General features: G+C 37.9%; 1 protein-coding gene and 1 pseudogene across 1 annotated transcript; one reads left to right on the forward strand and one right to left on the reverse strand.

Moving 5' to 3' along the window:
* Positions 1-45,705: 45,705 nt before the first annotated feature.
* On the reverse strand, positions 45,706-110,920 carry NDFIP2 (Nedd4 family interacting protein 2). Its single transcript, XM_032864172.1, is given in 8 exon segments — positions 45,706-47,007; positions 49,697-49,802; positions 52,477-52,543; positions 57,306-57,430; positions 67,111-67,204; positions 71,930-72,063; positions 77,321-77,486; positions 110,588-110,920. Coding segments are annotated over 7 exon segments (1,008 nt in total). The 5' UTR covers positions 110,906-110,920; the 3' UTR covers positions 45,706-47,007; positions 49,697-49,698.
* A 9,330-nt stretch (positions 110,921-120,250) lies between these two features.
* Positions 120,251-120,585, forward strand: LOC116871527 (annotated as a pseudogene).
* Positions 120,586-144,179: the final 23,594 nt, after the last annotated feature.

Genomic DNA, 144,179 nt, shown 5'->3' on the forward strand with positions numbered 1-144,179 from the left:
TCTAACAGCCAAGATATGGAAGCAACCTAAGGGTCCATCGATGGATGAATGGATAAAGAAATCGTGGCATGTATATAATATATACAATGAAATATTACTCAGCCAAAAAAGAGAATGAAATCTTTCCATTTGGGACAATACAAATGGACCTTGAGAGTGTCACACTAAGTAAAATAAGTCAGAGAAAAACAAATGTGATCTCACTTATAAGTGAAATCTAAAACAAACAAGTCAAACAAAACAAAACAAAAAAACAAGCTCATAGATACAGACAACAAATTGGTGGTTGCTGGGGGAGGGGAGTGGTTGTGAGAAATAGGTGAGTAGGATATTAAGTATTAAAAAAGAAAGAAAAATAGCATTCTTGGGATAGACTGCATACTTATAACAAGTAGGGAGATTAAAACACTAGATGTACATATTTATTATGTGATGTAATGTAAAATAGTTTGTGGAAAATGCTTTTGAGACACCATATCTATGGTGGTAAGGAACTCATTTTGGATCTAATCATTTAAATATAATAAAGAAAAAAGAATTAAAGTCAAAGTTACATAAAAATAAATAAATAAAAATTACTAAAAACAAAATTTTTTAAAATGCTATTAAGCTTTACCTTATGGAAACACAATTAGAGACCTTATGGATATAGATGGTTAAACATATATGTAGTTCACTGAAAATTTACAGCTATTCTGAAAATACTGCTCTATATATATTTGTAAAGAGTAGGGTAAAAGATTTTAATCTGTAGTCTGTCTAGTTATAATCAGAGAGGTAATATTAACACACACACACACACACACAGCCAAAACAAACTGGGAATAATACTTGCAATTCATATTTTAAAAATATGTAATTATCTAACATCAGGAACTTCCAGATATCGATAAGAAAAGTCCAATAAAAAGTAAGCAAAATTTAGAAACAGATAAGTCAAGAATAAATACAAATGTCTCTTAAAAATATGAAAAGGGGGCGCCTGGGTGGCTCAGTGGGTTAGAGCCTCTGCCTTCGGCTCAGGTCATGATCTCAGGGTCCTGGGATCGAGCCCCGCATGGGGGGGTCTCTGCTCAGCAGGGAACCTGCTTCCTCCTCTCTGCCTCTCTGCCTAGTTGCGATCTCTGTCAAATAAATAAAATCTTAAAAAAAAAAATATGAAAAGATCTTCAAATGAAGAATGATTTTTTTTAAGATTTTATTTATTTATTTGACAATCAGAGATCACAAATAGGCAGAGAAGCAGGCAGAGAGAGAAGCAGGATTCCCACTGATCAGAGACGCCGATGTGGGGCTTGATCCCAGGACCCTGGGACCATGACCTGAGCCTAAGGCAGAGGCTTTAACCCACTGAGCCACCCAGGTGCCCCTGAAGAATGATTTTTAAAACACTAATTAAAACTATATGGAAATTCCATTTTTCACCCATCAGATTGGCAGAGTTCAAAAAATCTGGCAAAGTACAATGATGGCAAATACATAATGGACCAGGAATTCTATTGCTGCTCATGGGTGTGTAAATGAATCCAACCTTCATGGTAAGCAATTGGCAGTGTCTACCAAAATTTAAATGCACATGTTTATGACCCAGAAATTCTACCTCTAAGAATTTACCCTATGTAAATACTTGGGCTTGTGCAAAATGACGTTTCTTTAAGCTCTTCCCTGGAACATTGTTTATATCAGCAGAAGTTTGGAAACTGACATCAATTGGCATTGTTTAAGTAAGTGGCTGGTCATCTAAACCATGGCAGACGCTCTTACTTAACTATCCACTGATCGTTCTCCAACTTCTATTTGGCTAATAGGCTATAGTGTTCTTTTTTTTTTTTTTAAGATTTTATTTATTTATCTGAGAGAGAGAGGATGAGAGAGAGAGAGCATGAGTGAGGGGAGGGTCAGAGGGCAAAGCAGACTCCCCGCTGAGTGGGGAGCCCAAAGCGGGGCTCCATCCTGGGACTCCAGTTGCTCAACTAGGCAGTTGCTCAACCAACTGAGCCACCCAGGCGCCCCAGACCATGGTGTTTTAGTCCTGTCACCTACCCTAGGAAATTAATCTTGAAGAGCCTAAATCAGTCGTGGTCATTTCATTCTCCTTGGAATACAATAAAATCTCCAGACCACTGTCTCTGAAGGAATCCAATGGCTGGGGGATGGGGCCAAAAGGAGAGATTTACTTTTCTCAAAATACCCCTTTGAGGAGCACCTGGGTGGCTCAGTGGGTTAAAGCCTCTGCCTTCAGCTCAGGTCATGATCCCAAGGTCCTGGGATCGAGCCCCCATGGGTGGGGGGTGTCTCTGCTCAGCAGGGAGCCTGCTTCCTCCCCTCTCTGCCAGCCTCTCTGCCTACTTGTGATCTCTGTCTGTCAAATAAATAAATAAAATCTTTATTAAAAAAATACCCTTTTGAACTCCTTGGATTTTCAACAAGGACATGTACGTATGAAAAAAAAAAAAACACCATAAACTTTGTAAATAACATTCTCCACCCTTTTTAAATTTTAAAACCTGAGGCCTAAAAATGAAATTTTCACAGACTTTGAAAACTGTAGTAGAAATCCAACCTGAATCTCCTGTCCTCTAGCCGTAAACCACAGCAAAGTTTGCTGTCATTTGTTTTAATAGCATCTCTCCCTACCCCAGTGAATATATAGAGGCTGATGACTACAGAATTAGGCAAGCAAGTTCAAATTCTGTCTCTACGACTCCTTACCAGCTCTGTGACTTTAGTCGGATAATAACTGAACCTCAGTTGATTATCTTCAAACAGACTAATAATAAAACTTCAAGACTGTGAGAATTCAATTAGTTAAATTAGATAAAGCCCCCGAGCCCTGTGCTGAGCTTTCATGACTGCTCTAGCAGCTGTTTGTAATGTGTTCACTGAATTAAAGGAGATTTAAGTGAACTTCCAGTTCAATATTTCAGGAATTTTTCAGCATATCTCAAAATAATCAAAAACACCATATCGGTGGTCATAAAACTAAGATCGGGCTAACTTCTATTAAATTAGCAAACGAAGAGTATTCTGGGCCATGCTTCTCATACTTGCAATTTACAAGAACGTTAGAATCACCGGGCAGGTTTGGGAAGGTTCCCTTGCCTGGGTTCCATCTTCGAAGATTCTGGCTTCATTGGTCTGGGCTGTCATTTGAGCAGCAGAACTTGAGAGGGACTTCTGAGGAGCTCTAGCCTAAGAACCCCTGACCTAGGCTCTTCACTGAATCATCTGCTATTAATTCAGTCATTGCTACTCTCATCATGCTGGTAGAGGTTTTGAAGGTTTATGCATTTCCCGCCCAACAGATGAGAAGTTTCATCAGAGCAAGAATGTTCTTTTTCTTTTCTCTTCTCTTCTCTACTACTCTCTTCTCTTCTCTTTTCTTCTCTTCTCTTCTTTTTTTTTTTTTCTTTTCTTGTCTTTTCTATTTTACCTCTGTCTTCTATCTTCCCTTTAGACTCACTAAGAACCTAGCTGACTCTCAGTCTTTTCTGGTGATTGATCTGCTGTTAATGGAATACTATGCAGCCAACCAAAAAACACAAAATCTTGCTGTTTGCAACATTGTGGATGGAACTAGAGGGTATTAGGATAAGCGAAATAAGTCCATCAGAGAAAGACAATTATCATATGATCTCTCTGATATGAAGAATTTGAAAGGCAGGGTAGGGGTCGTGGGGGGTAGGAGGCAAAAAATGAAACAGGATGGGATCGGGAGGGAGAGAAACCATAAAAGACTCTTAATCTCAGGAAACAAACTGAGGGTTGCTGGAGCGTTGTGGGGAGGGATAGGTTGGCTAAGTATTGGACATTGGGGAGGGTATGTGCTATGGTGAGTGATGTGAATTGTGTAAGGCTGATGATTCACAGACCTGTGCCCCTGAAGCAAATAATACATTATATGTTAATTAAAAAAAAATTGAAAAGTCTGACAGCAGCTAGAGGCCTCCCTCCATCAGGGTCTTCCTCCTCAGGTGGGAAACTTGCTTAAAGAGAATGGCAGTAAGGTGTGGCACATCGGCCCCACCGCCATTGCTCCTTCTACAAGTAAATATTTCAGAAGCGGGTTCCATTCCCAGTCAAAACAGTCATGTTCCCAGTTGCTTTTCTTTTCCTCCCAATAATTTCCAACTTTTACTGGATTAAATTACCATACACACAAAACCATGCCCAGAAGTAGCCAACTACATTGGTTTTGCTTTCAGATATTGAGGGAAGGAATGTGATATAGCAGAGGAACACTGGATTTGAGGTCAGGACCTGGGTTCAAGTCCTGCCTTACCACTTACCGCTGGGGAGTCACTTTGTGCCATAGGCAGACCTTGATTTCCTACTTTATAAGGTAAGTGATGATGATAGAGCATTTTTATGATAATGAGGTCATTTGGGTGAAAAGCACTTCATAAAATATACAGCCTTTTCCAAATATTAATTATGATTCTGAAAGGAATAAGTGAAAACCCTAAGCAACTGAATATATTTAACAATTATTTAGCATCCCCCATTTAGAACTAAAAAAATTCCCCTTAGATCTTTCCTTGTTTGCCTAACATCAGATTTCACATCCCTGTCTAAAATTTAACTTGGTTATTTTTATTCCCGACACTGAAATAGAACAAAATGTGCCATCTAAACTCAAAACAGGTATGTTACTATCGAGATAATCCTTTTCCAATGAACACTTCAGAAGGAAGACACAGTATGAAAAGCAAAGGGAAGGAAGCTGATAGGTACTGCTCCTTCATTCATTCTGCAGGACCGTGTTACTGAGAGCCTGCCAGGGCAGGGGCTGTGGGAAGATTTGTGGTCGAAGTAATGACCAGGACAGACACCGGTGGAGCCCCAGTCTGGTAGGAACACAGGTGATAAATGTTACAACTGGGAAAGATGGCGATCATTAGTGGCATATTCCACAGAGTCAAAGGCTGTAAGAAGAAAGCTTAAAGAATTCACCAGTCCAAACAGAGCTGGGCAGGACTGGTGCCCAGGCATGGAGAACAGGAAGGTCTGGGCGAGAGCGAGCATGGTTCGTTAGAATAACTGAAAGATGTTCAGTGTGGCTGGAATGTATGAGGGAAAGTGGTTGAGAGAAGAGCCTGGGAAGGTAAATATTACTCATAAGCCATGGAAGCCCAGTCAAGGAATTTGGATTTTATCCTAAGAGCACTGGGAAACCATTAAAAGACTTGAAACAGGAAAATGATATAATCAGATCCCTAGGGGTTTCGTTTGTGGGTTTCACTTGGTTGCAATGCAGAGCACGCATTTGAGAGGAGAAAAAAGGGGTCAAAGGGACCAGAGGAGAGGGTTTGTGACCCATGTTTGTCTTACATGGTGACAGAGTCTGAGAGATGGAAGGGAGCAATCTTTGTAAAACTTAAATCTGGAGTCACCTGGGTAACTCAGACTGTTAAGCATCTGCCTTTAGCTCAGGTCATGATCCCAGGGTCCTGGGATCCAGCCCTCCACTGGGCGCCCTGCTGAGCAGGGAGCTTCTGCCCCACCCCCTGCCCCGCTCTTGCTCTCTCTCCCTCTCTCTCTCTTAAATAAATAAAATCTTTAAAAAAATTTTTTTTTAAATCTCAAATCTGATCATGTTACCCCCATGCCTGAAACTCTTGAAACTTTACCCATTGTTCTTAGAATAAAATTTCGAGAACTTCTAACGTGGCTTAAAGGGTGCTTTGTGTTCTGGCCTCCTTCCCCTTACACGCTGAACCTCTGTGTTTCTTGTATGTATTAAGTTCTTTGGACCTGAGGGCCATCCTATACAACATGCCCAGAAACTTCTTACAGACCATGATTGGTTCACTGAGCAATGAATGAGTGGATGGTTTAGGGAATATGTAGGAAGTCACATCAACAGGACTTGGAAGGGGGAAGGACATCAAGGATAAAGCAAAGTTTTCTGGTTTGAGTGACTGGTTGGTGTAGGGAACATATGGAAAGGAGACACACTAGATGGTTCCATCTGGCTTATACGGAGTTTGAGGTGACTGCAAGATATCCAGGAGGGGGCGCTAACTAAGCATTTGGATCTAAGTACTTAGCCCATGCCAGATTCCGTGCCAGGCACTTTCACGTGTATTAGTTTGTGTAATTAACCAAAGCCAAATGTAGATAAAAACAATTAACTATATGACCTAATTTTAAAGTAGGCTCTACACTAATTATGTTGATCTGGACTATGAATAGCCTACACCCATTCGTCTGAGGAAATGAGCATTTTATCCTGAAGGAGTTAAAAACTAATGACTGAACCACTTCATTTCCAAAGTATCCCAATGGTATGATTATGGGAAGACTTAAAAAACAAAAACAAGCAGAGATGAGCTGGTGAGGAATTTTATCCCCATGGAGCAGTTTTAGCCTGTCCTGGTTTTTTCCATGAGTAATGGGGGGGGCAGTTTATTGTAAATAAGCCCAACAGCGGTAAAGAGGATAATGTCCTACCACTTCCACCTCCAACAACACTCCTCATTCCACATTACCTGCTGCACCAATTTCTGTAAGGGCTTCCCCATCCTACTTTTGGCAAGGTATTAAGAGGCCTATCAAGTATTTCTTCCACCAGAGTTCATATATTTTTTGTCTCTGTGTTGCACGTCAGGTGTGCCATTAGCATTCCAGAATACATTTCCACTGCACCCTTCGAGCCTTTAGACTCTGGTTCCCCAGCAATGGGACTAAGCTCTTTGCTCCCTAATAGTTTAGAAAAATGCTTCTCAAAGTACAATCTGCAGGCAAGCACACTGGAATCAAGAGCGCTGTTTTCTTAAAATGTAGGCTTGGCCCCCGACCACCCCTCCCCCGCCCCATCTACTAAGTCAGCATTTCTCAAAATGGGGCCCAGGAGTCTGCATTTTTAAAAAAAAAAGCTGTCCAGGTGTTATTTTTTCAGACTAAAGTTTGAGAATGTGGAAAAACATTTTAAGGATGGTAGGTAATTTTCATTACACGTTTTGCTACCACAAATAGTTACAGAATATCTCTTCTCAGAGAAGCAATATACCAGAACAATATATACATTAAATAAATTAATTAAAATTTGAATCCTGAAGGAAAAACATGAGACTGAACACTCTGAATTAGACCCCCTGAAAGAAGGCTTTAAAAGATTTTACCCAACTACTAGAGTAACTGGTGGGGAACAGAGTTGCAAACATTTTACACAGGACGACTAACTACAGGTAAGCATTCACTAATTGCAAAAAATAAGCCAATTGAAGAAGGTACTTTATAATTAAGATGTTAATGAGAGGAGGAAAGATTTATGACACAGAGTAATTTCTAAGTTATAAGGTTTTTGTTATTAGATTATTTTGTTTTGTTCATGTGTTTGTTTGCTTTTGATTAGCACTTTTCAAAGAAGTTTCCTAAAAGGAATGGCAGGATTGACTCAGTGAATTAAACTGTCAATTATTGCTGACAAACTTTTATCCAGTGTCTGTATCATTACTCACTGAAAGATCGTGTATGTGTTTACATATATACACATATATTTAATGTATACACATATATACAACATACGTAGAGATACGTTATATGATACTCAACCCAAATACGGATATTTCAGGGTGGTTGAGACTCTTTTACTTTCCAAGGCAAATAAGTCCTGTTATCTGGAAGATGCTGAATAAAGGGAGGTAGGAGATGAGATCTTTGCCTAATCTGTATGTCACCAATTTGAAAAACAGAAGAAATGCCATTTTTGTGAACTTGTTCCATTCACAGAGCTGCAGTCTTTTTGTTGTTGTTCTGATACTAAAAGGTTCATTTTTAAGTACTTTTCTTTTGCGAAATACATAGAAAATTCTATTATCCATCAATTAAACATAGGTAAGAAGTAACAGACATTGAACAGAAGAGAGATACATATTATGCATGCAAGGAAAATTAAAACTTGGATGTTGGGGAAGGGAGGCGTGTGCTTTGATGTACAAAAGAACCATTGTTCGTGTGGGACAAAACCTTCCCAGTATGGAACAGAGATAAAAAGGAGGGAGTTTCTAGCAGATCAAGGTCAACCGAGATCTATGAATAACATAAATGCTATTAATCTAGCACCGAATGAATCGAGGGAGTTCAGCAGGGTATGGCTATGTGGCAGAGTTCGTGGCAGGAGTGTTTTATGTCACTTTGTATTAGATAATGAGCATATTCATCAAGATTCCTAAATACTATCCAAACTGGCACAGAAGAAGCTTTAAGGAGCTTGAGAGAACAAATCAAAGAACTTCGATCTGAGGCTCAGCAAGGTAATCGGGATGTTCAAACAGGGCAGCAAGTTCAGATATTCTCAGACATCTGTACAGTCTTACTCTGCAGGAAACAGCGTGAGAAAGGATTTCTTAGTTGGATGGCTAGCTGCTTGTTATGTATGATGTCGCCTCCCTCATTATGTCCTCGTTTATTAGTTGGAAGAGATGCAGACGGTAATACCTTAAAAGACTATATGCTGGAAAACATGGAATTCTTTTCCTCTTACGGCTAATTTAAAACACCCAATAAGCTGTGTCTCCTTTCTTCAGGGAAACAGTAAAAAAAAAAAAAATCACTAAATAGGTATCATTCTCTTCTTCCAGATTAAGCTACCTGAACCCTCGGGATCCCTTTCATCTAAGTTATACTGAAATACACATTTGTTGAATATATTGAAATACATATTTATATAAAAAATAGACATTTTTTACATTCCAGACCCATAGCCGTTGAAAGCAAAATATGAGGATTTGAAAAAAAAGAAAAGACATAACAAAGGGAGAGATTTGAGAAGAAAACAGAGGACCTGTAACCCGTAATAATGAAGAATTCTTAGAGAAAATAGGAAGAAAACAAAAGAAAAAGGAGACAGGACAAAATGGAAGTAAAGAATTAATATAAAGATTAATTTTTTTAAAGTAGACTACAAAGTTATACAATTTTCACTAATGGATTGCATTTCCACCTACCCACCGAGGCATAGAACTACACAAATACATTGGAAACTCATAAAAAACAAGCACTCTAAAAGATTAGCCCATGAATAACATCTTATTTTGAATGTAGCTGGCATATGTACTGAGTTCCTACCATCTAGACCCTATTTCAACCTTATTCATTCATTCATTCAACAAATATTAAATGCCTTGAATTAGGCATTGAGGATACTACAGTAAACAAGACATACATAATTATTGCCCTCATCAAATGTCTTGTTTGGTTGATTTTGGTGGTTACAGTGGGTTAACGAGTGTTTTCCAAAAATTCAAGCCTACCCAGAACCTCAGAATGTAGAAATAGGGTCTTGGTAGATGTAACCAAGGATTTGAGCTGAAGTCAACCTGGGTTTAGGATGGGCCCTAAATCCAATGTTTGGTGTCCTCATAAGAGGAGCAGACACAGGGAGACACAGAAAGACAGTGATGGGAAGATGGAGGCAGAGAGTGGAGCGGTGTAGGGACAAGCCAGGGAATGCCTAGAATTGCCAGCAGCCACCAGAAACCAAGAGAGGGCATAGGACGGTTTTCCTTCGGAGGCTCCAGAAGGAACCAACCCTGCTGAAACCTTGATTTCAGACTTTCTGGCCTCCAAAATTATGACAGAATAAATTAATATGTTTTAAACCATCAAGTCTATTGCCATTTGTTATGGCAAACCTGGGAAACCAATACAGCGGAAGACAGAGTTAATGGAAAAATCAGCTCACAGACTAGTCTCTCTTATCACAGCTGTTACTGGGCATGGCAGTGGCCTGGGGAAACACAGGTGTGGATGTCTCTAACAAACTCCTCAGTAAAGGGACCAAAGAATGAGGGTAGGTTCGCTAACAGGTTCACAATTCGCGTCTGAAGAAACTTTGATACTGTCTAGAATCATCCTATGCATTTTATAGCTGAAGAAATTGATGTGCTCTGTCTTTTGGCTCCCTTTCTCCTTTGCCTCAAGTGGGATGCAGATGGTCCTATCTCAGGCAGGAAATCTGTCTGGCTGACACCCTGAATGATTCAGCTGGATTCCTGGAGGAATGGAGAGGGAATTTCTTGCCAGTAAGATGGTCACCATAAAACCCATTTTCTGGCCAGTTATTCTAGAGTACCTACTCTGTAAGTAGGGAGAAGCCAGAAATATGGGAGAAGTCAGAAATATGAGCTCCTGTCCTTGAGAAACACATACCCAATCCCAAATATGAGACAACACATTTAAACTCTAAGTAAAGTCAAACAAGTACCTTTTTGGTTCCCGGCGTTAAAACTAAAGACTCAAAACAAGGACGAAGAAAAAGAAACTTTAGTACAATTCCCATCAGTGATATTTAAAATAAGGGCAGGACTTTGCTCTCTGGCTTACAGCAGACTAACTCTACTTAGAGAAACCAGACAAGCAGGAACACACACACACACACACACACACACACACACACACACACACACACCCCTATATAACAGTGCTGAAGAACTATGGAAGTAGCTACTTGAGGGGTCAAGATGCTTGAAAGGAGAAAAGTTAATGAAGAGGGTGGGCAGAAAGTGACTGCTGAGGTGCAGAGAAACAGAGCAAAACTTTCAGCAGTCTTATGGAACCAGAGAGTCAAAACTGGGAGTTCAGGAGGATCGAGAAACCCAAGATACATGAAGCCAGGATCCTAGAGAGAAGGGATCCGCAGGGAAACATTCCAATGGTCTGAGCCACCTTTCCTCTTGGACAGTTCTCCATTTGTCTGTGGTGCAGGCTACGGGAGAGTGATGCCGATCCAGAAAGTGCTTTCTAAGAGGCTGAAACACTGAGAAGAGCTATGGATAACCTCACTACGCTAAGGAAAAAAATAGAGTTCAGGGTCACCATGGTGGACGTGCCCAGGCAAACACTCCAGGGTTTCACTTGAAACTTACTACACCTGAGAAGTAAGGGCAAACCCTAAAGAGTCAGGGCCTTACAGACAGACACTCAGGCTCAAAATGAGTGTCCCTCCAGTGGGATGAAGGTGATCTGCTCCTCCACAAGCCGCCTTCCGGAAACAAAACAACATCCTCCCTGAAGAAAGAGAGGATCACCTAGACCTTCCATAATTTTGCCCAAACCTTCCTTGGACGATGATCACACACACCCACAGAGAGAACTACAATTTAAAAATACTAATAGAATCAGACACAGTTGTGATTTAGGTATGGAAATGATCAGATCCAAATTTTAAGGCAAAAGCAGACTTTCCCTGCCCCCCAGCCCCCCAGTCACAGAGAGTTCATCCAGTGTCACAGACAAACTTGTCATGCATCAAACTAGAATGGGACCTGGCTGGGAATCATGGTAACTCAGAAAAGGGCTTCTCTTCTGAAGACGTTGTCAGTGTGGAGAGACCTTGAGTCATAGGAGGGAAGTCTGACTGCTGTCCCAGAGGCTCAACCATTAGCCCTTAGTGAGGACTCACATGAGGTCAGTGCCTCCCCAAAACTCCCGCAGGCTTGAATTATTGCACAGTCTTTGAATTTTTCAAGTAAAGCTGAATTCTGGGAGAGGACAGGCGTTAGGATGGCCTGGCTTAGTGGTCAGCTGAAGACCGGGCGCTCTGAATATTACCAGAGAGTTTCCCATGTGTTGCCGTGGGGTCAGACTGACATAGACTATAGGAAGGGAGAAAATGGAGTTCTGCATAGATTTAATTAAGATCCCTTTACTTTTATTCATCAGAGTCTAGGGGAGGACATGGAAGAGGGGGCTTAGAGAATTTTAGGCCCCCGTCCCTAACTTTTCCTGCCCCTAACCCTCAATAAGTCACAAATTGAAGAATGAATAAAACTGAGACAAGCCTCGACATTACTTAATTCAGTGTATTTTCTTTGGTTTTTTTCCCTCTCCTTTCTCCTTCCTGAGTTCCCTCCATGGACACTGCATTTTATCCCCTTCCCTTAAGGTACCTTAAAGGTAGGCACGCTCCCCCCACCTTTCCCCTAAGCGCTGGCACAGACTGTACCTGAGGTAACAGCTTCTGGAATCGAGACAGTCAAGCGGAAAGGAAACTGAGGGGGCTCCCGGCTCGCTCCACCAACTGCATCAAGCACGCTCGGGGGGAAGGTAGGGCTCGGGCCTGACATGGGCACACACAGGAGCGAACCATTCTCTCCCCTGTACCAGAACCCATGACAGGCTTTGCTCTGGTCACATCTGGGCTCTGTGTGTCCTGGCAAGCTAAACACAAAGGAGAGGGTATTACCCCCTCTCTCTCCCTTCCCATAATTACTTTTAGTGGTGAAGCAGTTAATGCGGTATTCCTGCTCTTGGCTCAGAGTTTTCATTCTTTCTTGGCACCGTTTTATCCCAGGAGACAATAGCAGATTGTTCCTGGGGTTCACAGAAGGATCCTGTTCTGGCAGGCCAGCTTCCAGTCAACAAGCTTGACAGCCTCCGCGAAGAACGTGCATGTGCCGTGTTTGAACCTGACTTTCAAGTGTCTTTTCTAAAGACAATCATCCTAATCACAACCTGCAACTGTGTTTGGAACTTGCACAAAACTGAAACCAAAAATACTCCTAAAACAGTGTGAGGGAGAAGCAGAGAAAGAGAGGAAGTCCCAAAGAGTAGGCCAGGAGTACCAAGTAGGCTACTGAAATCTGGACTCTCTTCTCGTTACCTGATTAGAAAAAGCCCTTCCCTTCCTCATACCTCTGACCTGGTGAACAGCCTTCAAACAGCTAGATTGGGTAATCTTAACCACAGCCATCACCCCAGATGGGAGCTTTCCTGGCAGGAAGGGAAAGGATGTAAGTAAAGCAAAGCAGAGCTCCCTACTCAGGCCTGTGGGTGTGTCCTGAGCCAGCAACTGCCCCCTGAGGCCTCAAGTAACCCCCTACCTCACCACCCGCCCCTGAGAGCGGGAGGGAAAGCACCACACAGATCATCTTCAGGAAAGGCTATCCTGGGGAACAAGAAACCTGAACTTAGAGAAACAATTACCAAGACCTTCATATAGTCACAGTTCACAAAGCACAAAACATTTGGCCTACCATGTCTCAAAAATGTATGTGAAGAAGACAGATTTTAAAGATAAGGAAGCAAACTCATTGAGATAAAGTGACTTGCCAGAGGTCACAAGGCTAACTAACAACAAAGCTAGCTATTAAAATAAACTTTCTAGGGGAGAGAAGACAAACCTATCATGCAGAAAAATTCCAAATAATTTACTGAAATGCTCTGCCTTCAAGGAGGTGGGACCTCAGTCCCGGCTCTTTGAGTGTGGGCTATGCATAGTAACTTCTTCCCCAAGAGTAGGGTGTGGAATGGTGTTCTTCACAATGAAGAACCTAACAAACACAAGGTCAGGCAAGTGGTCAAGGTCAATCCCAACAGCAATTAAGTCATGTTGATGGCACAGACCCTAGATTTGATGCCATGAGAATGGCACTTGACCACCACCATCTTCCTCCCCTAAACCCATAACCCCAGTCTGATCATGAGAAAAACAATAAACACATTCCAGTTGAGGGACCCTCTACAAACACCTGAACAGTAGTCCTCAACATTTTCCAGATCATCAAACACAAGGAAAATCTGAGAAATCATCACTGCCTAAAGAAGCCTAAGGAGACATGATGACTAAATGTAATATGGTATTCTAGGTGGGATGATGGGACAGAGAGAGGACATTTGGTAAAAACTCAGGAAATCAGAATAAATCATGGATTTCAATGAAAATATACCAATAATGGTACATTAATGGTAACAAATGTACCATAGTAATGTAAGATGGTAATAACAGGGATCCAGCTTGCTTTTGCTGGGTATTAGACCCCCAAACACCTCACATACTTCCTGGTATATTGTAGGTACTCTGTAAATATTTGTGGAATGAATGAAACTAGGTTCAAGAGTGTTTAGAACTGGTTTGTCTAAACATACAGATTCAAGCATTCAATCCTAGGTCAGAAAGGATGGTAAAAATATTTAAGTTATCAAAATAAAAACACAAGATCCCAGAGCCCATGTTCATTGGTAAAGTGTTAATTCCAATGGTGGCATTAAACATGGTCATTTAAGAACAACACGCAAAACAAAATAAATTAAAAAAAAAAAAAAAGAACAACAGGCAGACAAGAGCAAAGTTAACAATTATGACCTGGAACTCACATCACAAAGGAGGGGAATAGAAGAGTCAATGAATACTACGATACAAACAATGTGGGGTCACATGAAAAGTCAGGCTTATCAGTGTGTACTCACAGAAGCACATTTGGAGCCCACACATTATCTCTTTACTCCTGTGGCTTCTCAGCTTTATTCAAAATATTGTGCACAAGTTGAGATTCCCTACAGAAACAAGACAAAATAATAAAATGATTACAGACTAGAACACAGTCCTATGAGGAAAAGTTTAAGGTTGAGGAAGTTTAGCCAGAAAAGGGAAGAGCTAATAAGTGACTTGGTAATAATCACTTAACATATAACAAGTTTTTGTAAGGAGAGAACCGAGCACTTACGTGGCTTGACAGAAAACTAGATAAGAGTAAAATGAGCTTAAATTGCCGTGAGCCTTTATCATCAGAAATGTCCTCTTACAACCCGGATAGATTTAAAATTAGAATGGTCAACCATCTGGTCGACGCAGCCTACAAAAAAGAAGGGTGGCCCTCAGGAACATCTTTTATATCCTTGTCAATCTAGGATTATATTATCTGACTCATTCTTCATTCTGCACATAAATGAAATGATGGCTACAATGCTTCCTTCCATCACCAGCCAGACCACAACCTTTGTGTGGGCAAAAATGACATCTGTTTTGCTCATGTCTCTCCTAAAGCACCTAACTTTAGTGCCTGGCAGCAAGTACTCCATAAATACTTGCCAAGCAAAAAGGTAATAAGTAAATCAACATTGAACCACGAAAAAGGTGAACAATTATATTCTGCATTTTTATGCTTAAGAGAGTATGAAGTAAAAGAACAAGAACAAAAGAATGCCATCATTGACCTCTACCCAAGCATCTGAAAGAACTTAGATACTCTAAAGAAAAGCCTAGAGAAAGGCATCAACACAGTGCCTGACACATTATAGACTCTGTAGCAAATGGATTCTCCAAAGATGGCCACATTTGACATGATCCATCCTACAGGTTCTTCTTACCAAGTAAGACTGACACGCTTCCACTGGGGTCTGTTTCCTTTTCTTGAATCTAGGCAGAAATACCTTATGACAGTCCCAGAAGTTGCAAAAATGATGCTGTGTAATTTCTGAGGCTGTCATACAAGGAAATATATGGCTTCTGCCTCTCTTTCTCTCTCTCGCTCTCTCACGTAGGATGCCTACCCTTGAAGCCCAGCCACCATATTGGGAAGAAGTCCAGGCCACATGGAGAAGCCAGAGGTGGTAACACCAGCATCAAGCACTAGATATATGAGTGAATGAGCCTTCACATGATTCCAGTCCTCACCCAGCCTTCGAGTCATTTGCCTGTGGTCCCAGTCAGCATGAAGCCCTCTTTCTTGTGCTATGCCTGAATTTCTGATCCCACAAAATTGTAAATGATAATATATGATTAGTGTTGATTCAAAACACTAAGTTTGAGGTAATTTACTACACAGTAATAGATAATTGAAACAAATACTTACTTACTAAATGTTAGCTTAATTGGTTTAATTGATATGAATATTCCCAGTTCAGCTGCACAAATTTCCTGAATACCTTCTCCTAAATGCCTGGCACAGTGATAGAACCTAGGAACATATACAGTTAGTGCCCCCACCCCCCGCCACAACTAGCTTCCTCTAAGGGGATTAAACACAAAGTAAAATATTCATTTCAGAATAATATGATCTATCTTATTTATTATACTAGTAGGTCCTCCCTGGCTGAAACTGGTATCCTAAATCAGGAAGCAATTCCCCTGTGCCCTGTGTCCATAGGCACCTATTTACTTAACCTGAATGGCATGTGGTCTCCAGGCTTTTCTAGTGAGGTGTGGGGAGGGACATGTAGGCAAAGAAGAAGGCAAAGATTACATTTTCAGTGCCCTGAGGGTCCTAAGGAGAAAGGGAGGGATAGAGAATGGAGGCTGGTATCTGTTACACAGCCCAGGCCCCATTCTGAGTCTGAGGGAGGAGTAAATTGAGAAGTGGATGGAGTTAAGTAACTGAAAGATCTTTCAAGACCCTCAGCAACAGTAGGGCTGTATCAAAGGTGCAGCGGTGAAGTCACGGTAAAGCCACGGTCTACAGGACTTCAGGTATCATGTTATGGTGTTGGTGATTTGTCACTGAATTAATACAAAGTCTAGGTTGGTTTGTTTGTTTGTTTTTACTGTGGCAAGACATAACATAAAATTTACCATTTTAGGGGTGCCTGGATGGCTCTGCTGGTTAAGCATCTAACTCTTGATCTCAGCTCAGGTCTTGATGTCAGGGTCGGGAGTTCAAGCCCCATGTTGGGGTTCATGCTGGGTGTGAAGCTTACTTTAATTTTTTTTTTTTTTTTTTTTTTTACCATTTTAGCCATTTTTAAGTGTAGAGCTCAATGGCGTTAAGTACATTCACAATAATGGGCAATGATCACCACCATCCATCTCCAGAGAGGAAACTGTGGACCCATTACACAGTTACTTTCCGTCCCCACTCCCTCAGCCCACCCCCAACACCCCCACCCACGTACCTGCTATTCTACTTTCTGCCTCTACAGAATGGGACTGTTCTAGGTGTTGGTTTTTCAAACTCCAAAGCTTCCAGGTGAAACCAGAAACTGGCCTGGTACAGGGAGTGGCAGGAGATAGGGAAGAAAGTGGCAGTGGCAGACCCTTCCAGACTGCTAGGCAACAGTTTTCCATAAGCAAGGGAGCTGATGTAGGAGTCTTGCCTTCAGCAACCATAAGGCCAGCCTGGTCCCGCACCCGCCTACCAGAATCTTAAAGGTTTATAAACGCCATAACAGTGGCGTTCGGCCTCGTACACTATCTGGATGGTCTAAACACCACATTGCACCCTCAAGACTGTGCCCTGGAAAAACAACCCCCCCCCCACCCCGGGACTGTAAGCGAAAGGCACATTCCAAGGACAGGGGAGGGGTAGGCAACCTCTGATTGCCCAATCCAGGTTGGGGACAACCAGAGGTCATATCCCCTCCATGACCTCCACACCCTCCTACCCTGCAGCCCTCCCCACCAACTCTTCCAATCTTACACGCCCCTCCCAGCCCGGAAGTGTTCCCTGAGCCCTCAGCAAGGGGTTTTCTCTGCCTGGGGGTGGCTCCTTTGGTAGCTGTCTGGCTGCATGGGAGGCAGATACCCCAGTAACAATTTAGGACAAGCAAGAGGAAACACAGACTACGATCAGGATTCCCAAAGTAAGTAAGAATTTTTGCCATGAAGAGCCCCAGGATCTGAACTTTGATTTATTAAGTCCCCTAGGCTGGGGATCAGATCCTCCAGGGCACTTATTTGTGTCCTTGTGCAATTTAATAAAGATGATTTATTAATCATCTATTTATTTATGATCATACATTAGTATGTGTGAACACAACGATATTCTGTTTGGATAACGGCATAGGTTCCTCCTTGCAAGGCAGATAAAAAGGACAGACGTTGTGGAGGACAGTTTTTCTCGTTAGAGACCTTTCGGTGTTCAGTAAAGACTGGCTTTGCCGACTATCATTGAGGGCTTATCGGGTGAATTAATAAGGGCTCCTAGGTGTGGTATAATGTCCTCTACGGAGGGGACAAAGACAGTGGGCAAATGATCATACCAGTAACAAACCAAACGTGCCCATCTGGCCTTGAGAAGAGGGAGGTCAACGATTTTTATCGCCATGGGGTGGATTCTCCCCTATCTACAGGGACAGCCCAGGCTGCAGCGGCTCAGTCAGCCCCATGGAAGCAGGGCCAAATATTTGTGCACTACAATCACTGGGTCCCCTCTGGGGCCACCCGATAAACACCTGGATGGCACAAGCCATCGCGCTGACCCAGTCGCTATCCTTCAACATGACAGAATGATTACACAGTTCTAGCAGCGTTCATCCCAAATTTCTGGTATTATTGGGTTGGTTCTGTTTTGAGTGATTTTTTTCTGTTCCCAACATCGGGATGCCTGGGTGCTCAAATGTCTGGGGTGAGCCCCCAACACCCAGATCTGAGCATAACCACCCATGGCTGTCATGGTGGTATTTTTCAGACCCTTCTGATCAGCCATGCACTAGGGCTGCCTGTATAGTTCGATTGACAGAAAAAGGCTACCCAGGCCCAGGGTTATGGATAGTGGGTGCCACAGGCCAGGACACTGATTCCTGGATCAGTATCACAAATATATCCAGCAGTGGGATTGCGCTAGATGTTGGATCACTTGGCTCCATTTTCAGAGGTTCCCTCAATTCCGCTGCATCTACAACCTCTGTTCAAGGTCTCCCAGCAAAACCTCCCAGCAAAATGCTGCAGGGTCAGTCCTTGCTACAGCTGGCTGGGCTTTTGGGTCAGATTTCACAACCACAAAGATTGGCCAGAGTACCCATGTCATACATCTCCAGCCTCAGCTGGGCCCATAACATTGCCCATTAGTTCTTCCATCGTCCTACAACTCCATGGCCCACCATTGCAGTGGCTACTTTAAACCCTCTCCACACCCCTCAGGCGCCCAGACCTTCCTGAGCTCTCTCCTCTCCCTCCATCTCTTACATGCAGGTTCCCCGACCTCCATCATTCACATGGCACCTTCATGACTTCTGCCCTCATCGTTGACTCTGGGACTATCACTGAATGTTTTTCTTTAAGTCATTAGAATGTTTAATTTATGTATGAGCAATAACATCCAGACGGTCTCAGCTGTGCTGTATGAGCTATTTTTTTCTATAACACAACTATTAAAAATGTTCATCCACATACCACTTAAGGTGATTACCATATGGAAGCATACTATAATTGGGAAAACGGTGCTCTGTCAATGAGAAGATTAAAGGCACCTGCTCAGTCTCGTCAAGCTCTCTTGCGACCGTGCCCCTGAGATGCCGGCACCTGGAATCTTCACTCTATCACCCATTGTCCCACGAGGAAACGCGATCCAGCAGGAATGTCCTTCTCCCCTATCCCGACCTCTTCCAGCTCTTCTGGCTCCCCTGGCTCATTCTAGGACTTCCTCACCGGCCCCTGCTGGAGTCCCAGGGCTCTTCTTCCCTTACCCACCTCCTCAGACTTTGTGCTCAGCAACACTCACCTGCTTGCTATTTGACATCTGTTTTTTTCTGTCACCTTCTTATCGTTGCTCACTGTCTTTTCTCTGTCTAGAATTCTTTTTCTCTGCCTCCCCTCTTCATAAAAAAGAAGAAGAAGAAGAAGAAGAAGAAGAAGAAGAAGAAGAAGAAGAAACAGAAGAAGAAGAAGAAGAAAGAACTTATGGGCCTTAGAGAAGAGATTGTATTTCTCTTTAAGATCTCCGATTTTAAATGGGCACAGCATATGTAATTTTGCTCAGCTTTACCACAATCCCTCATTCCCAGCTACTGCTCTTCTTGAAATATCTATTATCAATTTTGTTTATATTATTTCCATTCTTGCATCAAAATGCCTTGTGGACTTATAAAATTGGCAATAACACTATTAAGTCCAAAAGCTCAGTTCTGAGCAACAGGTAAAAGAAATGTGTAAAAATGTCTTTTGCCACAATATAAAGTCACTCTCAGCAGATGTAACTTATATATTTACAGGTAACACAAATTAAATATTTAAATCCTGTCTTACCAATAAGTAAAGTGCTAACTTCTTCAAGAGATGGAAAACAATAAAAATATTTAGAAAGCATATTATACTTAATATAATGATCTTTTGACTATCAATAACTATAGAATTACTATATCTAATATAATATTTTTAATTTGCTCAAATTATTTGGCCAGTGTAATCTGTCCTAGAAGACTTCAAATGTATGAATCCTGTCATAGAAGTTCTTGTTCAAGACAATATTTGTCCCAAAAAAAGCTAAAATCTAAACTCAAAGCTGATTTTTAAAATAACTCAACAATGTTTATAAGAAAAGATACTCCTTTATAAAAAAAAAAAAACTAAGCATCTTAAATATCTTATGAAATCCTTTCCTAAGTTTTCTTTTTCCTAAGTCACAAAGAACAGGAAATTTAGTCTACCACCTCAGAAAATCTAATAGAATGCCAGCAACTTTCTATGACAACATTAAAGCCCCAGAAATTATAGGGTCTTTCTTTCCTCTCATAGACTCTAGTTTCCACTGTATCCTAGATGGTGGTTGTTGAAATCAGGCACATTTCAAATACTGTTCTTTCAGAACCTGCCTGTACAAATATTAATTTTAATGTTGCTCACAGTTATTCTTGAAAACTGCTAAGCTAGTAGTTAGGAAATGATATTTTATGTTTTAAGATTCTGAATCTAATAATGCCTTATATTTTTTGTTTTTTCTAACATCATTTGTTTATCTTTGGCTTATCTTCATCACTTGGCTTATCTTCATCACTTCATCTGCACCATAATCCTATGAGGTAAGCAGGGTTGTGCGGCAGGTGTCCCTTTCCTTTTGTTCCACTTCTTTCCGAGAGAGTGTTGCCTTAGCCTGCATTTTGGGAGGCCGTACGCTTCGGGGGAAGCTGCAGAGTCCCCCATCTTGTCAGTCTCGCCTGTGATAATTATATTGCTCTTGCCAGTGATTGGTTTAAGAATGGCAAAGAGATGCAAAGGAACTTTCTGAGGGACCTCTGGAGAGGTTTTAAAACACACCTGGAGAGAACTCTCTCTTTTCCTACCTCTGAATGTTATAGTCACAGAGGAAGAAAGTGAACCCATGAAGGGTTGTTGGGCCCAAGACCCACATGTTAAGGTAAGTGAATGGGAGGGAGTAAACAGAAGGGAAAAATACTTACGACCAGTGGACAATATATATAAGATAAACATATATAAAACATATATGAATGTACAATAATAATGGGCTGCCATAGATCCTTTAGGACTCAACCAAAACTACAAAGCAATAACACACCTTAATGAAAGAGGGTCTAATGCCAAAAACATAAAAAATCAGATGAACTATAACCACGTACATGACTGTGAATGACTCTCAGCATGGATAACAGCCGTCTGCAGAAGAATCCACGTAGGATGGCTGCATTTACATAATATTCAAAACCAGCCAAAACTAAAAAAAAAATCTCTTTGTTATAAAGACGAAGAAAAGCTATAAAGAAAAGCAAGATCGAGGGCACCTGGGTGGCTCAGTGGGTTAAACCTCTGCCTTCGGCTCAGGTCATGGAATCGAGCCCCGCATCGGGCTCTCTGCTCAGCAGGGAGCCTGCTTCCCCCTCTGTCTCTGCCTGCCTCTCTGCCTCCTTGTGATCTCTCTCTGTGTCAAGTGAATAAATAAAATCTTAAAAAAAAAAAAAAGCAAGAAAATGATAAATACAAGTTCAGAAGTTCCCTTGTGGTTCATGTAGAAGGACAAGATCGAGGAGTGTCCACAAGGCCTTCAAGGGTGTTGGGATTATCCTGTTCTCAAGATGGGAGTTGGGAGACGGGTGTTCATGTGTTCATGTTATTGTTGTTCTTTATGCATTACAGCTTATAGTTATTCCTGCACAGTATTCAATATGTCATTAAAAAAAAAAAAACTATTTACAAGGAAAAGGAAATGTTGTCAAGTAACCAGTTAGGACACTTGCAAATACTGGAATATTTTTATTTGGAGAACAGAGTTACTATGACTCTTTGAGAAGTGTAAGGCCTCCTACACTAATCTAAGGTGGTGGGATCAGATCCCAGGTCAAAGCAACTCAGAGTTTTTTGCTCATGTCTGGACATGTGAGGTGAGCAGGCTTCTAGTGTGAGGTTTCGTGTTTGCTTAGAAGTCAGACTGTGTTTACTACTGTAGCTGCCAGTTGTCAGAGGCTAAAATTCCTTCTACCATCATTATTTTTGTCTCCCGTTGTCTTTGGGTTTCCCTAGACACTCCTTCTTACGTCGGTTCTGTGGTTTACTGTCCTTTTTGTTATAATCCCTAAATTACATCAGGAGTGCAGTTTATGTGGCGGTAATGTGTGGGGAGAGGGGAAGGGTTCCATTAGTCTTGTGATTAGGTCTCAGTCTGTGAATGAGCCTATGCCACGGGATGTCATCTTCACAAGAGCTTCTCAACTTCCTTCCTGCCTAGTGAAACAGAAAGGCTGGGGATGCCTGTGTGGCTCAGTTGGTTGGGCATCTGATTTTGGCTTGGGTCATGATCCCAGGGTCCTGGGATCAAGTCCTGAGTCAGGCTCTCTGCTCAGTGGGAAGCGGGCTTCTTCCTGTCCTGCTCCCCCTGCTTGTGTGCTCTCTCCCTTTCTCTCTTTTTTGGAAGGAAGGAAGGAAGGGAGGGAGGAAGGAAGGAAAGAAGAAAAAGAGAGAAACAAGAAGGCTGGGGATGGTACAGTTGGGTGTTTCCTTGGCCCTTAGTCAGGTGGGCTTTGGTCAACAATTTCCCTATAATTCTCTGGGCAGATTTCAAAATGACCTACCATGTCCTCCCACCAGAAACACAGGATTTTTCTCTGATCTTCACCCAAAGAACTTGGCAGGGGCACTGGGAGATAAAACTAACAAAAGCAGAGCAGACCCTCTAAGACAGAGCCACCTGGAGATTTCAACTCTCCAGCTCATCTACACTGACTCTCCAGCAACTCGTCAATTAGTTGAAGCTTTTCTACCCTGGCCCTGCCTCTTGCACCCTTTAAACTATGATTTTCTGTATTCACCTGTCTCTCCAGTGCTTGAGGCAACATCTTACCTGGTGAACTTCATCACCTGAGAGATCTAAGCGCCGTTCTTGATTTCAGTTTCTTCAGCTTTTTCTTGTTGTGAGGGCAGGAGGGACATGCAAGCTATTTCCATGTCTGACAGGAAATGGGTAGCTCACAATATACTCTGTAGACTTCTGAATTTTAGAAATAAAACTTTGTAAGTAAGACATTTACAGTTTCTTCCCTTCTACCTAAATATACACTTACAGTCTCCAAGGGAAGAGGGAAGGGGGGCAACATCCAAAGTACTGGGATGGGCTGGGATGAGAGGCTTCCTCCAATGGCCAAGGCATTGGGCCACCGGTACCCGATGGGTCACTCCGTGGGACAGAGCAAGGACCCAAAGAGCACACCTGTGCAAAAGGATATGCTGGGCAGTAAGTGCTCTTCAATACTTGGTATTAATTTCTTAAATACCATTTTACAGAATTGACAGAAATAAGCCCTAAAAGAGTACCTCATTTCACTCTCAAGCAGCAGCTCTAATATTTTCTTGTAAGGAAGCACATTGGCAGGTACAAATAACCTCAAGAACAGGTTTAAAGGGGTGCCTGGGTGGGTTAAAGGGGTGCCTGGGTTAAAGCCTCTGTCTTCGGCTCAGGTCATGATCTCGGGGTCCTGGGATCGAGCCCCACATCAGGCTCTCTGCTCAGCAGGGAGCCTGCTTCCCCCTCTCTCTCTGCCTGCCTCTCTGCCTACTTGTGATCTCTCTCTATGTCAAATAAATAAATAAAATCTTTAAAAATAAAATAAAATATTAAAAAAAAAGAACAGGTTTAAAATGCTGTCAGGAACAGTTTCTCTAAAACACAAAGACAGGTTTGGGAAATCCTCTTATCAAACAAGAAATATTTTTAGAGACAGATTTTTCATAATGGTAAAGTGTCCCATCCACTACGAGCGCCATAACAATTATAATACTGTATGTCCAGTGACCTAGCTTCAAAATGTATACAAACAAAAAGCTGGCAGAATTACTGCAGCCCAGCCACTGTGGGGCCACAGGCTGGTTTAAATTTTTGAGAGAAACACAGCCCCATATATCAGACAATGCACAAATGACTCATTCAACTTAGTTTCACAACTTCAACACGAGATCACACGGTTTGTTTCTGTAACACCATATGATGAAGCTGAGTTGTCAGTGATTGCTGTGATTAAAAAAAAATAAATAAATAAGCAAGCACAACCTGGAAACATCAATTTGGAACAGGAAACAGGGATGGCGGTGTCTAATCTGATTTCAAAGTTCGAGAAGTTCTGTATACCCAACAGGTGCACACATGCTGTTGGTAAGTAATTGTGGCTATCTAAGAACAACTCAGATAAAAGCACGGAATTATTTTTTTTTCTCTTTAAAGAATAAACATCCAGGGAGTGGGGCTAAGTTCTGCCGGGGTGGCTCAACCACCTTTGGAGGCTGATTTCAGAAAGAACATTTGTATAGTGTGTATGTGTGTTTTTATATGTTTAAAGGATGATGTGTATTCGGTCAGGGAAAAAAGGGCCAGCATCTGAGGCAAGACCTTCTGATTTCACCCAGGACACTATAGGAGGGCCTTGCTGCCTAAACAGTTTCTAGTAAATATATAAGTAAGTAGGCGTTAAGATACTTTTGGTTTTATAGACCAGAAACTGATCTAGTTAACTTAGGCCAAATGATGGATTTTAGAAAAGCTGATGAGATCCAAGATTTGCTGAAAACCATGCTTTCAGGACCCACTCAGGGCTGTTCTGGAAACCCACCACATGAGTTTACAGGCACTCAGTTACCAAAAACTCCTAGCCCCTGTTTTTTAAGTTCTGAATTTTCTGGAACAGAAACTCTGATTGGCCCAGCCCAGTCAGTTGTGCACCTTTGGACAAATTAGCTATGTCCATGGGACTGTAGAAACCCAATGGTAGGAATAGCACCTCCAAGATCAAAGTGGAAAGCTCTTCTCAAAGAACAGATACAGAAGTAGCTTAATAAGGACCCAGTATTTGGGATACACATTTTTCCGCAAAGGGAGAAAAAGCACAGTTTTAACCTATTGGCTCCTCTGAACCAAAGTCCTCATTTAAACTTAGTTTTATGTTACAATATTTTTTTTCTCCACAAAGGAAACTACTGTAGCAGCACTGACATTTATGTCATAAGAACACTGTGGAAACTGAGCGGGATCCCCTTCCAAAGGCATTAAATCTTGACGGAATGAATTTATAAAATGAAAATTTCCCTCCAAGGGTTGATACTTAACCTTTTACATGTGAGTATTTTAAGATACTTCAGTTTATTTGGATGTGTAAGGTTCTGATATAAATTTTTGACCATGTCTTTATACTAATGACTATGCATTAAATCTCATTGCCTATAAGTTCAGGTTGGCCAAAAACATTGATTTTTCTATAACTCAACTTACTTTCTTCTTTGAGTTCTCATTGCATAGATGACATAAAATGAATGCTAGTCAAGCAGAATTTCCTTGGCCAATTCAGAATGCTTTTCCCATCCCCTTCTATTTCTCCAAGATTGCATCAAAGGAACAGAAAGATCTTTGACATCCAGGCATAGGCAACAAGAGGCCCAAGCTGGCATTTCCTGCTGGTCCTCAGGTTCACTGGTCTCTAGTGTGGGGTGTCTGTAATCCACACCCCATGGCCATAGTCCCATCACCCTTGTCTTAACTGTGGAGAGGCATAGGTACGGTAGCCCACTCTGCCTGTTTCTGTGCCCATCCTAGGGACAGGGTAATGTTGTAGATGTTCTCCTTACAACTTGCCTTGACCTCATGACCCGTACCACCACGTAGGAGAAATCTGGAACCTCGCCCCTCTCCAAGCTCCCACCAAGGAAACAAAGCAGAGTTCCAATGCCCTCCTGGAGCCTTGAGCGTGTGCCTGGAGTCCTCCATTCTCTCATACCATCCCCTAATCATGGCTCTGCTTGTCTTCTCTCTTCTTCCCCCAGATGGCGAGAATCTTGTCTTGTCGTGGTAGGTGGGCTTCCTGGGTCTATGGAAGAGCTTGCCACACCTCTTTGTGGCAAGTTTGTGACACGGTATCACACTTCAGTTCTTCAGAGTTTGTGACACAGTATCACACTTCGGTTCTTCGAGTTCTGATTTTTGACACTAATTTTCTTACAACTCAAAAAACTTTTTTTTTTTTTAATGGCTATTCCTGCCATGAATGTTAAATGTGTATTTGGGAATGTGAAACTGAACACAGACTTTTTTTCAAGCCAAGCCTCTTATGTGTTGGTCCTTCCATTGCTGTGCTATAAACTACACACTAAGAAGTGTTAGTATCACTTCCCCTGCTGCCTGACTGAGGAGCACATGGCAGGGGTCACAGGAGAGACCCCAAAAAAGAAGCATGGATTAATATTTTAGGCTATTATCTCCTTGGGTGAAAATACTTTACAATTATTTTTAACATTTAATTTCAAAATAAGTATGATATTAAAAATGTAAGACATTTGGGGCTCGTGGGTGGCTCAGTTGGCTAAGCCTCTGACTCTTGGCTCAAACAATGATCTTAGTCATGAGAATGGGCCCCATGCTGGGCTCCATGCTGGATGTAGAGCCTGCTTGGGATTCTCTCTCGCTCCTCTCCCTCTGCCCTGCCCACCTCTAAGAAAAAAATAAGACTTTTTCCTCTAACTTATCATGAATATGTGAAATAGGACATTTATGAATGATTATCAACAAACAGCAAACCTATTCATGAAAACCCTGATCGATTTTATTTTTAGTTTAATTTTTACAGGTATTGAGGGCTCTTTGTTGAATGAAAATGTTTCTTAAATAGATTTCCAGTGGGACAAATGCGCCCAAGGAAGAGCCAAAGTCCCCATTTGACCTGTCCAATTTGCCCTCCCTGTACGATACAGGTCAGCGTGGCAAGGATGCCGTGGGCATCCACCAGGACCTGGGCTCTTCCTGCTGAAGGAGCAGTTCAGTTTGCTCTGGGAGCTGAACATTCTGACTTGTGTGGGACCAGCCCCATGCAGGCTGCCTGCTTCCAGCACTTCGCTGACATCTGCTTCCTCCCTCCGTGCCATTCCTTGGCCTACCAGCTTCTCTTTCTTTATTCTGGTTTCCTGAGCCAGGTGACCTAAGTCAACTCAGCACATTAGTCCGTCCTTCTATAAAAACCTGAGGGGAAAGAATAGCATCTAGAACTTGTCAACTCATCTCTGCCTGTGGCCCTGCCAAATTTGGGGATGTATTTCGCTGTTGGGCTAAATGCCAACTAATGGTTGAGCCATCCCCGGGCCTCCCTTACTCGTTAGTCTTCTCCTCACATTCTGTCTGTCAGGTAAGAGTTTTTGCTGGAAACAGAACACAGGTGGCAGCACACAAATATGACTCAGCCTACTTGACACTAGCTTGACCATGAGAGTCCCCGGAGTGGACCAAACCTGACGTCATACTCCATACAGTTTATAGGCCATGATTTACCATTGCTGGACAATGATCGTATTCGTTTATTTAACTATTATATTATTCACTAATATAATACGATTAGATGATCTTTATTTTATGTATCAATTTATTATATCTAAGGGTGTCATGAACATCTTTATAAAGGATTATTTATTTGCTGAAGTCTTTCTGTGTGAGAAATTCCCATAAATGAGATTATTAAAACTATGACAAATCTTATGACAACTGTATAAAAATAGACATTAGGTAAAACACTGTGAAGACAAAAGAGAACACAGTTTGCCTGAAAAATAGTAACAACTGTATGGGGTCAAGACCTGGGAAAAAATGAGCCAAAATGAAATTGTATCATGATAATGAGATTAGAAGTGATTTTTTTTTCCCTAAAACTTATAATGTTAACTTTTGTTGGAATATTTTTAGAAAGACCACTGAAGTCTTCTGATTTTAGGGACACATGCGTTTTTCATTGAAAAAGTATTTCTCCTTATTGGTTAAAGAGTACATGAAAAAAGAATGCCGTTTCTTCAGAGCATTATAGTTTTTCAAGGATAGTCAGACTTGTATTGTTTGCGTTGTTTACTGGGGCTTCAGTGTTTTAAAAGTATCCAACGAACAATAACAATAACAAAAACAGTCTCAAAGTACTGTTTGTATTGTCCTGTTCATACAAACATGCACATTTGAGAGCTTGCAATAATGGCTGATCTACTAATTAAACATAATTGAATAAAAATTTTTTCATATCTTAGTCTTCGGTCATTCAGATTTATATTTAATTCATATTTTGTATGTACATTCCAGAGGAAGGACAGAATAAACAGTAAGAAGGAAATAATACTGAGGGTTAAGCTTCGTTTGGACAGGTAAGTAAAATATTTTCTCTATTTGTAAAATTGTCTTAAAAGATGGCTAAGAGCATTAATGCATTCTAGTTGCTTATTTTAAGACTTAATTTATTTGAGAGAGAGACAGAGAAGAGAACACGAGTTGGGGGGAGCGGGGCAAGAAGCGGAACAGGGAGCCAGACATGGGGCTCGATCCCAGGATCCTGGGATCATGACCTGAGCCGAAGGCAGACGCTTAACCAACTGAGCCATCCAGGTGCTACTCTAGTTGCTTACTTTAAGTCAAAATATAAAAGATACCAATCCTTTCTTATTTTTGTTCCCTGGTATTACCATATGTCACTTTATCCCTTAACAATATATCCTTCAATTAAAAAAAAATGTGTTCTAGCATTTAATAAGAAGCTTTTGTTTTATGGCTAAAAACTCCCACATAGGCTAAAGCAGATAATTTTTTTTTTTTATCAAAGTGCCTAACACATCAACCCTTTTTAAAATGGCTTTTTTTTTCCCAGTTTAGTGAGATGTCATTGACAACATTGTATTAGCAGTAGGTGTACATCATTTCACTCTGAAATCACAGTACAAAAATGCTATAGACTACTATTGTAAGTATTGGTGGTTGTTTTTCCCCACCTTGGCTTGATAAGTGCACTCAGTGTGACATGTGTGATTCCTGCCTTGGTAAGGCTCAGCAGGGAAAATACAAGGAAAGGGAAGTTACAAGAAAAAAAGGCGACAGAGCCCCCTATCAAGTTGCATTTGCCAATCCGGAAGGGAGTTTTGAAAATAGAGCACTAATTAAAAGTTTATATGGTAAATTCAGGAAGTCTGAACCTGAGGAGAGCAAGACTGAAGGTTTTATAGAGAGAGCATTCTGGGTGGGCATAAGCATTGGTCAGAACCCAAAGTTCACATAAACCATTTCTCTGATACTCATCTAGGCACTCAATAAGCATTCAGTTATTACTTACCCTTAAGTCAACACATCTGATCTTTCTCTCCCCCTTCTTCTCAGGCATTAAAAGAAGACAAACTTGGTTATACAATTAAACAGGTCATTCATTCTTATACCCTTTTCACAGATATGTGAGTGCTAAAGATTGCCAGACCTAGAGGATGGGAGTGGTGCAAAATAAATTATTTAAAGAATTAGCAGTCGTTTTTTCTTCACTTAAGAATGTCAACCCTTTCCATTTTTTGAAAAATGTTCCAAATTCACCCAGAAATCTGGGGAATAATCAACATCACTATACACGAGAGATGGAAATTTTTAAGATTTTTAAAAGCATTTTTAATTTTTACTGACTTGGGCAACTAAATAGATGATCTACTTACTTAGGAAAGCATAAAAGACTTCTCCAGTAAAAGCAAAACCATATGCCTACTTCCAAGAATCTTCCTGGCTTTATTTTCCAGATACTTCCAGAAAAAGTCCCCAGTATATAGATCCCATTGTACATCTTGGTGGTTTAGTCTTATAATTCAAGACCACTGCTTCATGGTTCTCTAGATAATCTTGTTCCTTTCCTCCCATTCTCCTTTCTAGCTCTCATCACAGGGGCTCTATCTTCCACATGTGCAGCCAGCATCAAGCTCAGGGCACAAGGGCTCCAAGGCTTCACCTGCTTCTGTCTAGTCACTTGGATTTCTCTCCAATCTAAGTTACTCATAGGATTAAATACTTACTTTAACAGTCACATGAGCATGTCCTGACTTTTTTTTCCTGGTTTAGATTTTGGTAAGTGTACAATTGAAATCCTTGTTATGATGAATGATTTTCGAAGGAAACCTGGACATTTTGTGTTAAGTTATGAGACTCTGGACCTTATTGGAGCCTCTGTTGTAGCTGACTTTCTCTGACAGGGTAAGAGAGTTGCTGCTTGATTACTTCCACGCAGAAAAAGGTCCAGGTCCCTGCTCAGCCCACACTGACACCCAAGGAGCAGCCTCCTCCCCATTACAGCCGACGAAGGAAGGGTGTTCCAGCTCCACACATGGTAACACTGAGGTGGCCTTGTTACCACTGGATGACAAAAGTCTTGCCTCCCACTAGGCTTCCTCTGACCCCCAAGTGCAAGCTCCTTCCTTGGCTTTAGCCCAGTGGAGGGTGGAGTGCCTTGTTTCTGCCTGCCCAGTGTTGAAGTTTAGACTCCATACTTCATTGGTTGAGGTTGGATGAGAACACGGTTTCTTTCCTGTGGTGTTGGCTACAGCACAGCAACTGTTGTCCAAAAGTTTTCTGTCTTGTTAGGTTGCCCCTTTCCTGGTCCCTTGGGTAGAAAGATCAGAGTTTTGCTGGGGCCTTTCTGTGTCTGCACCCATTGGAAATTCCAGGTTGCTGGCATCTTTGGCTCCATGTCTGGGATATACAAGGCAAAAGAAAATCAGGGAACTCACTCAGGTGTTGTTTCCCAGGTCCTGAGGTCCCTAGAAGAAAGGTCTCTCCACCTTCTTTCTTAGGTCTGTTTTATACAATGTTCAGGATTGTTAGTTGTACTCAGTGGGAGGAACAGACAAAAGTATGTCTACTCCATCTTCCTAGTAGCACGGGTCCTCAGATATAAACCTTTCATCAGTCTTACTTTACCTAGAACAAAATCTGGGAAAGCTATACCATTATGACAGGACCACAATTTTCCCTCAAACTCCATTTATGCTTAAGGCTGAAAATATAGCTTTCAAATCAGTTTTTACCAAATATGTGAAAGTTCATCCTAGGTTGAGGGATATCTGCATATTCCTAGGGGCGTGCACAGTACTAAAGATGTCAATAATTGTCTTCCCATTTCTCCATTTCTGAGCAAGAAACTGCTTCAGATGAAAGCAGGTCTGACCCCGCCCTTCCCCAGAGCCCGATGACACTGTGGGTGAGAACCATGGAAGAACAAAGTCCAGTGTGCCTGGAAGAGAGGCACATGAAGTTGTATCTCCTACGAGTTTGAGGTTGAGACACAGAGAGACTTCATAAGCTAGCTTCTGTGAAGTTCAAGGTCAGGTCAAGGGCTGAGGCAGGCATTTGGAGATGACTATTATGAGCTAGACACAAGAAGGATAAACTGAAGAAATCAATCTGTAGAAAGAAAAATAGTAATTAAGCAGACATACAGGGAGAAGGAGACAAGAAAGCCATGGCATGGGTCCCAGAGAAGACTTGTGTGAACATGATTCTGACTTGAGTCCTACTCGCTATTCAGCGCCTTGTTCCAGTTCCTTTTGCCTATAAGCTGCATTTCCCACCCTTAGATTTTTCAAGTCCCCATATCCCTCTATCCTAATAGCTTTCCTGAGCTTTGCAACTCGAGGGTCTGCGTGTGGAGTTTGGGCGAGTTTGGGCCTTTGGTTCCGCTGCTGTAACTCTCCACATGGAGCCTGTTTCCTACCACAGCTCCAGAGAGACACTCTGTAGCCTAATTACCCGCACAACACAGGTTCCCTTCCTATGCATGTGCCTTCTTCAGGGTTGGGGAACACTGAAGAAGGCCCCAGATCTCGTCTACACATTTGCCTTCTCTCCTTCCTCTCTCCCTCCTAGCTTCCTGCCATGTTCCTTTGCTCACTTCCTTCTCTGTTCTTCAACGTAACTGCTGAAATTCAGAAGAACACGATGGGAATACAAAAAAAGAAGCTGCAACGGGCCAAGTGTTGCCAACAGGTCATCAAAGGAGACAAGTTAAAGCCAGAAATAACCAAAGCGCCTTGTGGGGCGGGGTGGGTAAGCATTTTCTAAAAGGTCCAACAGCTACGGAAGTTCAAACAAGATAGATACCAGTTCAGATTTCTTTTTGCTACATCATGAGACTGTCCACAAGGACATGATAGAATATGTCTGGCATCAATAACCAACTGAAAATGGGCACTGTGGAAGATAATATTGGGAGTCCTCAATCCAAATGATGGTGCAAAAATCATACAACCAAGAAAATAGTTAACTTATTGGAGGGGACAATAGCTTATTTTTAAGAGGATAAATCTAATATTTTCTGAGCCTTCTCTGTACAATCCCAGTGATATCTGTTCAATCTGGCAAAAAGCAAAATCCTTTTTTTACACTGAATATTCCGCAGTTGATTTATTCATTCACCTACTGAAGTACATCTTGGTTACTTTCAAGTTTTAGCAATTATGAATAAGCTGCTATAAACATCTGTGTGCGGGTTTCGGTGTGGACATGAGTTTCCAGCTCCTTTAGATAAATACCAAGGAATGCCATTGCTGGCTTCTGGAGTAAGAGGATGTTTAGCTTTGTAAGAAACTGCCAAACTGTCTTCCAAGGTGACTGTACCATTTTGGTTTCTAACCAGCAATGAATGAGAATTTCTGTGGTGTTCCACAGCCCTATCAGAATTTGATGGTTTCAGTGTTCCAGATTTTCACCATGCTAATAGGTCTGTAGTGGTATTTCATTGTTGTTTTAATTTGAATTTCCCTGAATGATACAGGATGTGGAATACTTTTTCATATGCTTATTTGCCATCTGTATTCTTCTTCTTTGGAGAGATGTCAATCTCTCTTTGGCCTTTTGTTTATTTATTTATTTATTTATTTTAAATTCAGGTTGTTTGCTTTCTTATTGGTGAATTTTAAGAGTTCCTTATATATTTTGAATTGTAGTCCTTTATCAGATATGTCTCCCATTCTGTGAACTTGTCTTCTCATTCTCTGGTCTTTCACAGAGAAGTTTTTAGTTTTCATGAAGTTCAGCTCATCAATTATTCCTTTCATGGACTTGGTGTTGTATCTTGAAACAGTCATTATGATACCTGAGGTTATCCCAGTTTTCTCCCTCGTTACCTTCTAAGATTTTTATAGTTTTGCATTTTACATTTAGGTCTATCACCCATTTTGAGTTACTTCTTGTGAAGAGTGTAAGGTCTTTGTCTAGATTTTTTTTTTTTTTTTTTTTTTTTTTTTTTTTTTTTTGCATGTGGATGGCTGGTTGTTCCAACACCACTTGTTGAAAAGACTACCTTTGCTCCTCTGTCCAGAGATCGGTTGACAGTATTTATTTAGGTCTATTTCTGGGCTCTCGATTCTGTTCCATTGCTCTATTGGTCTCTTTTTTCACCAAGACCACACTGATTTTGATTTGATTTCTGTAGTTTTGTAGTAAATCATGAAGTCAGGTCATGTCAGTTCCCCAACTTTGTTCTTCTCCTTCAATACTATATTGGCTATTCTGGCTCTTTTGCCTCTCCTTATAAACTTTAGAATCAGACTGTTGACATCCACAAAATAATTTGCTGGGATTTTGATTGGGATTGCATTAAATCTATAGATCAAATTGGAAAGAACTGACATCTTAACAATATTGAGTCTTCCTGTCTATGAAAATAGCCTGTCTCTTCATTTGTTTAGTTCTTGAATTTTATTCACCAGTTTTATAATTTTCTTCATAGATCTTGTTTGTATTTTGTTCAATTTATACCTATTTCATTTTGGAGAGGTGTTAATGTGAATAGTGTTGTATTTTTAATTTCAAATTCCACTTGTTTAATGCTGATATAAGGGAAAGCAATTGTTTTTTTTTAATTAACCTTTATCCTTTTATTAACCTTGTATCCTTTTAATAACCTTGTATCCTCTAACCTTGCTATAATTCCTTAGCAGTTCCAGGAATTTCTTTGTTCATTCATCTCCACTGTGAAAAAAAGGCAGTTTTATTTCTTCCTTCCCTATCTGTATACCTTTTATTTCCTTTTCTTGCATGACTACATTAGCATGGACTTTGTTGAAAAGAGGTGGTGAAAGGGGAAATCCTTGCTTTGTACCTGGGCTTTGTGGGAAAATTTGGAGTTTTCACCATTAAGGATGAAACTATCAAGTTGAGGAATTTCCCCTCTATTCCTAATCTACTGAGTGTTATCATGAATGGATGATGAATTTTGCCAAATGTTTTGTCTTCATCTATTGATATATTTATGTGATTCTTCATTTTTAATTTGTTGATGTAATGGTTACATTAAGTGATTTTTTAATTTTATGCACTGTTGGATTTGATTTGCTAATATTTTGTTGAGGATTTTTGTGTCCATGGTCACAGAAGATACTGGCCTGTGGTTTTCTTTTCTTATAATGTCTTTGGTATTAGGGTAATGCTGGCCTCATAAAATGAGTTGGGAAGTATTCCTTTGGTTTCTATCTTCTGAAAGAAATTATAGAGAATTGGTACAACTTCTTCTTTAAATGTTTGGTAGAATTCTCCGGTGAACCCACCTGGCTTGGTGCTTTCTGTTTTGGGAAGTTATTAATTATTGATTTATTTAATACATATGGGCCTAGTCATATCATCTATTCCTTCTTGTGTGAGTTTTGGCGAATTGTGTTTTTCAAGGAATTGGTCTATTTTATGTAGATCATCAAATTTGAGGATATAAGCCTATTCATTGTATTACTTTATTATCTTTCTAATGTCCTTGGGATTTTTTTTTTAAAGATTTTATTTATTCATTTGACAGACAGAGATCACAAGTAGGCAGAGAGAGGCAGGCAGAGAGAGAGAGGAGGAAGCAGGCTCCCCGCGGAGCAGAGAGCCTGATGTGGGGCTCGATCCCAGGACACTGGGATCATGACCTGAGGCAAAGGCAGAGGCTTTAACCCACTGAGCCACCCAGGTGCCCCATGTCCTTGGGATTTTTAATAATGCCTCTCTTTCTTTTCTGATATTAGTAATTTGTGTCCTCTTTTTTTCTTAGCCTGGCTATAGGCTTATCAATTTTGTTAATCTTTTCAAAGAACTAGCTTTTGGTTTCATTGATTCTCTGAATTGATTTCCTTTTTCCAGTCTCATTGATTTCTACTTTAATTTTCATTATCTCTTCCATGTACTTTGGGTTTAATTCACTCTTCTTTTTCAGTTTCATAAGGTGGAAACTTAAAATTATTGATTTTAGTTCTTTCTTCTTTTCTAATATGTGTATTGTCATAATTTTCCCTCTAAGCACTGCTTTCACTACAAATTTGGTAAGTCGTGCTTTCATTTTCATTTAGTTCTAAATACTTAAAATTTTCTCCTGACATTTCTTATTTGATCTATATGTTTAGAAGTATGTTATTTAAATCTTCCCATTTGGGGACTTTCCAGTTATCTTTCTGTTACTCATATCTTTGTAGTTCCATTGTGATCTGAGAGCAGACATAGTGTGATTTCTTTCTTTTAAATTGTTAAAGTGTACCCTGTGGTCCAGAAAGTGGTCTGTCTTGGTGAATGGTCCATGTGAGCTTGAGAATAATGTGTGTTCTGTTGTTGGATGAAGTAGTCCTATAGAAGCCAATTATATGCCATTGATCAATGGTGTTGAGTTCAGTATGTCCTTATTGATTTTGTCTACTGGATCTGTCCAAAAATCCTCCTCTACAAAGACTTCTTAAGAAGGACACTTGTTATGATGTGCACTGGGTGTTACATAAGGGATGAATCACTAAATTCTACTCCAGAAACCAATATTATACCATATGTTAACTACCTATAATTTAAGTGAAAATTTGAGAATAAAATAAAATAGGCAGCAAATAAAAAAGGCAGCAAATGAATAAATGACTTCAAATATAAGAATTCAGATAGTCTTGCACTTAAGTCTTGAATATTGAAGATGGCTAATGAGCCATCTAGTCAACAGCTAGTCTCATGGGACATATGTTGTTTCTGATGATCCCAGTAAAGCATTTCTCTTTCCCACCTTAAATATGTAAGCTATAAAACAAAAAAGTGGCACGTGGAGAAATTAAAATATTAACTTTAGGGATACCTGGGTAGCTCAGTTGGTTAAGCATCTGCCTTCGGCTTAGGTCATGATCCCAGGGTCCTGGGATCGAGTTCTGCATTGCGCTCCTTGCTCAGTGGGGAGCCTGCTTTTCCCTCTGCCTGCCGCTCTCCCTGTCTCTGGCAAATAAATAAATAAATAAATAATATTTTTAAAAAGAAAATAAAGTATTCATTTTATTTTATTCCACATAGATGTATATCTATGCTGATAAAAATCATCTCCTCTGAGAGCTGCCTCCTGGAACACAGCGAATAAAGCACATTGTCTCAGACGTTGTACCTGAGATACGATGTACCTGGGATCAGCTCACCTTTAGATGAAACCAGAAGTTCTGCTGACGTCACAGAAGACAAGGCCATCCTAGTAAAAAATCTATGTGGAATATCTATGCTGATACAACTAGGTTGGAGGGCATAGTTTAGTTAAATGAACTCAAGACTAGGCAGATACACCCTACCCAGCTCGTGTTAGACTTCCTCCCTCGGGCAGGGGCAGAGCAGACCTTGCCCTGAAGAACAGAGCACAACTGCAACTCCTGTGAGCTGCTAGCTCCCCAGAGGAAGGAGAGAGGCTGAGCAGAACATACCTAAGTATTTACATTTCAAATTTACCCATCAAATAAATTACTCCCCAGAGGAAGAGCTAATAAAGAGGGAGGTCAGGAGTTATACTAATTACATTTCGTCCACATGGAAGAAACATCAAAAGTGGTGGAGAAATGTCCCCCCATCTTCCAACAGTACCGTACATCTTTAAAAAACAATTAAAAAATTTAAAAAACCTCTAGTTCACACATTGTAAAATATTAGCATTCCTAGAAACATTTTTCCTAGAATCTGAGGACCCAGAAGTTTGCCAGATGGAAACAAATGCCTGGAGTTAATACACATTTGGAGCTCACATGACAAGTAATTTCCCTTTCAGAATTTTTTATATTTGGCCTTTACTCTTGGCTTCAGACAATGATAAACTAGGTTTGTATTAGCAAAGAAATGGTAAAGGGGGAGGAGAGGAAAAGGGAGAAAGGGTAGGAGGTAAGGGAGGTGGAAACAAAGAGGAGAGAGGGGAAGAGATAATCACTATTAACAAGTAGGGGTACAGAGTCCCGGATCTTTTTTTCTACATTTCTTCTGTGTTCTGCTACACAGAGTCGAGCAATCAATGTCAGAATCTGGAAACTGAAGTCTTATTTCTATAGGAATTATGACACATCCTTTAACTCTTCTCTGAGAAAATTTTTTTCTGGGGAATAGTTTGGAGTGAGAAAATATGTATTTCCAACTAACATTAAGGGGAAGGGCAAAGCAATGCTCAAAGCTGTAATCACTGCAAACACATTTTTAGGGAAGTGTCTGTGCAAACTTCGCTGGTGTGGACGCCAATGAACCCCTGAGTCATTTGTCCTGTACTACATCGAGGGCCGAACTCAGGGCAGGTGAGAGACAGTGAGTGTTTTGGGGCCTGTTAAGCATTAGGGTCTCTACCTATAAACCTCCTTGGCTCTGAAGAATCAGACTTAGTTTCATTTCTGAAAATACAAACCAATATCATACATTTGGGAGCTGGATCATTCCAAAAGGGAGTGTCTTTTTGCACCTGGGCCATTCTAATTTGCTCTTTTACCAAGCGGTAATTGGAATATGGCACCCGCTTCCCCCGGCAAAGTTTTGTTGATGGGCAGTGTGGGTGGCATCCAATGATCTTGGGGATAGTGGTTGAATTGTGGCTGCTGACATTTTACTAAGGCCATTTCTGGAAGCAGTTGTTGGGAAATTAGTCACTCCATGGGACTCCCAACAGGGGAAAAAAAGAGAATGAAGGCATGAGTAAAGTAGATGTAAACCCAATAAAACCACTGAGTTGACGGACAATCCGCAAACCAAGTACAAGGAGCCTGCATGGTCAGTGACCCCTGTGGGCAGGTAAGTCTTATGACTCCTTTTTCATGTTGGTGGTCTTCTGATGAACTGAGCAGCTCTTCCAGGGAAATGGATGGCTTTGGGGAAATGGATGGTTATATCTGTGTATCACTTTGAATTGTTCTTAAATATCAGTAACAGAAACCTGACTGACAATAACTAAGCAATTATTTTTCTCAGTGAGCAAAAAGTTAAAGGTAGGCAGGTCCAAGGCTCATGCAGTGCTCCATCATGTCAGCAAAATCAAGGCTCCTCCTTCTTTCCTGCTCTTGTAGTTAGTCTACCAACTCTTGCCTCAGTGGCACAAGACAGTTGCTTCAGCTCCAGATGTCACCCTTGAGTTCAAGTAAGGAAGAATTGGGGCAGAGAGAGGGAGGGGTTATAAATGTCTGTTGGTTTAGCCAGAGAACAGTGACTGCCACATCCTGGAACACAATTTTGGTCCTGAAACAAGGGAAATTAATTTTAAACCTAGAATCATTTTGGTCTTCCCTAAACCTACCCAGCCTGGATAGTCTTGTCAACCCTGACCCCTTTCCTCTGAATAACCTGGTACCAGAGAAATTCTTGCCAAAAAAGACCTATCAGAAGATCAGAAAGCAGGGCATCTAAATGCCGCAAATATCAGATCCTGGACTAGCCCAGTTCTCATAGGCCCAGAACCCACAAGCCATCCCTCACGTAGAAACTAAAGAATCAAGAAGAAAAGCCCTGGTTTGTTAAAAACAAAGTGCATTTCAGGAAGAAGCAGTCATCTCCTCTGAGAGCTGCCTCCTGAAATACAGCGAAAAAGGCACATTGTTTCAGACGTTGTACCTGAGATACGATGTACCTGGGATCAGCTCACCTTTAGATGAAACCAGAAGTTCTGCTGACGTCACAGAAGACAAGGCCATCCTAGTAAAAAATCTATGTGGAAAAAGTCTTTAAGAGTATATCATAAATAGTTAACAGTGGTTACTTCCAGAGATGGAGAAAAAGATTGGAAGATATGTGAGAGAGAGAGAGAGAGAGCACGATTTCTTCTATATACTTCTTGTACCATGTATTTGGAGAAGAGGGTGCCTGCACCTTGTTAACTTCTGAGGTCCGTAGTATCTGCAGTGGCTAAGTGATGGTTCACAGAGACATGCGGAAAACCTCGGGCTTGAGTTTTCAAGCACCACGCCCACTGGAAGCTGTGTAATCATGCCAGGCATGGATCCTGGCCTCGAGCAGAAGTGATGAGGCATGAATGCTAATGACCGTGCCACACAGCAGAACATGGTTGGCTAATAGAGAGGTCCAGATGAAGTCCCATGAGAACTGGAAGAACGGTTCCTTCCTTTTGAGGAGGATCGAGAACGCCAGAGCCTCGTGCAAGAGATGGCCAAATATGACACGTTGGTGATACATTTAAACATACCTGCCCACTTCTGTGTTCTCTATAAGCTCCAGTTCTGGTGTCACCCCTGCAGTGAAGGGTTCTCCCTGAGATCAAGTGTTTGGACCGGGGATTTCTGTCCCTATCTCACATTAGCACATTTTTTCTGAGTATAAATCTCCTTCCATTTGACTCTGAGTTAAAGGGCAGAAGGCATTTTAGGTATCGTGGTGCATCCACAGCCTGGTGGTAACAGCCATCCCGTCCACCCCTCCAATGTACTGAGCTGTACTGAGTGTTGGGGAGGTGTACAAAATTGAGTACAATTTAGTATCTGCAACTGAGGACAGTTAGCACCACAGTCAGTAATGATAATGTAAAGGCATGTGTGCCTCGACAGAAAGAATACACGGGGCTATGAAAACCAAGAGGACTGGGTCAGACTGAGAGGATGAGAGACAATGGACCTTCCCAAAAGAGATGATATTTAAGCTCTTTTTGAAGAAGGTGGAAAAATGAATAGGGTGGGGGTTGCCGGCCTGTGGAGGCAACAGCACCATCCCTTTGGCACTCAAAAAATAATTTTTTTTAAGATTTTATTTATTTAGTTGAAAGAGAGAGAGAGACAGAGAGAGAGGGAACACAAGCAGGGGGAGTGGGAGAGGGAGAAGCAGGCTTCCTGCTGAGCAGGGAGCCCGATGTGAGGCTTGATCCCAGGACCCCAGTATCATGATCTGAGCCAAAGGCAGACACTTAACAACTGAGCCACCCAGGTGTCCCAGGTACTCAAAAATTTTTAATTGACCCCAATTATCAGGGTAGAGTCTAGGAAACCTAATTCCCGTCTAAGTATTTCCCTTCCAAGGTAAAAGACATTTTTGAAAATAAATTCAAGATTAAGAAACCACAATAAGAGAAAACCGGTGAGTCCTCGAATTCCTAGAATCAGAAACAACCTGTCTACAAACTGTTTTCTGATCACTTCTCAACCAGGATTTCAGAGCACTGACTCCCTGAGCAACAGCGGTGCAGCACCAATTACAGGTTTCTCCCACTCTCCGGAAGCAGGGCATTGCTACGAAACCTTTGCCAGCCGAAGCGTACAAAGTAAAGAAGTGATTACCATGGATCTATATGAAAGCAATTATCATTAAACTTATTACCATTTATTTCTGAGCATTCCTAGATCCCCAAAATCATCTCTCTCAGGTTTTTGACACCTTAGGACGCATCTTGCTAACAAATGCACAAATCAGGTTAAGACACAGATGCTCACAGATGTAACTCAGAGCTCCGGGGCTCGATGCTTAAGGGCAGGTCAGGGGAAGAAGCTTGGGGTGCCCACTGCCCCTGTAATAGCTCACAGCAAAACAAACACTGAATGCTATTTTTGCTTTTCACCTTTTTTCATTAAAGCAAAAATCTTCTTTGGATTTCTTCCCGTTAGCAGAAACAAGAACAAATGTAGGTTTCTCGTGAAAGTGAAGTGGCATACCATGAACTTTCAAAAAGTGGGGGGTACCTGTAAGAAGTAACATCATCCCAATTCAGTGAAGCTCTGAGGGACTGGTTTTGGGGCCTCCACACTTTGGCCTGGAAAGATCTGTGTGAGCTACCACCCCACCAGCTGGAGTGTTTTACTGCTTGTCAAACAGGCAACTCCCTTCCCCTTTGCATGATTGTGTCCCTTAAAATCAGTTGTCACCTAAGATACTTTTGCTTTGATTCAACTTGCTGCAGAGAAGATATGAGGAACCAACACTAGGTCAGCATGTTACTATTATAAGCACCCTTCTCAGCCAGTGCAAGGCCCACATCAGGCAAGGGCTTATTTCATATCTTTGAGGCATCTTCTGACACGGCAGTCTGGTCAGGGAACACAGTGAGCAAAGCGGTCAGAATGCCTCTTCCTTCCGCATAATTCTCACCTAACCTTCCCAACATATTGCGCTTCCCAACAAAAGGGTGAGGAAACTGAGGCTTTGGTTAAGGAAATTTGTGCTTGCATGGAAGTTGACATTGGAGATCAGGGTTAGTTAGCCTGGCTCCAAAACCCAGTCTTTCTGTTGTGTAAAGCTGCTTCTCTTAATAATCCAGAGGTTCCTCAACAAGAGAGGAAGGGAGGTGCTACTAGAATGAAGTTACATTTCTTGAGGCAGGAAAAATCAACTATGTGAATATTAATCCAATTCTGCTCACTTTACAGGATTAGAGAAAACAACCAACACTTCTATTCTGTTCCAACACTCCCACACTGCTCTGTGAAGCCAGGTTGTGTGAATAAAGGCCTGAAAACCAGAAACACTCTATTCAAAGAGGTCATAAAGAACTCAAAAAATGCTCATTAACTCTTTAAGATCTGTTTTATGTGCCTTTCCCTTTCCCTGAAGGAAGTCTGATACATTGAGCCTAACACTGTACCTCTCCATCAGCTATGTATAAGGAGCTAGCTACAGAGAGCACACAATGATGAAAAAGAAAAGGAGTGGATTTCTACCAGACCAAAATTCCAGAACTTCAAACTTGGGAAGGAAATGTGCCATTACAGGACAGGTGTATTGCACTGGATCCTCTGGTAATGGAGGCTACAATGTTCATTTCCCTCAAACTTCCAGTTGATTATAATGCACCATTTTGAATAACAATCCCAGCTCTAAAGAAGAGGTCCTAAGAATCCTTCAGTCAAGAGTTCATCCCTGGAGGGGCCCCCAAGTGGCTCAGTTATGTGTCCGACTCTTGATTTTGACTTGATTTTGGCTGGGGTCCTGATCTCAGGATTCTGGGACTGAGCCCTAAGGGCTCCATGCTGGGCATAGATAGAGCCTGCTTGGGATTCTCTCTCTCCCTCTGCCCCTCCCCTCCCTCTCTAAAACAAATAAAAATAATAAAAATAAGTAAAAAAAAAAAAAAATTTCATCCCTGGAGATCCCACTGGATTAAGGAAGTGTTAAGACTCCCTTATCTTTTAAAAGTCTGTAACTCTCAATGAACTGATGCTGTTTTCCATAGTCTGCTGGTCATCTTAAAATCTGGATTTAGGAAGTGATACTTCACACTTAATCCATCACCAATGCTTACTAGCAATTAAGGGTTTTTAAGTCTTGGGTGTCTGGCTGGTTCAGTTGATAGAGCATGCGACTCTTAATCTCAGGGTCAGGAGTTCAAGCCTCAAATTGGGTGTGGAGCCTACTTAATTAAAAAAAAAAAAAAGTCTTGAGGTCTTATCTCTGAATAAGATGAAAATTAAAAATTTTAGAGCCCAAATCCCATCAATTGCCTAGGCAAACCAAATCACCAACATGCAGGAATTCAGGTGGCTGAGAAACTAAGTTTGATGGGAAAGGAATGATAAATTTATTTCCACACTAGGGATTTACGTACAAGTACTGTTCTTAAATCTCTGAAGACTCTGAAGAGCTCATACTTTCCAACAAGGTTATCTGCTACTTTTCATAATCTGTGTGCAGAGGTTCCTTGAGATTTCATCTGAGCTTTGGTTAAACTGTTGTTTTACTTGCTAATTTTGCTATGTTTCTGGTAAAGCTAAAAGAAGTTCTTATGCTGTTAAGGATAACCTATATCCCTTCTTGTGTCACTGAAGGTAAAATGTTGACCTAAGTAAAACAAACACAAATGGGAGCGGGAAAGTAATACGGTGACTCTTCTTCCAAGTGTGAGAGATAGAGAAGCCACCTCTAAGTTTCTGAGAACCAGAAGTGTATGATTTTGGCCTTCCATAACCTCAACTGCCACAAAAGGAATACTCTAGGGGAGCCTGGGTGACTCAGTCCATTGAGCATCCGACTCTTAGTTTCAGCTCAAGTCATGTTCTCAGGGTGGTGAGATCAGGCCCAGCACTGGGCTCTGCACTCAGTCAGGAGTCTGCCTGACATTCTCTCCCCCTCTCCTCTGCCCCTCCCCAACTCTCTCTCTCTGAAATAATCTTTTTAAAAAAAGTAATACTCTAATTAGCTACTGGATTTTTTTTATGGTTTTCATGAAAATCAAGTGGGTTTTAAAAGCTCAATCTCTCAAAACAAAAATAGAAGAACGAAAGCTAAGCTGAAAATATCAAGAAAGAAAAGTTAAGGGTGCCGTGGGTGGCTCCGTCAGTTAAGTATCTGCCTTCGGTTCAGGTCATGATCCCAGGGTCCTGGGATGAGTCCTGCATCGGGCTCCAGGAGCAGGCTTCTCCCTCTGCCTGCTGCTCTCTCTGACAAATAAATAAAATTTGGGGGAAAAAAACAAAGAAAGGTTAAAACAACCAAGCATGCTGAGTTCAAAATAAACATTTTTTAAAAACTCTATCAAGTATGGAATGAGCTTTTTGATTGTCTTCTAAATAATTTGAAGTTTTTGCATTGTAGGTCTTATGTCCCAAATGAAAACACAAGCCTATATTACCACTGATATTCTGCAAACTAGCAATGAACATAAATTTCCACAAGGCTGATTTTTTGGCATGTATTAAACTCCAACCATCTCCTAACGTTCAGATTATTGTGGCAAGTTTAATATTGTTCCATACTCTAACTTAATTCCATGCCAGTTGTTTTCATCTCAAATGAGATCTACCATTTAAACATTTTGTGAGGCTCAGATGGCGATATGTTGTGAATCTAACACTGATTTTCAAAAGGATGCACAGTTTCACATTTCCACATCTATAGAACTTTATTAATAAGCAAAACACATGTCAGCACATTTTATATACGGGCAAGGACATTCCTATAATAGTAATTGGCACATTATCATCTAACAGTTGAACTTTATAAGGAGATTTTTAAAATAATACACTAACATTTCATATGACTACTTGAAGAGTAAACAATTAAAATAACATTTAACAGCAGTTTTAAAATATAAAAGCTCGTCGTTTACTGTTTACCATAAGCTGGAAATCATTCCAATACAACTTCTATTTAAAAAAACAAACAAAAAACTATGCATATTCTACAGGCTAGACAAATGGGTTGGCTAGGAAAGGCTGTGACATTAATTAGCTTCTGACCTAATACTCCAGTTCCTTTTCTCAAAGGGCAGTGGGTTTAGGCAGTCACTTCTCAGTAACAGACAGAGTTATACATAGGGTGATCATGTAATTTATTCTCTAAGTTAGGACACTTTCGAGAGAGGAGGCACTATTTAAGCTGAGAAAACAGAAATAATCAGGGCTGAGGACAAACTGAGGACATACGTCATTCCAGTTAAATACAGGATCAGATGCACTCTCGTTACTTTTGTGCTTTGGGGGACTACAGACCAGTTGAAAAGAAAAATGTTAAATTAAAAAACCCTAATTTTTTTCTCCAGCTGGGCTTTTTAGATTTCACTTTTCCTGTTGTGGGTGGTTCTGCTAGAGTATTAGTGATTATTGTCTTAACAGGTTAAAATTTCTGAACCACCTCAAAGGCATGGGAGATTACTTACAGACTCAGAAGGCTAGAGATTAGTATTTTTTCTATTAAAGAGAAATCTTTATTTTAACCGAGTATAATTAAGATTTGCCTTTTAATTTTAAATTTCTAATTTCAAGCCTGAACACACTATACAGAAAAATGTATTTTTACCTTAAGTTCAGTTGATTTCATATAAATACATAAAAATGGATTCTCCTAGTCCTAACTAGCTTATTCAAATGTAATAAAAATAATTTAATAAATATCTGCATTAACTTCCAAGCCCCAGGTCATATTCTTTCAAAAATTATTTAGACACCCTATCAAAGATTCTGATTTGCAAACTTTAAGACAGAGTGCAAAGACAGTTAAGCATCCCCAAAACACAATAGCAGCTCTTTTATCCAAGCTCACAGGAAATGAAGGAAGTATGTAGAATTTGATAGATCTGGAAGAGGACGTTAAAGTTTTAAAAATAATATTCTATGCCCCTGACTGGATGATGAGATTTAAGGCTACCACTGAATTGTACCAATTATAGGAGATCAGGTAACATGCACACTTGATTTAACGGGGGAGAAAAATCAAAACAAAACGTGAAGTTTTTGATATTGGATCAAAAGTGACACATCCATATTCAGAAACCAAGGATACATACCACAAAAACTAAAATAATAAATTTTGTAAAGTGATGTGATAGCTCATCTAGTATCTACAATTACCATATAGGATAGCTTAATTTCACTTAAAAGTTATCACAAAAATGAAGTATAGGTCGACAGAAAGTTAATATGAGACAGAGAAGAAATCTAGTATGAGATTCCATTTCTTATAAGTACATTCTAATTTTAACTTCCAAATCAGGCAACTAAATATTTTTTCTTTACCCCCATGCTAGTTTGACTTCAAGGGGTACAGAGGTACTTCAATAAACAACAAAAATTTTACGTAAGGAAGGAGAATGAGTGAGAGAAAACAAAAAATAGGAGGCTCAATTAGCAAAACAAAACTGCATGTTTTATTTATCAAAGACAATGAAATAAATCAGAAAATACAGAGAAATACAAAAGAAGTTATAAAGCACAATTTATTTTTTCAGAAATGGAAAAATGTCCCTGAATAGTTTTAGATGTATCTTTTAGTAGTAGTCAGTATCTAATTATAAACAACCAATTTTATATGTTCTCTGTAGCTGTATTAAATGATTTTTAAGTTTAAAAGATGATGTAATTCCCATCATTTTTAATGTTGGCATTCAAAAACAAAAATAGAACTGAAAAGAAAACAGATGAGACATAAAATGATTTGCAAAATGTAGTAGCTTGTGAATGTAGATTCCAGTTGTAGTAATGGTCACATACACGCATACTCTTACCACACGCACGCACACACACCACACTCCCATATTCCACAGACACATTTCTGTAACTTGAAAACAGATTATTTTGCATATCTTAATTCAAGATATGATTTTATGTTAATTCTACAATCATAAAGCAAGAAGCTATTAGTACAAGTTCTGATTTGTTTCATTTAACAAATTAAACATCTAAAGAAAAAATTATTACAATTAAAATTGAAAGATACTTTTATTGGCTTTTTAAAAGACAAATGCAAATGAGAATATCTTATTCAGAAAATTAATTTTCAAAAGTGTCTTAAATGAAATAAATATAATATCTAATACAATCTCTTCCTGCAAGACTAAGATGGCAATCTTAAAAACCAAGCTTCTCAACTGAGAATCCCTAAACCTGGCATGTCCCTTAAAAAGAAAACAACAAAAAGATGTTCTCCTAAAGGACATGTGGAATACCCATATCTTCTTAAAATCTGTCCTAAAACAAACTATCTTTAACATCCAGATTTTCTCTATATATTAAGTTCACTTAATTTTAAATTAATTGAAAAGATATCCAGACACAGTTTCTAAGAAAACAATGCAGAAAGTAATTTATGCATGGTTATTTACAGAAAGAGTTTGCTAAATAATAATGTAAATATGTTCAAAAATCTGACAAAGCTTTTCTATAATCATCACTGCAGTTTTCAAAAAACTATATATAACAAAGGGCGTTTCATGTGTAGAGTTACTAGATGAATCTAGGAGCCAGAAACTAAAGCATTTGACATGGTTAATAATTTCATTTTTATTATACTAAATGTCAGGTCAGAAGTCAATGGCATTTACATGCTGGAAGACTGTTTCTCACTCACCCCTTTCAATTATATCAAACACTGATTAACCAAATATGACTGGACTTTACTGCTACAACTTTATAGTTTCTTTCAAGTATATGCAAATCTTTTACATGGGCACATATGCAAATGTGCAAAACAAATGAAATTTAAATATTTAAGAGAATGAACAGAAATGGCTTTTAAGTATAAACCATCCTGCCATTCAATTTTGAAGATCTATCTTTTCTTCACTAATTTGTCTTCTGCTTTTAGTAGTCTTCTATCCTATTAAAGTTGTAGGTTTACAGATGATCTGGAAATTTCACATTGGTTTAAGAAAAGAATGTCTGGTCGATGCAGTCTAGGGACAAAGAGAGAATTAGTCTTATAGTATATTAAGTTGCAATTGTCTACATGATAATATAATAAAAAACATTTTATAACAGTATTACATCAAGTATCTAATGTTCTTTTGGTAAAGATAATATAAAACAGAATATATCAGAACATATTCCAAAGTTTAAGCTTCTAAAGGAAAACATCTAGAAAATATTTACATTAAGTTTTAGGCTCCTGAAAATGCAAATAAGATAATTACACCGAATACTAAGAGAAAATTATTTTGCCTTTTATCTTACATATTGATACACTCTTACTGTTACTGCTTGCAAAGACATTTTAGTAATTAAAAAGAAAATGTGACACCTTCTACGTAGAGGTAAAAGAACATTTAAAAGGATACTTTAATTTTCCAGAAATACAACTGTACTCTTCAGCATAAATAATTATATTAGGTTATGTAAAACTCCTATGTTATAAAGTTTAAGCAATCAAATCCCAAACCATACAATTTATTTACCAAAAGAACAGTTACAGTAAGTTTGAAACATTTTGTACTTGTAGATACATCTAGAAGTTAAGTGTTTTAGCAGACACTGCTTATGCATTTCAAATACTTTAAAAGTTCAAGTCACTTATAGACAGAAGTATATGGCACTTGCTTTAAAAATAGTAAAAATAATAATAATAATAATAATAAATAAATAAAATAAAAAATAAAAATAGTATAGAGGGAGGAGATATTTCTAAGTCATATATCCAATAAGGAGTTAATATCCAAAATAGTTAAAAAGAACCCATACAACTCAATAACTAAAAAACCAAACAATCCAATTAAAAAATGAACAGAGGGGGTGCCTGGGTAGCTCAGTGGGTTAAAGCCTCTGCCTTCGGGTCAGGTCATGATCCCAGGGTCCTGGGATTAAGCCCCACATCAGGCTCTCTGCTCGGGGTGGGGTGTGGGGTAGGTAAGCCTGCCTCTCTGCCTGCTAGTGATCTCTGCCAAATAAATAAATAAAATCTTAAAAAAAAAAAAGAACAGAGGATCTGAATAGACCGTATTCCAAAGTCATACAGATGGCCATCAAGCACATAAAAAGAAGTTCAGTATCTCTAAACATGAGGGAAATGCACATGAAAAACAATGAGATTATCACACCACTCCTGTCAGAATATTCACCTATAAGTAAAAAGATAAGAAACAAATGTTGGTGAGGACATGAGGAAATGGGAAACCTTATAAAGTGCAGCTGGGAAAGTAAATTGAGGCAACTAGAAAACAGTATGGGGTTTCCTCAAAATATTAAAAATAGAATTATCCTATGATCCAACAACTTTACTTCTAGCTATCTATCTGAAGAAAATGAAAATACTAATTCAAAAAGATAAATGCACTCCTGTTAACTGCAACATTATTTACAAAAGTCAACATATGGAAAACAACCTAAGTGCCCATCAATAGATGAATGGATGAAGATATAGGGTATGTGTACGTTCTATATATATATCTCATATATATGATCTATGTATGATGTAATACTACTCATATATATGGAATACATATACAGGATGGAATACTACCCAACCATAAAAAAGATCTTGCCATTTGTGACAATATGATGGACCTTGAGGTTATTATGCTAAGTGAAAGAAGTCAGAGAAAGACAAATATTGCATGATTTCACCTACAAGTTCAATTAACAACCACAACAAAACAATAATAACATAAAACAACACCTATACTCATAGATACTAAGAACAGAGTGGTAGCTATCAAAAGGGAAGGAGTTTGGGGATGGGGGGCAAAATGAGTGAAGGGGATCAAGAGCTACAAATTTCTAGTTACAAAACAAGTAAGTCATGGGGACATAAATTACAGCATGGGGAATATAGTCAGTAATACTGTATTTGTATTAACTCTGTATGGTGACAAATGGTAAGTAGGCTTATTGCGGTGAGCAGTTCACAAAATACACAAATGTCAAATCACTATGTTGTACACATGAAGCTAATAAACTGTATGTTAAGTGTATTTCAATAACAAAAATAGTCTATTATAGAAAATAGAGATATGAGGTCTCCTCACGTGCAGAAACTACTAACGAGCTGCATGCAGCCTCCAGAAATTCACTGGATAACTAGTAAGACAACCTCTGCTCATTTCTTTATTCCCATTTATTCAAGTTGAAGCCTTCATTGTTGATACAAACTGACAGACATTAAGGAAACTATCAGAGCTCCTACTTTCTTCATACAACTTTTATTCTTTGATCCAGTTTTTTTTAAGATCAGTGCATGGAAAATTTCTTTTCAACCACAATTTTTTTTTTTAAACCACGTCTGGATTTCTCATTGTTTTATACAAAATCCCCATCCCTTCTGTGTAAGTGCTTTGTTGTATTTTGTTTTTTTATCCTTTATATTGTGTGCTAATAGTTACTTATATCCTGTGGTTAATCCTTAAAAAATAAGTTTAGAAAGTCTGACCTAAAGTTTTTTATTCATCATATATTTTAAAAATTAAAATTTGTGAAATTCAATTTTAAAAAATCTTAAAAAGTTCACAACTTACTAAATCTTAATGAGTTGATTGTTAACAATATAACGACATATTAAATATGCTAAGCTTAAGTAACCAACAAGAGTACATATAATATTCATCTGGTGAAAATGAATATCTGAAGGGAATGGATTTAATATATATTTCTTACCTCTATAATAAGAAGAAATATCTTGTTCTATGAGCAGCTGCCATACTTTCAGACATGTTTCTGACTTTTAGATAATTAACAAATCCTCTGAAGAAAAGCAGCAGTCCTGAAACCGTTAAAATAATACAGCTGTATTATGTTCTTATTCAGAGAGGGCATCAATTTAAAACAGACAATTATAAACAAGATCCTCTTGGCTTAAGGAATTTAATCTGTAAAATTCTATTCATTCCATGATATTTTACACTATAATGATAAAATTATGAAAAAATATAATACAAGTTTACTGCCTTCCCAAATTCTTTCAATTTGTTAAGTCCAGATGTATCTAAATTTAAATAAAAATTAAAGTAAACCAAATTCAGCCATGAAAAGCCAGAATTACACAAAAATATACATTTATTCCATGATTTCTTAAAATGGCAAAGATACCTAATGCATTTAAGCTGATTTAACTCAGGGAAATCCATTTTTATATGAAACTTTTCAATTAATATAATGACTAAGCAAACTAACACATATTTACTGATATGTTATTCAAGAAAGAATATATGCAAGTAATTTGCTAACAATTGTGGGATAAAACCAATAAGCCTGTCTACCAATATCAATCAAGTGCCTGTCATCTGTGAAATCTGTATTTGAAGATACAAGTTATTTAAATAAAAATTTAATTATTAATTCTTATTTTCAGGTAATAATAAAAGACTAATTTGTAATACAAATTTAGATAAGAAGAATCAGGAAAGAATTGGGAAGCAACTACTCTAGTGATTTCTTAAACAATGTGGGACAGATCTTCTATCTATCTTCGTATTCTCTATAACAAGATTTTTTTAAATAACAACCATTTACATAACAGGTATCCTTAGTAATTAATAAAACAATGCCAGTGAAATTCTTCAAAGTTTCAGATGGAAAATATTAGCAAAGTATAAAAAGCATTAGCATTATTAGTAAATTCTTTGATACACTTTTTAAACACAGAATTCTAAGGGAAACATTTAACAACTTCAGTAAATTTTTAACTAGATAATGGGTGGGGGCAAAACAAAAACAGAAAAATGTTAAGATATACATGCATGCAACTTTCCTCATCAAGAATCTGTCAATTTAAAATGCAAACTCTCAAACTAAATTTGTACTCCAACTCCAAGACAGTAACCAAAGCACTAAAAAAAGAAGCATGGTTATAATAAAGAGAAAGGATAGAAGATACACAAATAATGACTTAAGCGAGTGGTATAAATTTCAGCTAAATCTGAGCCCATCTGCTTCCCATATCCTCACTCCTTCCATTTGTGACTCCCACTCTGAATTCCATGCTCATGTTCTTCCAGATGCTGTTCAAAGATAATGGTATTGTGATCCAAATGTAAAAGTATTATTGAAAAATATAAACCAAAATTATTTGTGAAGTCCCTACTTTTGTCTATGAAAATTGCTGTTTCTAAGACTATTTTGTCCTGCTCAGGCATTTTCTAAAATAAGCCAGTTCCTATCTAGAAACCAATCATTCAGCAGCTATTGTTTCTCGGTGTTCTACAATGTACTCAACATTCTTCTGGGTGTATGTGAGAGGAACATTTTCACCACGGATTAAATTTTCACAATTCCCTAAATGCTAGACTGTGGTTCTGATGTGGAAATGGGGTGGTCCTCTGCATTTCATTGGGCCCTATAGTTGTCCTCCTAACATTCAATCCTTACAATATTTAGAAGCAAATATACTTATTTAATATGTTTAAATACTTAAAAGACTTTTTGTATTTTTTCACTTTTAAGTAAGAAACTCAGTAACAGGCACAAAATTCAGGAGTAAGAACACAATTAACAACACAAAAAACTGTCTAAACCCTTTTAAGAGTCTGGCTTCCTAACAAAATCATAGAATAATTTCACTATTAACTGTTAAGAGAAAGAATAAAGGATCTTTACTGACCTTAACTGACCACTAAGAATTTGCTTTCCTAAAGATCCTAAAGATCCAACACCAGGAATGAACAAAAACTCAATGAGAACACTGCCACCTACTGAAATGCCAATATTTTCTGGTACAATTATGTTACTAAAGAAATGTGGGCTTTTAAACCTCAGTAGAGAGGATATTTTTCATGTCAGTAAATAAATCTGAAATGTAGATTAAAGGCATTACGTGATTTTGAGACTAACTTATCATACATCTAAAGTGAAAATCACTAGAACAAAAATTGGAAATTCACAAAATTCATCAATATTAATAAAAAGACATGCCTTGTAAAAAGAAAACCCAACAGAAGTACTATGATCATTGGGCATGAAGCCCTTCCTTATGCCTGGCTGATTAATGATTAATGCAGGGTACATTTCAGAAGTATAAAGAATGTTTCAATACTCCAAAAGTAAGAAAATGCATAGAACATCCAACTATCCTACTCTCAACATATCCTACAATTGTTCAAAGAAATTATGCGTGTATATTTTCCAAAATAAATGCTGAAGATAATTTTTTAAATCATTTCAGGATTTCAAGTTTTGCGACATTCAATTATCATCCAACTACTGATTTTTTAAATTGACAGACTCTGGATTTTCAATCAGAAATCTAGAGTGCAATGTATAATTAATTATCCCAATAGCTGAGATGATATTAAGTATCTGGATATGAGAATTTTACAGTAAAAAAAAATTATTTCCACGTTAAGTTTCAACACAATGTATTTACATCTTACAATCTGGGGAAATATCAAAGTTAAACTAAATGCAAATTCAAAGTTGAAATGCATTAGAAATAAACTTACCAAGTACAAGAAATATCCACCAAAGCCAATACTGTCCATTGAAATATCCAGTAAAATAATCAGAAAACTATGGAGTGAACATAAATATATTAACCATATTTATATACCTAAATTTGAAAATCATACATAAATCAACCTCAGTTTCAGAACAATTTACTTCAAATCATCTCTTGCACTTAAAACAACACAAAGAGGAAAAAGATGCTTAATAATGACATACATAATTGAGGAAACAAACTTTAAAATCTTATATATGATAACAAACTTATACAAAATATTTAAAAACAAAAACCAGTTTCAAAATTGTAAGAAAGGTAAAATCTATATATCTGAATCCAACTTTCTCATTAAAGAGTTCACATGTCAGTTCTTTTTTCATAATCTCTCAAAGCCACAACTACCATCCCAAACACACTACAGCAACCCGCTGCTTTAGATATTAACACCAAAAGCCACATTAGTTTAATCTTATCAGATGGGGATGTTCGCCTGACCTCTAAAAAGAAGAGCTTTTGACCTTCTGTACACCCCCTACTGTTAATCACTGCCAAGAATACTAGGCACATAAAGACCCCCAACTCATTAGAGTCTTTTTATTTTCAAACTAGATGCTCCAGTATTCAGTTCCCAACAGTGAGCTGCGAACAGCTAAATGAACCTTGAAGTGGCATTTCAACAGTTCTTATTAGTGACCATGGTAGACAGTTTTATACTCTCTGTGAAATGAGAATATAAACAGGCAGCTGGAAAGCAGAGTTTGATGATACTGAACATAGGTATCTTTTCCTTGATTAGCCTCTGGATGTCATGATTTATAAATTTTAAAAAAAATTTTTTTAAGCCAATCTAATTTTCTTCAGTTACTTCAGATAATTAATTCTTCCCTATTACCCTTTAGCACCTAAACAATGTTCCAAATAGTTATTTTTTGAAAGTGTTTTATATAACCTAGTCTAAAACTACTATAAATTACTTTGTTTTATTTACTCTGTTTCCATTCATTGGCCTCCAAACTGAATCCAATTTAACTAAAAATAACTTTGTCAAATGGAGATTTGCCCTCAAATCTGAAATTAAAAGTACCTCAAACTTTATTTTGGTAACTACTTCCAACTATTCATTGGTAATTTCCACAAAAGTTTAAAAATCCGATAGGTTTGTAATAACCAAAGTACTTACAAATTGTAAATAACAACACTATTTAGGAAGCATATGTACTAATGATTTGTTTTTTAAAACCTTTTAAGTATTTCTACAGGAAGTATTTACAATTAATAAATGAACCATAATCTAAATTACCAGCTTAGGGTTTTAGAAATGTCAAAAATTAAAATTTCTAAAGTGCCATTATAGATGCAGATCCCACACACTTCAACATCTTTAAAATATGTACAAGGGAGAACTAAACAATTGGGGAAATATAGCTGGTAAAGTAGGACTGCACTACACATTTTAAGCAAGTGACTAATAATTAGAAATAGAAGATTTTCATATAGGCTTTAGAGTCTATAAGAACGAAAAGAAATAAAGAACCAAGGCAATACATTTTTAACTTTTTAATTTTTAAATATATTGTAGAAAATACTTAATAAATAATAGTACCTGGCAAGAGGCAACCAGGAAAGTAAGAACATCATTCTTCACCAAAAATATTTGCCAAAGCTAGTCTTTGTTTACTCCCAAATGAAAAAATAAAATCACTTTCACCTTGAAGTCAAAGAAAGACTCACTATGTAAAATGGATAACCTAAATAAGCTTTTGGGCTCATTACTGAGTGAGCAAAAATGTTTTAAAATACCTATAGTCAGAGCGCTGAGCCAAGTTGGGGTTATTTAATGAGTAAAAATCATGTTAATTGGCCAATCACAGGATGCAAAAATCAAACTTTGGAAAATAAAGTTTTCCAAACTGACACTAAGAATTTATCTAATTTTATTTTATTAATATAATACCAGGAGTTTATTATTTACATTCTACTTTCAAAAAGGGTTGTTAGTTATTAACAAAACACATATTCATTTTTAAACAAACAATAAAAAACACCAAAAGCCTTAGAAATAATCCCAGAATCAGTGAGAGATATTTACACTAAATCTGAGTGTCATGGGAACTCAAAAACAAAAAGAAAAGCTATGATTTATAAATTATAAATTTATAAATTACTTATTGCCTAATAAAACAAAACACCAGGCTTTGAGAAGAAAACCTTTCTCTCACCACTCCACAGGGCATTTACCGCTTCCAGCCTTGTAAAGCAGTCAAAGTGCAGAGTCACAGAGGCAGGAGAGAATTAGGAGAACAGGCACTGAATTGAGACCAAGCTAGATTCGAATCCATCAACCTCTGGGATAGCAAGCAACTCACTCAACTTTTTTTAGTCTCAGCTTTATCATCAACAAAGCGGCTGGATTATCATGAGCGTCACTGATAAAAGTAGGAGTCAAGAACCTGGCGTTTGTAATGAATTACGCTCGAAACGCAGCACGTATTCAATGAAAGGCGGCTATTACTATTCGATAAAAAAGATTCTTAAAAATCTTTTTCTTGTATCAGTTCTCAGTATACACCAAAGGCATATTAACCTTAATCCAATAGCAGTATTTTTTTTTAAAGCACATTTTGTGGGTGTTTTTTTTTTTCCCTCCAAAGCTTATTTATTTATTTATTTATTTATTTGTAATCGCTACACACAACGTGAGGCTCAAACTCACAACACCAAGATAGAGAGTCACATGCTCTTCAGACTGAGCTGGCCTCGTGCCCCTCGGTAGTGGTATTTTAAAAGGAAATGAACAGTTCTGGTGACCAGACTTGATGCTAATATATACCTCAGAAAACTCTGAGAATCCCCAGTCTTTGAATTTAGGTTTCCCATCTTATCACATCACATTACTTACCAGATAAACAACTGCCTCTCAACTAGGGGTACTATGAGAGAATTAGGCCCAAATACCCTGAAAGCATAGGTTGCATATTACGGACTAGACTTTTTTTTTTTTTTTTTTTTTTTAATGACTCCAGAATACACAAACTTACTAAGTTTAGGAGAGTTGAGAAAGCAGTCCTCAAATCATTTTTGTGTTCTGTGACTACGATGAGAGATCCATTTGAATAATAGTTATTATTACTAACATAATACAGTTATAGTTAGTAGTAATATTATTACTAACATAATAATAATCACTAGATATATCTAGCTTCAACTCTTTTGAGGTTTTTCTAGTAATCACTTCCATAAGAGCAGGAATTGTGCTTTATCTTTGTGTGCTCCCTAACACCTTAACAGATTTATGCTCACGGTAAGAATCCACCTCATATTTTTAAAAATGAAATTAGAAAAAGAATCTGTCAAGGGGCTGTTCTTACACTGGCTCAGATTCTGATCATCTGGGAAGAAGGCAAGTCACAGGTACTACCCAAGAATCACTGGATTAATAACCAAAACCTATAATCCGGTCTGAACAGAGCCAAGGTCTGGTAAGATTACTAACACTCTGGGAAGTGGTAGGCTTCAAAACAATGGAAGAAACACATTAAGCCTACAGTTTTTTTAAATCAATGTGATGATCTAGGTGCATAACTGAAGGCCTGCAGCACTTAAGTAAAGCTGACATTTTAGTATATGATTCTATCAAAAATTTTAGGAGGATGTGACTCATTCAGTTAGAAATCAATGTTTAAATAAATATGATTTGTAGAAATCAAGCATTTTCAATTGTACAATAGCACTGAGATATGTGGGTTACATTTAAGAAAACTTATTAAAACAATAAATAAAACCACTTTTTCTTTTTAAGTGACAATGTCATGTAGTGTAGTGTAGTGATCTCTGTGGTGTGGGGACCAACACGGGGCATGGAGCCCAATGTGGGGCTTGAACTCATGACCTTGAGATCAAGACCTGAACTGAGATCAAGAGTTGGATGCTTAACCTACTGAGCCACCTTGGTGCCCCAAAACCACTCTTGATCATTCTCCTAGGCCTTATCCCAAAGAAACCAGGGATTAGGCTTTATAAAAAGAAGCTAAAAAGGGCCTTTGAGAGACAAAGGGAAAAAGCTGGGGAAGACTATGCTAATAAGACTACCATGGAATGGTTATGAAAAATTATTTTGGGACAAGGTGCTGAGAAAAGAAAAAGAAAAGGACTTAGCATTATCTCCCTACATCCCGTCTTGTAAGTGATAAGAAACAGACAGAGGGTAAATTCCAGAACAACAGGGAAATAAGAAAGGTGGAGAAGGATCAGAAGGGAAAAAAACTTCTGAGAGCTACCTAGGAGGTCTTAGTTAACTTTTGAGCTCTTAATGTTATGAAAAGGAAAAAGATAATTAAATCCTTGAGAATTTCACTAACCAAAAGAAAATGTTCTGTTTTAACGGACAGTAGGCATGCATGCGTTCTACCACACGAGTCACAGCCCTGGTTTACCAAGCACCTGCATTTGTGCAGCAACTGGACATGTGCTTCAACAGTATTACCTCTAGACCACACAGAAATCCTAACAGGCAGTATTACCAGCTTATTATGAAGAAATGCTCACAACAACTTAAAAACATACAGTTAAAACACTGATATAAATAAGAGTCAAACTCAAATTTTTTACTTCAAAGCTCTTTCCACCTAGTAACAAGCTCTCATGTAATAAAGTTACAGAATGTTCACACCACAGAGATCACTACAATAATAAGTATAAAAGTTAAGAATAAGTCTCAAAATAATTGATCCATATATGTGAAACAAACATTTATGAACCACACAAGAAATTTTTAAATTTATAAATTTTAATTTTAGAGACAGAAGTGATAGAGGCTATTAAAACACTCACCCTAACAATAAGAATCCATTTGATCAACGAAAGTCCAAATCCACAGATGGCACCATACCTTCCAGCTATGGTATTGGTGATACAGAAGGATAAACAAAATCCAAGCCAGTTGAAAATAAATGCCACTAAAAGCAAGAGAAATAGTTCTTTTAAAGACCACCTTTTGGACATAATATTAACAGTACTTCATTGTACAATGGAAATAACAATTCTCTTTCTTTTGACTCTGTACCTATTATGTCTTCTTCATAGACTATAGTTTACCTCTTGCAAATATATTAATTAATTATGCATTAACAAACAGATAAGCTTGGTTTCTTGTCAGTTTGATCAACAGGAATCAATTCCTTAAAATTTATCACCAATAGGTGAAGCTGCATTTTTAAACCACCTAAAAAAACCAAGTCACATGGCAGCTCCCATGTGACCCCACCCAAGAATTCCAACCTAACCAATCAACCAACCAAATTGGGTTTTTTTAAAAGCAGTATTAAAGATGAGCCAAATAAATTATAAAGTATTTCCAGAGAAGGTATTGTTCATTGCCTCTTCCTCCTATCTGCCTTTCCCCCTTTTCAGGATCCCACCTACCTACAGAGTATTTTAAGGAAGGCTGGACCCCATACTTAACCCCAAAAGGTGGGTCCTGAGTAGTCTGGGAAAATCACAGGAGGCCAAAACTCCCTGCCATTTTTCTTTTTTTTAATAGGACTTCTTAACAGCATTTTTTGGTTCTTAAGAACACATCAAGGAGACAGGGGATGGAATATAGTTAAGTAACAGTGGCTCTAAATTGATCATTGTTGAAACTGAGTGATACATACACAGAGGTTATTATAGTCTTGCCTAGTTTGAGAATTTCTACAATAAATTTTTTTAATTTTAAACTCCTTATCCACTGGATGTCCGTTTGGATATAACATCTGGAACTGCTACAGGGATTGTGCTATCAGGATGAGGATTAAAAGTGTAACTTCACATGGATTGAGGAGTGAAGAAAATCAAAGAAAAGCAGAGCCCCAGAACTGATAGTTACTGTGGCTAAGGTCTGCTTGTCCATGGATTTTCTGTTTTGTGAGATAATCTCCTAACTATTTAAAACAGCCAAGTAAGGGTTTTCTATTACTTGTAACAGAAACCATTCTGACACAGGTCCCTGAGCTATAATTAGAATGCCTTATCTTTCAAGATATTAACATTATCAAAATAATAATAGTAACAATAATAAAAGTGAAGATCAATTTGAGCAGAACTTTGGTCCTGTTCAGTGCCCATCCTTTCACTCTCAATATTTCTAACCAACCCTCAGGGAAAACAAAGTAAATTACCTAAAGAAATGCTGATTTTTCAGAATTATGAAGACAAAGAGGAAACATTTTAGGATAAGTTTAAATGAAATAGCAATTTCTTCAAAGCGATTCCCCTACTCCGATAATTTCTTCCTTCCTAATGCATCCTGTGCACAGCTTTCTTGATCATTTATGGTAAGCTATGTTATACAGTACAACAGTCAGGAGAATAAATTTTGAAATAAGAGACTTGTGTTTGGGGACGCCTGGGTGGCTCAGTTGGTTGGACGACTGCTTTCAGCTCAGGTCATGATCTCGGAGTCCCGGGATCGAGTCCCGCGTTGGGCTCCCAGCTCCACGGGGAGTCTGCTTCTCCCTCTGACCTTCTCCTCACTCATGCTCTCTCTCACTGCCTTTCTTTCAAATAAATAAATAAAATCTTTAAAAAAAAAAAAAAAAAAAAAGAGACTTGTGTTTGAGTCACAGTGTGACAGGTATCACTCATGAGACTCGCTGCTGACGTCTGTGAGCCACAGACCTCCGATCTGCAGGACCTACCTTCACAAGTCTGGTAAGGGGATTAAGTGAGATAATGAACCTGGCACTTGGTGACTGCTAAGAAATGTTAACCATTATTACTACCCACACAAATGATATTTTTAGAGTAGATTATATCTTTTCTGCAAAAAAAAAAAAAATTCAGGAGACACTACTGGAGATAAAACTCACTTACATTCTACATTTTCTTCTTTATAAACCTAGATACTGATCAGCATCTGGCTATCCTCTGCATCTGTGCTATCTAATGCCACCAGCCACACTGCTTTTTCCACTTGTTCCACCTACCCTACCCTTCAAAGGGGGCTATTCAAATTTCGATTAATTAAAACTAAATTTAAATTTAAAATTTAGTCCATCAGTCACACCAGCCACTTTTGAAGCACTCAACGGCCACATTGAGCTTTTAACTATCATACTGGACATCAGAGATAAAGATTATTTCCATGGTCATAGAATACAGTATTAGACACAGCTGCTCTACATCTAATTGGTTAATATTTGTATTATCTGTGGAGAAAAACATGCAACTGCTGATCAAAAAATAATTTGGTATTTAAAATAATGTACATTAATGAAGAGCAGTAGAGATTCCCAAACCAGTGTGCCATGTATGTGCTTAGTGAGGCTGAGAGAGCTCCTCTCTTCCTCCTCAGGAAGCAGGTGAGATCTGGGGCAGAGCACAGACAGCCACCAGCCCTGAGCACCTTATTCCTGTATCCCAGTATGCTATAAATACTCTATCATTTTGTAAGCATGTCACGTTGTTAAAACATAGGAAGCACTGATGGAGAAAATACAAAACAGCAAAATATTCCAGAAGTGCATTTTTACCTCTGAGTATGTATGTATTTAGTTGTGGGGAAAATTAATTCAAACACTGTTTTCCTCAAAGCAGATTTACCAATATCTACTATACATATAATTATACTCACATCAGAAGTAAGATACAAAAAAACAAAAAAGTACCTACCGAGTCATTGTGTTTTCTTTTTGCTCTCTGTCAGAAATATGGATTCCTAGAAGCTGTGTTCATGTGACATAATGTGTTATGGACCGAACTGTATCTCCTCAAAATTCAGAGACTGAAGCTCTAACCTCTAGTGTGACTGTATTTAGAAACAGGGCCTTCAGGAAGATTTGTAAAGGTAGAGCCCTAATCCACTAGGACTGGTGTCCTCATAGGAAGAGAAGAGACACCAGAGAGCACTCTCTCCACCCACATGTAGAAAAGAGACCATGTGAGGACATGGCAATAAGACAGCCGTCCACAAGCCAGGAAGAAAGCCCTCACCAGAAATCGAATTTTCCAGCACTTTGATCTTGGACTTCTAGTCTCCAGAACTATGAGAAAATAAATTTCCACTGTTTAAACCATCCAGTTGGTGGTATTTGTCATGACAGCTCTAAGAGGCTAATACATAACATTATGTATTCTGCACCTGGCTTAAACACTGGGAAAACAGTGAAGCTGGTAACTACTGAAGCACAGATAGCTTCACTTTTTATGCCCCTTGGCCTGTAAGTTAGCAAGTAGAGCTGCACAGGTCTTTAAAATACAGAAAGGGCAGAAACATTCAATTCTAAATCCTCTATGACATGCCTGAGTTGGCAAAAAAGAATTTAATAAATGTATGCTAAACTTTTAGTGTGTAAAATCCATAAAATTAGGAACAACATATAGTAGAGGCAAGCAAACATATACATGCCTAGAAAAAAAGACAAGAACACTTTTCTCTTAGCTGTACTTCATTCATGCCATGTTTCCCTGGAAACCTAAGACAAATTAGGAAGCTTAGAAGGTGTAAGGCATCTATTCCCCACACAGCAAGGCCCAACATGGAATCCACAGAAGCAAAAGACTTATATAGGCTTATATAGCCTATATTCCTTAGAAAAAGTTGGGGTAGCAAGCAGCAAGAAGCAGGGCAATTAACTCAGAAAAGTTGGTGAAAAGAATGCTTAGTGTTGCTCCAATTACACTTTCCACATTCACCTTCCCAGTGCACTTCTTTATAAGAAAGTGAGTCAGACAAGTTAATGAATGAGATTTGAAGGAAGGCTTACCTTCTTTCTAAAAGGTGAATGCTCAAGTAAAGACAGGGAAGGAGAACATTACTACTACCTTAACCTAACAGCAATCTGTAATTTATGACATTCCACATATTTTAACTTAACTGATCCTCACATTAGTCTTTTAAGAAGAGCAAGGTCAAAATTAATTCCACTAACAGGAGACTTAGAACAGTAAAGTGCCACATAACTCACAAAACAAGAGCTATAGGTAAGACAGAAGCATCCAAGTCTTTCACCTCTCATAGCCAGTGATCTTTTTATCGTAACACCCGTCTACATAAAGAGTGCAGCAGGATAACCTAGAAGGCAGTATTAAATACTACAGTTTATTCTTTAATAAGATTTTACTTTTAAATTTACAAAAGCCACAAGATACTTACTAATTACAAAGGGGGAAAACTTTATAATGAAGCTGGCTGACACCACCTTAACCTGATGAGAGCTGACATCACCATCAACAAGACATAACCAGATCACTGTCTCCTGATATGATGCACTGAGAAGGGCACATCATTTCTATGGTATTCTTTAAAAAAAAAAAAAAAAGGGGGAGAGAGAGAGAAGAGGGGGGAGGGGAAAGGGGGGGGGGGGGGGGGGGGGGGGGGGGGAGGGGAGAGGAAGAAGGCGGCGGTGGCGAGGAGGAAAGAAGAAATGCATAACCTCAATATAATCACGAGGAAATATTAGGTAAATCCAAATTGAGAGACATTAAACAAAACTGGCCCATCTTCTCCAAAAGAATCAAAGTCATAAGAAACAAAGTAAGACTAACAAACTTTTCAATTAAGAGCAGACTAAGGCCAGACTAGAGCAAAATGGCAATGAAATACAATATATAATCCTGGACTATAAAAAGGACACCAATGGAACAACTAGTAAAAAACCAAATAAGGTCTGTAAACTAGTTAGTACTATTTCATAATGTTAATTTCCTAATGTTGATCATTGCACTGACATTACATAAAATGTTAACACTTGAGAAATCCACACGAAAGTTACATGGCAACTATTATTTTTGCAAATTTCTCCTGTTTTAATTTAAAGATGAAAAGTTTAAACAGTTTTATATTTTTAAAAATCTGATATTTGTTTTGAAAAAAAACAAATGAAAATCATAAATGAATATACATATAATACTAACAACGAGCACTGATTTCTTCAATCACAGAAAAATTCTCAATACATATAAATGCACCAAGTTTCAAAGACAGTAAGTTCCTAGACAAGGAATCAATTTCACTAAACTTAATTCTGAACTGCATACTGGTAAAATTTCTCTCTTAACCTCAAGCAATTCCCCTCATTTAAACAATTAGTCATTAAGAAAGACAAGCTAACATTTTTTAGTTTTAAGACATTTCAGCTAAATTATAAGCGATGAGATGACCAAAACAAATTTTTTCTTATAAACAAAGTAACTTTAATACTTTACAAATATTATATGACTTTCTTAAGGTATAATTACAATTTTTTTAAGATTTTTATTTATTTATTTATTTGAGAGAAAGAGAGAATGTGCGTGTGTGTGCACAAGCCGGGGGAAGGACAGAAGGAGAAAAGAAGCAGACTCCCCACTGAGAAGGGAACCTGATGTGGGCTCGACCCCAGGACCTTGGGATCATGAGCTGACCCAAAAGCTGAGGCTTAACTGACTGAGCCACCCAAGTGCCCTATAGTTTTCCCTTTCTTGATTCACTTACCATATACAACATCACCTAAACATAGCTTTATCTGGACAGAACAAGTAATCAATGTATTGTTTTTCAGTATGTGTAATGCCCAGACAACCTCTTTAAGAACCGTAACTTTTATGACTTGTCCATAGCAGGAGCTCAAAAATGCTTATTAGTGAATACAGATGCTCAATATCATCAATCCTTGGGGAAATGCAAATTGAACAACAATGAGATATTACCACATATCCATTATAACAGCTAAAATTTTAAAAACTGTCAATACCTCATGCTAAATGAGAATCAGAGCAACAGAAACTCACTCACCGCTGGTGGGAATGCAGAGTGGTACAATCACTTTGGTAAGACAGTTTGGCAATTTCTTACGATTCAGAATTCACATTTCAAAACAATATTCTATTTCCTTTTAAAATTACAACAATTTAATATGTCTTTAACTGTGTTTCCCTCGAGTCTAAAAAGGAGATAATGGGGGTGCCTGGGACGCTCAGTCAGTTAGATGTCTTGTCTTGTGATTTTGGCTCAGGTTCTGATCTTAGGGGTTGTGGGATCTAGCCCCATGTGGAGCTCTGCGCTCAGCAGGGAGTCTGCTTAAGATTCTCTCTGTCCCTCTCTCTCTAGCCCCTTCCCCACTTATGCTCCCTCTCAAATAAATTGAGACATCTTTAAAAAAATAAAAAGGGGGGTGCCTGGGTGGCTCAGTGGGTTAAAGCCTCTGCCTTCGGCTCAGGTCATGATCTCAAGGTCCTGGGATCGAGCCCCGAATCGGCCTCTCTGCTCAGCAGGGAGCCTGCTTCCTCCTCTCTCTCTGCCTGCCTCTCTGCCTACCTGCGATCTCTGTCAAATAAATAAATAAAATCTTAAAAAAATAAAAATTAAAAAAAATAAATAAAATAAAAAGGGAATAATGCCAATTAATTTTTACTATATGTATTATATAAGTAATATAATAGCTAACTAATTTTTACCATAACACACATATATGAAGATTCACACATGGTACAAAAGGCTAAACCTTAGAAGAAAAGTTTTCTAAACAGAGTCCATTACATTTTTAAGCATTATAGTTCAAGGTCATTTCCACAGACTATCAATTATCCAATGGACTAAATCTTAATTTCTAGCTTTTAACTAACAAATAATTGACTCCCATTCCATTGTCTTAAAAACTTTTAAAAATAAGATCAGATACAAGCAGATTACGCATAGATAAGGCATTCTGCTGTGACACTTTAAGGAATTATGAGAAGCAAAAATTATCAAGAGATACAATATGTTTCTTTCTTTACATTTTCTGAACATCAACATGCTATTATTTTACCAAATTTATGTGTAAACTTTTTAGGATTACATGTGGTAAGAGACTGAAATGTGGATGCTGTAAGAGAGAAGGGAAGAATTAAACCAACAAAAAGTTCTGATCTGAAATATTTTTATTGATATTCACTGCAGTTTTATTCACACAACTTGAACTTATACCACTTGAACTGTTTAAGTTATAAACCCTGTTAAAGAAAATGTTTCTGACAAGAAGTATTGGTGAGGATGTGGAGAAAAAGTAACCCTCACACGGTGTCAGTGGGAATGCAAACTGGTACAGTCACTGTGGAAAACAGTATGGAGGTTCCTCAAAAAGTGAAAAATGGAACTACCCTATGATGAAATAATCACACTACTGGGTATTTACCCCAAGAATAAGAAAACACTAGTTCAAAAGAATATATGCACCGCTATGTTTACTCCTTATTTACAATAGCCTAATTATGGAAACAGCCCCTGGTGTTCATTCATAGATGAATGAAGAAGTGTGTAAACACCCATACACACACACACACACACACACCACACAAAGTGGTATTATTCAACCACAAAAAAGAATAAAATCTTGCCATCTGCAACAACATGGATGGAGCTAGGTGAAATAAGTCAGAGAAAGACAAATATACCATATAATTTCACCTGTATGTGGAATTTAAGAAACAAAACAAATAAGCAAAGTCAAAAAAAAGAAGGGGGGAGGGGATAAGCCAAGAAACAGACCATAAGAGAACAAACTGATGGTTACCAGAGGGGAGTTGGGTGGGGGGATTGGTGAAATAGGTGAAGGGTATTAAGAGTACACTTATCATGCTGAGCACTTAGCAATATACAAAACTACTGAGTCACTACACTACATTGTACACCTGAAACTAATACAGCACCATATATTAACTGTACTGAAATTAAATTTAAAAACTTAATAAAATTTTAAAAATAAAATATATTTCTGAACCACAGAAATAGAAAACGGAATCTAAATAATAGCTATTAGGTGAAGCAGCATGAAAAACACAGCAAGCTGCAATTTGAAGAACAGCCACTAGATGGTAGTGACTACAAATAAATCTAGGCTTATCAAAGCAAGTAAGCTCAAACACTGGGCTACAACCTACCAGAAAAAAATATATGAGGAAATGAAGACTGAAAATAATTTATAATTTTACTCTTATAATATTGGTGCAGTATTTGTAGAATATAGAGCATAAAAAAAGTTATAAAGACATCACTTAGTAAAAACGTAGAAAAAGCAGGTAATTTAAATATATGAAATATAAATATGTATTTACATTAATATACCACCAGAGGTCAAAACTAAAGGCAACTAAGTGTGCAGGTTACCAAACATTTGCAACACTGTTTTTATCATCAAAATGTTTTCAAATCTAAAGGAAAAAAAAAAGGTTAAAAAGAAGATAGTAGAAGTGAAATATAGAAATAGAGAAATAATCACTAAGCTCTGAGTCATACAGATGATCTCAAATCACATTTTTATACCTAAGAAACAGGTATTTATGCTACATATAGTACAATAAATTTAAATTTCCTTTTCCAATTAAGATTTTTAAAAGACCTAACCATTGAAAGAATTCGTATTTATGCTAATCTTTTTATAAACAAAATATGTGGGAAGACTGTTACTAATAATAAAGGTTTACCTGTTCAACTAAAACTAAGAACAAAATTAACATTTACTAGACTAATAGTACAAAACAATAGTTATTTGTAGTCAAAGTATTCATTTCCCTTCCATGGTACCTACAGGTACATCATATCTAACTACAAATTTTAACTAAAGACACAAGATTTAAATACTGCATATACATTAGCTGGTGGCCACACATAACATTAAATTTGAAGAGAAAAATATAACTGCTTTCCCACTCACTGACCCACTTCTGAGTGGTTATCTACTTCTATACTTCAGCAGATGAAATGAAAGAAGGAAAAGAAGCAAGAAAGTCTTTCAAAATGGAGAGTTAATGATTACCCAGACATAAAAGTAACTCAACTCAAGATACATATTTTCCTTATTTTCTATTTTTAAAGTACTTTAAATAAGTAATTTCTCACTTTTATTATCAAAATAAATTTTATACTAAAATGAGTTAAATCAACATTCTATGAGTGCTTGATCATTTAACCAGATTGAGGTCAGAAATTTATCCTATCTAGTGTAATAAATTTACTTCTATAAATACTGGATTTTAAAAACTTAATTTTAGCAATTAAACAATTCAAGTGTCATAATATTATATACTAAGTATACTATCTGCCAATCCCTATGTTAGGAACTGAAATAAAAGACTGTAACGCAGTCTTCCCTCAAAGTATAAAGTCCATTTTACAAATTCAGGTATTTAAGAATTCTGCAACATGTTAAAAAAATCATACTTAGGTTTCTGATCTTCTAATTCCTTACCACTAACCCCCCAGACAAGATATGTTTGCATTTCTCTGTTCAGTTGCCCAGAATATTTCCTTCTCCAACCCTCCTTCCTGCTTAAAGACACTCAAATGGGAAGTCCTTTGCTCCAAAAGCAAAATTTATAGTTTCATTCTGCATGCTCCTACATCACTGCATGGACATGAAATATTTCTCATGCAAAAACATACTTAGCTGAAACATACTTATATAATTCCACAGAGTCAGCATCTAGCATTATGACCACAATACACAGCTATAAGTTTACTAAATACTAGGATTTTTATTGCATCATATGACCACACAGTTCAGTCCCAGGAACAATTTATATTTTAAACAAAGTAAACACACAATATCAGTATTTGCCTTTCTTCACTAGGTTACTTTAAATACACACACAGCTAGTATATGCAAAAAAAACAATCTGGAAATGAAAAATCACTTACTGAAAAATGCCAGCATGAAAATCCCATCATTACCCACTCTGAGCTGGTCTGCATCGCTAAAGTCATCTCTTGGTTGACACTCTTCCTCCTGAATCTGTAAAACACATAACATTAGAAGAGCTCACTAAAAAACTAATTATAACTTTATTAGGTATAAAGATTAGAACTGAAATAAAATCAGATATTCTCAACTTGTACAGACAAAATGATACAATTAGTATAATGTCTGGCACAAAGTATGTATTCAAAAACATTAGCAAATCATTTTTCATGAGCTCACTTGAAAAGAATAACTTCAAAAGAAAACAAAAAAAGATAAAAACTGAACATTAGATTAATGAAAATTTTATCAAGAAAGATGTGACTGACATATTTGCATTGAACAGGAAAGAGGAATTTTTATAATCAGTGGTGGAATCTAAACTGGTATGATCTCTATGGCTGGCAATTTGGCAATATTTATCAAAAATAAAAATGTACAACCCACAACTATATGGCCAATTAATCTTCAACAACATAGGAAAGAATATCCAGTGGGAAAAAGACAGTCTCTTTAACAAATGGTGTTGGGAAAACGGGACAGCAACATGCAAATGAATGAAACTGGATCACCTTCTTACAGCAATCACAAAATAAAATTCAACACAGATTAAAGACCTAAATATGAGATAGGAAACCATTAAAATCCTAGAGGAGAACACTGGAAGTAACCTCCTTAACATCAACTGTAGCAACTTCTTACTACATGTGTCTCCTGAGGCAAGAGAAACAAAAGCAAAAATAAGTTACTGGGATTTCATCAAAATAAAAAGCTTCTATACAGTGAAGCAAACAATCGAAAAAACTAAAAGGCAACCTATGGAATGGTAAGAGATATTTGCAAATGATATATCTGATAAAGGGTTAGTATCCAAAACATACAAAGAACTTAAAAACTCAACACCCCAAGAATGAATAATGCAATTAAAAAATGAACAGAGGACAGGAACAGACATTTTTCAAAGAGGATATCTGATGGCCAACAGACACATGAAAAGATGCCCAACATCACTCATCATGGAGATTTCCTGAAAACTACACTAAATATCACCTCACACCTGTCAGAATGGCTAAAATCAACAACACAAGATGCAATGGGTACTGGCAATGAACCCTCCTGCAATGTTCGTGGGAACTACTGCAGCCACTCTGGAAAACAGTATGGAGGAAGGTTCCTCAAAAAGTTAAAAATAAAACTACCCTACAACCCAGCAACTGCTCTACTAGGTATTTACCCAAAGAAGACAACAATACTAATTCAAAAGGGATACATGCACCTCCATGTTTACACCAGCATTATCTACAATAGCCAAGTTATGGAAACAGCCTGAGTGTTCATCAAATGATGAATGGATAAAGATGTGGTATATATATATATGGTAAAATATTACTTAGCCATTAAAAAAAAAAATGAAATCTTGCCATTTGCAATGACATGGATGGAGCTAGAGGGTATTATGCTAAGCAAAATAAGTCAAAGAAAGACAAATACCACATGATTTCACTCATACGCAGAATTTAAGAAACAAAACAAATGATCAATAGGGGTTAAAAAGGCGGGGGGTGGGGGGAGGCAAACCAAGAAACAGACTCAACTACAGAGCACAAACTGATGGTTACCAGAGGGGAAGGGGGTTAAAAAAGTGATGGGGAATAAGGAGTGCGCTTGTGAAGAGCACCAGGTTTTGTATATAAATGTTGAATTACCAAGAAGTATACCTGAAACTAATATTGCAGTATATGTTAACTAGAATTTAAATAAAAACTCAAAAAAAAGAAAAAATGTACACACCCAACAATTCCAGCTCTTGAAATATACTGTACAGATATACAATATATTCCCACTTACAAGAAATGATGTATTAAAGATAATTCATTACAGCAATGTTTTTTGGATTTGCTCGCTTTTTTTTAGAGAGAGGGAGAGAATCCTAAGCAGGCTCCATGCCTAGTACAGAGCCCGACACAGAGCTTGATATCACATTCCTGAGATCATGACCTGAGCCGGAATCAAGAGTAAGATTCTTTCTTAACAGAGTAAGCCATCCAGGTGCCCTGCAGCAATAATATTAAGAGCAAAGATTAGACACAATCTAAATGCCCATCAATAATGGGCTCTAGTCAGGAGATAATTCTCCACGAGTCCTTAATATTTCCATATATCTTTGAGGTAGAGGCACTGGCCACCCTTCTTTCGTACTATCTTTTCAAGGCTATTTACATTGCAGACAGCTTTGGAAGAGTGTCGTTCCCCAGAAGAGAGATGTGGGCATGTGTAGTGACCATTAGAAAATACTGGGTTTGGGGTGCCTGGGTGGCTCAGTCGGTTAAGCATCTGCCTCTTGCTCAGATCATGATCTCAAAGTCCTGATCTCAGGGAGGAGTCTGCTTGAAGAGTATCTCCCTCTGCCCCTCCTCCCACTCTAGTGCAAGTTCGCACGAGTGCACATGCTCTAATAAATAAATCTTCTTAAAAAAGAGTTCATCTCTATAAATCTATTTAATCATCCCATAATTTGCATGCAATCCTGCACATCAGAAACAGGAAATAGTAGAAAACAGTGTTGTTCCCAAGCCTCCTGGCTACTACCTATATTCTCCCAATGAGCATGGATTTAAGAAAGGTGAGATTCATTTACAACTGAATACATACTCAAATGCTAATCGGACCAGTTTTCTATCTGAATCAGGTATAGAAACCCATACTCAATCATCTTTTGCCAAAAAGGAGGTGCTGGAGCACTGCATTAGAAACTGATGAATTTAAGAGTCTTTATAAATAAGTCTCTTCTGTTCAATTATATTTTGCTTTCCATGAAATTTTCCACAATCTTCACAAGCTGGTATTACAATGATATCAGAAGCAGTTGAAAACAGAAAATTTTTCTTCTGGACATGTACCAGTTCAGACTGGAATCATATTACTTTCTAAAAACAAGACACTGGAAATGATGACAATGAAAGGTTGGAGTAGAAATATTTCAGTTTTCTCTCCAAAAGGTAAAATCACCCTCATGCTTTTCCCAAAACAGAAAGCAAGACAATGCTTGCTTCTTTCTCTTCAGAGTTCTATAGTGTGGAAGTTAGGGCAGTAGAGGTCCCAAGGTCAGTAGCATCCTTTTAAGGACATTTGCCATTTCCAAGGTCCCTAGGGAGACACTACCTGAGAAAAGGAGTTATGCTCTTCTCGTTCATGGAGAGTGCATGCATGCAAATAATGCATGTACAACCATGTATGTGCGAAGCAACCTAAAACTGATTTTGACAGAAACTCCACACTACGGATCTATTCTTCTCCCTGATTCTCTCCTCCAAGTATCAAAAATCTTTATTGACTGAGCTATATTTTATGCCACTGTCTTAACAAAGACTTACTTTCATCCTCCATGGGAAATGGCATAAATAATAAATTTGAGGCTTACTGTCCTTACTGACATGCCCAAAGCTACTTATGTTGACATTTAACTATGTGTTGGAATATGGGAGTGGGAACAGTCATGGAAAGGTATGTACTGATGAAAAAAACCCATCCAGGAAAAAACGCTCACCTATCAGATCATCTGCTCGCTGGGCTCTGGCCTAATGGCAGAAGAAGAATGCTTTACATAGAATCACCTCTCTCTCCTTTTGTCCCTCACCTGATTCTAGCTTTTTGTGTAAAGTGATTTTTTGGTGTCTTTTCTTAAACAACATGGGATGAACCTAGGAATCTGAAATGATATCTCTAAAAAGTCTGAAGCAAGAAAAAAAGGCAACAAACTCTAGCCCTGCTTGCAGCCACACTAAAATGTAAATAATGGGGGCCTGGGTGGCTCAGTCGGTTAAGCATCTGCCTTCAGCTCAGGTCATAATCTCAGGGTCCTGGGATGAAGCCCATCCTCGGGCTCTCTGCTCAGCAGGGAGTCTGCTTCTCCTTCTCTTCCTCTGTGGTCTCTTCTCCCCAAGTAAATAAATAAAATCATTTAAAATAAATAAATAAAATGTAAATAACTTCCATGTATTCTCTGACCATAGAATAGCATGGATGCATCTCATTGATTCTCCACTCCTGAGTCAGTCACTCCTTTTACCAGAACAAGAATATACACGTATTTATCACTGACTCTACTACCAAGACAGTAAGAGAAGATAGGACAGGTGGAATCCTTGACCATCGTTCTAAAATTCTAGGGTGGGATGTGTAAAAGGACACACACACACACAAAGTGAGCTGACAATCGTAATTTGAAAACTTGTAACTTATTCTCTGTGATTGTTAACCTACACTGAGCTCATTTGTGGAGTTACAGCAGACTGGCTCTAATACATACAAATGAATAGGGAAAAAAGATAATTTATGATTTTAATTAGGGATCACAGAATCTAAACTATATGAGGAGGGAGATAAGGACTTCAACAGAGAAGACGTCGATGGGGTGGAGCATCTAGAGTGAGGAAGTCAGAGGCTGGAGGGGTGAAAGCACATGAAAGCAGAGAAATCAAGACTTGGAAAATGTCCTGGTACAGATAAGGATGAGGAGTCCCACGAATTAAGATGGGCTACAAAGAAAGATCAGTAGAAACAGCAATAAGTAGAAACAGAAACAGAAATGAGGTAAAGGAATGGATAGGATAGTGCCAGTTTCACCAAAAAATGACGACACACATAAATAGGAATAGAGAAGATACTAAAAACAATACATGCACACTCTCATACTCAGAGAACTATTTTTAACATTACTAAAGGTACTGAAAATCACTAAAAACGGTATTCTCGAAAGGAAGCCATCGGGTGCCTTACTCTCTGGGCTGTCTCTGCTGCTGCGGCCGCCATGGCAGCGGCTTTGGCCTTCTCAGCTTCATCGTATGTAGGAAGGGAGGTAGCAACACTGTAGGGAGGTGGCACAGGATAAAACTCACTGTAAACTTCTGTATCTGAAGAAAGGGATTAAAAAAAGGACAACCATTAAACTATTTCATAAATTTTTTACAGCCAAAAATGTAATTTAATAACTTGCAACAGGCCACTAAAGACTATTACTGCTTTTTATAGTCCTATTTTATAAGCTATGTAACATAAATTACTACTACAACTGTATATGGTAGTTTAGCCCCATATTTACTACAAAGGGAAAAGACTGATAACTATCACCTACAGGCTGATATACAAAACAAAAATATCAAGAATGAAATTCTAAAAATCTGCGTACAAGGGAAATGAGAAACTCACCACATATGGACATCCTCTGTACCCACTGCTATGCTCAAAGAATTTAATTTACTTGCTCATAATCTCATAGCCCAAAAAGCAAAAATATCAGGAATAACAACATTTACATAGTACTAACCATGTAATATACTACTGCTATATACATTAATCTTAGCAACTCTGAGGTCCAAAGAAGTAATCTGCCCAGTATTGCGCAACCATTAAGTAGCAGAACCCAGGGATTTCCTGAATCCCAGTATCTGTTCTGATAACACGTGAGGTTCATTTTTCTACATGTCAGTTTTAGAAACTGCCTGAATCTCTTCAGCAAATTCAGTACTTCTCTTCGCTAAAAACAAAACAAAAGAAAACAAACAAACAAAAACTGGGTATTTTTAGCTCTTTTTTACTCTTGTCCTCCCTTCCCATTCTTCCCCATATCTATCTAGTTTTTTATGAAGAATTTCTCCCCCTCCCCAACTTTTAAACTATTTTTGAAATATGATCTCCAGAAATATAACACAGCAGAGTAAGTGCAGAATGCTAATTAAAAAAAAAAAAAAAAAAAAACCTGCATCACTTATCACCAAATTGAGAGGTACAAGTAAAATGATACATACAGGTCAATAAACTGATTAGACTTATGCTAGAATCATTGTCATGAAAAACAGGTAAGTTCTCATAGTAGTCCATACTATAATGTCTGACATCACTTCTGTGATTTCCTCATTGTAACTATAGTATTTGTACATTTTCTCCATCAGAATTTCTTGCATTTCCAACACAAAAACACACTTCATTCTAGCAATACTTTTCCTTTTGTATTGTAATGGATATTGACTTTAAAATAAAATTTTTCAAAGCTATCAATAAGAGCGCAGGATCTGAGGCTGGGCAACCTTTATTCCAATGCTAGTAGCAGTGTAATACTGAACGTTATCCACCAAAAAGGCATAAGAATCATAAATTCTTAGAAATGACTGGTTATTCAGATGTAAAAACGTAACACACAGTCAAGTAAACAGATTTCTTTAGGTCTGAAGACTAAAATAGAAGAAAAATTTAAGTGAAAGCAATTGTTATGAATTTTAAGGCACTAACATTAAAATTAGAAATTTAAAAACTGGAACAATGACATACATTATCCAAGAAGAGAGAGATCTTTTACATTAACAACAGATATGTGAGTTTTCAAAAAGTTTTAACTCCCACAACAGACACAAATATCCTATCCAGTAACAGAAGAAACTGGGGAAGGAGCACTATTTTACTACTGTTTTAGTTTTCACTGCTTAATTCTACTTATTTTCTGCCTACCCTTTAAGGCAGCGGTTCTCAAGCAGAAAACTTAGCATCTGGGGAGCTCCAGTCCCAGCTCCTTAAGTTGTATGACCCCAAGCAAATTACTTAAGCACTTTATGAAGCTCTACTTTCTCATCCATAAAACTGAGCCAGCAAGGCTATTACTTGCTATTATATGACAGAATTTAAGAGTATTCAAGAGGACTCTGCAAACTGTAAAGCCTTATACAAATGTCAACTATTATTACTGATGCTGCTCAGATCTATGAAACCAGCCAGAAAGTGACCTACTGAAAAACATAAATAATCACTGAAAATTGGTCCTGCCGATGCTTCAAATACAACACTAAGAGAAGCTGAAAAAGAGTATCAATGGTTTTCATTAAAGAGACGCAAACTTCTAGAATGACTTTCTTGTGCTCAACTGCAGTCATTTTAGTGTAGATGTAAAAATAAAATTCTGGGACCAGGAATAACACAGATTCTAAGAATAACTGAACACCCAGGGAGGTAGCAGGCTCCACTTGTCTTACAATTGAAAATTATCTAACCTTTAAAAACGGCATGCTTCATTTTCAAAACTATTCTAGAGCAAAGAAAAATGAGAAGCTTCTCAATTCATGCTATGTTGCTTCCACAATATTAATACTAAAATGATAAGGATAGTACATAAAGATCCCATAATAAAACCGCAAAACTTCTAAAAAATATTAACAAATCTAAATACAGAAGACATTAGAACACAGTGACAATTTATTCTAGGAATACAGAAGTTGACTGGCTTACAGAAATTAGTAACATATTTAATTACATAAAAAATTACAGGAGAAAAAAACGTACAATTTTGGATACAGTCCCAAAAAGATGACTCCACGGTTTCTGGCCTCCTGGAGCCATTTATGGAAATGAAGAAGAATGACAAAGGGAAAGGTCTGGTGATGGGGGGAAAGACAGTAGGCAGCTGTGACGGTGCTGAAACTTACTCTATTCTTTGAAACTCTTCCCACCAAGAGGTCGAGACTAATTCCTCAACTATCTTGAATAAAGATAAAACTTAGTGACTCACTTCTAACAAACCAAACCTGGCAGATGTGATACTATGTGACTTTTGAAGCAATGCCATAACAGGTGATACAGCTTCTATCTGGATTTCAAAATGCTTATTCTTGGAACCCAGCCTCCATTCAGTGAAGTAGTGCAGGCCACAATAAGAGGTCACATAGAGGTGTTCTAGCCAACAGTCGCATCTGATGCCCTAGCTAAAGCCTGCATCAGCAGCCAAATATGTTAATAAGGAAGCCATCAAGGTGACTCGAGCTCCAGGTCACCGAAAGATGATAATCACATGAGATCCTGGGAGAAATATCCATAACTGAGCCTAGCCCACCACAAAAACCGTAAGAACTAATAAAAATGGTTGATACTGCACTTCATTTGGTTTGTTACACAGCAGTGGCAATGGTGGCCACAACAAAAAAATTACAATTTCAATCTTAGCATCTTCCATCATTTAAACACAGATAGGCATCAGCAAAACAACTAATTTTCTATTTTCTTTCTTCAAGACTACCAATAGTTTGGTTTTTTTGTTTGTTTGTTTAAGGGTAGAAAATTCACTGAACTGTATTCTGGAAACTTGAAGAATAATGAAGAAAATTTAGCCCATTATAAATTTTAGCAAGCACGAATACAGCTATTAAATTTTAAGATAAATAAAACTGCTATAAATCAATATAAAAACTCTCTGTCAAACTGGGCACTAAACAAGCATAGTGATCAAATAAACATTATATACAAATAAAAGGAGTAAGCATCTGCTAATTTATTAGTGAGAATACCTTCATACAGAAGATGATTTTCAGTAACTGCATAATATTACAAATGAAAAAAGTAAACGGTTTGGTCTTTTTACACAACCTTTATGATCTAGATAAAACCACAGTAACCAGAGAAAGCTGGGATGATTTTAAGAGAAATAATGATATTAATTACAGAATAAGAAATAAGAAAGATGAAATACTCTAGTGAAGGGTTTTTTAACACTAAAGCATTTTTTTATAACAGGTTTAAAAAATGTTTCATAATGAACATATAAAATATTTAGAGATTATTTATAATAGTATACAAAACCATATTTTAAATATTTTTAAATTATATAACGATTAACTTTAAGAAACAAGTGTTGGTGAGGATGTGGAGAAAAAGGAACCATCATGCACTGCTGGTGGGAATGAAAACTAGTGCAATACGGAGATTAAAAAAATTAAAAATAGAACTACCCTGGGCCACCTGGGTGGCTCAGTCAGTTAAGCGTTTGCCTTGGGCTCAGGTCATGATCTCAGGTTCCTGGGATTGAGCCCCACATTGGGCTCCCTTGTCAGTGGGGAGCCTGCTTCCTCCTCTCCCTCTGCTGCTTCCCCTGTGCTTATGCTCTCTTTCTCTTTCAAATAAATAAATAAATAAAATCTTTTAAAAAAGAGAGAGAGAGAGAGAGAGACTACCCAATCCAGTAATCATGACTGGATATTTACCCAAAGAATAGGAAAACATCAATTCAAAAGGATATATCCACCCCTGTATTGACTGTAATATTATTTACAAGAGTCAAATTATGGAGGCAGCCCTAGTGTCCACAGACAGATGAGTGGATAAAGAAGATACACACACACACACACACACACTCACAGTGGAATTATTACTCAGCATTTTAAAAAAGAATGAAATCTTGCCATTTGCAACAACATGGATGGAGCTAGACTGTACAATGCTAACCTAAATAAGTTAAAGACAAGATACCAGAGAATTTCACTCATATGTGGAATTTAAGAAACAAAACAGAGACAAATCAAAAAACAGACTATTAACCACAGAGAATAAATAAGATGGTTAGCAGAGGGGATATGAGTAGTGGGATGAGTGAAACAGGAAGGAGATAGAGAATACATTTATTATGATGAGCACTAAGTAAAATATAGAACTTCTAAATCACTATATTGTATGCCTGAAACTAATGTAACAGGAATATAAGTAAAAAATAAAAAATAAATTGTATGATGATTAACTTAGCATTATTGGGAAAATATAAATTGTGGCCAGAGAAATAAATAAGGGTTAATTCTTTAGAATGACCAGAAAGGATAAAATGAATAGGAGGAAGCAGGAAACACTGCCTTGTGTCCAGGAATTATTACCATTTGTCATCGTATGTACACCCTTCACCTCCGTTCACACATACCACATGTCCGCTCACACCTTATTTTGTAACTATGTAGGGAGGTATACACAAACACAAATACATACGTATATATATACACACATACACTTATGCATTTATCTATATATCTATAGATAATGTGCATCTATACACATAAATTTATATATATACACATTTATTTCTTCCAAAAGGAATATGCCACTCCATTGGAAACAGATTCTAGTAAGCATAAGGAAGTTTACACTTCTAATTTTTTTTGAAAACAACAATATGAGACAAGTAATATCTAAGTTAATATTTTACAAACTATCCTCTGGAAAACGTTTTATGTAAAAAAAAAAAAAAAAAAAAAAATCCTTAACCCTAGAAGATCTTAAGAGACACTATAATTAAATAAAACTGTACTGGTTTAAAAAAAAACTGAGTTACTAAAAATATTACTAGCTGTCTCATACTAAAAATAATACCTGAAGTTGTAGGTACTTCCACAGTAATACTACTGTAAGGTGGAGGAGAAGAGTCCGTTTCAAGTACTGATGCTGAAGGAGCCGTCTGAACACTCTGCCGCGCTGCATTTGAAGTTGATGGTTGCTCTACAGCAGATGACTCTGAATTATCCTCTTCATTGTGAAGCTAAGAGAACAAAGAAAAAGAAACATTAATGTCATTCGGATTATTATTTTTAAAAATTTTAAGGAAAATTTTAAAGATTATTTCAGGCAAAGGATCACCTTTTAGCTAAAAGCAAAGTGAAATAACATTTAAAAAGAACAAAACTTTTAGGAGACTAAAGCAGTCATTAAGAAATTTAGATTCTGGTAGTTTCTTTACAATTGAAAAGGAAGTTCAAATTAAGAATTTATAAAGAAAAAAATCATGACTAAAAACATTCAAATTCATTCAATCTTACAGTAAATATTGACTACAATATATTAATCACTGTGTACTACAAAGAAAAGTAAAGCATTGGGGCGTCTGGGTGGCTCAGTGGATTAAAGCCTCTGCCTTTGGTTCAGGTCATGATCCCAGGGATCTGGGATAAAGCCCTGAATTGGGCTCTCTGCTCAGCAGGGAGCCTGCTTCCCCCCACCCCCTCTGCCTGCCTCTCCGCCTACTTGTGATCTGTCAAATAAAATAATAAAATCTTGAAAAAAAAAGAAAAGCATCTAGAAATTAAACCACCATACCATTTCTATTACACTAGTATCTAGAATAATTGAAAATGTAACCTGAATTAATAAAATGAAATAATAATAAACATTCCAAAAATGTAAAATACTCTAAAGGAGGTCTTCTCAAGTACCAAGAGTTACTTAGAAAGCAAGATGAATCAGTGTATATACAAAATCCTGGAAGATGTCCTTCAACACAACAAATTTATCAAAAGCTCAGGAAGTGCAAGATAATATGCTGGATCTGCAATCATTTAACTCATTTACTCCTCACAACAAATCTATGAAACAGAGGACGTCATCCCCATTTGACAGATTAAAATGGGGGTGGCAGTGGAAACAACCTACGGAAGTGCAGACACCTACAGTAACTTGCCAGACATCAAAACAGCTAGGAAGGGTAGGGCCAAGAATCAAACCTAAGTGGTAGGACTATAGACTTCTTACTTTAGGGGCACCTGGGTGGCTCGGTGGGTTAAAGCCTCTGCCTTCGGCTCAGGTCATGATCCCAGGGTCCCGGGATCGGGTCCCGGGATCGAGCCCCGCATCGAGCCCCGCATCGAGCCCCGCATCGAGCCCCGCATCGGGCTCTCTGCTCGGGCTCTCTGCTCAGCGGTGAGCCTGCTCCTCCCCCCTTCTCTGCCTGCCTCTCTGCCTACTTGTGATCTCTGTCTGTCAAATAAATAAAATCTTTAAAAAAAAAAAAAAAAAAGACTTCTTACTTTATAAGTAATCTTTTAAATGCTCGTTTGTTAGGCGGTGATAATAACTACATGTAGGCAACCTAACTGTAGGTCAAACAAAAGCATCAGTACTTTAAAAAGTGGCTCATCAAAAAGGTACTATAATTGATCCTTAGATATACTTGGAAAGAGTTACTATTAAATTTTTTAAAAGATTTTTATAAATCCACCAGAATCTTGGTTTGGAGAAATACTATAGGCCTTCAACATTATTTGATTTTCATATTTTATTCTTGTCCTTTAAGAAATTCCATGTTAAAAATAATCCCCCAAATAAATTTTGTCACAGACCAAATCTGTACACACACAAATCTGAGTTTTGTGATGTGGTGGGGGGGCGGGGGGGGAAAGAAGAGCATGCAAATTCTTGCTCTGCCTTTTAGGAGCTTTGATAAACCTCTTCTCTGTGCCTAAGTGTCTTCAAGTCTAAGTTCTAAATGCAGCCAAAATCCTCACAGACTTATAAAATAATATTTGAAAAGCATATAGCACTAACACCTAGCACACAGGAAATACTAGTTTCCTCCTTCTTCCCCTTTAATTTAATATGCTTTATAATTTGGTGCTATCAGTCCAATAAATAGTCACTCTAAATACAAAGTAAAATTTACTTCACTGCTGTTTGCATGTCTTAGTGAGTGATCACACTAGCACAATACTTCTGTGAGTTCATAAATTTTATTTTACCAGAACTGCCCTAAACATATCTAAAATCATTTCTCAAGTTAATAAGACAGGTTTTTTTCCATAGCACCAAGGTTTAGGTAATAAAATTCCGTCACAGAAACTGAGTTGTAAGGTCAAACAATCATAAAGCGAATTTTCTAGGTTTGTATTTACTTGCCACAGTTTTCTACGTTGGCCCTACATGAGCATTCTCCTGACTACCTGTACGCTGTCTCAGTGTCACCGAGCATCTTCCATGTTTCCTGGAACAAAGTACCCAGGAGAATTCCTAACTCAGTCATCTCTGATCAAAAAGAGCAGAATGTTAGATGAGCAAGTTAAGGCAAATAAAAGTAAAGTATAGATATATACTTAGCATTATCAACTAAACAACTAATGGTGATGGTGTCAAAAAAAGGAAACCACTGTTCCATCTCTACCCTTAATGCTGCAAATGTGGATGAACTGTACTAAGGAAAAAGATCCTGTATAACAAAATTGCTCTCCTCTGGTTCCTCATAGGAAATACTCCCCACCATAACAAATACATGAATGTGCTCCCCAGAATGACCAACTCATTTTTAAAACCTTTCAAAATGTTTTCAGGGGCGCCTGGTTCAGTTAGTTATGTGGCTGACTCCTGATTTCAGCTCAAGTCATGATCTCAGGGTCCCGGAATGGAGCCCTCCCTCCTCACCACTGGGCTCGGTGGGGAGAATCTGCTTGTTCTCTCTCTTCCCCCGCCTCGGCCTCTCCCTGTGCTCGTGAGCAAATTTCTAAAATAAGTATTTTGTTAAAATGTATTCAAATAACTGCAATAAAAACAGTAATTACAGAGGCGCACCTGGGTGGCTCAGTCAGTTAAGCATCTACCTTCAGCTCAGGTTGTGATCCTGGGTTCTGGGATCAAGCCCCGCTATGGTCTCCCTGCTCACCAGGGAGTCTGCTTCTCCCTCTCCCTCTGCTCTCCCGCTCATGCTCTCTCTCAGATAAATAAACAAAATCTTTAAAAACAAACCAACAAAAAAGAGTAACTACAGATACTTTTACATATGATCTCAGAAGTAAAGCTTTGGAACTTGTAAAACACACCCTAAATTATTTCAACTGCCCTATCTCACATTTCACAGTTTCATTTTTATAAAATTATACAGTGAACATTTGCCATGTATCAACAGTAAAACCCAATAACTCAGTCAATAATCTCTACCTCTATAACAGAGAACGTCCAAAATTCAACTTTTTAACTTTGATATCTTTGGTGTCTCTATAAATTAACATACTCTGGTTGCCTTTTAACTAAATTCATTCAAAAGTTAAAATCAAGCTGTAAGGACCTATTTAGAAACTGTCCCTGCTCCCCTTCCCCCAGGGGATTTACTTGGAAACAAAGTAACAAAGCCCAGATACAAAGGTGGGTCAGCCAGGTGGAGACATCCGATCAGTGGGGGGCTGCATACTGTCTCCCTGGTTACCAAGGAGTATGGGCCCTGCCCTTTGGGAGCCTTTTGGGTGCCGATCCCAATCAAAGTATAATAGGCTGGTTCAAATGTCTATGAGGGTAAATTGTAACTCAATTGGTTCCTAGCATCACTGTGGAGTTTCCTGTGTGTGTTACAATCTCATTGGCCACCTGTGAGTGGCCAGGCCCAACCATATGGCCTTTGCCCTTAAAAGCTAGACTGTGAAGCAGAGAAGGGTCGCCCTCTCTTTTAAGAGGTGTGTCCCCGAACATTCGGTTAGATTCTTGATGCTTGGTGCAAAATAAAGCTTTGCTTGACCTTCGCTTTGTATCAGTCTCGCTCCTTTAATCACGGACCCATTATTGGGGCATAACAAAACTACATGTTCACCAAATTAATGCCATCTTGGAAATTTTTCCTTATTCATGCTATCCAATGCTTCTATTTTACATTCTTTCAGGATTGTCATAAATAGCCAAAACGGGGGGGGGGGGACAGAGATAAGTGGGGTGGGAACTACATATATACAATAATGAACCAGGCTCTGTATCCTGTCCACACATCACCTAAAAAGTTATCTTCCTAGCTTGTTCTATTTTTGAGCCTTCTGGAAAATACATGGGCAAGAGCATATGAATACTAAAATATATCTTTAATACAGTGACCAGGGTGATGAAAAGTTGCATATAGAGCCACCATTTTTTAGCATGAAGGATAAAAGGATGACAAGAGGGCTGGCTGTCTTAAATGTGTCTGTAGTTAGTCCTGACTTGATGTATATCAATCACTTTTAATGGTAAGACAACCATAAGAAATATGATTAAATCTGGCTGGAAATCCAGCCTTCCCATGTGTAAACTACAGTTTGGTTTCCTTTAATTGGCAGCTCTCCTTTACTGTGGCACTTCAGTCTATCTTAAAATGATAAAAGATTAATAACTGTAACCTTTGCTTTTGAGAAGCTAGAGACCTCACTAAATGTTTTCTAAATACATCAAAATGACAATGTATGGAGGTACTATAAAGTGCTGTTCGGCAAGCGGTGTTTGGAAAAAAAAATGTAGGTTGTTTAAAAAAAGCGGGGGGGGGGGGGCCTGGGTGGCTCAGTGGGTTAAAGCCTCTGCCTTCGGCTCAGGTCATGATCCCAGGGTCCTGGGATCGAGTCTGCATCGGGCTCTCTGCTCAGCAGGGTGCCTGCTTCCTCTTCTCTCTTTGCCTGCCTCTCTGCCTGCCTCTCTGCCTACTTGTGATCTCTGTCTGTCAAATAAATAAATAAATAAATAAATAAATAAAATCTTAAAAAAAAAAAAGTATGTGAAGAGTTATTTTGTATACTGCCATATTCTGACTATATTTAGTACCAAAAGACAAAAACTGGGAAGAAAAGTTCGTAGCTGCAAGAAGTTAAATGTTAACTAAATAAAAGATCTTTAAAATTTTAATTAGATCTTTTTTTCCTCCATTAGATCTTTTAAATTATTAGAACACTAACTTTTCTGTAGGGCAACAAATAATTTCAGGCAGATTTTGGATGACTCCTTCAAGGCTGCTGTATACCTAGGATGACCACAGAGCTGTTTTTCTCAGGACAGTCCTACTTGACACCTATTACTTCAGGGCTCCATTCAATTTAGTATTTTCTCCACCCCTTCCATTCTCAAGAAAATTGAATGGCCAACCTACATATAATGGGATTTGGGGCCTTTGTATGGTATTAATAGATCACAAAGGCTCCTTTGAACTCTAAGATGATAAGGCTCTAGCAAAAACCTGTGGTAGTTCTCTATCATTCTATGTTGCCTTATTTAACACCTGAATTAGAGGAAAAAACAGATTAGAGTTGCAATAAAATCAACTGGTAGAGTCAAGCTACCTATTTTAATCACCCAAGAATGAAGTGAGCTATCTTAACTGTGCTGCTAGGGATAAGGTAATAGCAGGAGCTAAGAAATCCCTGCAGAGAGCCAAGTGATCGAAACCAATATGCTCAGAAGACAGGTTCCCACAAAGCACTGCTGCTTGGCAAATGAAGCTAGATTGTCTACCAATAAAACTAAATTACAGTAGTCTTCCTAATGTACATAAACACACTATTAAGTACATTAACAGAATTGTCTTAATTTTAGCGATTTTTACACTAAAACTTTGCCGTCTCTGGACATTTTTCCACTAATGAGAGCTAGCTTATGATAAAGCAAAAACATAAACAATTAGGGAAGAATGTATAAGCAACAAATGAGTATTAATTTAAGGAAAAAAAAAAAAACTGTGAGTTGGCAATCATGCCCAGTTTTCAGTTTCTTCTCTTGAAAGTACAGAATTCTGGTCTGGCTTTATATTTCATACTATAAACATACTTCTGCAAGTAAAACCTTTCTTCTTAGTATGAAAGAATATCATTAATTCATGGTGTTCCACAAAAAGTACCATGAGCTCCAGATGCTCCACCACCTGAACAAGTCTGCAAAAAAAAAAAAAAAACTGTTTAAAACCAAGCCTCATCAGATATTTTATCAAGGCACAACTAAGCTTTTAAGTAAGTAAGGTTTGTTTCATTTTGGGGGAGGAGGGGTTGTTTCATTTTAAAACTGCTATCGTCTGCTCACAATGTGTCAACTAAAAAAAAAAAGCATGCATAAGAGTACCTACAGTGTAACAATGTTTAAAATAATAAGAGATGTTATTTGTGTAAAACACATATGTGCAATCAAATTTCTGGAAAGATAAGCAAGAAACAGCAAAGAGCTGCAGGTGACTTCATCGTTCTCTACTATTTGAATTTTTTACACTAAGCATAAGTTAATTTGAAATTTTTAACTTTTAATAAACCCAAAATGCAAAAAAAAAAAAAAAAGAAACCTCTAGTTTCTGTCTTGGTTTATCTCAGAAGCAATGAGGTAATAAAGGTAAGCACTGTATTCTATGATAAAAAGCTTTCTCCAACATAAAATATTACATTATATTATAATAGTTCCCCTAGGTTTATGTATATGCAATTTTCTATTAAAAATAACAATCTGGAATTGTAGCAAAAAAAAACCAGACACTTGAAAAATGTAATAAAGAATCTTTTTCTGTTTTTCTTTTTAAGGAAAAAACCAGGAGAGGGATAATTAATGGGACAACAGAATGATTAAAGAATAGAAGGCAAAATGTAAACTGCCAGACTAGACTGTTTCTCTGAGCTTCAGACCTATACATCCACTTATTAGTATTAATTCATTTCTTGAAACATTAAACATAATCACATACAAAAAAAAAAAAAAAAAAAACTCTGGGCTATATATGTTCAATTCTTTCCCTCCCATACCACACATTAAATGCCTAGCTAACTCATACATTATCATTCAGATCTCAGATTAAAATTAAGTTCTCACAAAAGCCTTTCCCATCTCCCAAAAGTAGAATAGGACTCTGATGTAATCTTAAAGCACCCTATTCTTCAGAGTACCTATCACGAAAACTATTTATGTAATTCATTCATTTACAATCTGTTTTCCCAGCTGCAGTAAGAGTTTTACACAATGAAGGTTATATCTGCCTTGCAGAGAATTATCAAAATAAAAACTCCAAAGTATCTGAAGTCAGCCTTGGTTAAAAATAAAAAATTAATTAAAATTAAAAAGAATTTTAATTCTTTTAAAGATAGGTCACCAGTCAAACTGTAAAATTGGAAGCCTTGAGAGAGAATAACCTTGCTAACCTACGTACTTTGAAGTCTTTAAGAGCTAGTTACTAAGTAAACTAAAGGACAAAAAGTTGGAGCATATTTACACCCCTAAGACCAGCAAAGAACAAAGAAGCTAAACAGATGGGGTAAAGATTTTATGAAGTTCTATTTTCAAAAGCAGCCACCCTCTGGTTAAATTTCTTTTCATAAGCTCAAGTAAGCGATGTAAATATACTAGACCCTAAGATTCCCTCTTTAAATATGAAGGGTTTGGTTTGGTTTGGTTTGGTTTTTAAGATTTTATTTATTTATTTGACACAGAGAGAGCACAAGCAGGCAGAGTGGTAGGCAGAAGGTGAGGGAGAAGCAGGCTCCCCGGCTGAGCAGAGAGCCTGACCTGACGCAGGACTCACCTGAGCAAGGTGGACACTTAACAACTGAGCCACCCAGACACCCCAATTTGAAGGGTCCTATAGGGCACCCTCATTCGTTGCATTCATATCTCTTTAATTAACAACAAATGTGTGCCCTAATTCTTAAATTGTTATAAACAGTAAATTTTTTTTCTCAAAGTCTATTCAGCTTGCACGGATCTTACCTAATATCGATTTATTACAAATATGTCCTACAAGGTTATCTCCTTACCAAAAGGTCATTATGATCTTAACTCAGGCTGTTAACAACTTGCCTGACCTCACAGTCCTCAAAAAAAGGAGGGGGAGGGGGAGAGAAGGAGAGAAAAATATTTAAGCATGCTGGACTGATGCCTTCTCATTACTTCCTTTCATCTAAAGATGTCTGTCTTCAGGTAACTGCTTGTCAGCCTTCACAGACCTTCTCAAAGTCTCCTATCTAACAATCTAGCTCACATCAATTTAGTATGAAAAGACCATAATATATGCCGTAAATGTCTATACAGTTCATCAGAGGAAGATGTTCAAGCTCATATTTGCAGTTTTATATCAAAATATGTTACATGTAACAATATTTTAGGTTTGCTTTATAAAGGTTGCTTTTTTGTCTGGCCACTAACTTAGATTTCTGTCTCTAGTCTATCTTGACTTGATCAAAGCAAGTAACTTTTTGAGATCTGTTAGTGATTATACTATGGTCTTAAGCATCTAGGGTATCTGTGGTAGACATGTGATGGTCTTTCTAAAATCCCTTCCATCCTTCTTTCATTACAGATTCACAGTAATTTAGGTAAGACTGAGCCCATCCCACTCAAGGACCAGACCCTGACTGACTACATCAATCAGGACAATTCTCTCCTTTGGCACAGCAAGTGCTTCCCAACCAGCAAGGAGTTCCTTCTGGGCAGGGTGCCTGGGTCAAGGGTGGGCAATAAGATAACCTAAGATGATTCACTTAAAGGATACCCAAGGTGTCATAAATGGGGGGTAGGAGGGGAGGACTGATGACTAGAAAAAAACAGATGCAACTGGGAGAGAGATGAGACCCTCACCTTCCTTAACGTGGTTGAGGAAACACCACTGCACTTTTTATTATTTGTCTAAAGTAACACAGATAGTAATTTCTAAGACAAACCCAACTTCCACTAAATTATTCTTTCTTAGAAACAAAGATGCGGAGCAATTCCAGTGTTTAAGATTTCCTTAAGTGTCTTAGGGCTCATAATTTAGAAACCCCAATGAAAAAGGTGTTCCTATGCATGTTTCAAAAGCAGAAAAAAAAAATTAATGTTTGACTTGATAAAACTATTCAAATCCTTGGTTTTCAAAATATTCCAGCGGCCTGATTTTTACAAGCTAACATACTAGTATTCTCACATAGGCATTAGTAATACAATGACAATATATTGCCACTGATAATATAATGTTAACTTGTAATGAAATGTTTTGTTTCCTTAATCAAATTAAACAAGAAGGCACTGATAGATTTTCTGATTTGCATGCACCAATATAAGTCAGCAAATGTGGTATTTGATAAAGTTTAAAAAGCAAAACTGGCTAAAGAGTATGCTTCATAATAGCAAACTGAGATCTCAGACATTAAAAGAGTAAAAACATCAAGATATACATCATTAGACATGAAATAAGACCCTTTCAGCAATCAGAGTCTGAACATCAAGAGCTTTTAAAAGCAAAACTATTTAGGCACAAAAATGAAAAACAAGAACTAGTAAATTCTAATTGCAACATCTCCTTCCAGGAAACGATCTCTTGCAAGTTTGTATGTGCTTCATGATGCCCTGGGGACTTAGGGGCCCTTGGCAACCTCTAATTAGATTTGGGGATGTTTCTACCTTTCCAATCAGATCATAACCGTCTGAAATCTAGGAAGGATGCTTTATTCATCCTGGTATCTCCTAAAACAGGTAGCCGAGTTTAGAGCTTCCAGTAAACTTCACTGTTTTCTAAGCCTCCCAGTTTTTCTTTTACCAAAATGGGGAAGGGAGCCTAGTCAACTAATGGATGCACAGAACAACTCAAGATCAAGAATCATCCTCATTTATTATTACAATTTCCTCAGTGCTTTACACATAGTAGAAACCTGAAATATTTATTTAATCATTCAACTTTATGGGCACTCACCGTAACTTAATAAGCAAGTGCTGGGCCTAAAAGCTTACCATATCAAACAAACCATGTTTATTTTTTTTTAAAGATTTTATTTATTTATTTGACAGACAGAGATCACAAGTAGGCAGAGAGGCAGGCGGGGTGGGGGGGGGGAGGGAAGCAGGCTCCCTGCTGAGCAGAGAGCCCAATGGGGGCTTGGTCCCAGGACCCTGAGATCACGACCTGAGCCTAAGGCAGAGGTTTAACCGACTGAGCCACCAAGGCGCCCCTCAAACCATATTTAAAACAAAACAAAAACCCTGAATTGTACATCCTAAACAAGAAAATAAATTCCAATCCCACATCATCCAGGTCTTTAGAACAACTGCACTAGAGACGGCCCTTCTTACCACAGCTAGACAAGATAGCCAACAACAACCCTTCTTACCACAGCTAGACAAGATAGCCAACAACAAATTCAAAAAATCACAAGCAGCTATCCTCTCCCACAATAAAAATCAATGAGTTAGCAAAGCTAAGATCACTGAGGTCACTGAATTAGAGATAAACTACCTGAGACTCTACATACGTTGATAGGTTGCCAAGGGTCCCTAAGTCCCCAGTGACTTAGAGCACAGAACAGTAACAAACAGTCATACACAGGATTTTTATTCACCAAAAAATAATTTACTACAAAAGAATACAGGTAGAGAACCAAAAATAGGTCATAAAGGGGGTGATGTTTTGATAAAGGCTAGTAGAAATGAATACTCTAGGAAAACAAATGTTACTGGAGAAAAGAAATAAAACAGTATTACCATAAGGAATATAAATTATTAAATTATAAAAGAAAATATTCCTAATAATGAAAAGAGCAGAAACAGTCTGTTAAAAAGGATGGAGTTGGGACTCAAACTAATAAGAGTATGAATTCACTCAACTGCCCTGAAGAGCAATGTGGCAATTCCTGGTAAGGCTGAAGGAGTGTAGGATGCAATGATTCTACTTCCAGATATCAACACTGGAAAACTCCCACACTTGGACATTAAGATACATGTACAAGAATGCTCACAGAAGTACTATTTGTAATAGCAAGATACTGAGTCTGCCAGTAGAAAATGAGCATTACTCCACGATTTTCAAATTGGTAGATCAGATCTAAATGAATCTGCTAGATGAATAAAGCAAGCTGGGGAAGTATAAACAGCAAATACAAACACAATGTATATTCAATATGTATTTCAATTTTCAAAATGTAACAAGTACATTTTCATATAATCTAAAACTAAAGTGTCTATTTTATGCAGTATAAATATCACAAAAATCATATAGATCAATTTCAAGATAGTGTTCGAGGAAGAAGGGAGAGGCATGAATGTAAGGCTTTAAAATTATCTTCCTCTAAAAAAAAAAAAAAAAAAAAAAAAAAAAGCAAGGGCCACCTGGATGGCTCAGTGGGTTAAGCCTCTGCCTTCAGCCTACTTGTGATCTGTCAAATAAATAAAATCTTTAAAATTTTTTTTTAAAAAGCAAGCAAAAAATGTTCAAAACCTGAAACACATATGCCAAAATCCTATTATCCCCATTTGCCATTATCTCCACAGTGGATATAAAACTACCTTTATATTACTTTCTGTACTTTTCTTTATATTTGAAATGTTCCATAATTTTATTTTTTTTCCATTAAGCAATTTATTTTTTTTTAAAGATTTTTTTTATTTATTTGACAGAGAGAGAGATCACAAGTAGGCAGAGAGGCAGGCAGAGAGAGAGAGGGGAGGAAGCAGGCTCCCTGCGGAGCAGAGAGCCCGACGCGGGGCTCGATCCCAGGACCCTGGGATCATGACCTGAGCCGAAGGCAGAGGCTTTAACCCACTGAGCCACCCAGACACCCCAAGCAATTTATTTTTTTATTTTTTTTTCAGTGTTCCAAGATTCATTGTTTATGCACCACACCCACTGCTCCCTGCAATATGCGCCCTCCTTAATACTCACCATGCTCACCCAACCCCCCACCCCTCTCCCCTCCAAAATCCTCCGTTTGTTTCTCAGAGTCCACAGTCTCTCATGGTTCCTCTCCCCCTCTGATTTCCCCCATCTCCCTTCCCTCCAACTTCCAATGTCCTCCGTGTTAATGTTTACATTTTTTTTAAAAAGTTGAGCTAGCCAAGTTGTCTTCCATGTTTAAAGTATTTAAAACTCCCATGACTCCTTGAAAAAAAAATTACTTCGTAATGAAAACCAGGCAATCAGAAAATGAATCAAAGAAAAAGAAAATATACAGCAGCTACGGCGGCTAGCACTGAATCCTCTTACAGAACTAATGCTAAATATAGAGCTAACGACTAAACAGCAGCTGGCAAAGAGAAAGGAAACATACACCCTGAAAAAGTAAAAATGTATGCAACATAAAAATCAGGAAACAGGGAAAAGAGATGAGAGAAAGTATTAGTATCACTCACCTCATCTATCACAGCAGGGATTTACTCTCTAATATCTAAAATTAAAATAGACTGCTTTTTAAATTACCCTAAGTTCTTACTGGTTATTGTATTTTTCTTAATTTTAGTGAATTCTTACATAACCTAATGGCTCTGTGTTAAAGAAACCTTAATCTAGAATTCAACAGTTCTTTAGGATATTTTTCCTTGGTATTAAATTCAAACAAAATCATATTTCATGTTTTCATTTTTTAAAACAGCATAAATAGCATTATCCTCTTTTTATAACATTCTATAACCACAAATGAAATCATCCTCACCAAATGCTTACCTAAGTTATTTCTGATTGGTAAGGTATGGATGCCTAGATTGCTTCTTTCTTTGTACTTAAACTGCCTGTATTTTTAAAAATCAGTAGACATCACTTTTTATAAAAATTAAAAAGGTCATTACAAAAACACATTTATTTTGAGACTACACACTAATTAATCAGAAAGTTAAAATGGGATTCTTTATAAAGCTGGTCAACCACAGTTCTATGATAATGGAAAACTATAAACAATCTAGTCATCCAAAAGAATATAAACACATAGTATCAATATAATGGAACACTATATGGCCATTTAAGATAGTGTTTCTAACAAGATACTTAATGACATAAGGAAATGGTCATGATATTGTATTTAAAAAGTAACAAAATCGTGTGTGCTAAATCAAATTATTCTATTTTTAAATTAAGAAAAAGTTACAAAATGACATCTTAAAAAATGGGCAGCATGAATGCTTGCAAATTGTATTTTTTGTTTCTTTGTTATTTACTTTTCCACTTTTTCTAAGTTCTCTAGAACTGAGATGAAAGTAAGAAGCATTCTTTTCTGTTCTTAATGTAAGACAGTGTGATACATTAAAGATTTCCATCTATGCCTAATGGAGTAAGTTTCTCCAGATAAGAAAACTGACACTGTAAAATTTCTTAATGATACTGAAAGAAAAAAATTACCACAGACTCTACATCCATTCAATAACCGTTTATAACCATTATCTTTACAAGAAAAGAAAGTCGGGCACTAAACCCTGATATGATCATGTTTGCTATTTTCTATCAATTAGTTAACTGTACTAAATACCAACATGTATCCGTTTTAGTGTGATGATTTTCTAATGAAACCCATTTTAAAGGTCAAAATGGCTCATAAGGGCTTTTTCTTTGTCTCTTCTCCATCTATTAACAGATTTTTCTTCATGGTGTCCTTTTGCCTTTGCTAATCACATTACATATTCACCTACATAATCTACAAAGGCATTCTTTTTTCACAGTAATACTATCTAGCCCTTAGTACTGCAATTGTAAGGATGGCACACTAACACTGTCAGCAACTTGCCACCAATGTTCCAACTGCTTTATTCAATGACCCAGCTGATAAAGGACTCCCAACTTTCCACAAACAACTCCATGAGAAAATCCTCATTAAGCACCCAGTACAGCAGTATTAAGCTACTGTGGCAGTAACTGTTGTGTTGGTCAGTGTGCTTCCAATACAGCCCTATGTGTAAGTGTGAACAGTACTTCTTCAACCCAACCCAACTCTTAAGAAATCAGATACTTCATGTTATCTAGATGCTATATGGTAGGAAAGTACAAACATGATGGGGACATATCAAAGGACATAGATGGCAATGCAAGAGGCACCCTCTGGTCAAACCTGAGATGAGCTGAGCCTCATAATAAATGATAATAGCATCGGATTATAACTAGTAGAATAAAATAAGAATCCCATTCACACTGATATAAATAAATAAATAAATAAATAAATAGGACAAAAGTAAAATGTCTCCTTATAGAATTCTAAATAAAGGTAAAAGAAATGACAGAATTAGGAAATCACCATTTGACAACCATCATAGTTATAACTATTTTTCAGGCAATAATAACCAAGGAACTCTAAAGCCAATGGGTGAAAATTAGAAAAAAAAAAAAATGGACATTTGTAGGGTATATCATAAAACAGCCAATGCAAATCTTTCCAAATCATTGTCATGAAAGACTAAAAAGATTAAAAAAGACTAACAGAGGGGCACCTGGGTGGCTCAGTGGGTTAAGTAAGCCTCTGCCTTCGGCTCAGGTCATGGTCTTAGCGTCCTGGGATTGAGCCCCATGAGTCCCACATCGGGCTCTCTGCTCAGCAGGAGCCGGCTTCCCCCTCCTTTCTCTGCCTGCCTCTCTGCCTACTTGTGATCTCTCTCTGTCAAATAAATAAATAAAATCTTAAAAAAAAAAAAAAAAGACTAACAGACACAATACGCACAATATTTAATCGAGAACTAAATCCTGATATTGTAAAAAAATGTATCTTCTTTCACTCTAAAAGATCTTTGGGAAACTGGTGAACTTTGTTTACAGGTTATATTATTATACCACTATAACTGATTTCAGTAATTTGCACCGTAGTTTACAAGAGAATGACTTTGTTTTTAGAAAACACACACTGAGATGAGATATTTAGATGTAAAAGGACAGCATGTCCGCTATTTACTTTCTAATGTTTCAGAAAAAAACATAGTTATATGTTTGTATGTGTACATACATATAAAGAGATTATCACAGAGCAAATATAATAAAATGTCAACGTTTGAGGAAACTGGATAAATGGTACATAGGAATTCTTTGCAATATTTTTCCACACTTCTCTGTAAGTCTAAAATTATTTTAAAATTAAAGTTAAAAAATGCTATATAATAAGAAAAAAGAACAATATATTACATAAAAACCAACAGATTAACTTAAACTCTACAATCCAGGTTCTAACAATTTTCAATCCAGTGTTAGAAATCCTGTAGATCATGAAAAACCTCTACACCTTCCATCACTGTACAAAATGATTGCTCTATATTTAATCAAAATCTAACTTACCCTGGATGGCATTATATTGCTCAAAGACCTCTCAAAAGTGTTAATCCTCCCACAGCTCCCCTTATTTGGGAACAAGATGACAAGGAAAGTTTTCTTAGATATTGCCAATTCTAGATAAAGAGGCTCTCTTAAAATTCACACTGTCTATACAGTTTGTCAGACCCACTCGCATCCTGTTACTACTATTTACAAGGGTCACAACTCATTCCCCAGTCAACAAGACTTACAAGCCAGCTCTCTAACCACCCCCAATATCATCCCCCCCTGCCCTAAATCCTACTGTATTACAGGATCACTAAACCAACTTAACACCTCAGCTACAAGACAGGAAGTAATAATATTCAGAGTTGACTGGTCCAGAGACTACTTTAGTTCACTATTTTCCTGATCTGATGATACTCATTTATTCCTCTTCTACTAAAAAAGATAGATTTCTACACTTTAGAACTTAGTCACAACCTCCTGGCTTTTACCTCTCTCTCTCCCTTAACTTCCACTAAATCAATTCTTTGGGGCCTCCATTCACTACCACATGTTTCACCTATCATACGTAGTCGGGATTATAAAGTGAAAAACCTGCATGACACTCACACTCAATTTCCTACTTCCTGTATCCTCTAACTACATCTACCCCCATTGAATCCAATCTGGAATGAGTCTGACTGCTATTCTCCTGATAGAGAGAGGAAAACAAATCAAACGATTGCACCACAAAAATTTTGATTCTAATCCCAGCAGGGCCATCAGAACTAGTGCGCACCATGGCAGGTGTTTGAGCTCTGCCAATCTCCTATTCCTCACTTTCAACCTTGGAGCTCTCTGTCAAAATCTTTGCTTCCTACTTCACAGAGGAAAACAGGTTTTCATGCAAAAATTCCTTCAACTTCTCTCCCCTGCATCTCTAAATTTAGCATTATGGAATCCATCCTAATGTATACTCTTTGCTCCTAAATGCCAGACAACTGTACAGAGAAGATCCTGCCTCCCAAAGGATCATTTTTGCTTTAAATTATGTCTCTCCTTCCTTTCTCCACTAGTTTCTTTTTCTCTACCCACATGTATATTCTATTCATGCCATACTTAAAAAAGAGAAAAACTGCCATCAGCTAAAAATAAAGGAGTTTTTCCCCCTTGTGCTTTTTGAACTATTTCCATCTCTCCTTTCTTTCCTTCGGTGACAAACATCCTAAAAAAGAGAGAGAGACAGAGAGAGAGAGAGAGAGAGAGAGAGCGAGCGCAATTCTTATTCTGTGCACTTTTAATTCTCATTTTCTCCCAATCTATCACCAACTGGCTTTCACTCAAAGAGCTCTTGCTAAGAACACCTACTTCCTAATTGTTAAATCCAAAAGTCTTTTTTTCAGTCCTTCTTGTAAGAAAATCTTTAATACATTCAACACGATTTAGTGTACCTCTAATTGGTTTTTCTTTAGCCTCCAGAGAACTGTTTCCTTCTGGTTTTCCTCCTACCTCTGACGATTCATGTTGTTTCTTTTGTAGGGGTCCTTATTTTACTCTGCTAACTTTAAAGAGACTTAGCTAAAACTGAATCAAGAGCTGTGGAGACTGCATCTAACACAGAGACCGGATTGAAGCTGAAGAGTGTATAATTGGTATGATTTCGTTTCATTTGCGAGGGCATAATGCAACTAGCCCCTGTAATAATGTTAAAGTTAGTAATACAAGCATTTATTTGTCATTTAAAAAATCAGTGTGGTGTACTGCCTTTCTGATTTTACATTCTCTTAGATGACTGGGTGGTTGCTAAATGAATAAACTAGAAAAGAAGATAATCTGATGCCAGAAGATATAAATTCAAGATCTCCATCACCTTCTAGCTGCAAAATCCTGACTGAGTTTTGAGTCTCATCTTCTTTCTGTGACTCATTCATTTCCATTCAGTAGCCAGTTACCCAACAGTTCCTTAACCAACATTTACTAAGTGCCTTCTATGTTCTAGATCATACACTGGGTGCAAGAAATGGATATAAATCCCAATCCATCAATCCCCAGTACTTCTAGCTTCTAACAAGTAGGAGCTCTAAGGCAAGGCCACAATACAGTGTGACTAGGGCTGCAACAGAGAGAATAAAGGCAAATAAAAGTCTGCATATTCTATCACAGGTAAACCAGAGAGCCAAGACCAGTTGGGACCCACACCTGAAACATCAGTTTTCCCTCAATAAACACAGAGAAGCTACAAACAGAATCCTCAAGCAAAACTAAGTATAATAATATAAATTACAGAGAGAAGTTGTTAATGATTCATCCAGGAAGCACAGCAAATGCCAAGATGCCATTGTGGGCAAAAGCTGAAAGACTCATCCATCAGTGTTATATGAAAAAGCAAACCCTCAACAGTTGGCTAATAAATCTAAACACATAATCTCAATAACTTCCTAATATTCAAAGCCAAACATACACATGTTCTCCCTCTGTTCCTTTCAAAAAAGTCAGCAATCATGTACTCCTATACTGATTCACTCAATGTATTTCCTTATTCCTATATATATAGTATCATCCTCACAGAGATCACTATAATGTCACATTTCTAAATACTGGTCAATACAGAAACACAATTACACTGAAGTTTTTCCACACAACTTGACATGACTGGCATTTTCTAACAAAAATTTACACAAATGAATTCCATTACTATATTGATTTGCACTAGCAACAAAGATGTACAAGACAAAAAAATGTTATAACTTGAGCAAAAGTACTTTCCAAAGAGAAAAAAAACAAAGCAAAATTACTTTCCAGAAAGAAACTGAGTAGGTGGTTCTCTATGATACTCAAATTCCAACTGTCAGCAAACCTCAGCACACATAATAAAAAAAATTTACCAAATAGTTTTGGAGGAGGGGAAAAACCTGGTAATCTAAATGCTTTACTTCTTAAAAGACTGCATTTTGCTTTAAAGAGAAATCTTTAGTTAGCATAACTAACCACTGATAAAGACTTGAAGTATTTCATTACACAGTAATTCTGCTTTTAACTAGGTCAATGAAAAGCACTGTGTAGGCATATACACAGATAAATAAAATACTAGCACAAATAGTTCTGAACCTAACCCCAACCACCTGTATTGAGCTAAGAATAAGAAGCATACTAGGTTTAAATAATGAGGGTTGGAATCAATTTTTCTAGTTTCAAATCTAGGCTTCAGCACTTACCAACTCGGTGACCTGTCTGGGCTTCAGTTTTATCATCTAAAACAGGAAATACGTATTCATAGGGTTTTTGTAAGGATGACAAAAATTAACACCGGTAAATACTAAGAATAATGCCTGACAGTAAAAACCTCTTAAGCGCTGGTTTAAAAAACAAAGGCACTTTATATATATATCATCAACTTTAGTCTCTACCATAACCTTCTGAGTATGAGAACTATGGTGAAACAAACTTGAGCTAACTGAACTGACACACCTAGTTAGAAGCAAAATCAAGATTCTAACACAGGTTATACTGTCTCCAAACTCAGGCTCTTTGTATTTCAAGATGCCTCCCCCCGCAAAAAAAAAAAAATAAAAAATCAAAAGTAGTCGTCTACTCTGCCACAATATGACCTTCATGAGTACTTCTAATGCTGAGTGGAGCACACACACACACATATACACTGCACATATCTTTGAATCCACCAATCTACTGCCCTTCAATGGCACTACTCAAATCCAAGCCACCATTCTCTCTTAGCTCAACTACTGCCATAGCTTCCTAACTAAATTGCAGACACTCCTAACTAAATTGGTTGGTTCACCAAGAAATAAACCAACACCGAAGCCCACCAATTAATAAGTCAATAACACATAAACACAGCTTATAAAATACATATGGGCAGAGAAGGAGGACCCAAATTTAGAGAAAACTTCCAACATGAAAGAAAAACAAAACAAAAATATTAGGAAGAAAGTTAATGTAGGAAGTAGAAATATTAAAATCTCAAAAATCTACAGTGAGATCTAGTTCCAGCATGGCAGTACAGGCCCCCTACAGTTCAAGCCTCCCACTGATTACAACTATAAATGTAAGACAACACATAAAACAACCCAACTGTCTCAACAATCTGATCGTTAAAAAAAAACAGGGATGTGGAGGGAAGTTAAAACTTGAAAAAACAACCTGCAGAAATTCCCCCCACCCCCCACCTTTCTTTTCTTTTCGCAGCTTGGCTAAGGCAGAACCACAGCTGTGGAAAAGCACCATAGCTTTAGCTACAAAAACCCAATAGAAACCCTGCTATTTCTAGCAAGGGAAGCATGAAATGGAGCCCAACCAGCCAGAAAGTGAAGAGAAATCACTAATTCTGGAATCATGCATGTGTAAGATTGACCCAAAATAGATGACTAAAGGCCTAAGGAATTAATATTATACTTGAATATAATTCAAATGCACTGTACAGTGTGAAACAGTACTTAAAATCTAAAGCTGAGTTGATTGCCTCCAAAACAAAAACATCTATATTCTACAGAGGAGCACAGCGAAACTCAGAAGATCCAGGATAAAATCCAAAATTACTAGAAATAAAAAATACTAGAAAATATAAAACAGTCTCTGAGGAAAAGGCAATCAAGAGAAGCCAATTCCAAGGTGACTCAGATTATAGTTACCAGGCAGGGATTTTAAAGCAGCTATTCTAATTATGTTCCAGTAAGTAAAGCAAAATTACCTTGAAATCAATGAAAATGATAGCTCTGTACTAGGCCTAGAAAACAAACAGTACAGATGAAATGAGAAGGGTTATAAGAACATCTTCAAAGAGCCAAGATGCCCTTCAACAGACAAATGGGTAAAGAAGATATGGTTCCCATATACAATGGAATATTACTCAGCCGTCAGAAAGGATGAATACCCAACTTTTGTATCAACATGAATGGGAGTGGAGAAGATTATGCTGAGTGAAATAAGTCAAGCAGAAAAAGTCAATTATCATATAGTTTCACTTACTTGTGGAACATAAAGAACAACATGGAGGACATTAGGAGAAGGAAAGGAAAAGTGAATTGCAGGAAATCAGAGGGGGAGACGAACCATGAGAGACTGTGGACTCTGAGAAACAAACGGAGGGTTTGGGAGGGTTGGGGGGTTGGGGGGGTGGAGGGATGGTTGAGCCTGGTGGTTGGTATTAAGGAGGGCACATACTGCATGGAGGACTGGGCATGGTGCATAAACAATGAATCTTGGAACACTGAAAAAATAAAAAACAAAATAAAATAAAAGAACATCTTCAAAGAACAAAATAGAGGAACGAATAATATTTGGCCATACAAAGAATACAGCTGAAAAGCAAATTCTGAAAAATCACCACAGGATATGCAAAGAATTAACAAAGATACAAAGAAAAATAAAGAAATAAAAATTAGGCAACTCCATTAAAAATTCTAAAAGTTAGAGAAATTACACCACCTGACTCAGTAGTGAACAATATATTGTCATGTCATAAAATAGAAATACTAATTACTGGGGCGCCCGGGTGGCTCAGTGGGTTAAGCCGCTGCCTTCAGCTCAGGTCATGATCTCAGAGTCCTGGGATCGAGCCCCGCATGGGGCTCTCTGCTCAGCAGGGAGCCTGCTTCCTCCCCTCTCTGCCTGCCTCTCTGCCTGCTTGTGATCTCTCTGTCAAATAAATAAATAAAATCTTTTAAAAAAAAAAAAAAAGAAATACTAATTACTGATTCAGCCAAAAATTAGGTGCTTTTTATACATTTAATCCTCACAATAATTCTATGAAGTAGGTCCTATATCTGTACTATCCTTACTTTATAGATGAGGAAGCAATGGCATAGAGAGGTGAAGTAATAGGCCCAACGTTACACTGCTTTAAGTGAGAAGCCAAAATCTGAACACCAGAGGTGAGACTACAGAGATCACGATCTGGGAGAGGAAAAGGGACATGCAAGGAACAAGGTGGAACTGAGCTCTGAACAACATGGGTTTGAACTGTGTGGGTCCACTTACACATTGCTTTGTTTCTGATAGTGTACAGTACTATATTTTCAGTTTTCTTAATAAGGTTTTCTTTTCTCTAGCTTACTTTATTGTAAGAATACAGTATATAATAGGGTGCCTGGGTGGCTTAGTCAGTTGAGCGGCTACCTTCGGCTCAGGTCATGATCCCAGGTTCCTGGGATCAAGCCCCACATTGGGCTGGCTGCTTGGCAGAGAGCCTGCTCCTCCCTCTCCCTCTGCCTGCTGCTCTGCCCACTTGTGCTCTCTATCTCTATGTCAAATAAATAAAACCTTAAAAAAAAAAAAAAAGAATACAGTATGTAATACATATACAAAATAAGTGATAATTAAATGTTGTTAATCATTAAGGCTTCTAGTCAACAGTAGGCTAAGTCTTGGGGGAGTCAAATTATACAGGCATTCTGGGCTGACGAGGGGTGGGGGAAGCAGGCAGCATCCCGAACCCTCACACTAAATTAACACTAAAGGTTAATAAATCAACAAATAAATGAATATGCATATATGTTAAAAACACAGTTAAAGCAGCTTAAAAAGATTGTTTCTTTTTCTTTCCAAGAGAAAGGCTTGGAGGACAAAAGGAGACTCATATTTCTCATTATTTTATATTAATATAGTATATATCATAATATGTAACATTTTAACTTAACTGATATGTTTGCTGGTAATAAAGTAAAATTTGTCCTCCAAGCTTTTCAACTAGTCCCTCCTTCAGTCAATCTTCTCTAAAATGAAAAGGTTGAAGAAAATGATCACTAACTTACATACTTGGAAACAGTTTATTTTCCTCCTTTCCATAGGTAGACCAAATAACCTAACCATAGTTAACTATCTTGCAAACATAAGCCATCAGTCAGATGACGAATCAGTAAAAACAGCAGAATTCATCTAAATAATCCCTCAGCACTATTCTAAAACGAAAATACCTACCCTAACCATGGACACCAAGAACATCACTGTATAGGCTAGGCAATACATTGTTGTTGTTTTAACATTAACTCTACAAAACTATTCACTTCATAAATAAGATAATACACCAGTAACCTCATGCATACACTTGAAGTCACTGAGAAAGACTTTCATCTATTTCTTCAGTAAATATGTAGTATGCACTTATAATTGGCTGAGAACTATGCTAATAAACAAGAGAAACCTAAGCACTATTTCCCATTGAGTTTACAAAATACATACCATGGAATAAGAACTATGACAGGGGTATGTGCAGGGCACTTGGGTGGCTCAGTTGGTTAAGCATCTGCCTTTGGCTCAGGTCATGATCCCACTGAGTCCCAGGATCGAGCCCCACATCAGGATCCTTGCTCAGCAGGGTCTGCTTCTCCCTCTGCTACTCCTACTCACCCCCCCCTCCAGCTAGTGCATGCTCTCTCTCAAATAAGTAAATTAAATCTTAAAAAAAAAAAAAGAAAAGAAAAGAAAAGAAAGGAATAAGTGCACAGTGTTAAAGAACACACAGAACTTGGTAGTAAAAGGTGGGAAATGAAGGGGAGAAGGAGAGCAATGGGTGAAGGAAGATTTTCTGGAAAAAAGGACATTTAAACAGATCTGAACAAAGAACAGAAATTAATCCTGGAGAAAGGTGGGAAAAAAGGAAAAAGGGGAATAATATGTTCAAATGCCAAAAGGCCAGAAAGCATGTTTTATAGTGGTGGTTAGAGAGGGGCAGAGCAAGAGAACAAAAGTAATACAGTTCAAAATTTGGCTCATGGGGGCACCTGGGTGGCTCAGTTGGTCAAGCGACTACCTTCGGCTCTGGACATGGTCTCAGGGTCCTGGGATGGAGCCCTGCGTCGGGTTGCCTCTTCAGCAAGGAGTCTGCTTCTCCCTCTCCCCCCGCAAGTGCTCTCTCTTGCACTCTCTCTCTCAAATAAATAAATAAAAATTAAAAAAAAAAAAAAATTGGCTCATGTGCAGGGCAATAACAAACCAAGCAGGGAGGAGCTAAGCAGAAGCTCATGTTGTTCTCTAAAGGTTACAAACAAAAACTTAAAAAGGGTCAAGATTTATTTCAAAACCCTTCCTTTTTGGGGGGAAATCAGACAAAAAGTCACGTTGATAAATGAAAGCTCTAAGTGAGAACAAACGTTCTATCAAAACTGTTACTGCTGGATTTCTTCAATCTAACATCTAAAGTCTACAAGTCGTAAGCACCTCAAAATTAGTAAAGAGGCAAAACCATCCAGTTTATTTCCTGACGCTAAGCCTACACGAAACAGCACAATTTCTTTACATAATGTAATGGGTAATTCTAGAGAAACATCAGAGACAAACTAAACCAGAGCACATTCCTATACTTCGAAAATATTAAACAGTTCATGTTCCAACAAATCTTAAAGTAAGCAAGTCAAACCTTTGAGATAATCTGATAGTAAATATTAGACCATTGCAGCATTTCCCAACTTGCATTTAGCATGTCTTTAACAAGAATTTTATCCACACCTTAATTCCAGCTAAGTAATCAAACTCTGGAAGGAACCATAACAACATGGTTGTTAAAACACAGATGCAGGATGATTTACAATCACATGCTAGTTAGGCTAGTCCTAATTACAAGGATCTTGTCAGTAAATTTACATTTAATAAATGTCAGCAGAATGTATTTCATAGCTATTTAAATTTAAGTCAGGCCTACATACATTAAAAACATAAAATTCTAAAATATTATTAATAGATATACAATGAGGCAATGTTTTAGAATGTAAGTCTGACATAAAGGAAAGAATAAAAAGAAAATAGTTGATAAAGTAATCAATATAAAATAAAACAGATGAGAAAATCAAAGGAGTACCCACAACTCCACAATCAAAAAAGAGACTAAGCAGGGCCACTGCATATGGCTTCACAGGTTATACTAACTCTAGGGTGTGCCAATCACATACACATATACACACATTCACACACACAGAAAGACTACGCAATTTACACTAAACTGGAAGGCAATACAGATACACACACAACTACCACCACCACCACCACCACCATCAGCCCAAGTCTTAGTAGCAATGAAAAAACAAGTATAAAAACAGAATAAAATAAGAAAGATTTTGAGTGTACAAAATTGATCTTGAGCTAGCAACACTCATTCATTCATTCATTTTTAACAAATACTCCTAAATGCCTACCATACACCAGGTACTGAAAAGATACAGCAATAAACTAAAGAGACAAAAATCCCTGTCCTCATGAAATTTACACCTGGGGTGAAGGAAAGAGGTAGAAATTAAATACACAAAATATTTAGAATATCAGACAGTGATCAGTACTATGGAAAAAACTGAAACAGTTGAGTGGGGTTAGGGAGTACTATGAAAAGGGTATAGTTATTTTATTTATTGTTTTTCTTTTTTAAAAAGATTTTATTTATTTATTTGACAGAGAGAGAGATCACAAGTAGGTAGAGAGGTGGGCAGAGAGACAGAGAGGGAAGCAGGCTCCCAACTGGGCAGAGAGCCCAATGTGGGGCTTGATCCCAGGACCCTGAGACCATGATCTGAGCGGAAGGCACAGGCTCAACCTACTTAGACACCCAGGCACCCCAGGGTATAGTTATTTTAAATAAAATGGCCAAGAATGGCCTCAATGAGGAGCCCACTCCAACAAAATGAAGATTCTACCAGACACCAGAAGCTCGTCTTTGCCATTCTCACAGAAAAATGTTATACTCTATTCCACTACCCATTCATCTCTACCCCAATTCTAGGGGTTCAGCAGGCTCCCTGCTGAACAGACTGACTGATTACCAGGTAGAAGTAAGTGATGCAAAACAACCTTACCACGTTCCTAAGGGTTTGCTTCTAGACTGGATGAAATAAAAAGTTTGTTAGAAGCATCTGGCAACAGGACCAAGCTTCAGGACTGTTTGAGGTACATTACCATAACATCTATATCAGACATGGGCAAATTATAGCCAGCAAGCCAAATCTAGCCCACTGTTTTTGAGCCACATTAATCTGTTTATGTATTAAGTATGGATACTTTGGCACTACAAGAGCAGATCTGAGAAGTTATGACATAGACCACATGGCCTGGGAAGCCTAAAATATTTTCTATCTGGCCCTTTACAGAAGTTGGGTCTCATCACCACCACCACCCCCACAGTAAGACCACTTTCAGGGCCATCTCCATGAGCACATGACCAGTGTAGTCACTAAGAACCCTGCCTCAGGAAGGCCCCATGCTTGGGGTTTAATGCTCTATGGTCACCATCTTAAAATGTTTAATAATTTTATCTCTGAATCTGAGTTTTATAAGGAAACCCCACTTGGGAAACAGAGCAGCATATGCCAGTGCTCTTAAGAAGCCGTAAGTCTGCCTCCCCAGGAAAGATCCTCAGTCAGCTAAACCCTCTGGCTCTGGTATGACAAGGCACCAGCCACCCCCATTCCAGGCTGGCATCAACATAACACATCCACAGGCAAACCAGCAAGGTCTCCTTCTCTGGCTGATTCAGGTGTGGAGCAAGTCCTGGCATGGAGGATGCAATCCCTTGGGAGTTGTCCGTCTGCTGTGAGTTGAGACAGCAGACCTATGGGAAGGTAACGGCTTCCCTGCCCCAGGCTAGGATTCCATATTTTCATTTGGCCCTAGGACCTGCAAATTATGGAGCTAGACTTCACTGCTTTCACAAAAGGAAAACTATAAACCACAGTTGTAAATGAAAGTTCCATTCCTCTATCAAATTCATAAAATTTCTATAGTTTGTCCCATTTCACTCTGAGCCAACCCCCTTCATCTTGCTCTAGCCACAGTTTTCTTCAAATTCTTAAACCAACGAACTAATTTTCACCATAAGCTACTATCACGTGAAATACTCATCAACTAGAACAGTTCAATCAAGCCTTAGCCTGACTGTCATATTCTTCAAATGGATGAAGTTCTCTAATTATCCTGATTCCAATCAACTGAGGGGTCAAACCAACTGGTGTGACATTTCTAAAGATGGTCACCACCAATTTTTTACCTGCATGTATATGCTTGCCTCTCCTTCACTGAGAGATGGAGTTTATTTCCTTTCCCTGTGAGTAGGGCCCAAACTATGACTACTTTAAACTCTAACACAGAGGAGAACTGAAATAATCCAGTTAACAGTGCCAACTGAGCTCCCAATTAACAGCATCAACTGCTAGCCAACTGAATGAGTTATCTTGAACCTTCCAAACCAATCAAGCCCCCAAACGGCTGCAGCCCCAGCTATCATCACATGGAGCAGAAGAACCTCTTTATTGATCAGAGCCAACCCATGGAATCTTGAAACATAATAAAATGCATATGCAGTAGTTTTTTACAAAGCAATATAAAACTAAACAAAATCTGAATGCCAAATCCATCAAGGCTAAGCCTGTTATTTAACCTCTTTATGTCTCATTTTATCCCATCTGCAAAGGGAGGATAAGGATATCACCTATTTCACAGAAGTAGTCTAAGGATTAAATGTACTCATATGTGTAAAGCGCTTAGTAGAGTTCTCAGCATATTCCTAACACAATGCAAAGTCATTACTGTTCTATGATTGCTACTTTAGTATTGATAAAATGTATTATTTATTCCACAACTGCTTTATTTAAAAAAAAACAAACCTACCTAGTACTGTCTGAAATTATGCTTACTTATTTATCTGCACCCCCTCCTCCACCAAAGTATGAGCCATACAACATTTGGCTATTGTCTTATTCACTAGCACCTAAAACAGAATTTAGCAGACAGAGATACTTCATAAATTATTATACATTGAAGAAATGAGTTTCAGGACCTCTGTTTCATAGTTAATAATGATATCCAAAAACTGTTCCCATACCTTAAGCATAAATCTGACAAGAGGCACTCAAAACATAAAATAAGCATATAAACTATAATGTGGTATTTTCATGACATAATTCCAACACACTTACTTGTTACTGCACGGATCTTTGGTCATTACTAGATCATGTACTGCTCAAATATGCCTAAGCAATGGCTAGCATTTGATTCAACATCAATTGGGTGTGCTAATGTAGTATACTCATCTGTACTTTATTTTTTTAATAAAGCCTTAAGCTTTTTAATTCCTGCACAGTTAACATACAGTGTTAACCTTACTTTCAGGTGTCTATAATATAGTGATTCGACAATTCTATACGTTACTCAGAGCTCATTATGATAAGTGTACTCTTAAATCCCTTCACCCATTTCACCCATCCCCCAACCCACTTCCCTTCTGGTTAACTATGGTTTATTTTCTATAGTTAAGAACAGGCTTTTTGATTTGCCTCGCTCTTGTTTGTTTTGTTTCTTAAATTCCACATATGAGTGTGAAATCACACAGTATTTCTTTTTCTCTGACGTATTTGGCTTAGCGTTATATTCTCTAGTTCTATTCATATTACAAATAGTAATATTTCATTCTTTTTTATGACTAATATTCCATTTTATAGATATATGTATGTATACACACACACACACACACACACACACACACATCTGCTGTATCTATTTATCTATGGATGGACATTTGAGCTGCTTCCATAATTTGGCTATTATAAATAATGCTGTAATAAGTACAGGCTATATGTACCTCTCTAAATCAGTGTTCTTGTATTTTGGGGGTAAATACCCAGTAGTGCAATTACTGAATTGCAGAGTTCTATTTTTAACTTTCTGAGGAACCTCCACACTGTTTTCCACAGTGACTGCACCAGTTTGCATTCCCAACAAAAGTGCACAAGGGTTCCTATTTCTCCACATCCTCGCCAACACTTTTTCTTGTTCTGTATAACTAAAAAAAAAAAAAAAAAAGAGCTGCCCTCAATCAATCAAATCAGTGACACACTTTCATTTAATATCACTACAAGCAAAGAAATAGCCAGAGAAACTTTAATTTGATCAAAAACAAATTAACCTGGCAACACACAACATAATACTAGTCTTCAAGCTGTGGAAACTTGGTATAAAATAGATTTGAGTGTGAATTTCCTCAATTACAGTTTTTATAAGTTTCAAACCTATTTTAAAGTTGAGATAAAAATCAGACATTCACAGGAACCCTGTACCCTGAAGCACCTTTGAAATACACCAGGTCTAGAAGGTAGAAAGACACACAAAAACATTTCATTATAACAAGTTCTCTAATACTGTGATTTTCAAGTTTTCTCTGCCTTGATGCAGATGAGATACAAGTAACTCGCCCTCTCTCCCTTTTCCAATTATAGTTCTGTAGGAGTTTTTACATTTAAGAACAAGCAAACAAACCAGCGTGGTGTGGTACAGAGCTGCAGATGAGAAATAAACATACGTAAAATCAAAGAAGTAAAAGAGAAGACATCATGGCTGAAGAACAAGTAATAAGGAGGTCCTGCTAGAAAAGAGAAGTTAGTGCCTAAACATTAAGAGGAGGAACTGCTAAGATACTGTACTGTACAGGTATGGAAAGGTCCATTCAAGGAACTTGTATGTTGAAAACCAGAAATTTAGATTTCAAAATTCCAATCAAAATGGCCAAAATTAAAAAGACTGACAACACCAAGATTTGGCAAGTTGGTGGAGCAACCAAAATTTCATACATTGTTGGTACAAGTGTAAAATGTACAACTTGGAAAAAAGTCTGGTGGTGTCTTATAAAAGTAAATGTACACCTATCCTATTACTCAGTAATTCCACCTGAGAGAAATAAAAATGTATGTTGATAAAAAGATTTGTACAAAAATATTTCTACCAGCTTTATCCATAATAGCCAAAAACTGGAAACAATCCAAATGTCCATCAACAGAGCAATGGATGAATAAACTGTAGTGCAGTCAATTTATACAATGAAATACTATTCAGAAATAAAAAGGATGATATACTAAGTTATGCTCTATAAATATGACTCACAGTGCAAAAGACACAGAAGGATGGTCAGATGAAGGGAGAAAGTAGTAAGTAGGCTCTTAACAATAGTCGATGTCACAGACAGTATTAACATTTAAAAAGTACAAAATGAGTTCACAAAGAGAAGTCAGAGAATAGTAGAAAGCTTCTTCCTATCAGGAATAAGGAGTTTCAAGGAGAAAGGAAGTTCCCAGTGTCAATGTAACAGAAATCAAGCAAGATGAACACAGAAAAATACCTCTTAGATTAAGCAATGGGAAACACCGATGATGTAAAAGTGGTGTGGTAAGAATATAAACCAGATAAAGAATACTGATAAATTCAAAGGAAACAAACAAGTGAGGATCAAAGAAATAGAGGTGAGCCAAGAAAGCAAAAACTAGAGAGCAATATAAGAGACTGAAGTATTTCTTTAACATGGAAAACAAAAGTAACCACTACACCTAAAACTCCCCATCCACTATCTCATCAAGAACATGTACTATTGAGTAAGGTTGTCTGCCATAGGCCTGACAGTCCCTGCCTATTTTTGCTGAGTGTGAAAGTCTGCAAAACTTATCTACTTCCTGATACTGAGTGGATTCTTGTAATAAGTCACCTAGGCAACAAAGAAGGTCAAGTTTACCACAGCACATAATTATACTCCAAGGGAGAGTATGCTTGTTGCTCGCTCAAATGTTTGCTGCTTGCTAAAAGTGCTGGAACCTTGGTCCTGAGTTACTCCATTGTGACCCACTACGTGCATCCATCCAGACTCATCACCCTGATGGGACCTGGGTATAAGGAAAACCTACACAAAAATGCTGACGTTCATGCAGCTTGCTGTGCTATGAGTAATAATGCTAGTGTTTCTGATCTGGAAGTCTCCTGTTTTCTGCTAGCAACAATTAAACATTAACAAAACTAACTTATTAGTCTATAAATATGGTAAAATCACATTTAAGACTTTGCGCAGTAGTTGAAATGAGCAACAAAGAACTACTTGATATTCATGTTGCTGTGTAAAAAAAGACACAAAAGTGGTCACAAACAAAAACTGAAATATACATAACACTTTATATACCTTATGTTACTCATATTATTTATCATGTAATGGCCTCTGTATTATATCTTTTACATATATTACAACATATACATCTCGTACTAATCCTTATGAGGTAGGTACTAATATGATGAAACTAAGGCTTCATACATTAAGTAAACTAAATAAGCTAAGCACTCACAAGCTGTAAACAGCATAACCTAAATACAAGCCCAGATACTTTTAAAACTTGGGGGTTTTTTAACTATCAATAGTCAATCTTCTTCTCAGCTGATTTATCAAGGACAACTCTAATTCTTCAGATAAAAGACCAAAGTACCTAGACCCCTGCAGTATGAAAACTTCATTATGTTCACAGAAAAATTAACATTTTGGAAATGATAATCTTAAAATTTTCTTCAAAATTCCGTGATCAAAATTTAGGAAGAGCTAGGTCAAACAATCCAAAGGATTGTCTCTACTGCAGAATTCTCATGGTTTTAATATGCAAATATGTTTTAACATGCTAATATAGGTCATAAATCTTCTAAGACCATCTATTATCATATTCTGGAAAACAGTTTGGGAAACTACTGCTACAATCAACAGTGCCAACCTGACCTGTATACAGAATTATCTTTGAAACCTCAGTAGTCAGCTTGGTTCAGGTACATAATCCTTTAAAAGAGAGAACATCAAAGTTAGAATGTGGCCTAACAGCTTCAAGCCAAAGCAACTACTACATAGTTTGGCAACATTGCTCATTTTCTACCAAATGAGACTTAATTCCCCTTAACACAAGGAAACTATAGGGCATACCTAGCTTTGGCTGAAATTAGAAGGGTAATAATTAAGGTTTTTATAGCTCTACATTGTTTTCTACTGCTTTACTTAACAAAATTCAGATCCACATTAACAAGAGAAGGAAGAAAAGACCACAGAAAAACCAGTTTCCACATATAACCTGTGCATAGGTTAATGATACTGAGTCATTCTGATGGTCCTGGGCATCACCACCAGCTTTCCAATACAGAAAGCTAACTTTTCCTCTATCAATCAGTGATAAATTAACATCACATACTATCTCACCCCAAAGTGCCTGTCTCCTACTTAGTCATCTCTAAACACTCAACTACTGAAACTGTTTACTGCTGCTCAATGATCTATTAATCATTCCAGAGTTTTCAAAAAAACTGAGCTAAAGACAGCAACACAGCAGTTGTGTTCATCACATAAACAAACCAGAGCTGCAGATCTGTCCCTAGACAAAAAGTCTACTAGGCACCAATTCAGCTGCTTCTTTGGAATAACTAGATATAGTTATTCATCAGGCCATTCTCAATAAAACCAAGAGTTATACTAGACAAATGAAATAATCATGTAATTACACAGCAAGAGGAATTAACATCCAAATTTAAACTATACTTAGATTCCCAAATACTTTGCCTTACAAAGAAAACAAATCAGTATCATACCTACTTAAAGTGAACAGTCACTTTAAAAATACAAATTTTTGCCCTCTGCTCTGAAGGAATGCTTCCACCCAATCAAAGTCTATTTCTAAGTCTATGTAGGACACATCTCCAATTGAGGGGGGGAAATGCAATAAAATATGATACTGTCCACTTATTGTTGTAGAGAAAAGGGAAAAAATATCCTAAAACATTGGTTAGTAATTTTTTTTTCATGATAATTAAGTCAAGTCCTAACTGAAAGCAAATATGACAATATAACAAATTATTTTAAGGCACAACTATATCAGTTAAAAATGTTGAGTAGTGACTTGTGTATGAGAACATGGTTGATTCTGATAAGTAAAATCCCCAAAGAGAAAGACTTCAAATCAGCTAATGCCTTTAAGGGAAAAAACAGGAACAAGAAAGAAAAGAGATTAGAAAAAAGACAATGGAAATAGTATTCAATATTAACCTACTGAATTTTACTTTAGCTAACATCTGCAAAAATAAGAATACCTTTAAAAACAAAAAATAAACTATCAAAAGTGTATACACTGACAATTGGAAAATGCCTTCCATACTGGCAGCAATTTTTTCCAAAGCATTCTGAAAATACAAATTTTCACAAAATTCAACACAGATCATTCGAAGATTTACAAGCTGTATAGCACATGAAATTAAAGCATCATGAGCTTTTATCTCAGAAAAACGCAAAATCACATATGTTGGGATTTCATCTTTCAGTGGCCTTCATATTTGTCAAAATGCAATCATTAAAAGAAATTCTTAGTTCACAACTAAGGCTCACATGTGCAGATACATACTTAAGAGTGAAATCTCTATATTTGTAAAATTTCATAAACAGTACTATTAATTGCACCATCAATGCTACATATTAACGTTTTCCTCCTCTTCCTCAGTAAAAAGGTTTAACTTAATTGCCATCTGAAAGTTTATATTGTTAACAGGCTACCTACTAACAACAATAGAGTCAACTACTGCTGAGTCCATTTGTAAGAGGGTTTACAATAGAAACCTCCAATTCCAGGACCATAATTAACACTAGAGGAAAAACAACGTTTGAAAAATTGACACTGAAAACAGAGAGGGACACTTTTCACTCATTCTAACATACAAAGGCTTATGTGGTTGAATGGAAAACCCTGTATTTAGTGAAAAATAATTTTTCAAACAAGATTTCCATTTTTTCCTAGTAAAACTGTTTCCTCTCCTACCCCCCCAACAAGTCGGAATAGGAAAAAACAGTCACTTTTAATACTAACAAAATGAAGGAGGACACAATGACAAGGTTAACTAGAGCTGAGACACGAGATCAGCACCATTATTCTCTATAGTTACACAATTTTTTCAACCCACATTTCTCACCGAATCCACATCCCACCCTACATCGCGCTTACACCTCCCTCCCCTCTACCCGCTCCATTTATGACGGCGATCATCTTCCCAGCAGATATGTGAACTCAAAACCATGTCCAGAAGACAATCCACTGGAAATGTCTCATTTGTGACTGGGACAGGGAATAAGGAAATGATCGAGAAAGTGAGAAGTAAAACAAATATAAGTTGTAGAAAGCGGGGGACGGAGCGTGTCCTACAGCAAGGTATACTGTACGGGAGAGGGGTGGGAAGATAGGAGCAGCCTTGGGTCGAGGGGTCTCGAAGGAGTCAGAGGCAAGCTCCAAAAGGAGAGGTGTAAGGAAAAAAAAGAAGAAAATTAAGTTAGTTTTTAGCCCGAATAAGGGGACTCCCTGGTCGTCCACGGGAACAGTCCCCGGGTCCAGGGCCGGGCAGGAAGCCGGGGCGGGGGCGCAGGAACTCACCACCTGGTAGCGGCCAGTTCCTGGCTGGTGATGATCCATCCTGCCCGGCTCGGGATCCGGCTTCCGAGCGGGCGAGTCCTCTCGGTGCTCGACCCCCTCGTCCACCCCCGTCGCCGACGTCGTTGCCGCAGCGCCCCTTCCGCCTCTGCTTCTGCCGCCGCGGTTGCCCGGCCGGGCCGCTTCACTTCCTGTCGCTCCCGCAGCAGCCGCGGAAACCTCCGCGTCCGCCACCGCGAGGTGAAGCCCCAGAACGCCGCGCGCGCTACTGAGCATGCTCGGAATGGTTGCGCATGCTCATTGGGTCCTCAGGCGTCCCATTCGCGTCGCGAGCAGGGGGGGTTGGGCTGGGTGGGAGGAGATGGAAAAGTAAGACAAGTCCGGGGAACCGTTTAGGTTTTCCAGAGGGGGCGGTGGCAAAGCGAACGGAAAAAAAAATATATATATATATATCACTGGCCTTAAAGCATCTTTTCTATTGGACGGGTTTCGCGCAGCCACCGGCGGGCACAGTCACACCACGCAAAGACCAGAGTTGAGGAGAAAGGGAATGCGTACCCAGAACACCTGAGGACAGGTCACCCATTTACCCAACACGTCTTCTAATCCCCCACCCAGCATAGGACAATGCAGGGAGATCCGTCTCTAGGGAGTTCCTATAACGCGCATTCAAAATCATTAGTGAGGTAAGGGATACCTCACTAATAGTAACCGCCTCTTGGTTACAGTATGAGTTTTAAGAATCTAACAGGGACTCTTCAATCATAGCTTTAATATCTCCCGTAGGAAGGTGGCCTCTAAAGAGCCCTAGGTTACTAGAAGGATACAAAAAAATACTGAGATAGGGCTGTTTTGTCATCATACTCCAATAATTTCGAAGGATCTAACAGTAAGGAATCACTTTGTATGCAACATTGTAAGACCGTCTCATTGTCTGGTTAACCATACATGACCTACTATGTGTGAGTATCTCCCAAAGGCCACAAAGCGTATTTCCCTAGGAAGTAGAAGAGTATGATAGGATAAAGTATCTTTTAACCCATAGACCAGCTTTCTATGCCCTGAAAACTATGATCCCACATAATCTGGCCCAGCTATCTCTTTTACTTTACTTCATGGAATGAAAAAGGCCACTGAATGAGCCTGATCAGCTAGTTAAAGTAGCAAAAATACAATAAAGACAGAAACTCATTGAGAGATCATCCCCCCAAAAATTTAAGCCTTCTTGACAATTTTATTCAAAGCATTGACCAGTTCTTCCTGTTTTTACCATCCTGGCACATTAGTGGTAGAGAGCATGAATAGGCTAACAATAAAAAGAGGTAATAATATCATACTTAAATGTCTTTAAACTTGTTTTCTTTTGATCTAAGTTCATATTTTTCATATCTGAAGACGATGAAATAGGACATTTTATTGTATTATTATACAAGAGGTCACCCTCACAATTTCACCCCAAATGATATCATCTTTCATGGTCAAAACAGCAGACAGTGTCAGCAAAATGAAATTATATTCCTGCATCACTTATGGCCTATACTGTTCCTTTAGAACTTAATTTTATATGTGCTTGTGTTTTCATTAATCATTTATATGTCTATTTGTTGTTTCTGAAATACACTACTACTCAGGGCAGAGGCTATTTTTTTATGCCTAACACACCCAGAATAGTACTAATAACTGAGAACATAATGGTGAAAGCTAAAGACCTGACACAGAAGTCAACATCCTGAATCCTGTCAGGGTAGCCGATTCTTTCAGTTTTACCCTCCTCCCAAGTTCTGTGAACATTTTGCTAATCTAGAGAGCAAATGACAGAAATCAACAGAAAAGCACTTTTTCAGTGAAAAAGAGGAAGAGGAAGAGGGAAAAGAAGTATAATAACTAATAGATATTGAACCCTTCCCAAGCCAGGGGCTGCATGTGTTATATCATTTTATCCTCACAACATATCCATGATGTAAGCACGATTATAATTCCTGTTTAACAAATCAGGTAAGTAAGACCTCAAGAGGTTCAGGAAGTTGTCAAAAGCCAAATCACTATCAAGTGGTCACAGACTCCAGAGTCACCTCCATATTAAGCCCTATGCTATAATATGCCCTTAAAAAAAAATGGATTCTTTAAATCCACCTTCTTGATCTATATGAAATAAATGATGTTTTTCTCATCATCCCCAAAAGAGCCACTCTGAGCTCCTTTTATCTATTGCACAACTAAGCCAGTGGGACCTGTAATAGGCCATCGCAAGTGGAGGCCCTATACCGTCCCCTAAGAGGAACTTATTCGGGATGAAATGGGAGTAACAATATTCTTATCATTTTAGAGGATTTAAGCAAAATCCCATATATTCAATCCCTGGTCTTTCCATGGTGACAACTCAAGTTACCTAAGGAATTGGTGGTAGTGTGCCTCTTTATAAACTACTTCAAGTGGAAAGTTAGAATTTTAATACACTTTTCGCCTAATCAATTTTCATCTCCAAATACACAGCCAACTATAATTTCATGAGTGCCACATTGCAGTGCTGGGGCAGACATGGAGATAAACTGCCAAGATGCCCCATCCAGAAAATGCTCTGACCAGTTGCAAGGAGTGTGATTAACCAACAACCTCCACTTGTTAGCTATGTCAAGGTTTCCTTCAGTTTTCAACCTGAGATGTTTGTTATTTTCAGCGTGGCATCTGGTCATTGAGTGGTGTTGTACAGGTTGAATCACTTTTGCCTAGCACTGACTCTTTTAAGGGGCAATCTTTGCTTCAGAATGCCCTGCTAAACTGGCAGAGCCTTTGTTAGCTCTGCAGTGTGTTGTAATGAATCTCCCTGCTCGGTCCTTTTTCCTTTCACAGATGTTAACTCCCCAATAAATCTCTTGCACTCATAACTTCATATCTGCATTTGCTTCCTGGAGAACCCAAACTAGACAAGTGGCAAAATGTAAAGTGATAGAACATTGTCAATATCAAAATTGCGTGAAATGACTACAAAGGTCCTTTCACATAATTGATGTTTCACCTCCAGAATAACCCCCGGTACCCCCCATCATTACCATTTTCTCATGTGAACATAACGTCTTCCCACTAAGAATAACTTTTTTTCTAAAAGATTTTATTTATTTGACAGAGAGAGATCACAATAGGCAGAGAGGCAGCCAGAGAGAAAGGTGGGGGCGGGGAGCAGGCTCCCTGCTGAGCAGAGAGCCCAATGCGGGACTCGATTCCAGGACCCTGAGATCATGACCTGAGCCGAAGGCAGAGGTTTAACACACTGAGCCACCCAGGTACCCCAAAAATAACTTTGATGCTTTCTGTAGAGTGATGCTTTCGAGTCTCAGGAACCCCTTTTCCTGGGAGATACTTTCTCACTGGACTCCTTCCTATCTTCCCAGAAGCAGAGTCATTCCCGCCAGAGGTAAACTGATTTCTTACACCCTCCATAGTCTCCTCTCGGTTCAAACGGAGTATGCTAAACTGCATATACATGTGCCAAGATTGTTGATATTCCCACCAATTAAAGAGCAGTGGACAGACATGCTATTGCCTGCAGATGGCTTTCCACACAGGCCTAAATCACAGGTAGGCAAATGCTCCAAAATTTCCTTCCTTCTTCAGTGATTTTTAGTGTTTTATCACTTCAACAGACAGCATAGAACATGCAACATAGAACTACTCCTCAAGTAGTTGCTGATGGTAAGTGTGACCATAGGTCCTAATAGTTAATTGTATTTGGAATATAAATGATTTTGCATAATTACCTAGAGAATGATTGAAAGAGATAAAATTGCATTCTGTGAAGATTTCTATCTCTACATAATAAAAATTCACTAGCCATTGTTTTCTGTACACTAAATTCTAAACTAGGTTTTAGAAAATACAAGAAATTATCGCCACTTTGGTAAATGAAAATAAGCATAATTACTACCCCAACGTTTCATCTCTGTTACCATGTATATGGATCTTTTAAGCAGTTTGGAGGCTTGGACCTCAATTTAGTTTCACATAGTTTTCCTTATTTAACTGTTTCTGAAATTCCTATCATCTTTTCAGCTCTGTAATTTTAGAGAGAAGATCTAAGTGAGCAATTTGACAATCAGGTATCTACTTCCTTTTCCTCTCTTTATTCTCATACACTATGTTGGAAGAACCTAAAATACAGCTAATGTTTTTTTATCAATCAGGGTTCAACCTAAGAAAAAGAACCAGTAAACATACATATTAAGAGATTCATTGCAAGGAATTGGCTTACACTATTGCGAGGTCTAGCTAAGCCTCCAAAATCCATAGTACAGGCCGCTGGAACTCTAGAAGAATTCTAGAAGCTGCTGTCTATAGACAGAATTTCTTCTTCCTCAGAGAAGCCTCAGTTCTGCTCTCGACCTTTCAACAGATTAAATCAAGTCCACCCAGATTATACAAAATAATCTCCTTCACTTAAAGTCAACAATTTTGGACTTTGATTATCATATCTGGAAGCTACTCTCACAGCAACGCCTAGATTAGTGTTTGAGTGAGTAATTGGAGTATAGCCTAACCAAGTTGACACAGAAAACTGACTATCACATGTTTATTTAAATACTACAAGCTGAAATAGTCTCTATACAATAAAGGATAAAGAGAGAGAGAGAGAGAGCGAGCAAAGGGAGAAAGAAAAGTACCAGAGACTAAGCTTAGAGATTAAAATAAATATCCATATTAAGTATTTCCTATCAGACTTATTTTATATATGTACTATTATATATGGAGGCATCACCAGGTAGCAATTAGAAAAGATCTGAATTCTGAGAAGGTGTCCTAACACTATTTTTATTTAGCATTTTCATTGTTTGTTTAGTCATGAGCAACAAATGTAAGCAAATCCGCAGCCATTTTGCCTTAGGGATTACTTATTTTAAATTGGGCTAAATCATAAGTTATTAATACGCTCTTTGCTTTACCTTGCATACAGAAGGCTGTTCTTTGACCATATTAAAGCAGGACTTTATGTGCTTTTTTGTCTCCTGTTTTCTCTGCAAGCCTGATAATCACTTTCATCACAGAAGAGCAGGGCTGGCACTGAGCATCTTGCCTATTATGACACGTTTCTCTTGACTGACTAATGCAAGATCATTGTGTAAGAAGACAAATACTATTTGTGTGTATATGTGGGTGTAGGTGTGTGCAGAAAATACTAGGAGAGAAAAATGTCTTCTATATATCAAGGTATTCTTAACATGTTAAACACTCTTCCATAACAAGAACCAGGCCTCATTTGTTAAATCATCTGAAGTCAGAATGCTCTTCATAGTTAACAACACAGTACGACAATAAGGTTTCCATATGGTAAAGTTGCCTGGCTTCAGTAGTGAGCATAAAGGGCATTCAATATCTGAAGGGACAAAATGATGACAGTATTTAGATGGAGTGACTCACAAGATGTTGCCTTTCCAGAACTAAGAAGAAATTCGTACCCATTTCCTGGTCTTAAGATTCAAATAGGGAGAGAAAAGTGAGTGGACTGACAGAGCCAAAGTAAGCCAAGATAATGAAAGAAGGAAGTTTCTCTTATATCTGCTAGATATGATAAAAAAATATAAATAAAATATACTGTCCCACTTCACCTGTCAATAATATGTAAAGTTCCCATGAAATGTCTATAAATTCTGCTTATGAAGAATGATCACTGAGAAATCTGGTATGATTTCCCTAATAAAGGTAAAGACCTCAACCTCAAACCTTCTTCCTTATAGTATTTAGTCTGTTTGGACTGCTATAACAAAACACCATAGATTGGATAGCTTATTAACAGATATTTATTTCTCATAGCTCTCAAGGCCAGAAGGCCAATATCAGGATGCCAGCATGGTTGGGTTCTAGTAAGTGCCCCTTTTCAGGTTTCAGACTGCCAGCTTCTCATTGGATCCTCACAAGGCAGAAGGGGCCATGAGGGATCTATCTAGGGACTCTTTTATAATGGCATTAATCCCATGCCTCTGGACCTAATCACCTCCCAAAGATACACCACCTAACACATCAAATTGGGCATTAGATTTTCAATATTTGAATTTGGGGGAAAGGGACACAAACATTCGATCATAGCATTCAGATATTGACTTTTTAAAAAATATTTTATTTATTTATTTGACAGAGAGAGATTACAAGTAGGCAGAAAGACAGGCAAGAGAGGAGGGAAAGCAGGCTCCCCGCTGAGCAGAGAGCCTGATACAAGGCTCAATCCCAGGACCCTGAGATCATGACCGGAGCTGAAGGCAGAGGCTTTAACCCACTGAGCCACCCAGGCGCCCCTTGTCTCCAGGTTAAATTTGATCTAGAAAAAGGGTGGATGGATGCCAGGCAGGCAAAATAACAGGCCTCGTAGAGAAAGTAAAAACTTGGAAGAAGAGGTACCTGGGTGGCTCAGTGGGCTGGGCCTGTGCCTTCAGGTCAGGTCATGATCTCAGGGTCCTGGGATCCAGCCCCGCATCAGGCTCTCTGCTCAGCGGGGCGCCTGCTTCCCCCTCTCTCTCTGCCTGCCTCTCTGTCTATTGTGATCTTGCTCTCTCTGCCAAATAAATAAATAAAATATTTTTTAAAAATATAAATACATTAAAAAATAAAAAACTTAAATATTACAAAAACACATGTGTACATGCAAATATAGCACATAGAGTAGAAAATCAAATTTAATTTTTTTTTGGTTTGAAGGAACAGATGATTTGGCTTACTTACAGACCACTGAAATTTCCTTAGAACCCAACTATCTGGAAAAGAGAGAAATGTGTGTTTTCATAGATTCATAAAACTTTAGCTTTTCTGGGGACATTCCTAGTCACCTATTCCAAAAACTTCGTTTTGGATATATCAAAACTGAGGCTCAGAGAGGTAAATGCAGCCTTGAAGTGATTATCTGTGAATCTATCACCCCACTTCCAGCGTCGTTTAAATGTGGTAATTCATAAAACAATAAAAAATACTCCATTGATGTTCCGTTGATGTTCCTACCACATCCAACAAGAAAGAGCCCTCTGAAACAGAACTAATAAAACTAAATATAGAACATAAACATATCATGAGCTCAATATGAACTCAACATTTTTTTTGGAAGAAATATAGTCAAATGTATTGCCACCTAACAGGATAAAATTCTAAGATCGTTGCTAATTCTCTCAGGGTTTGCTGCTTTTGAAAAAGTAAAACAGCCACTTCTTTTGTTTGATTAATTTTTATTTTATAAACATATATTAGATATTTTTTCTCTTTTTTTTTCTTCTTATTATTATTTTTTAAACCCTAGTGTTGAGGGTTGACTTTCAATAGATCGCAGCAAGGGAGCTCCTTTGCTAACTACGAAACCCCGACCCAGAAGAAGGTTGTCTAAAAATTGGTTTAGCAGCAGGTTCCCTATGAATATCTACTTTTTAAAATGCAGTAAATAAGCCCTCCCAAAAGACAATCTTCAAACATACAATAGATACCTAACATTAGTTGTATACATACATGCTTAAAAACCAAACAATCCCAACCCCATACATGCATGTCCATTCAGATAAGATGACCTAGACAGGTAAAGTGAACAGGATGCCAGCTCTCGGTGCATCCCCAACCTTTTGGCCATGATTCCTGGAAACGATACAGTTGCATATACATACGATAGTTACACATGACCATTTACATTTAAATTAATATTAAAAACTTGGTTCCTGGGTGACACCAGCCAAAAGTGCATAGGGGCTAGTGTGTTGAACAGAGCAAATAAAGAACATTTACATCATCACAGAAAGTTCCACTGGGCATCATTGCTCAAGCAAAGATTCTTACTATTCATCTTAAATTATCCTCCTTCTTTTACTTCCTGAATTATCTACATAATTTTCTTATAGTTTTGGTCCCAGCTCTACACAACTTAGCAATGCAGCTACTGAGCAAGTCATTTAACCGGCTGAGCTGGTTTGCTCATCTTAAATATCAGAATACAAATTCCTTCCCTAGCTGTCTCACTGGTTGGGAAGCTCAAATGAAATGCAACCAAACAAATATAAAATAGTATTAATCCTGGAGGTTCTTTTCCTTTCTAGTGACTGCAGAAAAAAAGTGAAGTTTAACACCTTTTACAGTTAAAATGTGTAATAAATACAATTTAGAGATGGCAGAGATTATGTCAAAAAACCCAGAAGCTGGTTAGGCCTCCCAAGTTAGGCCACATCATATTTTTTCTAGGCTAAGTGTCTCAGCTTATGCTCTGCATGAGTCATCGTAAAATAAATAAAAGACTCCAATGTGTGTAACCATAGAAAATACACCAGTTGTTTACCTAGAAGTAAAACTACTCCATAGTATATTTGTCAATCATTATAATTAAGGTAATGATAGCTAACATTTATTAAATGCTGGGAGCCACTTTGACAAGTGCATCATATATATTATCTCCCTGTATTTCACAACAATAGGAATAAGTACTATTGTTACTACCATTTTATGTATTAGGAAATTGACACCTGGAGTCTTAAGAAATTTACCAAAGGACACAAACAATTGAAGGAAAAGGGATTTTCTTGGTTTTTTTTTTCCACTTTAACAACTTTTTATTGAAATACACATACTTTAGTTAAGTATGCAATTCGTAAGTGTACAGCTCAATGATTTTTTATAAACCGAACAAACCCATGCAACCAGGACCCATATTAAGAAATAGAATATTTCTGGGACACCTCAGTGGCTTAGTCAGTTAAGCATCTGCCTTTGGCTCAGGTCATGATCCCATGGTTCTGGGATCTAGTCCAGTGTCGGGCTCCTTGCTCGGCAGGGAGCTTTCTTCTCCCTCTGCCTGCCTCTCCCTCTGTTTGGGCTCCCTCTTGCTGACAAATGAATAAATAAAAACCTTTAAAATAAAAAATTTTTTAAAAATAGAATATTTCCAGAACCTCAGAAGAAACTTTGGCCCTATTCCTGTCTCTTCTTCCGTACAAAAGTAACTAAAATCCTGACTCGGAACACCACAAATTCGTTTTGGCTAATTTATCTATTTGATTTATATACATGGAGTCATACTATACGTATGCTTTCGAGTCTGATTTTTTTACTTAACTTTATATTCCTAAGATTTATCCATATAGTTGAGTGTAGTTGTAGCTAGTTCATTTTTGTTGCTGTATAGTACTCCAATGCAGGAATACACCCTACTTTATTTACCTGTTTTACTGTGACATTTGGCTTGTTTCTAATTTGGGGCTTGTATTAGTTTCCTAGAGCTGCCATAACAAAATATCTCAAATTGAGTTTCTTGAGCAACAGAAATTTATTATATCATGTTCTGGAGGATTGAAGTCTGAGACCAAGTGTCAGCAGGGTTGGTTGCTTTGGAGGGATATAAGGGAAAATCTGTCCCATGCCTTTCCCCTAGCTACTGGTGGTTGTCTGACAGACTTTGGTATTCCTTGTCTTGTAAAAGCATTACCCCACCCTCTGCCTTCATCTTTACATGGCAGTCTCCTTGCGTGTGTGTGTGTGTGTGTGTGTGTGTGTGTGTGTCCAAAGTTTCCCCTTCTTAAAGGTCATCAGTCAGATCAGGGCTACACCCTACTATGACCTCACTTTAATAACATCTGCAATGACCCTATTTCCAAATAAGGCCATAGTCTGAGATACTGGGGGTTAGGACTTCAAGACATAAATTGGGGGCGGGGGGGAGGCATCTTTGAGCTTGCCGAGTAGACACCATGAGCAAAGCTCACCCTCCCGAGTTGAAAAAATTTATGGACAAGAAATTATAACTGAAATTAAATGGTGGCAGACATGTTCAAGGAATATTGCGGGGATTCGCTCCATTTATGAATCTTGTGATAGATGAATGTGTGGAGATGGCAACTAGTGGGCAACAGAACAATACTGGGATGGTGGTAATACGAGGAACTAGTATCATCATGTTAGAAGCCTTAGAAGGAGTATATACAATGGATGTGTTCATCAGAAGAATCAACTGCTTCCACATGTCCCCTCTCCATAGTACCTGTTTTACTACAATATAAACATCAGGTCGTGTGCATTTTCATATTGAACTTTTTTGTTAAATAAACTTTTGTAATAGTCAATAAATAAATAAATTGGGGGGAGGGGTAGGCACAATTTAACCCATAACAAGGCTACTATGACCAACAGTGCTAAGAATATTCTTATATATGTTTGGGTGAATATATGTAATTATTTCTGATGAGTATATTCTTACAAGTGGATATGCTAGATTTTAGAGTGAATATATATATTTATGTATGTATATTCAACTTGAGCAGAAAACTGCCAAACAGTTTTCCAAAATGGTTATGCTAATTTTCCCTTCTCTCATCCTCTCATCAGCATATGAGAATTCCATACGCATATGAGAATTCCATGGCTCAAACATTCCAAATGTTCAAACATTTGATAGTGTCTTTTTTTTTATTTCAACCATTTAATTTAAACCATTATGATGAAAATACAGTTGTATTTCATTGTGATTTCAATTTGGCTTTCTCTGATGAGTAATAAATTAATAAATTAATAAAATTAATAAAGTTAAACTTCTTTTTGATATCTTTATTGACCATCTGGAGATCATTTTGCTGATCTGGTCATTTGCTTATTTTTCAATTGAAGTAACTGCATTTGTCTTGGATTTGCAATAATTCAATGTTTTTCCAGAAATAATGGGTACTTTGTACCTATACATATATCCCTTTTCACTCCGAGTTAGGAACTTGGCTTCAGGCAAGTGGACAGATGGAGGTGATTTGCTTCACTTTCTGCACGCTTCTCTTATGCATGTGTTTAAAATGCTAAAGGTAGAAGGTGGAAACATCATACCCTAAAATAGGGACAGGAGGAAAAAAAATTGATACAAAAACTATCCATCAGCATCTGGTCTTCTAGAATTTTTTTTTCATTTTTTTTAAATTTTATTTATTTACTTGGCAGAGATCACAAGTAGGCCGAGAGGCAGGCAGAGAGAGGAAAGGAAGCAGGCTCCCTGCTGAGCGGAGAGCCCGATGTGGGGCTCTGATCCCAGAACCCTAGGATCATGACCTGAGCCGAAGGCAGAGGCTTTAACCCACTGAGCCAGCCAGGCGCCCCTGGTCTTCTAGAATTTTTTTTTAAATCTGACTTAGTTTCAGAGAGTGAGAGTGTGCATGCTCATCTGTGTATCAGACTATCTCTGTGTCCTTTTGTAACATTCCTTTCAAAAGACTTTAGCCACTTGGCTGACTCACCCCTTTTTTACAGCTTTTTCTCTAGGCTTACTTTCCCTGGCGTCAGGCATGGGCTGCAGAGAAAGATAAGATATATGTGTCTCCTTTCAGTGTTTAATATGGAACCCTGCATACAGTAAGTCCTCATTATTGATTTGTTGACTACAACTGATGGAAGCCTCCACTTGATTGCTACACAATAGAGGCATAGTGGTATCCTTTCATAGAATGTTGTCTTGTTTTTTAAGAATTTTTAATATCAACAAAAAACATTCCAAGAGATAACCAAAAATGTCATATTCCATAAATAAGTTTAGGAAATTTCTAATGTTTCTCCCTGACAATTTCCCTGTTTTATTGTAAATATAAGTAGAACTAGGTCTGATCACTTAAATGACATCTCACTAATGATCACCTTCTCACTTTCATTTATTATTACCAATAGAGTCTCATGATTTTCAACCTTGTATTGGCCCTATAATGGCCTATAGGTCTACCAAAGAGTTTTCATAAGTTACTTTTTGTTATGGTAAATACACCTAGCATAGAATTTACTATTTTAACTATTTTTTTAAGGTTTTTATTTGTTTATTTGACAGAGACAGGTATCACAAGGAGACAGAGAGGCAGACAGAGAGAGGGAGAAGCAGGCTCCCCGCTGAGCAGAGAGCCCAATGCAGGGCTCCATCCCAGGACCCTGAGATCATGAACGGAGCTGAAGGCAGAGGCTTAACTCACTGAGCCACCCAGGTCTCCCATTTTAACTATTTTTAAGGGTACAGCTTAGTGGCACTAATACTTTTGCATCGTTGTGCAACCATCACTACTGTTCATCTCCAGAACTTTTCCATCATTCCAAACTGAAGCTCTGTGCTCATGAAATTCTAACTCCCCATTCCTCTCTCCTCCTAGTTCCTAGCAACCACTATTCTACTTTACGTCCCTATGAATGGACTATTGTTGAGTACCTCATATAAGTAGAATCATATAATATTCATCCTTTTGTATCTGGCTTATTTCACTTAGCATAATGACCTCAGGTTTATCTATGTTGTAGAATGTATCAGAAGTTCATTGCTTTTCTAAGACTGAATAATATTTCGTTGAATGTGTATATCATATACTATTTATCCATTCACCCATCAGTGGACATTTGGGTTGTTTCCACTTGGGTTATTTTATTTTATTTATTTATTTTTTTAAAAGATTTTATTTATTTATTTGACAGACAGAGATCACAAGTAGGCAGAGAGGCAGGCAGAGAGAGAGGCGGAAGTAGGCTCCCTGCTGAGCAGAGAGCCCGATGTGGGACTCGATCTCAGGACCCTGAGATCATGACCTGAGCCGAAGGCAGCGGCTTAACCCACTGAGCCACCCAGGCGCCCCCGGGTTATTTTATTTAACCTTCAAAATTAGTAGCCTTGACCGGCCTGAATTGGAAAATTGACTGTCACTTACCTAGCAACTGACTCCGCCCATTTTGAATTTTCTCTTTGCATATTAATTTCCCCATTTATAAAATGGAAATGAAATTACCCACTTCACTGGAGGGAAGATTTAATAAGATAACAAAATACCTAGTGTAGTGCCTGTCATATAATTGGTATTAAATAAAAGGTAGCTAGTAGCTACATAATGATTCATGTTGATAGTAAACAATTCAAGAGTCTGTTCCATACGTCTCAGAAGTCCAGACCCATGTACTTAATGTATCCCTTGCATCCCCTGCTTTATGAAAAAGTCATCTTAGGTCATATAGATATGGCATATCCAAAAGGTATTTTTGGCTTCTAAAATATTCAAGTCACCAAAGGAAAACAAGAATCATTTGTGAAACACTTTTTTCTTATTCTACCCACAATATATTCACCAACCTCTGAGAGGTTAAAATGTCACTTAAAAGAGTTCAGTTTTAAGGAGTATCAGTGATTTGTCTCTTCAGGTAAAAAAAAGTTTCATTTTGTTTTTATTAATTTTATTATTTATCAAATATAGTTGTTAAATAACACGCCCCCCCCCCAAAAAAAAGCCAGTTGCCTTTTCGGACTTTAATACCAAATTTCAAGGTTGGTAAGCATACATGATATTGTCACCAATTCAAGGTGACCAATTATTTGGTGTCAGAACCATACAAGATCAATAATCAGGAAATGAGAGCAGTATGTTTTATCAATTATCTGTTAACAGCAACTAAAAAAGCTTTATAAACATACTTAAAAATAACTGTAGGCTATCCAATTATTTAAAATCAGCCAAATAATCCTAATAATAAAAACAAGTTACTGCCTAACTCCAATTAGGATGGCTATTATCAAAAAACAAAACAACAATAACAAAACAGAAATAAGTGTTGGGAGACAACTTAGAACCCTTCAGTGTGACAATTCTTTAAAATATAACAAATAGGGGGCGCCTGGCTGGATCAGTGGGTTAAAGCCTCTGCCTTCAGCTCAGGTCACGATCCCAGGGTGCTGGGATCGAGCCCCACATCGGGCTCTGTGCTTAGCGGAGAGCCTGCTTCCTCCTCTGTCTCTGCCTGCCTCTCTGCCTACTTGTGATCTCTGTCTGTCAAATAAAAAATAAATAAAATCTTAAAACAAATAACAAATAGAATTACTATATGATCCAGTAATTTCCACTTCTGGATACTGATGCAAAAGAACCGAAAGCAGAATCTTAAAGAGATATTTGTATGCTTATGTTCATAGCAGTATTATTCAAAATAGGTAAAATATGGAAGCAACCCAAATGCCCATAGACAGATAGAGGGATGGATAAGCAAAATGCAGTATATACATACAGTGGCATATTATTCAGCCTTAAAAAGAAAGGAAATTCTGACACTTGCTACAACACAGATGAACACTGAACACATTGAGCTAAGTGAAATAGGCCAGTCACAAAAAGACACATACCATATGACTCCATTCATATAAAGTACTTAAAGTAGTCAAAATCATAGAGACAGAAAGTAACATGGTGGTTGCCAGGGGCCGAGGGAAGGGCATAGCGAGGAGTTATTGTTTAATGGAATAGAGCTTCAGGGTTTTCCAAGATGAAAAGACTTCTGGAGATGGATAGTGGCGATGATTGCACAACAATATGAATGGACTTAATACCATTGAGCTGGGTATTTAAAAATGGTAAGATGAGGGGCGCCTGGGTGGCTCAGTGGGTTAAGTCTCCGCCTTAAGCTCAGGTCATGATCCCAGGGTCCTGGGATCGAGCCCCACATTGGGCTCTCTGTTCAGCGGGGGGCCTGCTTTTCCCCCCTCTCTCTGCCTGCCTCTCTGCCGACTTATGATCTCTGTATGTCAAATAAATAAATAAAATCTTTAAAAAAATGGTAAGATGATAAATTTTATGTTATGTATTTTACCACAATAAAAAAATTGGAGGAAAAAGTAAGTTAACACCCTACACTATGTTACTTGCAACAGAAGACAAATTGTACATAAAAGGTGAAACAAGAGAGATTAATAAATATTTTTACATGTGTCTGCAAATCTAGCATACACAAGTATATGAGTGATCCCTGTAATCCTGAATAAGGAAAATATTATTCCTATAGGAACTCAGTGTTGCTTGGAAATTTTATAATTTCTAGTTAATGTGGAGGAAATTATTAGAAAAAAATATGAAGAACACATAAAACGTTGATGATAATGTCTGCACTGGTGAAAGGAAATAAGTTGTTTCACTCAGCTAACACATTCTATTCACAGGCAGAACAAAGATGGGCTTAAATGTTTGAACTATTTAGCACAGACTCAAATACAGGGCTGACTAGCAAAACAAACTAGTCATTAGAATTGAGGTTTCTAGGTAGATTTGCCAGATGCACTAAGAAACTTGGTAGCTAGTGTGGGGCTTTATGGTAAACAGAAAGAAAAGCAAAGGAAAGACCAAAGAATCAAGGACATAGTTTTATAGTTTGCATGTGTGTTTAATAAAGCATAAGTTTTTACCACTGGGGAAAAAAATCAAGGACACAGGAAAACAAAACAAAACAAAATAGCAAACATAGTTGACTATGGACTCAGTTGGTTCTGATGAAGTATATGTGTACATCTGAGTTACATTTAATTTTTAAAATTTTGTTAATCTATAGTAATTATAAACTGGACTGTGTGAACTCTGAGATCCTGTTCCTTTCTCTCTCTCTCTTTTTAAAGTTATTATTTATTGGAGGGGGGGCATGTACGTTCACAAGCAGGGTAAAGGGGAGGAGAGGCAGGGGAGAGACAGAATCTTCAAGTGGACTCCATGCTGAGTATGGAGCCTGAAACTGAACCCATCCCACAACCCTGAGATCATGATCTGAGCCAAAATCAAGAGCTGGGCGCTCAAATGTCTGAGCCACCAGGCGCCCCAGATCCTGTTCCTTTCTAAAGATTATATTCTAAGTTTCATTGCCCTCTAAAATTTAACTTGCATTCTAATAGTTCTTTTTTTTTAAGATTTATTTTTTAAAGTTTATTTATTAGAGAGATGGAGAGAGAGCACAAGTAGGCAGAGCAGCAAGCAGAGGAAGAGGGAGAAGCAGGCTCCCCGTTGAGCAGAGAGCCCGATTCAGGGCTCAATCCCAGGCCCCTGACATCACAACCTGAGCTGAAGGCAGCCCCTGAGCCACCAACTGAGCCGCCCAGACACCCCTCTAACACTTCTTCCCCCAAGAAATAACTCGTTGGCTTTTTAATATGTTTAATTCAATATTCAGGCATTCTTTTTTTGATGGAGTACCTACAACAATATCTTCTGATGTTTAGTGTATAATGAGGTCACAAAAAGAAATACCTCGTTTGCCCTCCAGGAGCTCACTATCAATATAGCAAGGGTTGAGAGGTAAACAGATAATTCCTTATCTTAAAGGATAAGGAGGCATGAGGTTAAAGTAGCTACAGGTGTTCCAGGTAAGAGGAGCTTTGAAAGTGCACAAGAAAAACCTGAGAAACGAGATTGCCCAGTGCCTGAAGAAACTTCAGTAGTTAAGTGTTCTTGGAGAGAAGGGTGATGAGTGATTGGGCTGCATGGCTAGCAGTGGCCACACAATTAAGAACTCTGTTTAGTAGGCTAAGGGACTTGGATTTTATCCTGAAGGCAAGGGAAGTCAGTTAAGGACTCAAATTAGAAATGTGGTGAGATAAAATATGAATTTACAGTTAATCTGAGGATGAAGTGCATGTGTATTCAGATTCAGAGGTGCGTGTGTATATCAGAGGCTTGGAGGAAACTGAAAGAGAGCTGTAGGAATCCCGACAGGAGTCACGTCACCTGGACCAGTGCCGGGACAGTAGGCTCTCCGAGGCAGGAACGAAACCTGAATACCTCAGAGATATTCAGGAGGCAGAACTGGCTAGCCATTGTGAGGGTCTCTCCTAGGATTTAGTAGGTCTGTGGAAAGATCTTGAAGCCAGTCATTTAATAAAATTTTCCAGGTATGCTTCTGATTAGTCAGGTGTGGGACATAGCGGTACACACTGCTTCTCAGAGAGTTTGAGTGTTCAAAAAGAGAGAGAGAGAGAGAGAGAGAGAAGATGGCAATTAGAAGGCCCTGGAGAGCCTTTGGTGAAAGATCAAAGAGCCATGACTGATCACATGGTGAAGAAAGAGAAGCCACAGGGAGGGAGCAGCATTTCCTACAAGATGGATTCCAAGATTTTGGAATCCATCTTGTAGGGGAAAGACTGAACAGAAGGAGGATCTCAGTTCTGAGTTAGGAACTAAAGAAGAAAGGATAGGAACATGGACCCAAATATTTGGGGAGAGAGGATAAAGACAGGATTGAAGGAATTCTACTTTATATCCTCCTCTAATTCCCCAGTGCTTTTTCTCAGTGAAGCAGCCAGGACCTTTTCTGAAAAGGCTAAGTTGAATAAGGAGAATGGTAAGAACCATGGAGAGGATGACAGGGTGCTCATTGGAGAAACAGAAGTGTGCTGTGGCCTCTTAGAGAGCACTACCAAGGCAAGAAACTGTGTTTGTACTGGTACCAACAAGCACACTGTGATTTTCTTTTCTTTTCATTTTTTTTAAAGATTTTTAATTTATTTATTTGACAGACAGAGATCCCAAGTAGGCAGAGAGGCAGGCAGGGAGAGAGGAAGGGAAGCAGGCTCCCCGCTGAGCAGAGAGCCCTATGCGGGGCTTGATCCCAAGACCCTGGGACCATGACCTGAGCCGAAGGCAGAGGCTTTAACCCACTGAGCCACCCAGGCGCCCCACACTGTGATTTTCTTCCCATAGAGTTGTCACATAGAGCAAATAAAAATACAAGATCCCTGCCTAAATTTGAATTTTAAATAAAAAAATGGATAATTTTTTAGGACAAGTAGGTCTACGTAATTTTCAGGACAAACTTAAACTAAAATTTTTCATTAGTTATTTGAAATACAAATTTAACTTGACAACCTGTATATTATTTGGGAATCCTGTATGAGAACTAAAAATATCAGGTGTGAGCATTAATGTCTAATACTTAGAGTTAAGGTTGAAGTTTACTATAAAAATCCTCTTCATTCATTAATATTTATTTTATGTGCAAGCATGACTCACTGTCAATAGCAGACAGATCCACAGATACATGCTCATAACGTGGCAACAACCACAGACTGATAAGCTGTGACTATTGAGCTGAGTCCTTCTACCTGTCGCATTTCCAGAAATATCCACCTTCACCTCTGAAGGTGAAGAAATCAGTGTTTCTTCACAGTGAACCATCTGTTGGGTTTTTTGTTATCCATATCTGATAAAAATGTAATAATTTCTCTCACACAACTCTAAACCAGCTAACCTGATCATTAGCTAAAAGTAGAGTAACCAATGGTCTCAGTTTGCCCAAAACTGAAGGTTTCTCAGGATTTGGTATTTTCAGTTTTAACACTGGGATTGTCCCAGGCAAACCAGGATAGTTGATCATCCGCCTTGTCCATGGTAGATCCTTTAAACCAGTGATGTCTTTATGTTGACTATTAAGCTTTAGTTCTCAAAAAATAATTATAATTTCTCTCCTCAAAATTGTTCCTCCTCCACAGCCTCATCTTCACTACTTAAATTATCTTTTATATAAAAGGTAAGAATGTACCCTAAAAAGAGTAGATTTTTTTTAACATTTTATGTCATATCACATCTTAGTTCTTAGAATATTCTCACTGGAAAAGTCTGTCAATTATAAGATCATATGTTTTCTAGGCTAATTTTAGCTATACCATTTTTAAATGATTGAGGTAAGGAAAGAGTTGATCCTTCTGTATCAGCTGACTTTATCCCTTTACATACAGTTTGGAGATATCCTATGATCTATGAACAATACAGAATGACAAAATACATGTATATATCTGTATATATTTGTATCCTGAAAGCAAAAGATAAACAACTGGTGACAAAATCTTAGTTTTGTACCTTGCAGTGAATTACCCTCCCACAAACTTTAAGAAAACTCCCATTCTAGTGGCTCAAGCATGACTTTACCATTGGGCAGAGACAAACAACATAATTAGGGAGTTGTGTTTAGACCAATTAAAACTTTCATAATGATGGCAACATTCAGGTCTTGATTTACAGTTATGAGAGAGGTTAGCTGCCAAACAAATATTGATTCTCTTCTTCTTACTTTGATTGTATTCCAGGTAGCTATGTGATTAGATAAAAGACTCCTTTTTACAGCCTCTACTGCAGCTAGACATGAGATTCAGAAAGGCCCCTTAAGAGAGGAGAACCAGCTTACATGAAGCCTTTTTACTTTTTCTTCTGTCTTGCTTCTTGCCTAGAACTCAAACATGGGGGCTGGAGCTTCAGCAGTCATCTTGGACCATGAGGAAACTTTGCAGATAGAAGCTATGGTTACAAAAGGCACAGTAGGAATATAGGAGCAGGCTGAGTCTCTGATGACTTTGGCACTACCCTGTGAAATGTAGACCACCAATCCCCAAAGTTCTTTTACCTGAGAAACAAACAGTTAAAGATCCTGCTTTGTTGTCTGCTACTACCTGCTAATACAAATCCCAACAGACACAACTGTTAATTGTGAATATAAGTAAAGGTGAGGTGTGCTTGAATTAGTTCATAATAGTAAAACATATTGTTTACTGTATGCCGATTTCTGAAATACTTTCTAAATATTATCTTATTTAATCCTCATAAAGAATTTTGAAGTAGGTACTGCATATACTCTATTCTTCATATAAAGAAACTTAGCTCAGAAATGTTAAGGAACTTGCTCAGGGTCACAAACTAGAAAGTGATAATATTGGAACTCAAATCCAGAAAGGCGGCCAGGACACCCTGGTTCTAAACTTCTCAAGGGTAAAAAACCAAAAACCAAAAAACAAAAAACAAACAAGAAAACCCCCACACAATTCCAGTGACAGAAAGCAAAGAAAATTTTATAATTTTAATAGATCAATCTTTCATTTGTGAAATTATGAGTGTTTATTATGAACTTTGCTCTTTAAAAGAAGCGATACCTAGAAATAAGACACATGTCCTATCTTTATAGCTCCTTGTTTAGGGGGAAAGAATCTACAAAATATTCCTGTGAACCTCTCAATAATTCCAAGGAAATTATAAAACAGGTAAGGTCTTCCACCGGAATCTTCACATTGCTTCTCAGTCCTCTCCTCATCTTTAGCTACAGGCGGTGCTTTTGCCTGATGATGAAATGCCGGATTCCAAAGGACTCTCTTCACATCCATAGTCGTCACTGATTTGTGCATGTGTTTCCATGATTTTCTGACAGATGACAGTAAAATGTCTCGAGAGTGTGTTCTTTCCTAACTTGCACAAGGGTACTATTTGAACTAGTGTCAAGAGTGGTTATGTTCTGGGCACCCTAATTTGTGATCTACCATCCAAAGCACCCCAACAGCACTCCCACAGCTCCAGGCCCTATCATATCCTAACCTTAACCTAACAAGCTATGTCCCAGACAACTTCCAATGTCCTAGAATTAAACCTCTCATCTCAATTCAAAGTCTTGATATCATTCAGTGGTCAAGGTAATGAAGTCCATAAACTAAGTTATGACAAAAATGGAAATTAGTCTATCTTGTTTTCTTTCTTAAGACATATTTGAACACTAAAAAGTCTTAATTCATAGAAGCGTGTGTGTGTGTGTGTGTGTGTGTGTGTGTGTGTGTGTTTAAGGGAAGGAAAAGGGAAAGTTTAGTAAAGTAATAACCATTTAAAAATACAGTACTGAAAAAATACAGTAATTTTACTATAATCCCTTGCTCATCTGCATCTCATTCCCCAGGTGAAACTCTTTGAAAGGTAACACTTAACACTTTTTTCTGGTATTTACCTCCACATTTCTAAACAATCTGCTGATACTGGTATGCCTTATTTAATTAATTTCAAATGTATTTATGAATACCCTATTATGATAAATGAGGATTTCCATCTCTTATACCACCAATCCCATTTTCTTAGATCTGCCACTCTCCCAGGTGCCTGGGTGACTCACTGGGTTGAATGCCTAACTCTGGATTTTGGCTCAGATCATGATCTCACGGTCATGAGATCCAGCCGTGAGTCAGGCTCTGTGCTCAGCCCAGAGTCTGCTTGTCCCTCTCCCTCTGCTCCTCCTCCCACACACACTCTCTCTCCAATAAATAAATAAATAAATAAAATCTTTAAAAAATAATCTTATACTCTCCCAAGATAGTTACACCACAAGTTTTGGTTAAATCAATATCCAGTGTTTACATTTTTATGGTCATGTAAATGTTGACACTTCAGACTCATATTCTTTCCTGTAAGACGTTGTTTTTCCTAGCATTCACTGCCTCATCTTGTCATTTCTTAGTGTTAGTAACTGCTTCATTTCTCAATTTTTCATGAGAAATTTTTAAACATCAAATATCATTATTTTTTGAGTACTCAAACATTACAAATAATCTATGAATTCTGTTTGTCCCCAGAGGAAGGCTCCCCACCATCCTTCTGCTCTGATCTTGATTGACTTATTATTGGGTTCATTATCCAGCTGTCAGTTGGGGTGTCCTTTGGCTATTAATAGTTTGGAAGTTTGCTTTGCCTCCTCCCTGTATTGGATCCCTTTGTTACTGTCATGTCTACTCCCTCATCTGGAGTACATTCTCTAGTAGTTTCTACAAATGTAGAAACTATGTTTGAATGCCCACATGTCTACATTTGCTGTCATACTTGACCCTTAATTTGTCTAGGTGAAAATCACTGTCTCACAAATATTTGAAGAATAGTTTCGTTGTCCTTTAGGATCCTAAATTACTGCCAATGAGCAGTAACAGTCCTGATGTTCCAAAATTTCCTGACTACATGCCTTGGTGTGGGTCTCTCCCCTTTTACTCTGCTGATAATCAATCGAGTCGTTTCAGTCTGAAGACTCATGGCCTCAGCTCCAGGAAATTTTCTTGTTCTCTTTTTCTGGAAATCCTCTTTCTTCAGATGTTCTCCTAGATCGATCCTTAGGATCTATTACATTTTCTTTACTAAGGTCTTTTTCTTTGTCTTTTTGTCAGATTTTTTCTGAGAGATTTTTTACCTCTATCTTTCACGTCATTTATCAGACATTTTGTCTCTTGTATTGTTCATTTCTAAGAGCTCTTCTTTGCCGTTTTTCATTTCATCTTATTTTTTGTTTGTTTTTTAGGGGTGTGGTATCTTGAGGGAGGTTAGGTATGCACCAGGATATTGGTATTCGGGGATCCATTCAGGAAAAGATGGTTGGAAGCCTTTGGAGAAATACGAGGAAATAATGTATTAACCCATTTTCTAAGATTACCAGGAATGATTTAGGATCAGACTTTTTACTTCTCAAAGTGGCTTTAGGAGCTGTCCTTGGTTCACTCTATGGAACAACAATTTTTGAATTCAGATACAACTCAAACTGTGCAGATTAGGTTGCAGCAGGCACTTGACAATCTAATGGAGGGAGAATGATTTCTAACAAAAGAAGTCTATTTTCTTATGACTGAGTTCTCACCAGGACCAAACAAATGATCCATTTAGATTTCGTTTTGTCTTCTAATTTTTTGGCTACAGGCTTCCTTAGGTTCAGAAGCAACTCAGACTGCTTCAGAGAAAGGATAGGTATTTGCTCAGTTTCCTGTTTTGATATTATGCACAATAATAACTGAGGTTCACAAACTTGATCAGGCAGAATGATTTCCTGCAGTTCCATTCTTTTTTTTTTTTTTTTTTTTTTTTCTGCAGTTCCATTCTTGTTTGGATCTTTCCTCCTAACTGGGCTACACTTACACTTTGTAGTTCTCTCATGTTTCTTGGGTCTTTTCTAAAAGGCTGACCAAGTAGCTAAAAATCCTTAAACCTTATCTAGCTGTTGGATTGGCCTCAGATTTGTTCTTTTTCTCTTTCTTTTTTCTTCCTCCCCCAAAGTGATCTAACAGCATTGACTTCTCTTTATGGAATACTAGAAAGTTTGGGCAGGGACAAATATCACAACTTCACCCTTCCTTCCACCTGGTTAGCCAACATCTTTATTTGGATGGTATCGCATTTCATGTGAAAATCAGGGGCACTGGAGTATACAGTTTGGGAAGAATAAGGGAGATGAAGTACATTCCCCCCGCTTTTAAAAAGATTTTATTTATTTATTTGTCTGAAAGAAGGAGAGAGAGAAAGCAAGAGAAGGGGGAGGGGCAGAGTGAGAAGCAGGCTCCAGGCTGAGCCTATGTGGGGCTCGATCCCAGAACCCTGGGATCATGACCTGAGCCAAAGGCAGCTGCTTAACTGACTGAGCCACCCAGGTAAGCCCATCCCCCCTTTTTTTTTTTTTTTTTTTTTGAAGACAGTGGAGGTCCTCATGTACTGACTACAGACACGAGCCCACACCGCCCTCCAACAGTGGCTGAGCCACTTCCTCTCTCAGAAGAGACTCCCTGCCCCGAGTCACCGTCCTGCTGTTGTCAGCCGGTTGTTTGCTCAGTGGTAACACACTCCGCCCCCACTTCCCCACATGGGAGTTCTGGGGAATTGCCCCAATTTTCAGCTCTGCTGAGATGGTTTGTGACTAATCTCCTATCTCTTTAGTGTCATTTTGAAGGGACAGGAATAACCCCTATTTTTATTGACTTATTTATGTATTTTTGGTCATTTCTCTTCTAGGCCTCTCCTTATTTATTTGGACGCAGGCTAAATTAAGTCCAAAATCAGTAACTTGGTTTTGTAGATCATTCATTTAGAATTGGCTTTCTCTCCTGCTTCCCATGGAAAGTTTTCTTTCCATGGGGGAAAAAAAACATGCAGGAGGAAGATCTTATTTCCTGTGGTACAGTTTACCGTATTTTCCATTAAATGCTGTCAGTAATTGTCTGAAATAAGGTACAGAACTGCAATCCTAGGCATTCTATTTAGGATCTGTTTATTCATAGTTTTACATACCACGCGTCTCCTGGAACGACAAGGATTGCCAACGCAACCAGAAGTTGCTACACCTGATCTTTGCACTATTCTGCAATGTCAAGTGATTTAAAAAAAAAAAAAATCGTGATTCCACTGTATTTTTTTGTTTTGTTTTACTATAATTTAAAACTGTTATAATTAAATATCCTCCACCTCTTAGAATTGGTGTTTTACATTAGAGATCTTGGCATGCTTATTAGCGACTTAACCTCCCATAAGGCGGAGACACCCACACCAGGGGGCTGTGGAAGATAAGTCTCTGTGTATGTACTTAACTCCTATCACTAGCTTGGAGCCAAAGGGATTAGAGAATTTTAAGCAGCCCAATTTTGTTTGAACATAAGGTGTGAAGGTGGGAATGGCAGGAGATGATGTAGGAGAGACAGTGTTAAAGAGCTTAAATTTTGTAATTTTAGAGTTTGTCATAGGTCTGGAGAGGAGGCTGGGCATAATCTAATTTTAGGAAGTCTAAAATCTAAATTAGATCAATTTTCCTAAATTTAAGAGACTATATTTCAAAAAAAAAAAACAAAAAAGAACAGATTATAAGGCTCCTATTTAGCTCAACAGGGTTTAAAACCCCAGAAATCTGTTTCTCTTTATATAATTCAAATGGCATCAGTAATCACATCAATATTGAGTAGATGCTCTATACTATATAGCTATTGGTTTAGTCTATGTGTGAGTGAGTGAATGGGGCGATATCAAGAAAACCCATATAATTCCCATAAATTGTTTGGTAATATCACATTTAAATTATAGTTTTAAAAAAGGTATTATTTTTTTTTTATTCGACAAAGAGAGAGAGCACAAACAGGGGGAGCATCAGGCTCTCCGCCAAGGAGAGAGTGTGATAAGGGACTCGATCCCAGGATCCCAGGATCATGCTGAGCCAAAGGCAGATGTTTAACCAACTGAGCCACCCAGGTGCCCCTAAATTACAGTTCTGAATGTGATATTACCTATGTGCTCACTCACACACACACACACACACACACACACGTACGTATGTATGTATGTATATGTAGTGGAAATAAAAAGCATATAACTATGGGCAATGTCAGAGGGCAGCCATATGCCTGAAGAATAAAGTGAGAAGATTTTGTAAATACCATATATCACAACTTGTTTCTTTCTTTCCTGTTCACTTCCCTCCCTCTTCCTTCTCTTCCCTTTTTTCCTTCCTTCTCTGTTATTATTTCACAAAAAAGGAAGGAAGGAAATTGAGAGAAAAAGAGAGGAAAGGAAAGGAAAGGAAAGGAAAGGGAAGGGAGGGAAGGAAACCCACATGTTGTGGGTCCCAGCCAGGGCTTCCATGCCTCATGCATATTTGCTGACTGGTCATTATTGCACAGTGCCAATGATTGCAAACATGATTGTAGCACCACTATACCTGGATAAGCCCTAGTCATTTCTTTCTTTTTTTTTTTCTTTAAGATTTTATTTATTTATTTGACACAGAGAGAGATCACAAGTAGGCAGAGAGGCAGGTGGGAGGGGCAGGCTCCCCGCTGAGCAGAGAGCCCGATGCGGGGCTCGATCCCAGGACCCTGGGATCATGACCTGAGCTGAAGGCAGAGGCTTTAACCCACTGAGCCACCCAGGTGCCCCAGCCCTAGTCATTTCTATGTAATCCATGTACCATTTAGAAATATGGTATCTATGACAGTAAAAAATTGCACCTAGACCCTGACTGAGATGCATGTAATGTACTTTGCTTAAGACAGTTACAGAAACGATAAAAGGTAATTATCGTGGAGCTTCAGATGAATATAGTTTGACTAAGAAGAGCAGCAGCAGATCTAGGTTTTCTGGCGTCTAGAATGTATTTGGTTTGGGAGGAGGGCCTTACTTAAGAAATAAAAGCTGACAAATTCAACATTTATATGGTTTCTCCCAAAGCCTGGGGATAGGCTTATGCAAGCAAGGGACCCTCAATCTTAAGCTTAAATCTGCCGTTGCTCCATTGGGCCTTTCTTTAGTGTAGCAGGACCTTACCCTGGGCAATCACAAAACCATTGGCAACACTTAAACACGTGTCCTCTGCAGGACACAGGAAGTCATAGTCTCCACCCATCTCAGCCACAGAACGGGAAAAATGATTTGAGTGACAATTCTCTCAGTTCTCCCAAGCTGGTTATAAAACTAGTACCATTCTAGATGCATAGGAGAGAAATTAATCTATAGCATGCAATGGATGCTTTATTGCAATATGGCCTGATTCTCACTTGGAATTGGTTGAGAAAGACTTTCCTAGCTTCATAGCATCTGTTAGTCTTTGCTGCAAATGTATCACTGTAAGTTACACAATAAAATGTATAAGATATATATATATATATGTCAGAGTGCTTACTTTTGCTACTTTTTGAAGCCAATTTCTATAAAGCTAAGTTATTGCTCTACACTATGTTTCCAGAAATAGGGCTTACTCAGAGGGGACGCGTTTAAGCAGATATGATCTGGTAAGTAGAGCAGAGTAATATCAATCATTAGGACCAAGAGGCAAAGATCAGATCATAAACAGGAAGTGAGGAAAAGCATCAGGAACCACCGTAGTCAGGAAAGAGATATCGAGTTGAAACGGAGGAAATGTTACAATGCTGTTCTTAACAGTGCTCCTCACAGGGCACATGAAAGAAAGATGCAGAGCAGGAATAAAATGAAGATTATACAACATTCAGAAGAGATAAGATCATTCCACAAATTTCTAAATTGGTAGATCTCAAGGAGGATTCTATTTGGACTATTAAGGAAAACTTCATGTGCTCCTAGTTCCCAGCATGGATTAACTTGAGAAGATCAATACACCCTAACCTTATCTCACCAAATTCCACCCCTACTGTTCATTATGAGCAATAGAAGAGTGTGCTTGTGAGCTTCAAGGAGGGGAAGAGGAGAGAAGAAGAGGGACATTGGCTACGGGGCTGCAACGGAATTTAGTATAACATAACACTGCACAGTAAAGTAGGCAATGAAAAGGCTATGGCAGTGGGAGGTGTCAAGTCCAGGTGACTGAGGAAAGCCAGAGAAAAAGAACATGCCAATATCCAAAATGTTAGAAAAAGAGTTCAGGAATTGAAGACAGAATATGGTGCCAAGAATATGGGCTCCCAGGTAATAATAGCAAGTGCAAACAGTTTCGGATTAAATAGAAGGAAGGGAGAGATGGGAGATAATAGAGGAAGTCATTCCTGAGTGGTTGCCCCAAAACACTGGTTCTTAAAGTATAGAGCCCAGATGAATAACTCATAAGAATTTGTTAGAAATGCAGATTCTCGGGCCTTTCCCCACATCTACTGAATCAGAAACTCTTAGGTGGGATCCAACAACCCTGGCTTTAACAAGCGCAGCCAGGGATTGCAGGACAAGCTCAAGATTGAGAACCACTTCCTCAGAATATCAGTTAGCATTTGCAGCTTGTTGTACCAGGAGTAGGAAGTTCAGTCTAACTCCAAGCACTAGTTTCTGTCTTGACTGTTATATGTTAAAGGTTTTTATTTTAAAAAAGAAAAAAACTGGGACACCTGGATGGCTCAGTTGGTTAAGCCACTGCCTTCGGGTCAGGTCATGATCCCAGGATCCTGGAATGGAGTCCCACATCAGGCTCCTTGCTCAGCAGGGAGCCTGGTTCTCTCTCTGCCTCTGCCTACCACTTTGCCTGCTTGTGCTCTCTCTCTCTCTGACAAATAAATAAATAAATAAATAAGATCGTTTAAATAAATAAATTAATTAATTAATAAAAAAAAGAAAAACCCACCCAAAATGTTTGCACTGTGTTTAGATTTCAGAAATCAGTCACAAATCCTTTTGTTAAAAAGATCTGCTACCAAAAAAAATGTGCTTTTTTCCCCTAACCACTGAGAGTTACAATGAACATTTTATAGTTCTGAAAATAAAAGACTTCAAAAGAGAAAGCAGTGAACTTGCTGCTGATTCATTTGCACCAACGGATTAAATTTATGAACCATCATCAATTTTTGCTCTCACTGTTGTATCATGACTTTAGGCAATTATTTACGACAATGCTTCACAAAACGTTTACACCCACTCAAGTACAAAGCTTCCTATTGTGTATTTCACAATAGATAAAATCAGGTTCCACAGTACATCTTCTTCTTTTTGGGGACAGGGGCATGAAGAACAGAAAGTACACTATAAAACAAAATACAATCCGACGCAGGACATTAAGTCCTAATTTAGTAAACCGACGAGCAAATGGTAATTTACTTGATTTAAAAAAAACCAAACCAAACCAAACCAAACCAAAACCACCAGTTTATTTGCAGGAAAAGCTCAATATAACGAACTGTTAGAATTCTTTTGTTAGACAATTCTTTTGTTAGACAGTACTATTGCTAGACAGTAAGTAGACGGTGGTCATCTACCAAAATGAGTAAAAGGAGTCCAAAAATGTCAGGTGTAAAAAAGCAGCTAGTATCTGGAGGCTGTGAAAACACAGATAGTAAAGGAATTAATTACCAGGAGCTGGCTGTCCCCTATCCCAGGCTGAGAGTCTGACATCTTCAGAGAGGAAGTGGCTACCATAGTGATAACATAGCCTGCTGGTCGCTGAAGAAGTTGCCACTCGAGTATAGGCACTGGTCTGTAGAGGAGGGCATGCCATTGCTGGAAGTTGTGAGTGGGCTGGAGCTGGTTTCTAGAAGTGATGCACCATTGCCAGAAAGTGTAGGCAGAGCAGACCTACTCAGACTTCTGGTAGGGAGATCATCACCCTAGGGTACGGCTGGAGCTCCTCTGAACATCAGCTGTTTCTGCTCTGGATAATATCTGAAGACAGGAATCTGGAAGGGAAGTGTGTTCCCACTGCTATTGGTATTGTCACACCAGTGTTGAGAGTCCAGGTATAATATCACAAAGTAAGCCATATAGAGGTGAATATGTAGTTGACAGATAATAAATTGATAACTGCACAGCCCATCCTTTGGCTAAATGCACTTTTCTCCACACATGGAGACCTCTACTCAATGACAAAACAACTCAAGTTTTCTACCCAATGAGATGCAGCTGTCCTTCATACACATGAGAAAGTTTTCACACTTTTCTCAAAATGGAAAGATTCACCCTTCCAAGGGTTATTGTAATTATTGCACTGTAATTCAATCACAGCCCGACTGAATATTATTATCTAAAGGCTATCTAAATGTAACCTTCAAAAACACATATATAAAATCATAAATGACAGAGAAGAAAATCACTAATATATGCATTTATGAAAAAAAAAAAAAGCAAAGCTGCTACAATCCTTGCTTTTGTAACTGGCCATGAGGTTGTAGTCAATACTAGACTTCTTTCTTCTACTACCCTTTCCATATTTTGCTTGCTCTCAGGAAAGATATCACCTATTTGGGCTCTTGACCTGGTGGAATGATCCCAAACTTAATTCCTGAGGAGTCTGTATTCTCAATAATTTTGTCATTCATTCATTCATTCATTTATTCATTCGTTCGTTCATTTATTTTTGGTTGCTGAGTTTTCCATTAATTCCAAAACATGAAAGTACTTGGACAACTAGGTAACCACTTGGAAAAAGATAGGATTAGATCCATATCTAAATTCCAAATAGATTAGAAATCTAAATGTAAATTTAAAAATCATATAAATACTACAAGAAAACATGGGTGAATTCCTCTTTCACCTTGCTATAATGAAAGACTTTCTAGTCATGACTCAAAATCCAGAGACAATAAGAAAACAATAAATTTGATTACATAAAAATTAAAAAATTTTGCAAGACAAAACTCTAAACAAAGTTTGTCATGAACTGAGAAACTGTGAGAAATATCAATGACATAAGATGAACAAAGGACTAATAATGTACAATGAATCTTAAAACTGAGTGACAATAGCCAAAGCTGTGCTTACTAGGATATTATGGCATTAAATATTTATATCAGAAAGGAAGAAAAGTCTCAAATCAATAATGTAATTTTCTAATTCAGTAGTTAGCAGAAGAAAAGAAAAATAAACCCAAAGCAGGAAGAACTAAGGAAATAACATGGAGAAGAGCAGAAATCAACCAAACTGAAAACAGAAAAATAGGGAGAGTCAATGACACAAAAAGCAGGTTCTTGAAAAAGAATAAATAAAATTGATAAACCTAGAGCGACACTGAGCAGGCAGCACAACAATACTAATATCAGGAATGCAAGAGAGGATATCACTACAGATCCCACAGACAATAAAAGAATAATAATATGAGTGGGGCGCCTGGGTGGCTCAGTGGGTTAAAGCCTCTGCCTTCGGCTCAGGTCATGATCTCAGGGTCCTGGGATTGAGCCCCATCTCAGTCTCTCTGCTCAGCGGGGAGCCTGCTTCCTCCCCCACCCCACCTGCCTCTAGGCCTACTTGTGATCTCTGTCTGTAAATAAATAAATAAAATCTTTAAAAAAAAGAATAATAATATGAGTAATAATAAGATGAAAAAGACCAATCCTTGAAAACTACAAACTATCAAAACTTATCCAACCTGAATAATCCTATTACTATTTAACAAATTGAATTCAAGTTTAAAATCTTCTGATAAAGAAATATCCAGCCCAGATTGTTTCACTAAAGAATTCTAGTGAACATTTACAGAAATAAAAATAATAAAAAATAATTCTATACATTCTCTTCCAGAAAATAGAAGCAAAAATAGAATAAGTGGAAGTAAACAGAAAAATAGAATAGAGAACACTTCCCAACTCATTTAATGAGGCCAGAATTACTCTTGTGCCAAATCCAGACAAAGATTTTAGTAGAAAAGAAAACTCAGACTCATACCCTCAAGAACATAGATACTGGGCACCTGGGTGGCTCACTGGGTTAAGCCTCTGCCTTTGGCTCAGGTCATGGTCTCAGGGTCCTGGGATCGGGTTCTCTGCTCAGCAGGGAGCCTGCTTCCCCTCCCACCCACGCCTCTCTGCTTACTTGTGATCTCTCTTCCTCTCTGTCAAATAAATAAATAAAATCTTAAAAAAAAGAACATAGATACTAAAACCCCAGCAAAATATTAGCAAATAAGATCCAACAACATATAAAAAGAATAATGCATCGCAACCAAGTGGGTTTATCCCAGGAATGCAGGGCTAGTTGGTTCACCATAAGAATTCAATCATTGTCATTCACCATAGTAACAGCCTAAAGAAAAACACCACACGATCACTACCAATTAAGGCAGAAAAAAACATTTGACAAAATTCAATACCTGTTTATGATAAAAACTCTCAAAAAACTAGAATAGATAGGAGCTTTCTCAACCTGGTAAGTGGCATCTACAAAAAACCTATAGCTATCCTCTAAGTGAACAGCCTCAAACCAATATCAAATATGTATATTTGAAATACATATGGTTTTGTCATAGGCAAGATATCCGTATTTTATAAAGTTGACATAAAGGCCTTCTGTAATGAGTGACTTGGGTCACTTGTTTGCATAAATAACACATAAAGAAGACAATCTTTCCCTTCTTTCCGTTTTCATGGGATATTATATCATTATCTTCAGAAGATCCAAATATTGTTTGGATTAAAAAATTAAAAAAAAAACAACCAGGGGTGCCTGGGTGGTTCAGTGGGTTAAAGCGTCTGCCTTCGGCTCAGGTCATGATCCCAGGGTCCTGGGATGGAGCCCTGCATTGGGCTCTCTGCTCCACTGGGAGCCTCCTTCCTCCTCTCTCTCTCTGCCTGCTTCTCTGCCTACTTGTGATCTCTGTCTGTCAAGTAAATAAATAAAATATTTAAAACAACAAGAACAACCACAGAGGCTGGTCCAAGTGAAGTGGTGTTTACAATTCATTGATCACAACCATTTACGGAGTTCTCTGTTCCTTCTCCACTCCCACTGCTTCACTTGACTGGCCTTAAGTAGAAAATTAATTAATTACACAAGAAAAGCCAGAATTCCAAAGTGTAGTTTGTTCTCTCTTTACCTTTTTCAAGACAAAAGTTTCTCATATGAATGAAATGCCTTTCATTATAATTACTACAACTAAAAAAGTAGTTCTGTTGTGAATATCCCCAGATTTTTCCTTCCTTATGTTATGCTTAAAGTAATTTTATAATTTAGGTTGGATGCTGGAGACGTAATATAATTACTTGTTTATGAAACACAACAGATGATTTACTGTAATTACAAATTCCTGCTCTGGGCACCTGGGTGGCTTAGTCAGTTGAGCATCTGCCTTCCGCTCAGGTCATGATCTCAGGGTTCTGGGATTGAGCCCTGCATCGGGCTCCTTGCTCAGCAGGAAGCCTGCTCCCCCACCTCCTCTGCTTGTGCTCTCTCTCTCTCTCTCAAATAAATAAGATCTTAAAAAAACCAAAAGAAACACAAAAACAAATTCCTGCTTCTAATACCGTTAAGAATGTACTTTATAAAAGGGGTATCAATGAAACGGCCCAGATTTGTCTTAATCAGAGAATTCTGTATTTTATTTACCGGGAGAATTTGGGAAATGGAAGTTCAAATTTTTTCTCATTAGACTCATTAATATTTGCTTCTGCACGGGTGGAATGTTTATATAGCTTATAACAACTATTAAACTGTAATGCATACACATAATTTTCCATACAAATGGCTAATAAAAAGGTGATTCTATAATCTATAACTATTACTTAAAAAATCATTCAAGTACTTATTTTTGTTTTCTTTTAGTATACAAACTTGATAAGAGCTAACATGTTTAAGATCAATTTAAAGGAATGTTATGGGCTGAATGGTATTCCCCAAAATTCATATGTTGAAGTCTTTTTTTTTTTAATTGAAGGAGAGGGTGGGGAAGGGGCAGAGGGCAGGGAGAGAGAGAATCCCAAGCATACTTTTCATGCCCAGTGCAGAGCCAGATGAGGGGCCCGAACTCATGACCCTGAGATCATGGCCTGAGCAAAAATGAAGAGTCAGATGTTTACCCATCTGACTTTACTTTTTTGAATATTTTATTTATTTATTTGCTTATTTGACAGAGAGACACAGAGAGAGCACAAGCAGGTAGAGGCAGAGGGAGAAGCAGACTCCCTGGTGAGCAGGGAGTCCGATGTGGGGCTCAATCCCAGGACCCCGAGACCACGACCTGAGCCGAAGGCAGATGTTTAACCGGCTGAGCCATCCAGGGGCCCCTCTATTAACCTTCAGTACTTTAGATTGTGACTGTATTTGAAGATAGGGCATTTAAAGAGGTAATTAAGATGCTATATGGGTGGGCTCTAATCAAATAACACTGGTATCCTTTATGAGAAGAGGAGATCAGGACGTAGATATGCACAAGGGGAAAAACCATGTGAGGACACGGCAAGAAGATGAACATCTGTAAGCCAAACAGGCCTCAGAAGAAACCAAACTTGATGACACCTTGGTCAGAAATGTGAGAAGTAAATTTCTGTTGTGTAGGTTATCCAATTTGTATTATTTGCTTATGATAGTTCTAACAAGCAAGCACAAGGAGTTTTAAAATTTTTTTTCAGGGTGAGCTGTGTGCTAGGCATTGTGGGGAATACAAACATTTTAAGAAACAGTTGTTCACTCAAGAAATTTAAAACGTTTAACTGGGCTGAAGACCACTGTGGTAGATCCTATATTCTCTAATAGGCAGAATAATATATGTATATATATTATTTACATTCTTTAATATATATATTATTTATATTATATATTATATAAATATATAAAATATATAAATATATATTATGTACATATAATAAATGTTACATATTATATATAATATATAATAAATATATATTATTTACATTCTTTAATAAACAGAAGAGAAAACTGAGTTGTCTGTTCATGATCACTAAAATCTTATAGTGTTTTTTGGACTGTAATACATAAATCCCCACAATAATATGTAAATATAGTTTAATTATGAAAAAATTATTAATGAGGGGCACCTGGGTGGCTCAGCCGGTTAAACATCTGCCTTCGGCTCAGGTCGTGGTCTCAGGGTCCTGGGATTGAGCCCCACATCGGACTCCCTGCTCACCAGGGAGTCTGCTTCTCCC

The sequence above is a fragment of the Lontra canadensis genome, unplaced genomic scaffold (genome assembly GCF_010015895.1).
Source record: "Lontra canadensis isolate GAN:19392208 unplaced genomic scaffold, GSC_riverotter_1.0 scaffold26, whole genome shotgun sequence".
NCBI lineage: Eukaryota > Metazoa > Chordata > Mammalia > Carnivora > Mustelidae > Lontra > Lontra canadensis.